Below are 123,252 nucleotides of genomic sequence, written 5' to 3'. Positions count from 1 at the left end.
AGAAAGGGAGACAGACCGAGAGGAAGGAAGGGAGACAGACCGAGAGGAAGGAAGGGAGACAGACCGAGAGGAAGAAAGGGAGACAGACCGAGAGGAAGGAAGGGAGACAGACCGAGAGGAAGGAAGGGAGACAGACCGAGAGGAAGGAAGGGAGACAGACCGAGAGGAAGGAAGGGAGACAGACCGAGAGGAAGGAAGGAAGGAAGGAAGGAAGGGAGACAGACCGAGAGGAAGGAAGGAAGGAAGGAAGGAAGACAGACCGAGAGGAAGGAAGGAAGGAAGGAAGGAAGGGAGACAGACCGAGAGGAAGGAAGGAAGGAAGGAAGACAGACCGAGAGGAAGGAAGGAAGGAAGGAAGACAGACCGAGAGGAAGGAAGGAAGGAAGGGAAACAGACCGAGAGGAAGGAAAGAAGGAAGGAAGGAAGGAAGGAAGGGAGACAGACCGAGAGGAAGGAAGGGAGACAGACCGAGAGGAAGGAAGGGAGACAGACCGAGAGGAAGGAAGGGAGACAGACCGAGAGGAAGGAAGGGAGACAGACCGAGAGGAAGGAAGGGAGACAGACCGAGAGGAAGGAAGGGAGACAGACCGAGAGGAAGGAAGGGAGACAGACCGAGAGGAAGGAAGGGAGACAGACCGAGAGGAAGGAAGGGAGACAGACCGAGAGGAAGGAAGGGAGACAGACCGAGAGGAAGGAAGGGAGACAGACCGAGAGGAAGGAAGGGAGACAGACCGAGAGGAAGGAAGGGAGACAGACCGAGAGGAAGGAAGGGAGACAGACCGAGAGGAAGGAAGGGAGACAGACCGAGAGGAAGGAAGGGAGACAGACCGAGAGGAAGGAAGGGAGACAGACCGAGAGGAAGGAAGGGAGACAGACCGAGAGGAAGGAAGGGAGACAGACCGAGAGGAAGGAAGGGAGACAGACCGAGAGGAAGGAAGGGAGACAGACCGAGAGGAAGGAAGGGAGACAGACCGAGAGGAAGGAAGGGAGACAGACCGAGAGGAAGGAAGGGAGACAGACCGAGAGGAAGGAAGGGAGACAGACCGAGAGGAAGGAAGGGAGACAGAGTGGGAGAGAGGGTGAGTGAGGGATAGACAGTTACTATACCATGCAATGCCGTGTAATACAGTTAATTGTTGAGATTTAGCTTGTAATTGTGTATATTTACATAAATAAAATAAAACTCAATACAATACATCATATCCATTATCAATGGTGGCATACATAATAAAGTGCAATAAAAAAAGGTTCATAGTATCATTAGAGTTGAGTAACTATTCGTACTCGCTATATGCATAATGAGCACTGTCTAATACTCATGTATTCATTCTAAATAGCATGTGCAATGCAAGTCAGTGGGGAATATTTGCAATGTAACGAGTACTGAATTCAGTACTATTCGCTACTCGCACCGAATAGTATGGCATTCGGCTTACTTGTTACTTTGCAAGTTTTTCCCCATTGACTTGCATTGCACACGCTATATGGAAGGAATACGCGAGTATCAGACAGTACTCGTTATGAGTATAGTGAGCACGAATCGTTAGATACCTCACTCAACTTGAAGTATCATTAATTTATACAATAAGTGGATTCATAATAAAGTGCTTTGCAAAATTAATATGGCATAATCATCATCATGTGCTGTTTTTTGTTTTGTTTTTTTATTAGGAAGAAAGATGACTCACCCATAGTTCTAATTTAATTTGGGACTGGAAGAACGCCAGACTGGCATCCAGGAAGTAATAGAGCAAATGTCATAGCCTGATAGCCAATAAAAACTATTGGTGGTGTGAGCTTCCGTGCATTCGCACTTAGAACGCGGTGCTATCTCGGATATGGGAAACTGTCCCAAATAGTACCACATGTAAAACACACAAACACACAAACACACAAACAAAAATCAAAAAGAATTGCTGGACGTTTTATAGCATTAAAGATAAAATAACAAAAACATAGGAATGAATAAAGCACAAACATTAAGATAATCCTCTTGTAGTTTAACTAGCGAAAAAAAAAAAATAATAAAAGTTGAATACTTGCCTTTGAAACATGGGCAGATCTTCCATACTGTGGCCGCTCCTTCTCTGTTATATTGTCCAAGAGCTAATTCCATGTAGAATAGAGGCATTCCGGCAATGATTAGGAATAGTGTGTATGGGATTAGAAAAGCACCTGGAAGAAAGAAATAACTTATGACTTTAACAAATACCTTGAGTCAGGTTTTCATATCAAGTCACAAAGCTTGTAACTGAATTTTACTAGTGGAGAACATGAAAGCCAACAACATACAACAGGGATGCAATTAGTTCTAAAGTAGCTGAAAAATAACCAGAAAGTCACAGCCTAAAAAAGGACAAATACACAAGGCTCCAAGTTGTACACAGCCATAATAGACCATTGGCATTCATAGGGTCCAGCCCAGGGGTGAATGTACCATTGGTGTAACCCATTTAGCTATAAAAAGGGACCTAAAAAAGGTAAAAAGGGCAACTTCCATCTCTAATGCACCAAGTGATTTCTGAGATGAGTGGACCTGTGGAAGTTCAGTTGAGCGGGTTCAGCTGGACTAGAGATAAAGTTCTGTTTGGGACTCAGACTTGACTTGAACCCCAATGGAAGTCTATTGGGCAATTTGTCTCTCTGCCCACATGCAGCCAGCCATACATAGATCACTTCCAAAGGAGGGAGGGTGGGGTTGTTGGATTTTTTTGAACCCACTGTGGAGACACTGGGGTCAGTGGGTGCGCTCGTCTGCTGATCCAGCCACCTTTATAAAGACCGCATGGCCCAGGACTCATCCCAACTGAACGCCTGACCTCCTTAACCGTGGGCGGAACACTACTCCGACAACACTGGTTGAGGGAATCACAATATTAAGACTTTATTGGATCCCCAAAAAATTAACGGCATATGGCACAACCAGCAAAACCATAGAATGTAACCTGCACCAGTTTCTCACCCTTCCGCTGGTTCACTAGGGATTAGAATGTCCGTGCCTCAGAGTTTCCAGGGCCACTTACTCCAAACCAGCAGCACTCCGCTTTGGGCGGGCACCCACCGAGAATGGAATAACGCCAGATTTAGGAAGCTGGCTGAGGACCGCAAAGCCTGTAGTCAGGTGACTGGATTGTCCCAAGCTGGATTCATTCCTTAGGTAGTCCTTGATATCCTTGCATTTGATGCTTAAGTCCATATAGTATTATATTCCAGGTTCGGTTATGGCTTGCCAATCGGTTCCGCAGATCCTAGATTGGTATCATGTAGCAAGAGTCTAGTCGGGCAATGGACAGTCCACCTTATACCGCTGAGCTCTCCATTCAGACCACTGGGGGTCTTCACGATTGGCGGATAAGATTAAGCTCTTATTAGCTAGATTAAAGCTGTATACAAAATATCCCTAGTAGTAATGGTCTCTGGCAGAGACGAGGGAGAGACAGCCAAGTTACATCGCATCTAGCAATACACATAGTAATACAATCTGAGGTTTGCATAATTGATTTGTCTGGGTGTCTGACCTTCACTGGCCAAGGTAAATACTGAGTCAACAAGAACTTTAAACACTAGACTCCTAAAGGCCCCGTCACACTAAGCAACATCGCTAGCAACATCGCTGGTAACGAACAACTTTTGTGACGTTGCTAGCGATGTTGCTGTGTGTGACATCCAGCAACAACCTGGCCCCTGCTGTGAGGTCGTTGGTTGTTGCTGAATGTCCTGGGCCATTTTTTAGTTGTTGCTGTCCTGCTGTGAAGCACAGATCGCTGTGTGTGACAGCGAGACAGCAACAACTAATGTGCAGTGAGCAGGGAGCCAGCTTCTGCTGAGGCTGGTAACTAATGTAAACATCGGGTAACCAAGAAGCCCTGTCCTTGGTTACCCGATATTTACCTTTGATACCAGCCTCCTCCGCTCTCACTGTCTGTGCTGCCGGCTCCTGCTCTGTGCACATGTAGCTGCAGCACACATCAGGTAATTAACCCGATGTGTGCTGTAACTAGGAGAGCAAGGAGCCAGCACTAAGCAGTGTGCGCTGCTCCCTGCTCTGTGCACATTTAGCTGCAGCACACATCGGGTTAATTAACCTGATGTGTGCTGTAACTAGGAGACTGGGGGCTGGTCACTGGTTGCTGGTGAGCTCACCAGCAACTCGTGTAGCCACGCTCCAGCGATCCCTGCCAGGTCAGGTTGCTGGTGGGATCGCTGGAGCGTCGCAGTGTGACAGCTCACCAGCAACCTCCTAGCAACTTACCAGCGATCCCTATCGTTGTTGGGATCGCTGGTAAGTTGCTTAGTGTGACTGGACCTTAAGAGTCTTGCAGAAACAATGAGGGGCTTAACCCACATTTAAAAATAAACTATCATCATGTCTGGCTAAATTTTAAGAAACTTAACCCATGCTAGGCACTGACAGAGTTCATGTCGTCACACCCACTACATCTGAAAACTGTTTTTATCCCCAGTGAGAGCTATTCAGAGACTGCAAGAGGCTCGCATGCGTCAGAGTAGCGAGCTTACCTGAAGACCCCTATACGCGATAGAGTGGTTAACATACGAACAGCACTCAAACTCCAAATTCAAGTACAGATTTATTTATGTTTTTAAGTCAGTGTTTGGTACGAACCCCCAAACTTTACAGCTCAGGTTCACTCATCTCTATCGGAGTCACATTATTGGACAGCAATATACTGTTTTTGCGCAGGGACTTTCTGTCTGTGCACACCCCTGGTCCTACCCTACTTTTACAGGGGACTTTATAATTCAGGTTGATGTATTACGGCACTGTATAGTGCAACTCACCAGTACAATGTTTATGTACTACAAGAAGTGGGGTAAAAAAAAAAAAAAAAAAAACCCTACATTTTGTTCCACCTGTTTCAGCCAACACCTGTACTTTGTGCAAACATACTAGGTGTAGACTTAATTTGAAGTTTGTTTTTTTTTTTTTTACTGATTCTCAGATTTGGCTGAAAAAAAAAAAAAACAAATTGCAAAAAGTGAAAACTAGGTGTATAAAAACATAGATGAAGTTGAATTCAGCACATTCGTCCAAGTCATAAAAGTAAAAAACTTTTTTTTAGGAATCCAATAAAAGAATGCATCTGTTAAAAAATATGTAACAAAGTCATTGATAACTGACGCGTTTCTGGCTAAACACCCTTAATCATAGCATGATGCTGAATTCAACTTCTTCTACCCTGCTCAACACCACCAGCCTAGAACCACATTTTGGCAGGTCATATTATTCATCCAGTTGGTGAGCTAATTGTCTTTTTCTATAAAAATTTTAAATAAAAAAGACAAATCTCGAAGGCATCACTGAGCATAAGCTAGCATTAATTGGCAACATCTCAATTTCTTCCAATCCTTTAAAAAGAGGTTTGTTACAGCTAGTAAAACATCCTACCACTCCTGGTTTGACTACTCTGGTTTCCTGAAAATAACCTACTCTGAAAATAAGCCCTAGAAGGATTTTTGAGGCTATTTTGAGTGGGATTAAAATATAAGCCTTAGTTGCGGTTCCATAAAGGAAGGGTCAAAGCAGGTAAAAAAGTGTTAAAGAATATAGCAGGACTATGTGAAAAAATTACAAGTGGCAAATTAGTTTCTTAAAATTTCAGCTAGATATGATGATAGTTTTTAAACGGTGGATAAGCCCCTCATTGTTTCTACAAGACTCTTCGGAGTCTAGTGTTAAAGTTCTTGTTGAAGTCTGTATTTTTCACTGAAAAAAAACAAAAAAAAAAAACTCACCAGACCCCCAAAAATTAGAGTTGGCAATTGTCAATGGTGGATAGGCTCTCACACAGATCTGCGTCGCGATCAGTTCATGCACCATTTCAGCGTCGCGATCAGTTCATGCACCATTTCAGCTGCATTGTACTGCATCTCTTACAAACAGATCGGGTACCTGTATAACTCCGCGTGAGTGATACTGCTTCCAGTCGCCAGGGACAGCCAACCGCTGTAGACGCAGGGGGACCTGACAGCAATGCAGAATTGTATGTGAGAGCCCATTCACTTGCCAAATCTAATTGTGTGGGGTCTGGTAAATGTGATTCTTTTAGGGGGTGTCTGCTTTCTTTTGGGGATAAACTTAGTAGTACATAGAGAATAATACATATAAGCAGGTAATTTAACTCTTTGTAAATATGGTATGTACCCACCACTATAGGACTTGTTCTGCACCATAGGAAGAGCAGATCAACACAAAATGTTGATGTCCCAGAATAAATATGGATTGTTGTTCATAGGAAAATATAAGACACCCCCTGAAAATAAGCCCTAGCGCATCGTTCAGAGCAAAAAATATAGGATCCGGTCTTATTTTCAGGTAAGCACGGTATATACCAAATCAAAAAGCTTTTACTCCCAAACATATTACACAGTATCATTTCTGCACCATTCCAATAATCCTCCCCAAATGTTTTTAGTCTAGCCAATATGACCCTTTCAAGCTTCACATGGAATCACAGAAAGTCATAGGAGGGCTGGAAGATTGGAATTATCTAACCCTCAGGATTATTATTACTCATGCATTCTAGATCAAATAACCAACTGGTGGACCAGATGCCGTGACAAATACCTCCGCAAGAAAACCTCACTAAAAGTTAGACTCCTATGGCATCACGAAGACCTCAACATCGCTTCCTCACATCTTACTGCAATTAAAAGTCTTGATACAGCTCGGAAACACCTCGTTAAAACAATATCTACAGATATTTACAGCCCACTCAAGGCCTTCAGTTTCTAGTTTCTAAGATGCCTCAATTAAACTTTAATAAAATGGAAAGAAATGGTGTTGCCAACCTTCAATATTTTTCTGACCCTTTTAACACCCACCAGTTTCCTTTCATCTACCAGACATTCAACATCTCAAATGGATAATTCCTTAAATTCCGAGATTTTCTCAATTTGTGAAATAAATCTGTGTCTAATGTAAATCTAACCATCCTAGAATACCTCAATAAGACAAACAAACCAAAGTAGACGCATTTTAACTATGGCATATTAGGAAACAAGATTAAATTGCAGAAAAATTCATATTGTCTCTCCAGGCAGGAAACAAACTCTAACGCCACCTATTGGAAGTAGCAATCCTAAAAAAGTCAAAAGTGGCCTTTTAACAAGCCTTTTCATATGACTTAGAATTTATACCAGATCAGAAACCCAATTTGCAGACACTGTGTTTCGGTGTGATTGCCCCTCGTCAATGCAAAGTATGGGATCTGATCTGGCTTATGACAAATTATAGTGGGGACCACGGGGAAGACCATTCTCCTTGCAGAGACCTGACAAACTAGTCTGGCTGTCAGTGAGGAGTCTCATAGCTGCAAAGCCCCTCTAGGAAATATTCAAATTGTCTCTCCAGGAAGGAGACAAACTCTAGCGCCACCTATTGGAAGTATTCATAGGAATTCAAGCTAGAAAACACCTTTTTTATATTGACAGACAGGCAACCTACAAATTGACAACTACAACATTCTGTTGTACATCCCTCCAAGGATCCATAATTAAAGACTCCCCTCCGATGGTCCTCTAGTCCAACTAGACTCCATCATACATGCCCTCCCTGCTCAATACCATGATGGCGCATTAGGCAGTATATCAGTTACACTACTACACATTTTGTGGGAACGCCCTCAAATATAAAAATACTATTGAGGACTGACAATCCCAGTCTAAACCATTTAACAGAAACAAAATTAAACACTCAGTCCTGAGATGGCCCTTCTGTCCAACAGGGTACGTGAACTGCCTATTAGCGCTCATGCAGAACATTGACGCTATGACCGAAGTACAACTTTTACTCAGAGTAATCTTACACCTTTACCTTTTTCATTCCTTAAGATCAATCTGCCAACAGGATTTACAGTTCCTTGAAAAAGTATTCATATCCAGTGAATCAGTGATTTTGACCTGATTGAGAGGATCTTTCCGAAACGCGTTGATAATAAGACCATCAAGTTTTCTTGGAGTTTCCTCTCCTTCACGGCAGCGTTAACTCTTCCTCACCGTCTTTTGTATCTGCTTTCCAAATAAGGCTGCAGCCACTGTGATGGTCACAACCCTTCAAGGTGAGCCTCTGCAAGTTCTTCACTCCTTTCCTTTCACTCCGATAAGACCCAATTTGCACTACTTTGTCTTCCAGCCTGTTTTAGATATGATAAATACCTGAAATTGCGACATTACTTAATACTAGGTGCTTCTATACTTGGTGCTTCCACTAATAAGCCACTTTCCGCCCTCTGTTTTTCCCCTGTTCTCAGTTTTTTTATTTTAGATCACTTTGTTTATTTCTAGTTGTATCGTGACCAAAAACAAACTACTACATTATGGACTTGTTCAAACACTAGTATCATCCATTATAGCCATATGCTAGTCAACATGGACAATTTTCCATTTGGATCAATTCGATTTGAGCTCTCAAGCATTTTAGTGCTCATTTATCACTAATTATAATCCACTAGCTGTAGTACCCGGCGTTGCCCGGGATAGTAATTGTCTCTGTCTCTCTCCCATTCTCTGTCTGTCTCGCTGTCTCTTTCCTTGTCTGTCTGTTTCTATCTCTCTGTATTTGCATCAGTCTGTCTCAATCTCTGTATCTGTCTGTCTCTCTCTCTTTGCCCATGTGTAGTGGCCCGGTCCAGATTGTGTCTGTTTCTTTAAGTACATTCTCTTATATGTAATATTATGTTATATGTTATAAGTAATATGGATAGTGGTTGGAGCCGGTCTTTTTTTAGCGCTAGTAATAGATCTAATAACTCAGGTTGTCTTTAAGAATAGATTATGCTTTATTTGTGACAGTACAAGTCAGATAAAATAAAGCTCTTGTAGACACAACGCGTTTCAGCAGGAATATACTGCTTTCCTCAGGACACCTGAGGAAAGCAGTATATTCCTGCTGAAACGCGTTGTGTCTACAAGAGCTTTATTTTATCTGATTAGATCTATTACTAGCGCTAAAAAAAGACCGGCTCCAACCACTATCCATATACCTTACTCCCTTTCTGGGATTCCGGTTCTAATAGCTGCTGATGGTAATAGCTCTAAATTATTCCAAACACTTTGAGAGGAAGACTTACGACCGTAATCAGCTCCAGGACCTCAAGAGTTGGTGAACCTGGAACTAGGAGCGGTCATCTCCCCAGGATTACCCAGCTTAATCGGTTAACATCAGCCGTGACAACCCCATATCCTCCAGAGGATCTACATGATCATCACCGAGGTTGTGCGAGGGCGCACAACCTAATCAGGTGAGAAGCTTTCATTTACTATAATCAAATTGTCGCCACGGGTGCTTCTCATAGCGCTATTTTTTATTTCTAGTGATATGTTATAAGTAAAGCATTTTTCATTTGTTGTTTTCTAGCATCATCTACTGGTGAAAACTGTAAGAATCTGAAGTGTGCATTGGGTGTTTTCCTATTGGCCAGTTCTTGGTCACATGGCTCAATAGGTGGAGCTATTCTCCAGCCTCTGTCTGGAAAGAACTGGAATGTTCTGGTTCTGGCAGAGTCTCCTCTGAGGGAAGACATTATGTGGAGTTTCCCTTCACCACAAGACTCCTGCTAGGCCCGAGGCCTAGAATTTCCCCATTTACTGATTTTTACAGCCAATATGCTGAAGACGTCCTATCCTGAATCCTCACTGGCCAGATATACATCTCTTCAGACAGTAGGACATACTGAGTATATACCAGACCCTACTGCACGCAGATTGGGGACGTTTGAAGGTCTCCCACCCCACTGCAATATTAGTGGCTTGCATGCCATTGTCCACGCACAAGCCGTCCGGTCCCCGTAGCGCGCTGGGCAACTTTCTACAATTGCTTACAAGTACTGCACGTGTCTGAACTAGCAGTGAAATTAACCCCAGGACTCCAGGTCTGTACAATCTTATCATATCTACCCTCTAAGCTCAAGAGACTCTGAACCTGCTTCTAAAAAGGCATACCAGTATTAAATCTGAAGCAAATTATGCTCTTAAAAGCTCCAGAACCCTAATTGCACTTCAGCATTCAACTCCAAGCTGTATTTGCCGTGGCCTACCCACAAAAGACTGAAACATTCCGTATATTCCGTGTTTTCCTTTGTTCCGGCTGTATTAAAGCAACTGTTATCCCCAAGACAGTGTCTGTGGACTGTCCATCAGTTGGGGATACTGTGTGGGGGTGGATAGCAGGGAACATCAGGGCCTGGTAGACCACCCAGGGAACATGGCCCCTGCAACCTCGTGCCAGAACAGCAACTGTGACATATAGAACATTTGAGGTCCTCTGTCCCTGGTGCCCTTACACCATGTCTGTCTCTTTGCCCATGTCTGTCTCTTTCCCCGCCTGTCTCTTTCGGTGGGATGTCTCTTTCGGTGGGATGTCTCTCTGTCTGTCTTTTTCTGTCTCTCTCTATCCGTCTATCCTATCTTATACTAACAGTTTATTTTGTTCCTATAGCAACCACTGACAGTTGCTATTTATAGTCTATAGCTCCCAGCTCCATTCAGTTTAATTGAATAGGATAACTGAAGTGAGCACTAATATATATATATTATGAGTGCAAGCCAAAAATTACATACTATACAAGGATAAGGCTGCACATCAAATTGTATAGTATGTAATTTTTGGCTTGCACTCATAATATATATATATATATATATATATATATATATATATATATATATATATATTAGTGCTCACTTCAGTTATCCTATTCAGTTATATGTAGTTTTTTTTCTGAATGTGAACACAGCTCCGCCCCTTTCGGCCATGTTTTTTCCATCTCCTATATAAGAAAGTCCTTAGTTACCCCTCTCCACCCACAGCAGTTTTTAATTGCAATGAGATGACACACAGTTAGGGTCACAGAGCTAGGGACCCCAATATAGAGATATACCTTGACGAGGTCGTGGGGCTCAGTTACATTGATCAATGCGATTGCTAAATATCTCCTTTTTCCTAATATTCATGGCAGGTATGCAATTCATTATTCACATGTTCAAATTAGCAAGTAGCATTTTTCATTGTATATTCCAACATTTTTCCATATGCTTGAGCCATTCAGTTTAATGGCTGCAGGATTTTTGTAGAGTAACTGGAAAGCACGGGTTTAAATTTTCCCGGCCAAACATAGTCTATGACGTTCCCTGAGTCACATGGGGCGTCTGTGCAAAATTTCGTGATTGTAGATGTGACAGTGCGGATTCTTTTAGCAGACATACACACAAACACACATACACAGCTTTATATATTAGATTTTCCATTGACTGAATAATAAAAACATTTTATTTATATAGCGCCAACATGTTCCGTAGCACTTTACAATTCGGAGGGGACATATATAGACAATATCAGACATTACTGAGTAACACAATTCAACAGATACCAAGAGGTGTGAGGGTCCTTCTCGCAAGCTTACAATCTATGAGGAAATAGGGGAGGCACAAAAGGCAAATTGTAAAACGTGGTTGTAGTGTATGGTCCGGCCATCAATATACCAGCTAGTGAAGGTACAGAGGGCTATTCAGTGCATGGAGGGTGTAACCGATGATACAAGGGACCAGATTCAGAGGACCATTTTCGGTGAGCAAAATGGGAATAGTTAAATAAGTGGGTTCAGTTGATAGGCCAGTCAAAAAATAATACATTACGGCATGCTTAAAACGGTGGTGGTGGTGGTGGTGCATTCCAGAGATTTGGTGAAGCACAAGGGAAGTCCTGGAGATGGGAGATGGAGGTTTGGATTATTGAGACTGTCAGTGTTATGTCATTAGTGGAATGGAGGGCATGATGAGGGTAGTAGACAGATGAGGGAGGAGATGCTTGGCCATGTAGAATCGTGGAGAGCTTTGTGGATAACAAAGATAAGTTTAACTTCTACTCTGTAACAAATGGGCAACCAGTGCAATGGCTTGCACAGGGTGGATATCTTGAATTTGCCACTCTGTCCTAAAGACACAGTGAGTGACAGTTCAGCCACCCAATAGATAGCAGGGGCATACCAGGCTGGTAGTATTGTGAACAGGATCATCTGACAGCCCAGTCATGAGTTGGGCCTCCTAGGCCTTCTCCAAGTTTCACCTTTGAGGGTGTTTGGCCGGCTATTTAGGTAGCTGACATTGGTCAGTCCATTGTTAGTCCTAGCTTTGCTCTGTGGAGTGTGTGCCTGCTGTTTTGCTATCCTGATCTCTTGCTGCCTGACTTTGGACCGTACCTTTGACTATTCATTTGCCTAGTCCCTTTGTCTCTATCCGCACGATTTTGATCTGACTACAGACTATGACCTGTTTACGGTCTTGTCCCTCTGCCTTTGACGTACACTCTTGGTATTTGACCCTGGACTTCTTATTTCCTCTGTCACAGCTTGACATGAGAATTGACAGTAGCAGGCGCCAAAGTGCAGTGGTTGGAAAGGAATATGATCCTGGCTCCTGCATTCAGGATGGAATGTGGAGGGAACAGTTTAGTAAAAGGGGGCCCGATGCATAGAGAGTTGCAGTAGTTTAGGCAAGAATTAAGACCAACAGTAAGAATTTTTACAACCAAAAAGTTAAGAAAAGGTTGAATTCTAGAAATGTTTTTGAGGTGGTGGTGAAATGGGCGAGCGAGAGATCGGATGTACAGAATTAAGGAGAGATCCAAGTCAAACGTATCCCAAAGACAGCGGGCGTGCTGCCGGGGAGTAATGATAGAACCAAACACGGAAATGGCAATTTTGGGTTTAGTAGAGGGAGGAAACACAAGGAGTTCAGTTTTTGATCAATTCAGTAGACTTCAATGTAAAAAAATTAACGGATCCAGTTGCCAACTGTAGTTTTGTAGCCCAACAAAAAAAGTTGAACAAGCTACGGTTTTGTAAACACAACTAAGAATTGGATCAGTGCTGTATTGCGGAAGATAATTTTGGACATTTCTGTCCTCTAGCGGATTATTTTATATCTGTTTTTGTCACTGCAAAACATATCCAAAAATGTAATCAAATTACATAGCCTTACTTTGTATCATTTTGACTTTTCCACTCTAATTCCCTTTACACAAAATGGTATTGTCTATCGATGCATGCAATTCTAATATATGCCTTTGTCATTTTCACAAAACTTTCAAGTAAAAAAATATCCCCACTATTCAATAGCCACAATAAAATTACTTTTTTGCTCTTTTTAATACCTTAAAACAAAACGTGAGTATATGTACAGTGGACATGTTAAAAATAGGGATGAAGAGTAGCAGTCCTTATGTACATCTGGAATAGACTGTACATTTTTTATTAATTCATGCTGTCTACACTACATTAGTCTTCTGGAAAGCTGTAGTCTGTGCAGACACCTATTAATTCATTTGTAGGGGATAATACTTATGATCTGTTAATTTAAAAACAACCAGACCAGCCTTTAACCAGTGCACTTTAAAAAGAAATGTTATATTACTATTTTAGTAAATACTTGAATTGCCCATAAAATAATAATTTATAGATTCTGTTCACATCTGCATTTAGGATTTAAAATGTCCTGTTCCCCTACACAGGTAAAAACAATAAATAATTCAGACCATCACAAACCATGAGAGAAAACCCTCATTATCTTGGATAGGGTTTATCCGGTTCCCATTACGGTGCCTTTCAATTTACCGGCAAAAATAGCACAGCACTAAGGACATTGGGCACAATTGAAAAGTGGCTCTAAGTGAGTAATATTCCTTCTCTGCTTTCCCTCAAGGGCAGAAGAGTCTAGCTAAAAATTTATCCTGTGAAGTGGTGCTGTAAGGGTCTGTTACACAAATTTCTTTGGTTGTAAACAGAACCCATTTAATGTGGATTAAAGCTGCATTTATGTGTGTGTGATTTCCAGACTAACTATAGGTGTCCTCATCGGACCTCTGCAGCCTCCGCTATATAGCTGATTGAGTTCAGGTCAGAAGACCTGCGGCCAGTCTTGAAATCCTAGTATTTACACAAACCACAAAACATGGACATGTGAAATCAATCCAAGACTATGTTGACCACTAGGTGGTCTGGGTCAATGCCAGACTGAGCTGCCAAGGGACCACCAGTAACACTGACTCTAGGGGGCCACTGTTCAGCTTCATTCACACATTTACCGGTACTTCTATATAATAATGCACTGGGTAGTTTGTTGAGTGAATGATGAGATGCTACTTTTTCTGTATATAGTGAATAATGTAATAGTGTCAAATACTGCTCATCTTGAAAGGTAAGGCTAAGGACACACATCCGGCTTTTCTCCAGTTTGTCGGATCCGGCACACTCCCGTAAAGTGTATACAGTACAGTGGCTGCGCTGCAACTTCCTGGTCACATGCTCCAGTCACATGACAACACATGACCGGAGCTTGTCACGCAGCCACTGTACTGTATACACCGTACGGGAGCACGCCGGATCCGACAAACGGGAGACAAGCCGGTTGTATGTCCTTAGCCTAAGTGGCTCACTCCAGCACAGAGGCCCACCGGGGGACTCCCCTGTTCTCCAGTGGGCCAGCCAAAGCCTGGTCTTGGTCTAATGTTTAAAGAGGTCGGCCACTATTGTACAACCTGTGCCTAAACACTTCAGTGCTCCATATAAAATAAAGACAGTCAGTGCTCATTTCCCACAGCATAGTCACACCAGTGATGTTGTCACTAGTTTTCACTGTGGGTCTCATGTCATTGTAGGGCCACTTGACCTGCAGTCAATTACTACTCGCTGATCAGCTGCAGGTCTATACTATTCCATCAAAGACGACATCTGCTTCAACTGAATAGTAAAAGCTGCAGCCAATCAGCGACTCATGATTGGCTGCATCAGTCAAGTGACACAATGTAATGTGACTCACTGAGAAAAGCAGCTCCAACATCACAGTCATTTGTAGTTTTACATCCTGAAGAAGCCTCCACTGCGAAACACATTGATTAATAAAATACTTATCTATCTTGGTGTCCTCAATTGAGAGTGCAGAATTTACCTCTTATTTCCTGTTACACTGCTTTTCACTTAGCAGTTCCACAGCAGCCTCTTCTGTTTTTACTCCATGGTGGTGGATATACAACCAAGTGAGCACACCACATTCCTATACACATTTTTACCACTCTGGTAAGACCCTATTGTGCCATCTTCATTCCAGTTACTTTTCCAATATCACAGGCATGGCATAACTGATAGAGAATTATTTATCTTTTTGTTTCATGTGTTTGACCTTTTATTTTAATTTATGAAGACTAAAAACTGCTTTTTAATTTGTCCGTTTTAAAAAGGTGTATTCCTTGCTTGGATATTTATGGCAAATTTATAAAATGCGCCATTAATGTTTGGCAGATGATGGACAGAGTCCTCTTGCGGTTATATAAACACATTTATGTATACCATTTTTCCTTCTCTTCTCCCCCTTACTTCTGTTGGCCACAGGCACCTAGGCGAAGGGTGAGGTTACGTATAATTTATTGATATATGATAGTGCTTAAATTGAGCATATTTTGTGATTTTAGGCAGGTCTAGTGTCTTGTATCTGATAACTAACCCTGTTTCTTTTCTGTATATATGGTCACGTATTTAAAATGTTTTGTCTGTCATTATCAGGTTTTTTTTCCTGATGTTTTAATTATCTTGAATAAAAATTTGTATATTTTAATGCAAAATTGTTTAATATCACTATTTAAATTATTCCCTCATAATTATCTCTATATTATAACCCTTGAGTTTGTTCCAGAAAATGAATTATTTCTCCAAGAAAATTATTGGAGTTACAACAATTAAATACACGTTTATTTCCTTTGTGTGTATTGAACCGAAAAAAAAAAAATCAAATTGGACATAATTTCACATAGAAACCCCCAAATTAGGACACACAAAATTGTTGATACCTTCAGCTTATTATTTGTTTGCACATCCTTTGGAATAAATAATATGCAATTATTCCCTTCCTAAAACCATCAATGAGCTTCTTCCACTTTTTAAGTGGCATTTTGGACTCTTCTTTTGCAAACTTCTCCAGGTTTCCCATATTTGAAGGAGTCTTCTCCCAACATCAATTTGAAGATCTCTCCACCACTGTGCAATAGGATTTAGTTCCGGTCATTCCTGCCACTTCAGAACTCTCCAGCCCTTTGCTTCCATCCATTTCTGGGTATTTTTGAAGTATGTTTGGGGGTCATTGTCCTGCTGGAAGACCCATGACCTACAATGCAAACACAGCTTTCTGACACTTGTCACTACAATGCAATTCAGATTTCATGATTCCTTGCACACAGAAAAAAGGCACCCAGTGCCAGAGGCAGCAAAACAAAGCCAAAATATCTTTGAGCCTCCACCATATGTGACTGTAGGTACTGTGTTCTTTTCTTTGTAGGCCTTATTCCATTTTCAGTAAACAGATTGATGTGCTTTACCAAAAAGTTCTATCTTTGTCTAATCTGTCCACTAGGTTTTCCCAGAAGGATTCTGGCTTACCCACGTAACATTTTGGTAAACTGCAGTCTAGACTATGTCTTTTTGTCAGCAGTGGGGTCCTCCTGGGTGTCCTTCATAGCATTTCATTTAATTCAAATGTTGATGGATAGTTCATGCTGACACTGATGTACCCTGATCACAGAGTATGAAAAAAAGGTTGGCACTCACCCAGTTGCTTGATTTCTATTACCGTATTTTTCGGACTATAAGACGCACCGGACTATAAGACGCACCCTGGTTTTAGAGGAGGAAAATGGGAAAATAAAACTTTAAGCAAAAAATGTGGTCATGACACACTGTTATGGGGCGAGGATCTGCTGCTGAAACTGTTATGGGGGTAATGTCCCCAAATTCTCTACTAAGGTACCCCATCCTGGTAATGATCCTCCTGCCTTGTATATGATCCTGCTATAAACCCCCATCCAGCCTGTTCACATACCCCCCCATCCAGCCTGTTCACATAACCCCCCCCCCCATCCATCCTGCTCATATACTCCCATCCTATATGCCCCCATCGTGCTCATATACCACCCTGGTATATGGCCTGTATCCTATAGCACAGAGAAAAAAAAATAAACGTTTATACTCACCTTTTCCTCACTCCCTGCAGCACCGATCATCTTCCTCTCTGGCACGCTGATCTGTGTGTGTGGAGCCGTTCCCCTGCTGCATCGCGATGTCTTCCTGTCTGTGCCGATCAGCTGACCAGCTCAGCCCAGATCAGCTGACCGGCTCAGCACAGATCAGCTGACCGGCTCAGCACAGATCAGCTGACCGGCTCAGCACAGATCAGCTGACCGGCACAGATCAGCTGACCGGCACAGACAGGAAGACATCGCGTGCTGCAGGGAGACGGCTCCACACACGGGGACGGGTGAGTGCACTGATTCACTGCACCCCGCGCTGGTAATGACGCGCGGGGGGCAGTGAATACAGCCGCACATGATCACTCCAGGCTGTAATTGCCAGGGGTGATCATGCGGCCGGCTCTTTGCTATGCGCGCGTCCCCGCTCGTCCTCCCGTCCACCTGTCAGCGCCGGCTTCTGCGCTGAGAGATGGCCGGGAGGATGGGCGTGCATATGTAATGAGCGGACCCACGTGGTCACGGCAGGCGCTGCTGCTGCCTGCTCGTGTCCCCGATGACCCGCTCCACCGCAGCACCCTCGTTCCCGGCCGCAGCCCTATAGTCAGACCATAAGACGCACCCCCAACTTTCCCCCAACATTTGGGGGAAAAAAAGTGCGTCTTATGGTCCGAAAAATACGGTATTTTATTTCATCCAAGATAAATGGAACATGGGGAAAGGGGGATGCGGGGAGACTGGTGAACCACCCAGCAGAAGCGCATTTGTCCGTGTGAAACAGACGTCATCCACCAGTCACCCTGCATCCCCCTCTCCCTAGGTTTCATTCATCTTGGATGAAATAAATAGAAATCAAGCAACTGGGTGTGGGCCAACCCCTTTTTTCATATTCTTCTATGTGATCTGGAAGAATCCTCTTCTTGGTTGAGCACCCCTGCAGCTTTTACTCTTGCTCCAGAGCCCCATGAAAGCTGTGTTAATGACCGCAGCTGTGTGTCTCTAGTGTTATATTTTCTCACGATGTGATGTGGACTGATGCCCCCTGATCCTGCAGGACTGCTAGAATTTCTTTGGAACTTTATTGGGACTGCTTATCCACAATCCATACTATCCTACATTGCAACCTTTGATCCAGGGAGATTAGCTACAGTGCCATGGGTTGTAAACTTCTTGATTTTGTTGTGCACTGTGGACAAAGGAACATCAAGATCTCTAGACATGGACTTATAACCTTCAGAATGTTGCTATTTTTTCAACAATTTTGGTTTTCCAGTCCTCAGACAAAGGTTGAGTCAACTTCTCTCCTTTTCATCTGGTTTCAGGTGTGATTTTCATATTGCCCACACTGGTTACTTGCCACAGGTGAGAGTTTGAACGAGCATCACATGCTTCAATCAAAGTTGTTTACCCACAATTTTGGAATGGTGGCAACAATTTTGTCCAGACTATTTTTTGGGGCTTTGTGTGAAATTATGTCCACTTTGCCCTTTTTCCCCCCCTCTGTTTTTGTTGTTGTTCCAATACACACAAACAAAATAAATAGGTGTATGGCAAAAGGTGTTCTAGCATTAATTTTTGGGGAGCAATACTTAATTTTCCGCAACAATTTCAAGGGTGTCAACTCTTTTGGCCATGATTGTAGGTGCCATGTTGTCTGCCAAAAGTAGGGTTAAAAAACTGAAAGCATAGCCCTAAAAATATGTCCATTCTGCATTTCTGTAGCTTCTCTATAGTTGCACAAAAACTAAAGTGTTCAAGAGAGCTTTCTTCATATATCCACTATGCCTACTGTCTTAACGCTTTGGAGCGCACAGACATGCCTTTGTAAACATTTATATGGCCAAATCCACCGAGCAGGAAGAAACCGTATGTAGCAAACTATAAATAAATGGATACATTCCCCCAGTCCATGAATGTCACAACATTACTCTATCTAATGTAATTAGACACAGTTAGGGCTGGCAGATGCAGAATAAATTTCATTTTGGTTACATTCGGCCACAGTAACTAATAGCGCTACATACTGATTTTATCTCGTCTGCCTGGAAGGGTTTGCCCTGCAATGTCCCACTTTAAGATAAGGTGATTTTATTGATTGTTTCTGGGAATTAAATTTTTTTTTCTTAAAACTAAACATCCACTCTGTGTAGGATTAAGACTAAATTGGCAATGATGTTAATGATCTGTGTGTTCATATTAGGAGCTGGTTATCACCAAACCAAGGTAAGGATCCTAGATTTTCGAGTATCAACAATCTCCCTTTGAAAACACCTTAAATTGGTTGTTTACTACTTTTACATTGATGGTCTATCCTTAGGACAGGTCATCAATGAATGATTGGCCGGGATCCAACACCCGGAACTCCTGTTGATCAGCTATTCTCGGTGCCGCCGGTAGCAGCAGTAAGCCAGAAATGCTCAGTTCCGGAGCTGCTCCAAGTTCTCATAGCGGCTGTGGCCAGGTACTGCACATCCACCTGCCATTCAAATCAATAGGAAGCAGATGTTCTGTACCGGGCAGCCGCTCTTAGGAGATGTAGAAGCTCCAGAACTGAGCATGAGCAATTCCTGCTGCCAAAGTTGAGATCTCATTGGTGAGCTGGTGCGGTTTTCGAACCCCAACCGATGACCTATCCTTAGGAAAGGCCATTAATGTAATAGCAGTGGACAACGTCTTTTTCTTTAATATTAAAGTATACTTTGATAAATAAACCTAGAACTTAGAATAGGTGATAGATGTATAGTTCTTGAGTCTCCCAATCATAAGAATGAGAGTCCTACTAATCCTTCTCCAAAACCAATAAATGTTGTGGCAAAACATGTGACACTGGACCCCTGTTCTTACGATTGTAGGGTTCCATGGATATGTGGTAAAAGTTGTCTATGGTCGAATCTTTAATACTTGTACCTTTAAATCATATATAATGTTTTTAAAAAAAAAAAAAAAAAAGATTCCCCAGAGTGTTCTAACCATCAATTCTTAAAAGAGCTTCCAAGACCAGATTTGGTGCATGTCACTTAGCTAACCCAGGGAACATCATGTTAGTCATCCTTTCTCTCCTACACAGGGATCTGGTCAACATTGCAGAACTCTGTGGTATCGTTGCTGAAAACTTTGCTGAACTTTTACCCGAGTCATCTAATGATAAGTAGTTTATGCATTTCCCCCAGTGTGTCGTCCTTGTGTCTTCTATAGTGTTTACTGGGGTTGATCACAAGCTCATCCCATCAGTTTCCTATTTAGGTTCCAGTACTAGGGATACCTAGGGTCAGGTATCCAGCTCGGAGCATAGGTGCGGAACCCATCTAGGGTGGTGAGGGACCAGCAGTAGGTTTGGTCAGGGATCACCATCTTCACTTTCCCTAGACATAGGGTTTTGTATCCCCTTTCGCCATGCGCTTGGTACTTCTCGGTACCTAGCGTGACACTCCTCTAAATGCACAGATAGATTAAACAGAACTAGATAGAGGAGGAGACACTTCAGAATGCTTGATTGAACAGCCATGCCACTGTGCAAAAGGGAACATCACTCCCTTGCCAGGAAATATGGAAAATGAGCTATGTCCTGAGCATGGCGTCCAACAAATGTATCATCACAGACTCCTCTGCTGTCGGTGCTAGCCACTGATTCAGGTCTACACTTATTACACTATATGAAAACTGACTACACCGATACACTACATCTGGCAATGTATATGGAGTTCTATAGAATTTTTCCCCAAATTGGAAGAGATAAAGTCCCTTCTGTGGATATTTAGAAGAGGCAGTAAACAAAGATGTTACAAATAGCCAATATTTAGATTTCGGAGCTACAATTCCTCTGTTTAAAGAACCACGATACCAGCTCACCGCTCACAATATAGGACTGGATCACTTGATCCTGCACAGATGACCAGGTGAGGACGTCCACAATTCAGGAGGGAAAATACGCGTTTCGACATAACTGTCAAAGTCTTATCCATGAATAAGACTTTGACAATTATGTCGAAACGCGTTGGGAAATGCCATTTCTATAATCCTTGTACCTGTCTGCTGGATTCCATGATGTGGACTTTTAATGTAAGAAATAAAGCTACTTGAATTATAAATTTGCCTGTGATCCGCTGGATATTTTTCCTACAATTCATCTGTTGGAATATTAGGCTTAATTATCTAGGAGTCAAATTATATTTATATATACAATTCTTAAATTGTGATTACAGGGGAGGTTACTCCATACGACAGCCTAATTTTTTTTGTGCTTGAGTAATATTAAAAGTTAATTACCTCTAGTTATAAAGAAAATGAAGAGCCACTGATTATATAAGAGCCCTTTGGCACAACTTTCAGCAACTGTGAAAATAAATTTATTTAGTCAGTGTCCAATCTGATCAATATCAAATGTGAAATGTCCAAAGGAACGTCAAGGAAAGTTTAAGAGATTTCAGGGTAATAAACCATAATTAATGATCAGAAGATGATCACCACTGCCATTTACAGTACAAGATTTGTGCAATGCAAAAATGTAAAATGCACTGATCACGTGCACCATTTTGCAACAATACCAGCAGTGGTAAACATTGCTTTAGCAAGAGGTTATGTCGCGGGCGGAGGAGGGGACGCTGCCTCTCCCACTGCTCGGGTCCGGCTGCTGCTCGGTGGTGGCTCAAGCGGTGGGCCGGATCCCGGGGACTCGAGCGGCGTTCCTCGCCCGTGAGTGAAAAGGGGAATGGTTTGGGGGATTTATTGTCCGTGACGCCACCCACGGTTGTGGTGAGGTTGTGACACCACCGCTGCTCTGGACGGGGATCCCGGGAGCGATGACAGGGAGCAGCTTGGATGTTTGTTCTCCCCTCCGTGGGTAGGGGGGTTGGTTGTCCCAGGGCCCGGTGAGGGGTAGGGATGGATGGCAGGCGGGTTATGGGGCCTGGCGAGGTGCAGGGTCGCGGGGGCAGCGCTGTGCCGCACGGCACGGTGGTACTCACTCAGCCAATGATGTACACAAAGTCTCCGGTAAAACAAACGGCTGGATGGACGGGTCCCACAGACGGCTGCAGTGTTTCTCCTCCCGGCAGGTTGATGGTGACTGCCTTTCCCTGCACCTGTGTAGTGTAAATGGTTCCAATGGGTTCCCACCGGTAACCCGCTCCCCAGCTTTGAAGGTTGCTGTAGGAGCCCCTTTTGCCCGCAGGCTCTGGCCTTGGCGGTGACTGTTTCCCTCTCTCAGTTGGACAGTTGCCTTCTATCGGGACTTGGTTGCTGGGAAACCCCGGAGGTTCCCTTCGCTAAACGGATTCGACAATTTCAGCGGCGACTCCTAGCCTTGTCAGGGTCCGTAAGCCCTGCCGGTTGGTGCTGGTTTCTCTTTGCGTACCGGTCCGGTACCGCCGGGCCACCGCCCGTCCATGGTCCTTACGGCTGGCTCCGATAGGCCTCTCCTGCAGACGGTCACCACAGTCTGCCAACCTTGCTGTACTGTCCGGGCCACACACCCGGACCAACTTCAAACTGCTCAACTGCCACTTCACTTCTCCACTTCCAGAACTAATCTGAACTAAACTAAACTAAACTGTTTTCCCGCCTCCAGGACTGTGAACTCCCCGGTGGGCGGGACCAACTGCCTGGCCCACCCCCTGGTGTGGACATCAGCCCCTGGAGGGAGGCAACAAGTGTTTTTGTTTGACTTAGGTGTGCCTGGCAGGGGTGTGGGGTGTGTTGGTGTAGTGCTTGTGACGTCCTGGCTTGTCCAGGGCGCCACAGTTACATAGCAATGGACCTAAAAGAGGTTTTCTCACTCTGGATTGTTTAGTGTAGGATTGGAGTCCACACATGGGGATATGGAACGTTCAGATTTAGGTCTATAGTCATGGTCAAAAAGCGAGACTGATACAAACTTTGGTTTTCATAAAATTTGCTGTTTCAGTGTTTTTAGAGCTTGTAGTCAGTTTATATGGTCATTGAAGTACAAGTACAAATTGTAATACAGAAAACTTGCCAATTTTCATGGCGGCATCAGACACTGTTCACACTACAGATTATAACAAGCCACCCTATGATTTCCCTGGTGTTTGAGCTATACATGCAGCCTTGGGCATCGACCAGCTGTGTGCTCATTCATGGCCAGGCTAGCAAGAGTTAACTTCTGCTAGCCTGCTTGTTACCTCTGGGATCACATGTTGTTGCAAACCTATCACATTTTGTACCTGGCTTTTTAAGATGGTGGAATCTGTCTATGTGACGCCCTGGCCTATCAGGTCGTCACAGGATATTGTGCAATCTGCCCTTCTGTGCAATATCCACCTCCTCCTTGGTTACGGGTCCCCAACTTATGGTGTTGCCAAAACCAGCTAATAAAAATCTTAGGAACACTGCACCACACTCACCAGACACACCAGTGGATGGCCTGAGTGGAATAGGGTCGCCCACTTGGGGGGTTGGTAAGGGGAGGTCAGGAGGAGGCCAGTGTAGTGTTGGAGGTGAAGGAGAGAGAAGGTCAGGAGCCGGGCTCCTTGGAAGTAACTAGGTGGTAGACGGTGGTCTGGGCCTAGTAGGCCCTGGACCTCCGGTCGCAGGGGATCGTGACACGGGACATGGAACTGTCGAGGAGGACAGCCGGCGGCCTTGTACCATCACCGGGCTGGGACCAGGGCACGACGGGGTACGTGGACCCTAGGTCATGGAGTAGCTTCAGGCAACCTGACAATTCACCCGACGAGAACGGAGCCTTCAAGAGCCACTCTCCACCTGCTCCAAAATCGGGGTACTAGCGCAAAGAGGGGGATAGGACTTTCCACTAAAATGGTCCAGAAAATCCCAAGGGTGAACCCTGAGAGCAAGCTCCCACAGTTAGCCACACTGGGGAGAGGGACCAGACTAGTTTCAAGCTATAGGAGCCAACTAAGAAGAATCAGGCAACACCAGCGGGGACGGGACCCAAACATGCTTCCCTCTTTACCAAGTTGTCGGTGTAAGCTTTATGGACTGAGTGAGTACGCAAGTGATCCTTACCTCCCAACGGCACGTCCCCATCACCATCACCGAGTCCCGGGGCATTCCCCCTACCCGTGGAGGGGTTAAAAACCTAGCTGCCCACTCGATTGCCACCGGGTACTCCCAGCTGCAGCGGTGGTAATCCACCTTACCACACACCATGAGTGGCATCACGAACTCTAAATACACCTTCCCCTGTAAATACCCCCTTTGAGTGGCCACACAACCCCCGGGTCCGGACGCCCCTCGAGCCACCGCGGATCCGGATCCAAGCAGCCTGCCTGCTGACGTTGGGGCAGCACATCTACCCATGCCGACTATAGCTTAATGCTGTGCAGGTTGTGTGCTTTTCTGTCCCAGTCCTGCTGAGGATTGTATTGCTTTGCACTTTAAAGTTGTTGTGGAGTTCACCCATCATCTTTTTGTTTCCTCCCTGCTCTTATTTGCCACCTTATCACTTATTCTCTTATACCCTCGTGTGATCATGCTGTGAGATGGAGTTTAGATTTCCATTGTTTGTCTATTTCTGTGGGCTTAATCACACCCCTGTCCCAACCCTCCTCTGGAGTACAGGATATAATGTAGCGCCCCTGAGCCACTCAGGGCACTACAAGGAACTGCATCCTCTTGGGGGGAAACAGGATCTACCCCCTGGGACATTGAGTACAAGTGCCATACCACCAAAGCACAACCAAAACCATAGTTCTCCACTCCACACAGACTAAAATCTTAATCAAGTAAGGGGATGGTCACCTAGAGGTGGGAACGAGTCCAGGGATTAGCCAGCCTGGTGGGAGGGAACAGGCAGAATAGAGAGGTGTGCGGACGTACTCGAGCTGGGTCCGTGCGACGGTGACCCTGGGGCACAGGAGAAAGGTTGTGACGCCCTGGCAAAACCAGGTAGTCACAAACGTTGTCCATCCTCCTTACCACCAAAAACCCACACCCAGGTACAACACAGCCATTAAAGCCTAGCCACCCCCTTATGGTAATAAGGACACACCAGTGGGCAGGATCAGGTGGATGAGAACACCCACCTAGGGGTCCTGAGGTGTCAGAGGCGGGAACACAAAAGTTAAGTGGAGGAGGTGAAGTGAAACAGTAGACCAAGTTAAGGCAAGTTGAAGTGCGGAGTAGTGGGTGGAAGTCAAGTGCAGTGTAGTCAGGGGGTAGGGGCCCTTGTGTGACGCCCTGGCCGGGCCAGGTAGTCACAGATAGGGGACTGGTGTAGTGCGGGGTCCTAAAAAGGTGACCGCAGCCAAACATTAAAACCCTAGTCACCCCCCTCAGTGCTTGATGGACACACCAGGGGGCGGAACCAGGTGGTTGGAAGACGCCCACCGAGGAGTCTCAAGCAGCGTGGGACTGGAAAGTTCAGATGAGTTTGAGTGTTGATCAGAAGTGGAGGTCAGGCCTGTGTGTGACAGGCCTGAAGTAAACTGAACCGGTGCCAGGGTAAGAGCCCTGGTACTGCTGGCTAGGAGGCAGACGGAGGTGGACCAGGACAGGGTAGTGGCCCGCCGGTACCGACTCGGGGAACCGACTCGGAAACCGGAGCACAAAGGGGGGTACTCAGACCCTGAAGCTAGGTCCAGAAGCTACTGGGAGCTAGCTAATTGACGAATTGCGGCCAGGACTATAGGTCCTGTCCCACCCAAAGTCCCAACTGAAGGCAACAGCCCAACGAGGGTGATAGAAAGCCACCGCCACGGCAGAGAGATTCCACGGGTCAGCGTCTGCGGGCAAAGGGCTCCTCAGGCAACCACAAGCCGGGGAGCGGACTCCTGAAGTTGCAAGTGCAGGTAGTCCACCATCACAAACAGGTGCAGGAGAAAGGCAGAGACCACCAACCAGGTGGGGGACCAGACTGCAGCCGGCTGCGGGCACTGACCACCATCACCTTAGTTTACCAGAGACTGGTGTGTTTACTAATAGTGAGTACATCAGTGCCCACCGGCCGCCCATCTCCCTGCACCGCCATACACCCCCCAACAGGTCCCGGGGCCACCATCCCTGCCCACCGAGGGCTTAATAACTTGCTGCATAACATCTCCCCCGGGTTCCCCGTAGCTGCAGCGGTGGTGTCCACCTTCACCACATCCCGTGGGTAGAGTCACAAACTCAAACACGGCTCCGGCCATACACCGTCCCCAAACCGCCAAATCCCTTTTGAGCGACGTGACAGCAGGACCCCCGGGTCCGGAGGCCCTCGAGCCACCCACTGAAGGTCCGGATCTGAGCAGCTCGGCTGCCGCAGAGCACGGGGCGGCACACCTCGATTTCTGGTGTCACAAACAGGATACTTACCCATCCTCTTACCTTGTGGAAGTGCGCCTTGAAGTGAAGTCAGCGGTGATCAGTTGTGAAATTTTCAAAATCCGCCATCTTGCCACCATCTTTTGGCGTGAAGATCCCCGCCAAAGGCTTCTTCCCTGCGAAAAGAGCGTGAGATTTGAAGCCCCACCCCTTGGGAACACGGCCGTAAAGCAGACCTGGAAGTCGAAAAACGAAACTCACCAGCCGGAGAGAGGAGTGCAGCGAAAAGACCAAGGGGGGGAAGCGGGAAGAGCTGATGTAACTGCGGCTGATAAGTGCAGGGATGCCAGGATTCTGCAGACACGTTCCTGGATCCAGCGGCAAGATGTGCCAGAAGTTCCAGGTCAAGGTCCGCTCCGTGTTGGCGGAGAGGACGTCGGAGATGAAGGGCCTGGTCGCAATCGTTTGGGTATGCGAAGTGGAGGTGGTCTCAGAGGAGCAGGTGAGCAGTGACCCACGCCCCTATGTTCCCCAGGAACTGGCCTGCTGCCATCCACCACGCCACCTCCCTCACTGCCCATGCCCGCGATCAACGCCTCGACCGACCCATTACCCCTGTCACCGGTAGCGGAGCCCACAGCGTCTGATGGAGAGGGCCCAGATCTGGGGCCTCCGGGCCTTACCTTTGTCACCACCCTAGCACCGGCTCCGGCTTCCATTCCGGCCGCACCGCTGATGACAGCTCACCTGGCCGCGACGGAGATGACGACGGCCCCGGCAGCCCGCCCGGCCACAGTGGATGCAGTCTTCGACCAGTCTGCCCGCGGAGGGGGTTAACAACTTGCTGCATAACATCTCCCCCGGGGTACCCCGTAGCTGCAGCGGTGGTGTCCACCTTCACCACATCCCATAGGTGGCATCACGAACTCAAACACGGCCGTACACCTACGTCCCCAAACCGCCAAACCCCTTTTGATCGACGTGACCGCAGGGCCCCAGGGTCAGGAGACCCTCGAGCCACCCACTGAAGGTCCGGATCAGAGCGGCTCGGCTGCTGCCGAGCACGGGGCGGCACACTTGGACTACCCAGCTAGGTGGCAGACCGTGAACAGGACCACAGGCGACATAGATCCGGTCGCGGGAAACCTGAAGTGGACCGGAGCAGGGTCTTAGCCCGCCGATGCCGACAGCGGGAATCCAGTCCGAAGGCCGTGCACAGACTGGGTGCCTGGACCCTAGGATAAGGAAGGTTGCATGCCCCCTTGTTAATTAACCAGCAGACGACGAGGTTTCAGACCTTGTTCTCTCCCGAAGCCCAGAGAGCGAAACGGAAGCCCAACGCGGGGGATAGGGTGTCCGTCAGAACCCATAGAGATCCCAAGGGTCAGATATCGTGGGCCACAGCTTCCAAATACACACAGAAATGGCAGTGGACTTCTCCGTTCCATTCGAAGTCGTCCAACTGAAGAGACATACACAACGTGCAGTTGGAAGGAACATCTGTTCACTAACACGGGTGTGGGACCCGAATACACCCTCCAACGGCAGCCGATCACTGGCAACTTTGTTTACCACTGGACTTGTGTGAAATTACTGAACTGTGAGTACACCTTTGTCCCCCAGTCCAACCCGGTGCACCACCTCCAGCAGGCATCACTCGCGTATTCAGACCGTGGGCCCCAGGACTACACCTCCCCTACCCATGGAGAGGATCCCATCTTGCTGCCCAGCTCCATCAGCCCCAGACGCCCATCACCAGGCATCGGCGGTGTCACCATCCCTCACCGCAACCCACGGGTGGCGTCACCGACACAACAAATCCCCTGTAAATATTCCCCTTTACGACGGGTGTGAGGACAGCCGGCCGTGCGAGCCTGGGTCCGGTCACTACTCGAGCCGCAGTAGCGAACCCCGGATCTGAGCGGGCCCAGAGAAGCGGCAGCGCCCCCCAACCGCAACAAGGTCGCCAGAGCGGGTACGGACAAGATCAGGCGCTAGTTCTATACAGCTTGATAATCACCTGCACGGTGATGACACCTTCATGAACTTCACCGAACCAAAAAATCTGAGGGCATCAGCAGTAAACTAGGATCGGGGGTTCGGACACTTACCTCCCACAGGGTCCGCACTTCCCGCTGTACGGAGAAGGAGACTAGTACCCCAAAAGGGACAGTTGGGCCCCAAACGCTCTATGCTACGGGGACCCAACCAACAGAGAGTGCCGGGAACAGAGCATCTTAGGTCACTACATTGGCACTGATACTCCATCGGACCTGAACCAGTCATCCACGGGTCGGAGTAAGTAGAGACTGTTCATTACAACCGTGTGTGGTCTCTGTTATTGCCCTTCACATCTCCCAGGCATGGCTCTACCTGCGAAGAGCCCAACATCATTGCTGCAATCACCACCAGCCCTGGGAGTACACACATTCAGGAGCGGCGGTTCTACAACCTTAACCGCAACCCGCAGGTAGCGTCACATATACTAACTTTCATCCCTACTTTAAATAATTCCCTTTTACAAGAGAAGCCCCAGGGCATGGGACCGGGCAACGGCCACCAAGTGACATTTCCATTTGCAACCGCCCAGGACAGAGTACCCCCTTCCCTGGGCGACACAACATCAGGTCTGGTCAGGAGTAGGGCCAGGAAGGCTGCTCAGGCATCCTCACCTTGAGAGATATCTGAGATCCTGGCTAGCTAGGGCCTTCCTAGCCTGAGGGCCAGTCTAGGAGCCCCTGTCCCCTGCTTTCTCCATAACCACTGTGAAACATTTCATAACTTTTTAAACTTCTGAGAAATGCATCAAGTTTATACAAAGACTCAATATTAAGTGTTGAACCTTATTTTCAAATAAAACTGACAGCACTTCCTAACAGACAAGTGTGAACAGATACATACTGATCAAGAAATAGCATCTGAGTGCAGCTGTTTATCTGGGTTGAACAGCCTAGGATTTTAGGGGCCAGCAGGAATCAGCTAGTAGGAAATTAAAATCTACTGAAGCTGATTGAATAGAGTGCTCAGTGAAAAGGAATGACCCGATAATCCAAAATAAGAACTCATTTTGGATTATGGAATCATGCCTTCTGACTGAGCACTCCTTTCTATCAGAGGCATCATGATAGAGATGTCGCATATGAGATACTTGATGCTGGGCTTGCATAAAACTGGCTTTTTTTATACTCTAAGTACCCAAGTGGCTTTATTTCATTAGCAGTAATGTATGTCCTACTTCCAATATTCAATGTCTGTATACTTTAGGGTCTCAGAGTGCAGCTGTTTGTTTTTTGTCCTTTAATTTTGAAGACTTCAAGTTCTGACCTTTGTTATGGCAGTTGGATATCAACTTCTGGACCAAAAATCTAACAAATTACCCATTCTTAATTAGTGCTTGGACTTATTATTATTATTATTATTATCCTTATTTATTATAGTGCCATTTATTCCATGGCGCTTTACAAGTGAAAGAGGGTATACATACAACAATCATTAACAGTACAAAACAGTCTGTTATAGGAGGAGAGAGGACCCTGCCCGCGAGGGCTCACAGTCTACAGGGAATGGGTGATGGTACAATAGGTGAGACTTTAGCACAAGATCTGTGTTTTTGTTTTATCCTCCCACTTTTTGAGACTGACCACAGATTTCTTAACAATGGACCCAAAATGTCAATGTTTTGTTAACAGCCATTTAGTTATCACTTTTGCTTTGTGACATGATGGATGTCCATCACCAAATTGCTCCTGGGTGGTTAAGAGAAGTTGTTCTTGGAGGAGTTTAGAGCCAAATCTTCATTTTCTTCATTCAAGGCAGTGTTTTTTGGCAAATTTGTGAATGAGCCAACCTAACATGGATGAAAAGCCCCCACACATAGATCTTGTCACAATGCTTCCCTATTGGCAGACACAGTAATCATGGTATTGCTCACCTTTTGTTCTCCAGATAATCGTTCCTGTAGGACAGTCCAAAAGGGAGCTTCAAAGAAAATTACTTTGCCCCAGTCCTTTGAAGTGCAGAGATTTGACTGCAAAGTTAATGTCCCTGATGAAGCCCCCTTTGGTCAAATGCCAAATAAAGTGTAAGGTAGTGTGAAACAGCCATTATCTTTACTGCACCTCTCGCCTTGCATACATATACATATTTTATACCAATGAATAAATGCACATTGATTGGTGAGTGCTGTGGTATTTTTTTAAGTTTGGAAACAGTTTTGTACTTGTTGTACCTTAAATGCACCGCTTTGTCTCTGCAATATACAGTGGGTAAATAAAGTATAGAACACAATTAATTTTAAGTAAATATGTTTCTAAAAATGCTATTGACATAGATTTATCACTTGATGTTGGTAACAACCCATCCAATCCACACAGGCAAAGAAATCAAACCATAGGAGGTCTATAAATTTAGTGATGTGTATTAATGAGATAAGACGCAGGGTAAAAAGTATTGAACACAAAGAAGACAGGTGAAAAAGCCATTACACCAGCTTAAATCTATCCATTATTAAAAAGCAATTTAATAAAAAAAAAATCTCATTACCAAGGTCCCATACAAGAAACATCGCATGATGGGTAAATCCAGTGAGCGGTCTCAAGACCTTCACAACCTTATTGTTGCAAAACAATTGATTAGAGAAGAATTTCTAAACTACTGAATGTTCCAGCGAGCACTGTTGGGCCTATAATCCAGAAGTGTAAAGAACATAATTTCACTATAAACCGGCTATAACCAGGTGCAACGGGCAAGATTTCAGAAAGAAAAGTGAAAAGACATCATAGAAGTTGTCCAGAAGCCAAGAAACATTGTGGAGAGCTACAGAATGACTTGGAATCAGCAGGTACAACTGTTCCAAAGAAAACAATAAAAGTTATGCACTCAACCTCCATAGCCTGTATGCACACTCACTATGTAGGACTATTTCTAAACAAAAAAAAAAACACCACAAAACACAAATCATGTTCAAGAGCATCTAAAGTTTGCTAAACAAAATTTGGACAAGCCTGTGAAATACTGGTGGAATATAGTCTGGTCAGATGAGACCAAAATTGAACTCTTTAGATGCCATAACCATGTTTGGAGGCCAAAAAGCAGATCACCCCAAAAACACCAACAGTGAAGTTTGTAGAAGAGAAGATCATGGCATGGGGCCACTTTTCAGCATACGGCACTGGCAAACTTCATATGATTGTAGGAAGAGTAGACAACTGTACCAGTCTGAGACATTCTTGATAAAAATCTGCTGCCATCACCTGACCCCAATAGAAGATTTATGTAAGGAACTAAAGCTCAGTTCATAGTAGGAGCCCACTGAACTTTCAGGATGTGAAAAGAGTTTGTGGTGTAGAATGGGCCAAAATTACAAATGAGCAATGCATGCGACTATTTTCTCCATACAGGAGGCATCTTGAAGCTGTCATCACCCCTTAAGGCTTTTATACCAAGTATTAAATAAATTTCAGTAAGTGTGTTCAATTCTTTTTCCCTATATCATTTCTCATTATTACCCAATACTAAATTTATGGTCATCTATGGTTTGATTTCTTTGGCTGTGTGGATTGGATGTGTTATTATTACCGACATCTGAAAATAAATTCATATCAATAGCACCATTAGAAATACATTTACTTAGAAAATTAATGACGTGTTCAATACTTATTTCACCTGTTGTATGCCCCTATTCAAATCCCTATGTAAGTTGAAAGCAGTTGAAGTAATTATGTGGTTTATTTTGCTTTTGTGCATGTGTTTGATATTGCATATTATAGCTGGTCATAACTACTACTAGTCCGCTTGTTTCAATGTTTGTACAGTATCTCAGGGGTACTTTGCACGCTGCGACATCGCAAGCCGATGCTGCGATGCCGAGCGCGATAGTCCCCGCCCCCGTCGCAGCTGCGATATCCTTGTGATAGCTGCCGTAGCGAACATTATCGCTACAGCAGCTTCACATGGACTCTCCTGTCTTGGGACGTTGCTCTGGCTGGCGACCAGTCTCCTTAAGGGAGCGGGTCGTGTGGCATCACAGCGAAGTCACACGGCAGGCGGCCAATAGGAGCGGAGGGGCGGAGATGAGCGGGATGTAAACATCCCGCCCACCTCCTTCCTTCCGCATATCCTACGGAAGCCGCGGTGACGCCGGTAGGAGATGTTCCTCGCTCCTGCGACTTCACACAGCGATGTGTGCTGCCGCAGTAGCGAAGAACAACATCGGACCGTTGCGTCAGCGTAATTATGGATTACGCCGACGCTGCACCGATGATACGATTACGACGCTTTTGCGCTCATTAATCGTATCATCGAACCTTTACACACTACGATGTCGCATGCGATGCCGGATGTGCGCCATTTTCAATTTTGACCCCACCGACATCGCACCTGCGATGTCGTAGTGTGCAAAGCCCGCCTAAGACTGTAGTACTATCCTACAAAGACTCATCTCCTTGTCAGTAACCAGATGCCATATGTTGATGAAAAAGAAGAACACCTGCAGGTGCTCCGTACACTTTACCAGTCTTCTGTCAAGAAGATGGAGATTGTCAGAAAAGAAGTAAAATCTGGCTAGACTGATATTCTAGAGGACATGATACATCTTCCCAAGGACCTCCATTAAACTAGATTGGAGACATGGCTGGTCTAACTGATTTGTAATCTAAACCCACAAAAGACAGGTAATTTGCATATATGACAGATATTAAAAGGGAACCTGTCAGGTGTAATATGCACCCACAACCACGAGCAGTTCGAGGTGCACATTGCTAATCCCTGTAAAAACTAGCATAAATAAAAGAGATCTTTAGAAAAAGTATTTCTAAAGATCTTTTATCGTATGCTAATGAGCATGGGGACTAGTGTGGAACCCAGGGGGGCAGTGGGTTAACCTTTTACTCATCGCCAGGCCAGTGTGGAGGTCTGGGATGTCACGGGTTGCTTGCCCAGCTTCTTGCCCTGAGGTACCCACAATAAATGGGGAGATAGGAGGTGGATGATTGTCGTGACGCCACCTGTGGTACACAGCCAGGTATTAGCCGCCACTACTATCGCTGTCCTCTGAGGCGGATGGTAAAAGCAGCCAAGATGGTGTCACTCCCCACAGGTATAGTGGGCCCCGGGGAGGATGAAGAGAGGAGTGGTAATGATGAGCGCCGAGGCACAGGGTGGAGGCGCCACTAAGAACAGAAAAACAGAGTCTTTGCGGGTTCCAGGTGTCTTTGCTCACAGTTCTTTTAAATAGCCCAGTTGCTGCCGTAGTAGCACTGGTCACCGCTGTGATGGGCCCCGTCGAACCCGGATCTCTTTGGAGGTTAGTCCGGTGTGGTGGTCAGTGGGCCCCTTGCTCTTAGCACAATATCAGGTAGATCCCCGTGACTTAAAGCTACTTGGGACCCCAGTCCGTCCCGAGCAAAAAGTTCTTGCCCTGTCTACAGGTGCTGCGGCTCTGCAATGGGGCTTGACTTCGATCAAGGCCCCGAATCCTATATGCCACTGTGCTTTAAGGCTCTGTGTTTGCCAGGGAGACCTGCAATCTTCGCATCCCGGCAGATTCTGGAAAACCAACTTGGAAAATGATCTTCCCTAGGGTACTGCACGCTGTGTGGCACCGGTCCCGAGGGAGCAATGAAGCTCTCCCCTCGGTAACCGTATGAACTTCTGTTTCCCACCAGAGCCACTGGTGAGAATGTCCACTCCTTTTCTCTCCTGCTGGAGAACTCTAACTGTTGTGTAGGCTTCTAACTCCCCCTGGTGGGCTGCTCCTCCCCGGGTCCCTGTCAGAAGTGGGTCGCTGCCCCCCCATATTTGGAGACTGCCTTAAGACCCTACCCTAGCCCAGTCCCCAGGGGGGAGAGCAACCTGGTTGTGTGTTTGAGTTGTGTAAGTGGTGAAACCGGTAACGACCGCCTCCGGGTTACGCACTGCACCTTAAGTGAGGTGCAGTAACCTGTAGCGACCGAAGCCTCAGGGGCGCCACACTAGTCCCAAGGGCGTTAGTTACCCTTGCTAGTCAGCTCCATTAGCATGTTAGTACATCCAATGATTGTGCTAAGATGCTAATGAATGTGCAGCGTCAAAGGATGATATCATTCAGCTGCCATTGCCGGCCAACACTGGATTTCGGCTCAGTGTGCATGATCCCGGAGTTCCAGTTATGCACACTATGAAGCCGGGTGTACGCGTCCTGGCTTCAAACTGAAGTAGTGTGCATGACCGAAACTCCGGGGTCATGTGCACTGAGCCGAAATCCAGAGTCAGACGCAATGGCGGCGGAGAGGTGAGTGAGATCATCCTGTGATGCTGCATATTCATTAGCATGTTAGCACACCCACAGGGGTGTACTAACATGCTAATGAGGGCAACTGGCCAGGGAACTAACACCCTTGCTCATTCATTAGCATACAGTAAAAGATATTTAGAAATACGTTTCTAAAGATCTCTTTATGTAGGCTACTAGATGCAGGGACAGTTAGGCAGGGATTAGCAATATGCACCCAGAACTGCTTGTAGTGCTGGCTTCATATTGCACCTGACAGGTTCCCTTTAAGAAGTTCCTACTCTGCACTCATTACATGTATTAATTGCATCTGTTTGAACTTGTTACCTGTATAAAAGACACTTGTCCACTCAATCACACTACAACTTCTCCAACATAGCCAAGACCAAAGAGCTGTCTAATGACAACAGGGAGAACATTGTAGACCTGTACAAGGCTGGGTTGGGCTACTGGACAATATGCAAGCAAATTGGTGAGAAGGCAACAACTGTTATAGGAATTATTAGAAAATGGAAGAAACACAATATGACTATAAATCTTAGTCTGGGGCTCCATACAAGATCTCACCTCGTGGGGTAAGCAGGATTCTGAGAAAGGTCAAGAATCGGCCCAGAACTACATGGGAGAACCTGTGCAATGACCTGAAGAGAGCTGGGACCACAGTCTAAAAGATTCCAGTTCTTAACACGCTATGCCATCATGGATTAAAATTGTTCATGGCACACAAGGTCCCCCTCCTCATGCCAGCACATATCCAGGCTCATTTAAAGTTCGACAATGACTATCTGGATAATCCAGAGGAGACATAGGGGGAAAGGTCATGTGATCCGACAAGACCAAAATAGAACTTTTTGATATCTCCTTGAAGTGTTTGGAACAAGAAGGATCAGTACAACCCCAAGAACACCATCCCAACCGTGAAGCATGGGGGTGGAAACATCATACTTCGGGGGTGCTTTTCTGCAATGGGGTCAGGACGACAGCACCGCATTGAAGGGAGAATGGATGAGGTCATCTATCTCGAGATTTTGGCAAACGACCTCTTTCCCTTATCAAAAGCATTGAAGATGGGTCGTGGCTGGATCTTCCTTAAAACACACAGCCATAGCAACTAAGGAGTAGCTCCATTTCAAGGTCCTGGAGTAGCCTAGTTTGCTGCTTCTCCATATTTTAGCACATGGTTATTACAACTTAGCCATATGTGGCTACAATATGCATACTGCCTAGAGGGTGTCTGAGGAAATCTGAGACATACCTCCTATCTCGTGATTGGTTCAGATTTCTGTGCTCTCCCTTCCCACTGCTGTTCTGCTTGTTCAGATTGGCTGCTCTATATAAACTAATCCTACCATGACATCACCAGGATGGAAATGCATGAAGAATATGGATTGAAAGTATAGGCATTAAATTATACATGCCAATAGATTGTTTGTTATGTTAAAAAAAAAATAAAAAATGCTGTACTGTATTCTTTTACGGATCTCTCTACACAGACTCAGCAGCGATCTCAGTAGCAATCTCTGTGTGTGAAGTACCACTTATTTCACGATATCAGCTGCTGACCTTGGTGTACACATGCTTACAGTATCTTGTTACTTATATAGAAAATAAAAAGCTTAGTTATAGAAAAGGCATATAGAAAAATGTATTGTATTCTCACTGTAAAACACAAAAAAAATATTGTATTCTCACATATTAGATAAATTTAGTTATCTCGCCCTTAACAAATGGTAAGATTCCAGTAGTAAAACTAATCTTTTCAGACAAGTGGCACATACCAGATCGCGATAGGAAAACGCTAAAACAAAATGCCCCCTACAATTTAGCAATGATGGCTTGACATTCTCTCTATCAATAGATCACGACTTTATATCCTGTGTATTATGGAATTATTATTTTTAGGCTTTCATTTATTCTACACAGCAAACATCTTATCTGGATTAATGGGTGGACACTCCACGACTCCTCCAGGCCCTGAAATATTGGCTGCTACCACAACTGATAGAAACTTTCCCAGAAACTAGACTCACGCGAAATAAAGGAGAAACCACTCTGATTCACAGAAATGCAGGCAAGTTTCCGGGATACTTTGACCTCTCCCCATTCCTGTGGTCATTATCTCCCTGGCATCACTGCCGACGATATCCTGGCGATACACATCCTAAAGAAAACAGGACAGTGGCTATCCTCTTGGGTAATACCAGCAAACGAAGTCCAAGATGAACCTTAAAAACGCATTGTAAATCTTAAGGCAAATTAACGTGTTTATTTCTTAATCCACTTGGATTTTGTTTGCTGGTCAACGGTCCAAACTACAATCGGCCATATTGGATTTTTTTCACCCAATTTACACCATGGGACAAAAAAAAAATATACACAAAACAAAATTGAACATATCTTGCTGTTTTGAAGATAAACATTCATTGGTCAAGAGAATGATTGTTCGTTTCACCAAACCAGCCAACAACCAGTCGTTATGGTCAACCTTGGCCCTTTCGTTCATTTTTAGCAAAATGTGCATGGGCTCCCTTTATCAAAGGGGTGGCTCCTTTCTTGTGCTCTTTAAGATGAGTATCTTCCAATAAAAGTCGGGTTTGGCAGCATTGGCCAACAGTTGGGATCCAGTGGAGTCTGCTTTGTCATGAGTGTCGCTATACTAAATGCTACATTAGATGCGGTGGTTCCCTACCTTCCAAATGTGAGCAAGTGTCCACCTTCTTCTTTTGGCACTTTACATGTTGCTATATATTGTCCTATGAAGCTCTCTGACATGTTTTCCTTCTTCTAGTAAATTGTTATGTTCCAAATTACCAAACGACAGCCTTGAAAGTGTCAAAAGGACATCAGTCCTTGAATTTAATACTATGTCAATCAAAATAATTTGTAAAACATGCTTAAAAATCCGACTTAATCTGGTTTCTGACTTTACGTTGGATCCATTTGAAGCCTTGGATGCACAATAATTTCTAGAAAATGTAAAAGATCAAAATGTTCAGGTCTGATACTATGCCTATGTCTACGGGTTCAAGTCTTCAAAAAACTCCAGAATTGAATCAAAAAAGTAATGGTGTCATATCTGTATAGTCACCTAATCCTGTAACCAATAAGTTGTCAGGAGGCTAAATAGACAGACTATCACTTTCATTTAAAGAAGGGACTGCGCTAGACTATGGACTTTATTTTGTTGCCATCTTAGCAATCAAGTTTTGAAGGAGCACTGGTCATCTTATCTAACTTAGCAACTTCAAAACACTTTAAAAAGGGAGCCTGGATGCAGCATTTCAGAGGAAACCTAGTTAGAAATCCCGACTGGAGACAATCGGGAGGGACCTGACTAGTCCAATGATATCACCCATAGGTTCTCCCCACTACCATTATTTTGAGATCTATTGCGACACAGGGACTACCAGGGTTCCGCAAGATATAAAGGAACTCCTAGCAAGCACTGCAACACAGAAGGTACACCGGAATTATGATACAATCAGGGGCCCTGGCACTAGGGAGAGGGTAGTGGGGGTTACCTCCTGCCACTCACCTAAGGCTGATCCCTGAACTCCTATATGGGTTCTTCAGCACATTGCCGAACATATATCTAGGCCCCCCATTTGCCCAGAACTCACCCTGGCTAGTGAGAAGGCCGAAGAGAGAACTAGTCTCACCACTGGAATACTACAACACAAGGGAAAGGAGTCAGACAGTTGTAACAGACATAAAAAGGAAAACACTCCATGCTCCATCAATGCAGCTAAACACCGTAGCTGCAAATTTCATGGCTCCTCAGCTACTTCCAAAGTGGTCAGAAGAAGAATGAAGATTCTATAGCCAGCATCCAATGGCAAGACATATGACTTTTTATAGTGAAGGAGGGTGGTCACAAAGAGCTGCACCTCAGATTAAGGCTACAAAAGATAGGCAGTTAGGTAAAAGTCCATAACCCCTACAGCACCGAAAGAAAACTAGATCCACCCAAACACAAGCTGCAGACCTGCGCATAAGGCATTGTGACCGTCCAGTCCCAGACTCGCAGAGTTCTCCCCTAAGTGGTACACACTCAAGGCATCGGTCCCTATGCACACACGTGGGAGAAACCTGTCAAATGAAGCGGGATAGGAAGAAGCTGGCCACAGAGTCAGGTCTCTCTCTAGTTTTTCCCTGAAATGCTATAGCACATCAGAATAACACATACGGTACCTGGCTGCAATTGTACAGTCAGGCTGTAATTTAGACCCACAGGCAGCAGCATGAATTAAATGACAAGTGCCTTAAGTTACCCCATAAATTTCCTAGAAATCAGGCAAACTGGTAAAATTTAAACCCAGTATTCCTGACCCCAAATCTACAACTATGAAAAATTCAGCGATTTTATTAAAAAATAAATATATAAAAAAAGTTGACTGAAGCAGATCTTTTATCCATGTGTAAATTTCAAAGGTTAACATTTCAAATGTGTTAATTTTAAACACCCCAATGGGTCAGGAAATAACCAAAAGAGTTAATATTCCCCTAAATTCTATGGGAGGAAGACAAACATTTTAAACCAGACTTCAGCTAAATATTTTTTGCACAACTTTGTCTTTTACTGCAATCCTGCTACCTTTCTAAAAGTTAATGTATCATAAAATTAGCATGATATAAAACAAAAAAGGCACAAGATGCTCCTTTTAATAAATTTGGCATCTTCGTTCAGTGGGTGTCTTCAAGACCAGCAAATGAAATGCTGAATTCCTCCTCTATCCATTTACTATACCCAACTCTGTACAATCATAACCATCATTCAACCTCGTTACAAAAATTAAAATGAAAAATTATATACATATCTTATGAGTATTTATATATATATTACTCACACACGCAGTGTGTATGTATATATTATATAATCACACATACAGTCCCTGACAGACGTTCTGTGGCTTATCCATGTTATGTAAATAAAAGCTTATAACCTGTCTTTAAATTCATCCATTGGTTTTATAAATACTTTTTTGAAAGCTGAAACCCTCCCAAATTTGATTTACGTTATGAAAATAAAGTTGCCGCAAAGCTGAAATATTGATCGTTTAATGAACACAGAAAGGTCAGATTTTGTCAAGACAAAAGTTTTGTCGCCCACAGAAAGTAATGTGAAAGTCAAACAAACAATTAACTTCTAATGCAAAGATATGTTGCATAACATTGGTGAATGAAGTTGTGGTGTGATTATATATAATCCATGAGCTTGAAGGACTGCATCCATGCGGTTCAACAATGATTCATACAATGACATATTGATGAAGTCATCAGGAATAGCAAGGAATGCAGTCTTACATGCCTCCCAGAGTTCATTTAGATTCTTTGGTTTTGTCTTCCAAGCTTACTCTTTCATCCTACCCCAAACATGCTCAATGATGTTCATGTCTGGTGACTGGGCTGGCCAGTCCTTGAGCACCTTGATCTTCTTTGCCAGGAGGAACTTTGTTGTAGAGATGGATGTATGAGATGGAGCACCATCCTGCTGCAGAATTTGACCGCTTTTATGATTTGGAATGTAAGAAGTAGCTAATACTTATTGATATTTTAGGCTATTGATATTGCTTTCCACCTTACAAATGTTTTGCACACCCCCATACTGAATGTAACCCCACATCATGATCTTTCCACCACCAAACTTAACTGTTTTCTGGATCCATACGGGCTCCAGTAGGTCTCCTGCAGCATTTGCGGCTGCTGTGGTGTAATTCAACTGAAGATTCATCAGAGAAATCCACCTTCTGCCACTTTTCCAGCGTCCATCTGTTTAGCAGGCTGTGAGACTTGGCAAATGCCACACGTTTTTTTAATTGCCTTTTGTTTAGTGCTGGCTTCTGGGCACTGATTTGACCATGGAGGCCATTTCGAGACAGAATCATACAAACTGTTCTAGTTGACCCAGGGACTTGAGGTGACCAGGCCTGTTGGAGCTCTGCTGCAGTGGAAGAGGGGCTGGCTTTGGATTTTCTAACCAAACGTTCCTCCTGAGCAGTTGTCTTGCGGGGTCTGCAGAACCTGGGCTTGTCAAACACATCTCCAGTCTCTTCAAATTTTTTTTGATTCTTTGTACTTGATGCTGAGACACATTAAAGATGCCAGCCACCTCTGCAGTGGATCTGTTCTTCAGCCTCTTGATAATCAAGGCTTTGGTCACAGGGTGGATTTTTGGCATGTTGTCAGAGGTCAAGTTGCAGTTCAACTGAAGGTCGGGGATGCTGGGTTTATTTAAACACACCCACTAATTAACTGATCATTTAGTGAGCACAGTGGAGGATGTAAACTAGGACTGGGTGCATTATATGACAAGGCGACAAAACGTTTGTCTTGCCAAAATCTGACCTTTCTCTGTTCAATAAATGAACAATATTTCAACAACTTTATTTTCATAACCTAAACCAAATAATATTACATATATATATATATATATATATATATATATATATATATATATATATATATATATATATATATACACACACACATATATATATATATATATATATATATATATATATATATATATATATATATATATATATATATATACACACACACACATATATATATATATATATATATATATATATATATATATATATATATATATATATATTTATTATATACATACATACATACACACACACATATATATTTATTATAAATATAAACAAATATATAATATCATATCTATCTTCAAGCTGAGGCTTACACACAATAGAGCTATAAAAAGGTAATGGAAGTCTATTAGCACAAAATGACTGTTCATACCGAACATAGATGTGTTGCATACCTTTGCCATAGCCGAGTATCTAACCACCTACTTTTGCAGGTCTACCTGCTCTCTTTTACGTTGATTGACATCTCTGCCATTAAAAAAAAAAAAAAAAGCCAGAGAAGGAAGATGATTAAAAAAAAAAAAAAAACCACACACACACACACACACACACACACACACACACACACACACACACACACACATTGAACTTCTTAGCCACAATAAGGATACTCCAAGCATCTAAGCTTGGTTGGAACAGTTTTTTCCTGTTGACCAAGCTGTGACTTGCCTACCTTGGACACCTCATATGAAGTGGGCAATCACTGGAGATCATCATGATCGGAAGAACAGAAGGAACAAGGCGAAGAGGAAAACCAGCAGCTCCATGGAGAACACTCCTGGACCGAGCTGATAAGAAGGCACCAGGTATTGCTTGTGAGGTAATCCTTCCTTAAGTCACAAGTCTTAAACACTCCCTGACCGAGCAGATGGTAAAGAAGCTCCGCAAATCATGCTCCATGAGGACACGGGATCAAATTCTCCATACCCAAGCAATGTTTCGAGGATAATGTCCCATTTCTCAATCTCACAGAATGGGGAGTTACCCTAACACGTAGCTCAGATGTGGAGAATTTAATCTTGCGTCCTCATGACAGCCCTGTACATGGATGATCCACGGAGCTTCTTTACGATCTGATTGGTCAGGAAGAAGCATACGGGGAAAGTGTTTTAAGCATTTATTGATTTTCATTGGCTATCAACCATCACAGAAATATACAGACAAAATGAGATGTGTGTGTGTGTTTGTGTGTGTGTGTGTGTGTGTGTGTGTGTGTGTGTGTGTGTGTTATAAAACGAAAAGAAAAAAAAATCCAAACCATTAGAGCCATAAATTCTCTCTAGTATTTGATGTTTAATGCCTTTTTTTCCCCCTTTTCCGTCAAATTCATCTTTTTCCATTTGCACCATTTTTGAAGTCTATTTTTTTTTTTGTTTTCCTGTGGGTCTTTGTTTGTTTTGTTTCCTTAGTTCACCACTATGGTCTTAGTTTACAGTTTTAAGATGTTTTCACGTGATTCACCATTTGCAACATTTCAAAAAGTCACAAATGTGCTGTAGGCCCCTCTTGGAGTAATTTATAGTATTTCACACCAATTTTTTTTTTTTTTTTTTTTTTAAAAGCAATTTTTGAACTAGAGATGAGTTTTTTTAATTCTAAAATTCTTGAACCTTTAGGACCCTCTTGAAGTCATTTATTTCACAGAATTTTTTTTTTTAGCAATTTTTGCAACTCTTTGAAACAGAGGAGACTTTTTTGCTCTAAAATTCTTGAACCTTTTTTCGCCAATTTGATGAACTCTGATCAATAAAAAAAAAAACAAATTTCTTAAAAATAAAAGTGAATGAATTGCAGGCCCTTAGCGTTCTCTCTCCTCACCTGCATACTCACCAATACACGTAAAACATCTAATCATGGGTTAACTTGACTTGGCAATTCACCGCTAATTCAATGCAGAATGTAATTATAGTCTACAGTGCTTTTATAAAAGGGACATGACAGGTGATAAAAGCAATTATATTCTGATGCCGATAACATTTACTAATGATTATCTATATCACACTTCTGTTCAATTAGATCAAGTAACATTTTTAATGAACACATCAGAAATTATTGTTATGAAACATGGCAGTTTATTGTAATGGCTCGTGAATGTTATCGTAATGTAACAGGTTGCTCCCCTTATTATGGTTATCGCCATTTTATTTAATATATGCAATTACTTAAATCAATTACTATAAAAGAAGAAAGTGTAAACAACATATCCACCCTCGAAAGTCATTTGTAGAATTTTTATCTTAAGATGTTCAACATTATTTTATTATTTAGAACTTAAAAAGGAGCTTAAGAAATAACGAAAGAGAATGTATTTACTACCAAGTTCCTAAATACCTATAATTAGTAAATCACACTCTTGTATAACCGTTCCCATTATATAGTAGCATACAAAAAGAGATCATTACGAAAAGTATTTCTAAAGCTCCCTTATGATATGCTAATGAGCACAACGACTAGCCGCAAGGGCATTATTTCCCCTGACTAGTCCACCCTCTTAGCATGGGGCATACTAACATGCTATTCAATGCCCAGCGTCATCAGCAGTGTCGCACGTACCAGTGTCCGTTGTTACCGCCTCAGACACCAGGTTTAGGCTCAGTGCACATGATAATCAGTCCCCAGCACTTCCAGTCATGCGCACTAGGCCCCTCTAAAGCTGGACACGTACACCCGGCTTCATAGTGCGCATGACTGGAAGTGCCGGGACTTCTGATCATGCCCACTGAATCTAAACCAGGCGTCTGAAGATGTGACAACAAACACAGGTAAGCGCGTCAACGCTAATGACTCTGGGCATTGACTAGCATGTTAACACGCACCTATGGGCGTGCTAACATGCTAAGAGGGTGGACTAGTTGAGGGAAATAATACTCGTGACTAGTCCCTGCACACCTTAGCATATCATAAAGGAACTCTAAAGTAGACAGCAGTATAGTAGTACAGTATTTAAAAACCTTTAGAAATACTGAGAGTCTAAGATAGTTCTCAAAGTTGTGTCTTGTGGGTAATGCCAGTCTTCTGGGAGTAAGAGACCTATACCGGTCACTATGTATGCTAGAATGTGCTGGGACAGTTTGGCAGGGGTTAGAAATATGCACCCAGAACTGCTCATGGTTCTGGCGGAATATTGGACCTGACAGGTATCCAAGCCTAATTAACCTGCAGATATGGAAAAAAAAATTTGCATTCAAAAAGGCACACTGAAATGCCAGCTACCAGGAGGAAATTAAACTTTATTTCTCCAGGCAGCCTTCAACTTTCAGTTAGAAGCACGATTGACGTGTTTTCAGTCACTTCTCTGAATAGTGAGCGGCGGCTGTACATACTCAAGAGTTTTTGGCGGCCCTGAGACACCAGGTTGCCACAGGGTAATGCATCTCCTGGAGGCGTGATACTCATCCTGGATTCTAAGGACTCCTGTGTCAGTAAAAGCCACTAACACCACACCAGCACCATCAGGTACACACATACACCCCAACACCAGACTGGGAGACTGCCTAGCAACAGATGACAGGGATGGGCACTCATTGGTTAAATGGGGCATCCAATCTGTGGGGGACCCAGCAGGGGGAGGGAACAGGGGTGTGGTAGATGGAAGCTGGCAGGAAGGGAGTTCAGTTAAGTCTGAGACAGCAAAAAAGTTGACGAGAGTTCTTTGTGACCCGCAGTCTGGACAATTCCGGCCTGGCCACCGGTGTCGGGTGGACCATAGAGCGGACAGACAGGAGCAGAGGACAAGACCAGTGAGGGGCCAGAGAGGCCAGTTGGTCTGGTGGTGTGGCAGCCCCAGAGCTGGCAGGAGCTGAAGCTGCTTGAGTACCTGTGTGTAGCCTGGGGATGGTAACTGGAGCTCAGCCCAGGTTCTGTCTGTTAAGCGCTGGTGAAACTAAAAAGGTGCAGGAAGGGTTCATCTGACACGGTACCGGCACAGGAGTCTGAGAAGAAGGGATTCATAGAATCATAGAATATTAGATTCGGAATGGACCTCCTGGGTCATCTAGTCCAACCCCCTGCTCAAAGCAGGATTCACTAAATCATCCAGGACAGATGTCCGTCCAACCTCTTTTTAAAGACTTCCATTGAAGGAGAAGTCACAACTTCTCGTGGCAGCCTGTTCCACTCATTGATCACCCGGTCAAAAAAAATGTTTCTAATATCTAATCTGTGTCTCCTCCCCATCAGTTTCATCCCATTGCTTCTAGTCTTTCCTTATGAAAAAGGAGAATAAAACTGATCCCTCTACAGTGCGACAACTTTTCTAGATATTAGATGGGCAATGAGCCCTATAGGGGTGAATAAGCCCCATGATGATCGGGAGGATATAGGGTAGAAAGAGGTTAACCTGGTGGGTTTAATAGGGCTGTGTAAGGGGTTTAGGGGGGGATTGATGGATTGGGAGAGCTATGAGGATTGGGGCAGAGCTTGTGAGGGGTGGGGTAAAAAGGGGGGGTTTATAAGGGGCAGTAAGAGCTGGTACCTCCTCTTTGCCGTTGGTGCCATCGTGGTGTGGGTCAGCATCGCCAGTGCAGGATGTGGGATCTGGTGGCACTCCTGGAGTGGGTGCATGGAGCCTCTGAGGTCCTGGGAGTGGACACTGTGCGGGAGAAGTTGGTCGCGGCCTGTGGAGCAGGAGCTATGGTACCTGCTGCCACGGCTGCTGCTACGCTCGGACCTGTTCTGCGTACTCGGCAGTCGCCGGAGCATTTCTCGCCCAGCGGTGGGAGGAGATCGAGGTCATGGAGCCCCCTCGGGGACCCTCCAGGACTGGGGAGAACTCGGCCGTCTGCGGGAGCTTCGCCAACCTCCGGGAGGAATCCTCATCGGAGAGCCCGCGGGTCGGAGGTGGGCGGAGCTTCAGCAAGGCCTACTTCCGGTCCGCGGCCTGCGAGGCCCCAGAGCAGACTAACGGCGGCCTCCAGTGATGTGCCGGCTGGGGGAAGAGCCCTGCGTGAGGTGGTGACGTCAGACTCCCTGCAGGCAGCAGGGGACGCGACAGGAGGGTGCAGCCTGAGAGCTCCAGGTCGGCAGCCAGGGGGATGCGGAGGATGGGTCCTGCAGTCGGCAGGGCCGGAGTGTGCAGTCTATGGTGACGGTCCCCCCAGTGAGGATCGTGCTGGGAGGAGGACTCAGCGAGGAACAGGAGGCAGACGGCCTTCCTGCAGTCGGCAGGGAGGGAGGCCAGTGAGGATGATGAAGGGAGCGTTTGTTCGGCAGCCAGGCACGGGATCGGCGACGGTGGATGGCGGTAGGACGCCGCGTCGGATCAAGCGAAAACGGTCCAGCAGGAGGTGTTTGGAGGAGCAGGGTGCGGTGACCGGGGGGGTGTCGACAGCCGCCAAGTGCAGGCTGTCCCTTTTCTGGTCCCCCCTGAGGTCCTCAGCAGCGATTCGGACTCTGGAGGGCCCGGGCCATGTAAGGGGTCACGTGGTCGGTCTGTGGCAGGGGGATGGGTCCGTTCCTAGAGGCCGGGGGTACCGATAGTCGGTTGGTGGTATGAAGTCACTCATGGGTAGTGGCTTCAGACAGGATTGGTAACTTGTGGGCGTAGGTCCTGCAGGTTCTGGGGAGGGGTATTGAACGATGGAACGTTATTATCCCACACCTCAGGTCGGTTGGTCACGGCTGCGGTGGTCCTCTAGGCCGGTTGTAGGTTATGGCCATGGGATAAGAATGATTGTTGGCTTCTTGGACGTACCTATCGGTTATTTGTCGGTTGGGAAGGTATACATGTATTGGTTAGGTTTTTAATAAAAGGGTGGTATGTTGAGCCACAAGTTTTGATATATGTATACTGTTTAATAAAAGCTGTGGCCATTCGCCCATAAAAGTTGTTATGTCTTTATTTTAAGTAAAGTGGTTAAGAGGGGTGTTCAACATTGGAGACCCAATTATCCCTTATAGATACTGTACGTCATGTAGACAGCTATTAAGTCTCCTCTCAGTCTTCTCTTTTGCAAGCTAAACAATACTAAATCCTGTAACAGTTCCTCATAAGACATGGTTTGCAGTCCAGTCACCAATCTGGTCACTCTTCTCTGAACTTGCTCCAGTTTGTTGATGTCTTTTTTAAAATGTGGTGCTCAGAACTGGACACAATATTCCAGATGAGATCTGACCAAAGAGGAGTAAAGGGGGATAATGACTTCACGTGATCTAGACTGTATGCATCTGTTAATACATCCTAGAATGGGGTTTGCCTTTTTTTGCTGCTGTGTCACACTGTTGACTCATTCCCTGGAGTCCACCTTGGTAGAAGACAGTACCAGGCAGCTGCACCTTTTACCGTGAGTAAAGTGACATCAACCGCAGCACTCGTGTGGACTGAATCATTGCCGGCACACTTCACCGCAACACCAGCTCCAAACACTAGGACCACCATCATCACCTGCTGGGGAAAAAGCCCTGCTTGCGGAGGGCCCAAGCCATCAGAACTGCATAATACATCAGCCCCAGCAGAACTCTGCAACTGCGGCCAGCAAATCTGGCCGCAAACTGCAAGTGGAGTAGTCGACAAAAACGCTTATTTTTTTTTTTTATTTTCTTGTATTTAAAACCCCCTTTATTTACTCCAAAAAAGACACCACCAGGGTCACGGAACCGGGCCCCGCCACGGCTGACGTCCCCGAACTAGTCCGGCCCGGTTTTGAGTCCCCCGACCCTGGGGCGGGCGTGTCGAGTTGATTGACAGCCGGCTCAGAATTGCATCATTGCAGGGGTAACTATTTTCATACAAATGCAACCCAGGCCATTTTCCTGCACATTCTACTTTGTGCCTACACCTCTCTAGTAACACTGACGAATATTCCATTCAGGCCACCTTCACAAGCACGTGAAAAAAAAAAAATGAACCATTTTGTCACGGACTTATTAAAGGGGTGGTTTGCTCCCCGTGTACTGTGTTTGTGGCACATACGTGTCCTCCGTGTGTTATACGTAATACAGGGAGAACAGAAAGTCCCGCCTTACCTGATTCTTCCGGAGCTGTCTGTGGTGCTGAATGACCGTGTCCGGCACAGGCCACGCCCCGCTGACGCTGCTTCCGGCCCCCAGTGAAGATGCGTTGTTCAAATTCACTGGGGGACGGATGCAGGTGACAGCCGCAGCAGAGACTGCAGGACTGGTCGAGGGGAGTATGTTTTTTTTTATTTTTACAATGACACGTGTGTTTCTCCGGTGCATGTCACGTTGGACCGCATCCACACTACATCCTTGTGGTAAGTGTGCAGGCCGCGTGACACCCATGCTGCCAGAGAAAAACGGACATGTCTCCGTATGGAGCACACGTCAGCTCCACACGGAGGCACGGGCCAATGGCTGATGTCGTGGGCGAGGAAGGACGCCGCTGCGCTCACTAGCGCTCGGGTCCGGCGCTGCTGCGATGGCTGCTCGGTGGCTCGAGCGGTGGGCCGGATCCGGGGACTCGAGTGGCGCTCCTCGCCCGTGAGTGAAAGGGGGTAGTTTGGTTTGGGGATTTGGTCCGTGACGCCACCCACGGGTTGTGGTGAGGTTGGGCACCACCGCTGCTGGTGACTGGGATCCCGGGAGCGATGGCAGGGAGCAGCTGGGATGTTGTTCCCCCCCTCCGTGGGTAGGGGTTGGTGGTCCCGGGGCCCGGTGAGGTGACGGGGAGGCAGGGTTGGCAAGGTGCAGGGTCGCCTGGACTGCGAAGCGTGGTGCCGGATGGCACGGTTGTACTCACTCAGCCACAAATGTACGCAAAGTCTCTGGTAAACCAAACGGCCGGATGGACAGGTCCCGCAGCCGGCTGCTGTGACTTCTCCCGGACGGTTGGTGGTGGCTGCCTTTCCCTGCACCTTTGTGTATGTTCGGTCCCGATGGAATCCCACTGGTAACCCGCTCCCCAGTGTATGTATGTGCCGGAGGAGCCCTTTTGCCCGCAGGCTCTGGCCCTTGGAACTCTAGCTGTGGCGGTAGCTGTATTTCCTTCTATTGGTCGGACGGTTGCCTTCAATCGGGTCTTGGCTGTTAGGAAACCCCTGGCGTTCCGGTCACTGATGGATTTGACCTCTAATAGCGACTCCAAGCCTGGTCGGGGTCTGCAGGCCCTGCCTGTGTGTGCTGGCTTCACTTCGCTCCCCGGTTCGGTACCGACGGGCCACCGCCCATCCCCGGTCCTACGGTTCCGCCTCTCCTGCAGACGGCTACCACCGTCTGCCAACCTTGCTCTTGGTGCCCGGGCCACACACCCGGACACGGTCAGTTTGCTCCTCCACTACTACTCCACTTTCCTCTCTCTCAACTCCCTAACTGAACTGACTTCCTTCTCCCTCCTCCAGGACTGTGAACTCCTCAGTGGGTGGGGCCAACCGCCTGGCTCCACCCCACCTGGTGTGGACATCAGCCCCTGGAGGGAGGCAACAAGGATTTTGTGTCTGGCTGATGTGCCTGTCTCGGGGTGGGGGTGTGTGTTGTAGTACCTGTGACGACCTGGCTAGTCCAGGGCGCCACACTGAACACGTGCGTGCCCATAAACCCATTGATTTTAATTGGTAAACATGTGCCAGTGTCTCCGGTACATGCGGAAACTGACCTAGCATGTACCAGAGGCACGTGCGTGTGAAGGGGGCCTTAGAGTATGTCTTCATGAGATAACCCTTTAAGTAGTTTGGATGGAATCAGTTTTTATAAAGGGCATAACTGTAAGAGTACCAACGTTGCAGACCCTTTTGCCGTGGAGATGCTGAGGCTTTCCCCATTCGAGGAGACCACCAGTATTATAAATGATGCCTCCTAATTGTGGGTCGCATTAGAGATTTCAGTTTTGGGACAATGTGCACCTCTTCATGAATTTGTGCGCCACAATATACAGTATATCAGAAATGCAGAATGGCTTCAATATTTTTTCCAGTCTTAGGAATTCATTTTACACACAAGGACTGAATGAGCTGAAACACAGACATAACACATTCACCTAAATTGTTGAAATAGTTGTCAAAACCGCCAGCTGTTGATAGTAGTCTGCTGAACTTCCACTGCCTTGAAAATATTTATGGTTCTCCTCAAGTTTACTATACAGTATGCGGACCTCTTAGTTCCGAGAAGGTCGGGGCTCACACATGTCCATGTTAATTTTTTTGGGAGAAGTTGTTTGAGCCACATACCGGAGTGGATGCTTTACTTTCCTTAAGGCCTCTTTCACACGTCCGTGAAAAACCATGCACGTTTTTCACGCACGTGTCAGAGGTGCGTTTTGCCCTCAGTGACCCGTGTTTATAGGCTACATGTGTTCTCTGTGTGTTATCTGTGATAACACACGGAGAACGGGAACTTTCTACTCACCTGTCCTTGGCGTCGCTGTCCATGGTACTGATCTACGGTCCTGCCGACTCCCCGCTGCTTCCGCTTCCGGCCGCAGTGAAGTGAATATTCAATGAGCATAATGAGCGATGGTCGGCAGCAAGTGACAGCAGTGGCAGAGACAGGAGGGCTGGAGAAGGGGAGTAATGTTTTGGGTTTTTTCCTCACAGACACGTCTTCTCTCCGATGCATGTCACACGGAACACATCCGTGTGGTCAGTGTGTGTTACGTGTGACACGTTTGCGTTCCATGTGAAACCCGTGATGCCGGAGAGAAAACGGACATGTCGTCGTGAGAAACACACAAACACACTTAAGTACGGAACGGACACACGTTCCGTTCGCAAATACTTACGTGTGTCCGACACCATAGGAATACCTAGGTTTACGTGTGTACGTGTCTCCGGTACGTGAGAAAACTGCCAAATACGTACCGGAGGCACGTGCGTGTGAAGGGGGCCTAAGACTCACTCTTGTATTTTTGCGTAACAAAAAAAAAACAAAATCAGGAACTTTAGCAGTACTGCCTCAAATACTATATTTAGTAAAGCCTGAAACAAGCTGTAGTGCCAGCGTCTCTGCAGAGATGCCAAAGTTCTCACCCCCACCCCCACCCCCACGGCTAGGTCGCATCCTCCCCAGCACATCCACGTATTGCTGTTGCTTCTTTCCCCTCCCGGACTCTGAATATGCCGCACAGGGTTCCCAGGAGTGCACCTAAGACGCGCACACCGGCGCTCCTCTTAAAGGGCTAGCGTGCCATTTCCAGTGTATACGGTGTATGTAAGGTTCCCTCCCATTAGTGAAGGTGCCTGTGTGATGCCCCTGAGGCTTCAGTTGCCACAGAGGTACTGCAACTCAGCCAGAGCTGATGTATCCCATCCTGGGTATGAAAGAGGTCATCCCCCAGTATGTACACAAAACCTCAGTTAGCAACTCTCCACTGGGTCAGGGTTAGGGCTTGGTTCCATTAACACTATGTATAGCCACAACTGGTGATGGTTCCTCCCTCCCCCTAATCTGACAGGGACGGGGGGTGGAGTCTACTTAGTTGGGGACATTGTAGTGTCGGACATTTAGAAGTTGAAGTGGAGCAGCTCGGCCCGGGTAAAACTGTCTTTTCCACATACAGCTACAGAGTGGAAGGACGTGGCCGCAGATCTGGGACTGGTCCCTAGACTAGAGGAGAAGAACCAACGTGCTCTGCTAATAAAACCAGAGGACCATGTAGTACCAAAGCAAACTCCACACACAAATCCGCTGGAAGGTGACCACATAGGGCCAAAGGATAGAACTTCAAGCCACCCCAACAGGGCCGTGTGTGTGTGTGTGTGTGTGTACCACCCCGTGCTCGGCAGCTAAGCCGCTCGGATACGGACCTTCAGTGGGTGGCTCGACGGTCTCCGGGGTCGGGGGTCTCACCGTCACTTCAACTGAAAGGGGGGTTGTGGTTTGGGGACGTAGGTGTACGGCCGGAGCCATGTTAAGTTCGTGACACCACCCACAAGATGTGGTGAAGGTGAACACCACTGCTGCAGTTACGGGGCACCCAGTGGAGATGTTTGGCAGCAAGTTGTTAACCCCTCTGTGGGCAGGGATGGTGGCCCCGGGACCCGTTGGGTTTGGTTGGCAGTGCAGGGAGATGGGCGACTGGAGGGTGCTGTTGTACTCACTATTCGTAAACACACAAGTCTCTGGTAAACCAAGGTGATGGTGGTCGGTGCCCACAGCCAGCTGCAGACTGGTCCCCCACCCGGCTGGTGGTCTGTGTCTTTCTCCCGCACCTGTGTTGGATGGTAGACTGCCTGTGCTTGCAACTTCAGGAGTCCACTCCCGGCTTGTGGTTGCCTAAGGAGCCCTTTGCCCATAAACGCTGGCCCGTGGGATCTCTGAGCCGTGGCGGTAGCTGCTTATCCCCCTCGTTGGGCTGTTGCCTTCAGTCAGGACTTTGAGGCCAGGACTAGAGGTCCTGTCCCATCCAATCAGTTAATTAGCTAGCCCCCAGTAGCTTCTGGACCTAGCTTCAGGGTCTGAGTACCCCCTTTTGTGCTCTGGTTTCCAAGTCGGTTCCTCGGGTCAGTACCGGCGGGCCACTACCCTGTCCCGGTTTCCCGACTCCTGCAGACAGAGACCGCAGTCTGCCTCCTAGCCAAAAGGTACCAGGGCTCCTACCCGGCACCTGCTCAAATTGGGTTCTCTCCTCTGCTGGAGCTGCACACAGTGCCAGCCCACACACCTCTCCAACTTGAACTCTGAAACTGTTCTGTTTACTTTCCCGCCTCAGGCTGTCTGAACTCCTCGGTGGGCGTCTTCCAACCGCCTGGTTCTGCCCCCTGGTGTGTCCATGAAGCCCTGAGGGGGGGTGACTAGGGTTTTAGTGTTTGGCTGTGTGTTACCTATGAGGGACAGGTGTAATGCGGGGCCCTATTTGGGACTACCTGGCCCGGCCAGAGCGTCACACTCCCCATTGGTTAATCACAGACCGTCCACTGGTGTCACGTGTGTGCGTGTGCAGGTGCAGGACAGGCAGGAGAGAAGTCAGCGCAGGAAGACAGCCAGGGAAGGAACTCTAGAAGGGTGCACCGGTCTTGACCGCCAAACTATCCGGGATCGGCTGTAGCCCGTCACAGTGTCCGTGACAAAACAAGTGAAAATAATTCATGTCTTTACAGTCATATTGACTATAGGCACTTTGTTCGACTATCTACAATTTTGGTCACTGCTGAGCTTATTAGGGAGACCCTCAACATATATCAGTGGACTTTAGATCCAACATTAGTTCCACCAAATCCCAGCCAGCCCGGAATGTCATAGCAAAGAGAGGGACCGGATTCTCAAAGGATCAATTCAAACAGTAAACAGACTTGCTAGGGAAAGATTGCAACGGAGGCTCTCAACTTGGTGCAATCACAACATCTGAGAGTAAGAGCAAAAAGCCACATGAGAACAATAAGTTTGAGTATCCATCCTGGACTTGTGAAATTGTAAGAAGTTTGACATATTGCCCCAGTTTCTCCTTGAAGATACCAGTGTTATTGAAATGTGAATTGTAACATGTGTTAGAAGGTACAGTATATTGTTTGACCATCAATAACAGAGTTAATGTTTGGGACTAGCACAGAGTGGGAGGGGCTGAAGTGAAGGGACAGAAACAGTTTCCTGTCAGGAGGGGAGATAGCGCCCATCTTGTGACTGAAGCAGACTTAAGGTCTGTATAGTAGCAGAGCCAAATGACGTGGGTGTCTCTAGTGTTAGTGAAGACTATGGACGTGGATAGCGTGATCCAGGGTACAAAAGGGAAAACTGACTGAAAGTCAGAGCGATCTACTAGAGAGGAGTCCAGTAAAAGGGCGCCTAGCAGTTTGAGTTTACAACTCAGTAAGGTAATGGACCAGGACAGTGCAGATAATGTGAGACAAATAGTGTGCTCTGGGCGGGAGTCCCCTACGCTTCCATAAGCTGCAAGCTAAGTGTCGGCTATATTGGCAAAGAATACTCTAAGATGTGTAGGATGTGGAACCACGGGTTGAAGATATGACTTTCACAAACTGAACTGTAATACTGAGCTGGGTGGTGTTGAAGGAAGCGAGATTAGTGGAGGCAGGAAAAAGTGAAGTTGGAGAAGCAAGGAGCTTGGGTGTAGAAATGCTCTGTGTTAAAGAAGAAAAGTTATACACCTGCTATATGCTGTATAAAGTGCTCAAGTGGCTGTGGAGTAACGCAATGTTTTGGGGGGGTTTTTTACGTGGTGGTCTCACTCATTGAACTGTATAACATCTGGTGCTAGCCATCCAGAGTCATCGACATCATGTGGCCTGCAAAGGCGCAGCACCTCAATAGCACACGTACACACACAGCCAAGACCCATACTTTCATGTAGCATGCCAGGTCGAAGAAGATTACTACCTCACCCATGGCACCTGTCCCACACCACGTTTCAAGATACTTCCTAATAGTAACTGCTTATGGAGACGTCAGCTATTGATATGGACAATACACGTAAACTGTTCACTAAACTGCTTATAACATGCAAATAGCTGGTATCTACTGACCACTCTTGGTGAAAGAATTACATATTTATCCCACTAGTGTTAGCAGGTGGTATTTCATTGAGCGATAGGTTCCATTTTAAAATGGAACCTATCTGGAGGTTCTTGCTGCTCAAACTACAGGACAGGGTCCAAGATTACAGTCAGCTGTTCTACTTCAAAAAGCTAGGAGACCCAATACATGAAGACCGGCATTCATCATGCTGGTCTTCAACAAGAAATGGTCTAGAGTCAGATCCTCGTGATTCATCAAGAGGTATATACCAGACAAGTGACGTTGGCGTACACCTCCATGTGCATCTCGCCACAAAGTCTACTACAGTCAATGCTGAAGTAGGATTTGTAGTGTTGCAAACGTAGCCACTCCTCATGTATTTAAAGTGGCGGTGGTCAGACCCTCGTATTACCCCAGCTTAGCCCACTTTGGCTGACCGAGGCAAAAATGGTGCAAGAATGCCAAAAGGTCACATGTCTTAGCGCAGCCACCAATTGCGTAAAATTCATACAGCTTTCAAAGTTTTTATGCTGAAATACTGGCGTAAAAGCTTTAATGAGTTGGGGCAAAAGTGTTTAAAAAAGGTAAAAAAAACTAATTCCAAAACGTTTTTTCCCCCCAAAGCTCAGCGTGATTGACAAGTCTCGCACTATTTGTGTCGGAGATTCGCCCCATTGACCTTCTCCCCTTTCTCTAATATGCCACGAGATTTCAGAATACACAAGGTTGTTTGCAATAAGGAAGAGTGTCCCCATTTCTAGCTGCCCATGGTCCAGTAATCAAAAACCTACTATCATGTTCCCCAAGTGGATTATCATGGTCTACTTGGATCCTATTTGTTTTAGAGTCTTTGTTCTGTTGGGGCTTTTACACTGGTAATTATCACCTGAACGAACGGTCCTTTAAACTGCCCAGTGTAAAAGCCTCAGCTATCAAACACTGGGCAACAAAACACTTAAGACAGATCATAATTTTTATGCGGCTTAAAAATTATCCTTTGTTGGTAGCATATTTCCCAATGTAAACAAATATGTGCTGCTGAAAATACTGAAAGTGATTCTTTTTGGGCAGCCCAATTACTTGCAATTTGAAATTCTAGAAGGTCCCCAAGCAGTTCAGTGCTAAATGACCGCTGATCGGTCATAATACTTACCGATCGGTGATCATTTGATAGCCTGTTTATACAGGGAGCTCAAGGAAACAATGTAACCTGAACCATCAGTATTAGGTTGTGACGGGGTGTACAGCAGAGCAAGGAGAGACAACAGGCCGAGGATGATCCAACAGGTTTACTAACAGGAATACAGGAACAGCACATGACAAGTCCAAATAAAACAGATTCGGGGGCACCTCCCAATAATCCAAAGTGCCAGATCACAACGTAATAGTCCTTTTCAGAGTCCCAGAAATCCCACACAATCCACTGGACGGCGAGATCTGTCCGCAGAATCAGATCTCGCGCCCTTCCTCTTCAAAACTCAGCTCCCAACTGCACTTAGAAACAGGAGTGTATTGGCGGAGCTTGCGGGCCCGCCCCTCAAGGGTAGGGGTCTATGCAATGGTTGGGCCCTGTAGAAGGTTGGCTCCGAGATGTCTACAGGTTTGTATAGTTGGCGTTATCCACTGCTTACGAAACAATGGGAAGTTCCCCTGGCTGTGTGGACAAGAGATAATTGCATTATGGGCACAGAGACACAGGAGATGGGGGGGAAGGTATGGTTACTTATATCCCAAGACATTTCAAAGTGTTCAGTAAGTACAACCAAAGGAAAGTTACATCACATCCTGACATAGTATTACAGCAAATACAGTGAGAAGGTAAAATACATCACATGGCATCTTATACAAAAAATATGGGATGGAGAAAAGCACATACATCATGACAATCCCTTTCCCTCCCAACTTGTGTATGTACTAGGGACCTCTACATGTCGCTGGTTAAGTACACGTAGGCATGGCTGACAGGACTCAAGGCTCCTCTTGCCTGGACAGTCCATCTGCATTTTGGTGCTGGCTGCCTCTTCTATACTGTATGGTAAAGTTATAGGGCTGCAGAGCCAGGCTCTATCGTAATAAGCGTCCATTGTCCCCAGAGACTCTGTTCAGCCAGGTGAGGGGATTGTGATCAGTAACCACAGTGAATTCTCGCCCATACAGATACCACACCTATTGCCAATCCATATCATACGCATAATAGCCTGGGTCTCAGCTTCCCATACACGGTAAGTTTTTTAACTGCATGAGCGGACACACACAAGCTAGGGACCCCAACGTAGAGAAATACTTTGGCGTAGTGTTGGGGCTCTATTGCATTGATCAATTCAGTAGCTAACTTTCTCTTGATTCATATGTTCATGGCAGTAATGCAGATTCCATTTTTCACATTTTCACTCTTACATATAGCTATTGGATTTTTCAAGTCAGTATTCACACAGCAGTTTCTGCTATTCCATGTATTCCCCTTACATAGTCACTGGTGTGCATACCTTATCTCCCCAAAAGCCTCATCACAGGCTGGAGTCCAGATCACCAGCCGGGGCATTGTTTTCTTGGTCAGGTCGGTAAGAGGCTTGGCCACAGTGCTGAAATGAGCAACAAATTTTCGGTAATAACTGGCAGTGCCCAGAAAAGCCATAACTTGTTTCTTAGTTTGGGGTACAGGCCAGTCTCTAATAGCCTGGATTTTGGCAGGCTCAGGACGGAGCTTCCCTCCTCCTACTCTATGCCCTAGGTACTGGACTTCCCCCATCCCCAATTGGCATTTATCGGGTCGAATGGTTAAGCCGGTTGCAAGAATCAGGTCCAGAATAACGGCTACTTGATTCAGATGTTCCTCCCACGTCTGGCTGAAGACGGCGATATCATCCAAGTAGGCACAAGCAAAGTCACCACATCCCCGGAGGATCTGGTCCACCATTCTCTGGAAGGTGGCCGGGGCATTTTTCATTCCAAAAGGCATGCTTAGAAATTCATACAGACCAAAGGGGGTTATAAAAGCGGACCGTTCTCTCCCTTCCTCTGTTAGAGGGATCTGCCAGTATCCCTTACTGAGATCCAAGGTAGTGACATATCGGGACCCAGCCAGTCGGTCTAGACGTTCGTCAATACGAGGCGTTGGGTAAGGAGCGCTGACGGTATGGTCGTTTAGTCGCCGATAGAGTACTCCCATCCTTCTTGGGTACTAACACCACAGGGGAGGCCCAAGGGCTATGGGAGGTCTGGATTACCCCAAGCTGTAATAACCTCCAGTTCATGCTGCATGGTGTTTCGAACTGATTCAGGGACCCGGTAAGGAGCCTGTTGTATGGGACGGATGCCCTGAGTGTCCACATGATGTTGGGTGACGGTGGTTCGACCTGGTTGGGATGAGAAAGCAGCCAGTCTCTGTTGAAGCACTTCCAGCATCTGGATTTTCTGTAAGGAATCCAGGTGATCTCCCAGGGGAACCTGTTCCACAGTGGATGGGGCTCTCGCTGCTTCCACGAGATCAGGTAGAGAGTCCTCATCCTCTTGACCATCTTCTGAAGCCAACCGACAGCTTGCTATCATTGGAATGTTCCGGTCATGGTACTCCTTAATCATATTCACATGGACAGTCTTTTGTCTTAGCCCCTGATCATCTAAAGCAAGAAGGTAATTGGTATCATTCAGTTTTCTGAGAACCCGGAAGGGACCCTCCCATGTGGTCTGCAGTTTATTCTGCCGATGGGAACAATAATTAAGACTTGTTGTCCTTCTACAAACTCCCGATAGCGTGCTTTATGGTCATACCATGTCTTCTGTCTGGTTTGAGCCATACGCAAATGACTCTGGGCAAAACTAGCAAGTTGAGCCAGGGTTTCTCGCAGCTTTAGGACATAAGGGACAACAGGGGCTCCTGTATCTTCAACTTGCCCCTCCCAGTATTCCTTGAGCAGGGTTAAGGGTCCTCGGACCTTTCTTCCATAGAGTAGTTCAAAGGGGGAGAACCCAGTGGACTCCTGAGGAACCTCCCGACAGGCAAACAAGAGATGGGGGTAGGTACTTCTCCCAGTCTGAATCTCGGTCCGTGAAGGCCCTCAGCATATTCTTCAGAGTGCCATTGAATCGTTCACAAAGTCCATTTGTTTGGGGATGATACGGGGTCGTTCGGATCGCTCGTACTCCACAGGTGCGCCACAGACACTGGACCAACTCTGACATGAACTGGGAACCTTGGTCCGACAAGATCTCACTGGGGAATCCTACTCTCGTAAAAATAACAACCAAGGCCTCGGCCACCTTGGCTGCAGAAATGTTTGACAAGGCCACGGCTTCTGGATATTGGGTGGCATAGTCCACAACAGTGAGAATGTACTGCTTTCCAGATTTACTTGGTTTAGCCAGAGGTCCAATGATATCAACAGCTACTCTTTGAAAGGGTTCTTCTATTATAGGGAGCGGTTGCAGGGGTGCCTTTAGGTGATCTCCGGGTTGCCCTCTACGCTGACATATCTCACAAGTTCGGCAGAAATGCGCCACTGCTTGGGAAATCCCCGGCCAATAAAAAGTTTGAGTCAATCGTCTCTCGTTGCGGGTTTTGCCTTGATGGCCAGCAGTAGGAATGTCATGAGCCAGGTGTAATAGGGGAATTCTGTATTTCTGAGGAACAATCAGCTGTTTGCTATAAGTCCAGGGCTTATCTAGGGAGTCGGCATTGGCAACCCGATACAGAAGTCCATTTTCTCTGATAATTCTTTCTCCGTTCTCCCCTAGCTGCCCTATTTCAGCTCGAGCTCTAAAACTAGCAAGGGTGGGGTCAGTCTCTACTTCTTGTCTGAACTGAACTTTATCCCAAGTAACATTCATATTATCCCCACAAGAAGAATCACTCACCGGCTGTAATGGCAGTTCTGGTGGCCTCATTTCCATGGATGGGTTGTACAAGTCCACATGGGCTGCTCTCTTGGCTTGACTTCTGGTTACCGCACCGACAAAGTGGCAATGAAGATTCCCCACATCAGGCACAGAATCCAGCTTTTCTCCTGGTGAAGGTGTCTGTAGATAATGAACAGGCAAAAGCGGTCTGTAGCTGTTCTGCCTCCGAACTCCTGGACATTGGAATTGCATGTGCCCAGGCTGCCCACATCCATAACATCTGCGCTCTGGGATTCTTCCTCCACATCGTATTCCCAAAGGTGGTGCAGGAGTAATGCGAGGCACAGTCACATGACGGTCCCCATGAGTTGACGGTCTAGGGTGATTGTGAACATTGGAGCCAGAAGGACCAAGGGTCGCCAGCGTTGGGGGGCTGGTGGTTTTTTTCTCACTGAGTAGTAGTTTTTTCCACTGAGGCTTGATGGTGAGAGCCTCATCAGCTAGAGCTGCAGCTTCCTCCACAGTGGCTGGTCTCCTTTCACGCACCCATTCCCGGATCTCACCGGGGCACTTGAAGTAAAACTGCTCTTTTAGGAGGACCTGGAGGATGGTCTCCAAGGTTAAGGCCTCCTCTGCCTCCAGCCAATGATGCCACAGACGTTTGAGTTTGTGGGCATACATCTTGAAAGACACTTCCTCATCACATGCTAAAGTACGGAACTGAGTCCTGTAAGTGTCTGGCGTTACAGCATAATGTGCTAGAATAGTCTGTTTAATATCCGCATACTCACAGTTCCACCGAGGGTCCATAGCTCTATAGGCTGTGGCAGCTCCACCCTCTAAGAGCCCAACCAGATGCCGGACGCGCTCCCTTTCTGGGACTTCCATTAAAATCGACACTGATGCTCAAAGTCCTGGAAGAAGCCCTGAATGTCACCAGCAGCCTCATTAAACTGCTTGAAGTCTTTGCGGGACACTCTGGGAAGTTCCCTCATGGTGGGTGCTGGGGTTACAGTCTGTTTGGAACCTCTAGCGGCTTCCACAGCAAGCTGCTTATCCAGCAATGCCATCTCTTCCATCCTGCGCTCCTTCTCTTTAGCTCCACGCATGACCTCCATCTTATATTCTATGGTGGTTTCCTCTCCCATCAAGGCCATCTCCTCCTCGTTCCACACAACCCACTGACTTTTTTGGGTATTTACCTCTGGCTGCCGTCTTTCTTCCGTTTGCTGGGAGGATCCTTCCTCAGCGTCATTTTGCGAGTAAACTCCTTCCAACGCCTCAATCAGCTGCTCCTTGGAGAGTCCCTTGTAGCTGACTCCCAGTTCACGGGCCTTTGTTTGTAGGCTCACCGCAGTCCAGTTCTTGTACTCTGAGGTTCTGGTTCCAGCTGTTGATGGGCGGTTGTCCTCCATTCCTTCTGCTCTGATCCCACCGCTGCCAACCAGTTTGTGACAGGGTGTACAGCAGAGCAAGGAGAGACAACAGGCCGAGGATGATCCAACAGGTTTACTAACAGGAATACAGGAACAGCACATGACAAGTCCAAATAAAACAGATTCGGGGGCACCTCCCAATAATCCAAAGTGCCAGATCACGACGTAATAGTCCTTTTCAGAGTCCCAGAAATCCCACACAATCCATTGGACGGCGAGATCTGTCCGCAGAATCAGATCTCGCGCCCTTCCTCTTGAAAACTCAGCTCCCAACTGCACTTAGAAACAGGAGTGTATTGTCTGAGCTTGCGGGCCCGCCCCTCAAGGGTAGGGGACTATGCAATGGTTGGGCCCTCTAGAAGGTTGGCTCCGAGATGTCTACAGGTTTGTGTAGTTGGCGTTATCCACTGCTTACGAAACAATGGGAAGTTCCCCTGGCTGTGTGGACAAGAGATAATTGCATTATGGGCCCAGAGATACAGGAGATGGGGGGAAGGTATGGTTACTTACTTCCCAAGACATTTCAAAGTGTTCAGTAAGTACAACCAAAGGAAAGTTACATCACATCCTGACATAGTATTACAGCAAATACAGTGAGAAGGTAAAATACATCACATGGCATCTTATACAAAAAATATGGGATGGAGAAAAGCACATACATCATGACATAGGTCAATTCGAGGCTACCATTGTTCTCGGCAGCACAGGTCTTGATAATTATCCTCAATATTTTCTCATGTTATCTTTTGTGCTGTACAAAAGATCCTTTGACCCAATGAACGATTCTTCAATCTGTTCATCAGGTGTTTAGTCACCTGTTTACACTAAAAGAATATCATGAACAAGCATTCTCAAGAACAATTGTTCACAATAATCTTTACAATTATAGAATTCAAATTTCAAAACATTTGTATTAAATTATGAGCAAAGTGAAATTTAGGTCACCGTTTCAATTATTGGAATTTGGGGCTTTGGGTCCACAGGAATACAGTAGAAGGCAAATGTGTTATTCTTGGAATGGAATTTGGGAAGAATAATAACATACCTGAATTTTAAAAGATCCAAGACACAGGAGATTGGAGAAGATTATGTATTTACTTGGTTAAACATTTATTTTAAAGAGTAAATTCCAATTAGTGTGTTGGAGACAAAGTCTAGGTAAATTAAAGAGTACACTTAAAATAAATCATTATATCCAAAACCCAGTAGAGAATATGAGCGATAGGAGTTATTTTAACGGAAAATAAATCAGTTGGCTGGTTGTAATTAAAAAAAAGGCTAATATTTAAAAAAAAATCATATTAGCATTCACGTGTAATGTCACATTTAAGGATTTAAGAATAAGATGGGTTATGAATGGATCTACGATATTTCCCTGAATATAAGACCTACCTTGAAAATAAGCCCTAGTTCCAGTCAGGGCTGGCGTTCGTGGGAATCAAAATGGGGAACTTTTCAGGGCCCCCACTCTCTTAGGTGTCCTTGGTGTTTCTATTCCGATATTGACACAGTTTAAGAACCCTTGTGACTATGATGTCACCAAAGATTTCTTAACTGCAGGAGTATAGAGCTGAAGAGGAGGGAGGCTGGTGTGTATGTGTAGTGGTCCTATATTCATGCATATGTACAAGTGCATCTAAATAAAAATCAGAATATCAAAAAGTTAATTTCAGTAATTCAATACAAAAAGGGAAACATTTATATAGAGTTATTACACACAAAAAGGATCTATTTCTATATATTATATAGAGTCATTACAGAGATCTATATCTATATATTATATAGTCATTACACACAGAGGGATCTATTTCAAGTGTTTATTTCTGGTAATGAGGATTATGGCTTACAGCCAATGACAACCCAAGAGTAATTATCTCAGAAAATTAGAGTAATTACCAGAAAACACCTGCAAAGGCTTCCTAAGCATTTAAATGGTCCCTTAGTCTGGTTCAGTAGGCTACACAATCATGGGGAAGACTGCTGACTTGACAGATGTCCAGAAGGCAGTCATTGACACACTCCACAAGGAGGGTAAGCCACAAAAGTTCATTGCTAAAGAAGCTGGCTGTTCACAGAGTGCTGCTGTATCCAAGCATATGGAAAGTTGAGTGGAAGGAAAAACTGTGGTAGAAAAAGGTGCACAAGCAACCGGGATAACCTTTATAGGATTGTTATGAAAAGGCCATTCAAAAATGTGGGGGAGATTCACAAGGAGAGAAATAAAAAAAAAAATTCCACCTTTAAAGGTTTGGATAAAATTTCAAGCTTTATTACAAACTTACTAATTAAAATCCGAATAGTAAAAAGGTATCTAGGCAGCCTATGCAGAGCACCACTGGGGGTGGGGGGAAATAAATGAATTGACCATGGATGTTCAAAGCAGCTACATGTTTTGACAAAGGGGCTCACAATCGAAATTTTCTATCAATTTTGCCAATCAGTGCTTGTCGTAAGTAGAGAATAGGCCATGTAATGGCTCCTACTCCTTTCATTCTGTATGGGGCCGCCGGAAAAAGACGAGCGAAACTCAAAGAGAATGATTGGATCAGCGAATGGGCAAGCGCACTAACACTATTGACAGGGATAAGAGACCCCCCCCCACTCTACTAATCCATACAAGTCCCAATGGTCAGGCCCCCACCAATCTACAAGTTGGTTATAGCTTATCTTCACCCCACAACACCTTTACGTTGCAGTCATTGTAAGAAATATATATATATATATAATATATATATATATATATATATATATATACATACATATACATACACTTTACTACTTTTTTTTCCCCCTGGAGACCAAGTCATTTTTTGTTATATATTTAAACATAAAAAAAAGAGCTTAACATAATATATGATTTAGATCTGTGTCCTTGTAGGAGTGTCCATTGGGAATATTAATTTAAATTTCCAGTCTAACATTCCAGACCATTTTGTTTGTTCTAATGGGTCACGTTCCCAAGCACAGTGGGCTTCACTGTTTTGACATGATATCAGAATTTCCTGACTTAAATATATTATTCATACCTCATACAACAGCATAGTCTGGAATAGTTTCTGTTCTTGCACTTTATACGGCAGAATCTTATGGCATGCCACCATGTAATAATGTTTTTTCGGGTTCGAATCAAACCAAGGGCAGTGGGATGGTGAAATATAGGGGGTTGAGTATCAGGTTTGGTAGGTTCGTATTTTAGGCGTGGTTCACGGTCCATTCTGTGTATTCCTTGTGTGTATGTCGCGGGCGGGGAGGAGGGTGTCAGCACACTACGCTCACCCCTTCTGCTCGGGTCCGGCGGCTGCTGCTCAGTGGTGGCTCGAGCGGTGGGCCGGATCCCGGGGGATTCTCGAGCGGCGCTCCTCACCCGTGAGTGAAAGGGGGTTGTTGGGTGGGGGAATTGTTTATTGTCCGTGACGCCACCCACGGTTGTGGTGAATTCACCACCGCTGCTCTATACTGGGATCCCGGGGATGGTGATGCGGAGCAGTCAGGTGTTGTGTTGCCCCTCCGTGGGTAGGGGTTGGTGATCCCGGGGCCCGGTGATGGTGAGGGAGGTGCAGGGCCTGGTGGGCGCAGGGACGCGGGGGGCAGCGCTGTGCCTTGCGGCACTGTGGTACTCACTCAGCCTGAGACGTTGACACAGTTTTTACGGTAAACCACACGGCTGGAAAGACGGTTCCCACGGACGGCTGCACTTGCTCTCCCAGTAGGTGACGGTGATGTCCCTCTTCCTTGCACCTTTGTTTACTTGTTGGTAGCGATGGGTCCCCACCGGTAACCCGCTCCCTGGCTTCAAGCTGGACCGGAGGAGCTCTACTCTTTGCCCGCAGGCGCTGGCCCTGAGAAACTGGTGCCTTGGCGGTGGCGGTGTCTCTCCTACTCTGGTTGGGCTGTTGCCTTCAATCGGGACTTGGTTGTTGGGGGATCTACGTCCCCTTCACTGACGGATTTGGCAAATTATGGCGACTCCTAGCCTTGCCGGGGTCCGAGAGGCCCCTGCCCTGGTGCCGACTGTCCTTCGGAACACTGCTCCAGACCGCCGGGCCACTACCCGTCTGCGGTCCTTCCAGGAACTTCCAAACGGTCCCCCTCCAGACAGTCACCGCCATTGCTGACCTTGCTGACCTGTCCTGCACACAGCTGGACTACTTCAGGCTCTCTGTCACCACTCTTGCTTTCCTCCTTTACCACTTTACTTCCTTCTACTTTCACTTTCACTACTTGTTTACTCCTCCACTTAGCTCCTCACTCAAGCTCCCCCTGAGCTAATCTGCCTGGTTTCTCCCGCCTCCAGAGCTGTGAACTCCTCGGTGGGCGGAGCCAACCACCTGGCCCACCCCCTGGTGTGAATCATCAGCCTCTGGAGGAAGGCAACAAGGATTTTTGGTTAGCTTTGGTTTTCCGAACTGGGATGTAGGGTGTGGTGGTGTGTGACCTGTGTCCCCTGGCTTGCCCAGGGCGACACATTCCCCCTTAGCAAAATGCAGACCGTCCGCGGGCTGCCATCCAACACCGGTTTTATTTTTCTGTAAAAGATAACATGGTAAAATAATAACATATGTACATTTTTAATAAATCTTCCCTTAACGGGAGGCACATTTCTTAAACGTTGCATAACGGTTCACGGTTACGGTTTTCCGCTCTCTCCCACCCAAGCAACCTGGCCCTGATGCTGCCCCTAAAGCCCAGGCAGCACCCCTTGACCCACAGTCCAGCACACGGTACCCGAGCGGGATCTGTCCTTTCCCTCCAGAGGGTAGCCACCGGTTCCTTTGGTGGCTGGGCCCCAGCCTGCTTTGCTCAGGGCCCTCCCTCCAACCTGCCTCTCCGGAGGCGGCATTGCGGAAAACGGTAACGGTAAACAACTTATTTACAAGCCACTTAACATTTGTGGGTGCCCTGCAAGTTCACGGGCTTGTCCATGGAAAGTCCTCCATGCAAACTTTTTAACGGTCCCACACGGGGACTACGGTGCCGGCTCCAGCCGGTTGCAAATCACAAAGAAAATCAGGTAATTTACTCGGTATCATTTTCATCATTTTCAGCAACTTTCAACTTTTAAACAACCAAACAACCACTCTTTACATTCCCTGACCCCTTTTACTCACAGAACGGTCTCCCTGTACCTAAGTGGGGTTCTACCTAGGTTAGAACGGGTGGACCGTCGGGGCCCGGTGTCAGTGGTGCTAGACAGTGAGGTAGAGGAAACAATCGGTTCCTCCTCCCTGCTATAGTGTGGGGCAGGCGGAGGTGTAGGGGAGCTGAGTACAGGTTCATCCCTGGGCACTGGCACTGGTTCTGGCTCACGGTTAACCGCTTCCACTACTTCTTCATCCACGGGTTGTGGGAACAGTATCACTGGAAGAATCACCGCGCCGTTCTGTGTAGGCCAGTTCGCTGGGAAGTCACCCATTACAGTGTGGATTACCTCTGCTGCCTTCTCTGCTGGTGGAGGAACCGGTACTTCAGCCTCTGCCTCCAACGCTGGGGGGCACCTTTTTAGATGGTCCCGGGAAACTGTGGCCAGGGTGCCCCCTTGGTCACGACTGATCTGGTAGGCCTTCCCATCTCCCCATTCTGTGGGTTGTATGACGTAAGGGACTTGCTCCCACTGATCATCCAGCTTGTGGGCCTTCCTCTTCCGTTTCAGCACTACATCTCCTGGCTGGAAAGGACCCGCGGACGTCTTCTGATTGAACCGGTGCTCCTGCTGTTCTCGACTTCAACTGAGGTTTTTCTCCACATACTCCTGGATTTGCCGGTATTGTGCTCTCCTCCAACTTTCCCACTCTGCCGTCGAAGGGAGTGCTTCTGGGGCTTCCAACCCAGGTTTCCATATCCACCGGCAGGCGGCCAGGCCGAGCCCTCATCAGATACGCTGGGGTGCACTTCGTCGAGCTAGAGGGGATATTATTGTACATGTCGACCAAGTCGGGTAACTTTTCCGGCCACAGGTTCCGTTCTTCCAGCGGTAGCGTCTTGAGAAGCCCCAGGACCAAGTGGTTCATTTTCTCGCACATGCCGTTGGTTTGGGCGTGGTACGGAGTGGTCCGGATTTTCTTGCAGCCGTACAACTGGCAGAATTCGTGGAACACCTCTGCTTCAAAGGCCGGGCCTTGGTCAGTCAGCACCTTTTCGGGGTACCCATGGGGTCGGCAAAAATAAGCCTGGAACGCTCGAGCAGCAGTTCGACCAGTCAGGTCCTTAACGGGGACTACCACCATAAATCTTGAGTAGTGGTCTACAATGGTCAATGCGTAGGTGTACCCACTTCGGCTAGGGGTGAGCTTGACATGGTCTAGGGCGACCAGCTCCAGCGGCTGATGGGTGACTATTGGATGTAAGGGTGCCCTCTGGCTAGTCTGGTCCTTTCTCCTCAGCGTACAAGGACCGCATTCTCGGCACCAGGCTTCCACCGATTCACGCATCCCACTCCAATAGAACCGCTCCCTCAACAGCATCTCCAGCTTCTTCCACCCGAAGTGGCCAGCACCATCATGGTATGCCCGCAGGACAGTAGCGACGTCAGCTTGAGGAATGACCAACTGGCATATTTTCTCATGAGTCTTCGGGTTGATCAGCTCACGGTACAGCCTCCCTTGGTGTAGGTAAAGCCGTTTCCGTTCTTTCCACAAGCGTTGGGCCTCGGCTGGAGCGGCAGGGTCTATTCCCGTAGCACCTTGTTCCACCAGAGTCTTGACAAGGCGAACAGCCGGCGCTTGGTCCTGAGCTTCCTGCCACTCTTGACTGGGCCGTGGGTCCAGATCCACCCGTTGCTGATGTACTTGTACCCTCTCAGTAGGCGGCTGGTAAAACGCAGGCAACTCGATCTCCGAGGTCGTCATCCTCGCACCCCTCTTCTAACAAATGGGGCATTCGGGAGAGTGCATCAGCATTTATGTTGACACGACCGGCTCGGTACTTTATGGTGAAATCATAGTTGGCTAGCCGGGCTACCCACCACTGCTCCAGCGCGCCCAACTTGGCCGTGTTCAGGTGAGTCAGCGGATTGTTGTCCGTAAACGCGGTGAATGTTGCTGCCGCCAAGTAGTGGCGGAACCGCTCCGTTATAGCCCACACCAACGCCAATAGCTCGAGCTTGAAGGAGCTGTAGTTCTCAGGGTTCCTTTTGGTCGGCCGGAGTTTACGGCTAGCATAGGCAATCACCTTCTCCTTTCCATCCTGGACCTGGGATAGGACCGCTCCTAGCCCCACGTTACTGGCGTCCGTGTGGAGGATGAAAGGGCGCCCATAATCAGGGTACGCCAGGACCTCTTCTCCGGTCAAGGCCGCCTTCAACTGGCAAAAGGACTCCTCATGCTTGTCCTCCCACGACAATGGGGCTCCAATGGGTCTACCACCTTTGGTCTGTCCCACGAGGAGGTCTTGCATGGGGGCAGCCATCTTCGTGTACCCCTTTATAAAGCGCCGATAGTACCCCACCAGACCCAGAAACTGCCTTACTTCCCTCACTGTAGTTGGTCTCGGCCAGCTCTGGATGGCAGTAATCTTCTCAGGGTCGGGGGCAACACCATCCGCACTCACCACATGCCCTAGATACTGCACCCTGGGTTTCAGCAGGTGGCATTTAGAGGGCTTCAATTTCATCCCGTACTTGGCAAGGGACGCGAACACCTCGGCCAGGTGCTCCAGATGGGCCTCATACGTCTGGGAATAAACAAACAAACAATCACATCATCCAAGTACAACAGGACGGTCTCAAAGTTTAAATGTCCCAGACAGCACTCCATCAGCCGTTGGAAGGTTCCGGGGGCATTGCACAGCCCAAACAGCATGCTATTGAATTCGCAGAGCCCCATCGGGGTGGTGAAGGCGGTCTTCTCCCGGTCTTCTGGGGCCACGGCCACTTGCCAGTATCCGCTGGTGAGGTCAAGGGTCGAGAAGTAGTTTGCAGTTCTCAGTGCAGCCAAAGACTCTTCAATACGAGGTAATGGATAGGCATCTTTATGGGTTATCTGGTTGATCTTCCGGTAGTCCACACACATCCGCATGGTACCATCCTTCTTCTTGACCAGTACCAACGGAGCGGCCCAGGGACTACAGCTGTCCCGAATAACCCCTGCCTCCTTCATATTCCTCAACATATCTTTGGCACACTGGTAATGTGCAGGGGGAATAGGTCTATACCTCTCTTTGATAGGGGGATGTTCACCGGTGGGGATGTGGTGTTGGACCCCCTTGATCTGCCCAAAGTCTAGGGGGTGCTTACTGAAAACCTGTTCGTACTCCTGCACCACCCTGTATACCCCTGCCCTGTGATGTGTAGGGGTATCATCAGTGCCTACATGTAGCTGTTGATGCCACTCCTTTGTCTCCCCCTGGGGTGGGGAAGTGCTGGTGGTAGGTGGGAGTGTGGATGGACTGGCTTCATGGATAGTGTGGGGGTCCAGGGTGAGCAGCTTGGCAATGGTTGCATACCGGGGAAGCCTGACTTCTTCCTCTCCACAGTTCAACACTCTCACAGGCACTCTCCCTTTCTTCACATCCACCACCCCTCGGGCAGCCATTACAGTGGGCCAGTGCTCGGAAGGCATGGGCTCCATCATCGCAGGGTAGTCACGCCCCTGAGGCCCTACTGCTGCCCTACACCAGATCATCATCTCACTCCTAGGGGGCACAGTCAATGGAGCAACATCCATCACTCACTCCACCAATCTCCCCTCCTGTTGAGCTTACATGCTGGCGGTACATCAGGGCTCGGATCTCATGCTGCACAGCCCTCTGCCGGCTCCCTGCCGCTGTGGCGGCTAGCTGTTGTAATAGGGTTAACACATCAGCCATGCAGTGCTCCATTACATTGGTTCCCAGCACTATTTTCGGGTTATGATCACTGGGTTCATTCATAATCACAATCATACCCTGGTGTTGCAGTTCAGCTTGCCCCACTGTCATAGCCACTTGTTTATATCCCACCTGGGTCAATGGAAGTTCATTAGCGGCAATCAACGTTATACTATTGTCTGGGGGCGCCAGCTCGTCTATGGCCCAATACCGCTGGTACAACGTGTACGGTATGGTAGTTACCTGTGATCCAGTGTCCAAGAGAGCCATCACTGGTATGCCGTCCACAGCCACGGGGATGATGGGGTGGGCCCCGATATATCGGTCCTGCCAGTCCGGGGGGCCACGATGTTCTACTCCTGAGGATTGGCCCGGGGCCCCAGGGGTTGCTCGTTTAACGGGCACTGTCGGAAGTAATGACCCGGCTTACGGCACTTGTAGCAGATTGGGGGTCTGCTCCGCGGGTTGTTAGCACTTTTCCGCTGCATCCAGGGAACATCCTCGGGACTGTCAGCAAGCTGTATCTGTGCGGGAGGCTGAGATCTGGTTAGAGGTTGTAGTGCAGCAAGGATTTTGGCAAGGTCTCCGTCCATGCGACGGACCTGGGCTGCCAGTTCCTCCACTGTGCTGCTCGGGGCTGCAGGTATTGGGGAGGTTGGTTTGGCTGAGGCCGCCACAACTGGAGCCGTCTCGACGGGCCACGGGGCGGGTTCCAGAACTTCTGCAGCTGGGGGCTGTAGTGCTTTAATGGCCCGCTCCTTTAACACAGCAAAGTCCACATCAGGGTGTTCCAGGGCCCACAGCCGGAGTTGTTTACGATCCTTAGGGGACCTCATCCCCTGCGCAAATTGCTCCACTAACATCTTGTTGCTATCCGCCTCATTAATAGGGTTCGCCCGCTTCAGCGTACGGAGGGCGGTCTGCAGACGTAGAGCATAGTCCCGAATGCTATCCCCAGCTCATTGCCGGCACTGGTAAAACTGCATCCTCAGCTCAGCTTCAGTCCGGGTCTCGAAGGCAGTCTGTAGCTTCTCAAAGATGGTGGCTACAGAGAGCCGGTCCCCCTCGGCCCAGGTCTCCGCTTCCTGCTCTGCTGCACCGGTTAACTGGCCTAGCACTATCGCTGCACGTTGCTTATCAGTCAGGGGGTACAGCTCTAGCAACGGGTTAAGCTTTTTCCGGAAGGCCTGTAGGGCATCCGGTTTCCCGTCATACTGCGGTAGCCAGGCAGCTCCGGGCGCATAGGGCAAGGAGAACGGCATGACTAGAGTGAGCGCGGGGGCCACGGCACCTCCCGCCGGTACGGCCGGGACCTGGGCAGGCCCATTCCCATCCGCGGGTGCCGCTGCGGCTGCGACCACCGCTCCTCCAGCGGCTCCGTCGGGCGCAGACATCTTGTTTCCGTACCCCTTAGCTCTTTCCGTCCCCTCCTCTCTCGGGGCGGGGTTTTGGCCTTCGCGCCTCTACTACTCGAGAAGACGCTCGAGCGGGAACTTTTCGCGCCAAAGATGGCGGCTTCTGAAATTTTTCTGCCGGATACCTCCGGCGGTAACAAGGCGCACCTCTACCAGACGGCAGAGCGGTAAGATACTGTTCGTGACGCCAAGTTGTCGCGGGCGGGGAGGAGGGTGTCAGCACACTACGCTCACCCCTTCTGCTCGGGTCCGGCGGCTGCTGCTCAGTGGTGGCTCGAGCGGTGGGCCGGATCCCGGGGGATTCTCGAGCGGCGCTCCTCACCCGTGAGTGAAAGGGGGTTGTTGGGTGTGGGAATTGTTTATTGTCCGTGACGCCACCCACGGTTGTGGTGAATTCACCACCGCGGCTCTATACGGGGATCCCGGGGATGGTGATGCGGAGCAGCCAGGTGTTGTGTTGCCCCTCCGTGGGTAGGGGTTGGTGATCCCGGGGCCCGGTGATGGTGAGGGAGGTGCAGGGCCTGGTGGGCGCAGAGGGCAGCGCTGTGCCTTGCGGCACTGTGGTACTCACTCAGCCTGAGACGTTGACACAGTTTTTACGGTAAACCACACGGCTGGAAAGACGGTTCCCACGGACGGCTGCACTTGCTCTCCCAGTAGGTGACGGTGATGTCCCTCTTCCTTGCACCTTTGTTTACTTGTTGGTAGCGATGGGTCCCCACTGGTAACCCGCTCCCTGGCTTCAAGCTGGACCGGAGGAGCTCTACTCTTTGCCCGCAGGCGCTGGCCCTGAGAAACTGGTGCCTTGGCGGTGGCGGTGTCTCTCCTACTCTGGTTGGGCTGTTGCCTTCAATCGGGACTTGGTTGTTGGGGGATCTACGTCCCCTTCACTGACGGATTTGGCAAATTATGGCGACTCCTAGCCTTGCCGGGGTCCGAGAGGCCCCTGCCCTGGTGCCGACTGTCCTTCGGAACACTGCTCCAGACCGCCGGGCCACTACCCGTCTGCGGTCCTTCCAGGAACTTCCAAACGGTCCCCCTCCAGACAGTCACCGCCGTTGCTGACCTTGCTGACCTGTCCTGCACACAGCTGGACTACTTCAGGCTCTCTGTCACCACTCTTGCTTTCCTCCTTTACCACTTTACTTCCTTCTACTTTCACTTTCACTACTTGTTTACTCCTCCACTTAGCTCCTCACTCAAGCTCCCCCTGAGCTAATCTGCCTGGTTTCTCCCGCCTCCAGAGCTGTGAATTCCTCGGTGGGCGGAGCCAACCGCCTGGCCCACCCCCTGGTGTGAATCATCAGCCTCTGGAGGAAGGCAACAAGGATTTTTGGTTAGCTTTGGTGTTCCTAACTGGGATGTAGGGTGTGGTGGTATGTGACCTGTGTCCCCTGGCTTGCCCAGGGCGACACATTTACATTGTATGGGCTGTAGGTAATCACCCCCTGTAATGTTTCTGTCCATAAGTTTCGGGGAGGGGGACCTGGGATCCACCTAAATTCTCTGCTTATCTGAAGAATTGGTCAGTCAGGATGGGAAGGAGAAGACAGAAGGATTGATCCTTGGGGGTAGAAGGCAGCACCCCAGGGAGCCGTTGAGAAACCCCCATTTGACTTCTGGAAAAGGACAGCTGGAGGATTCTGACTGATCCCCGGGACATTTATGGCATTACTGGACTATTTTATCCTCTGTGTGGTGGATTATTTGATGGTCATTCTGGATCGCATGAAATAAATATTCTTTGGACTATTCAATCATCTCTCGCTCTGTTGATTGTATGTGTGATATTGGAGAAGGACCCCCATGACAGGCAGAATCTGCATGAAGTTTTTATGTTTTCCCTCTTGTAGACTTCCTCTAGACACCCAATTAGCATCCAACCAAGTTATACTGTATATGTGCTTGACATAGGGAATCGTAGATTGTGAACTTACTCACATACTCTGGCACAAACATACCATTGGTGCAGCCCAAGGGGTAAGGGGACCTAGTTCCACACCGAAGCCCAAGTGGAATTGTGTAGTATGATCTGCACATGGCCCATATAATGTTCTTGCACAGGGGAAGAATTAGGCTGTACTATGTCTCATAACTTGTCTCTGACAAATGTCTGCACCAGATTTCAACACTAAATTTGCACCTCCTGGAAGAAAACTGCATCATAAATGTCTAAATCGGGAATTTTTTGCTAAGAGATGCAGATTTGGTGCTGAAATTTGTATACCATATTCTTGCACCCAATCTACACCTCTTGGCAAAAACACACACACACACACACACACACACACACACACACACACACACACGTTCTTTTGCCAGGAGGTGTAGATTGGGCGCAGGAACATGGCGTAAAAAAATTTAGCACCAAATCTGCATCTCTTGGCAAACTAAACAGTTTTCTGGCAGGAGATGCAGATCTGTGAACTCAATGAAAGTTCATTGAGGTCCCCTGAGGTCAGGTTACCTGCGGTCGCAGGTGGAAGGCCATGGGAACCTCCAGCTGTGGCTGCAAAAAACTTGAGTGATGTTAATGCTAACTGCGCAGCTCAGTCTCTGCCTGAAGCTCACAGCAGACAATTTTGCTCTATGGTGCTCACTGAATTCAGATTAGCATAGCTGGAAGCGTTGTGAGACCTCATAGTGTGCATTATGTCAGTCCTGGGTGTTGGAGGGGGTGGGGGGGTTAATAAATTGGGGAAAGAGGGTGATTTTTTTTACTTTTTTTTAATAAAGTATGCATTATGTCAGTCCTGGGTGTTGGAGGGGGTGGGGGGGTTAATAAATTGGGGAAAGAGGATGATTTTTTTTACTTTTTTTTAATAAAGTATTTTTTTGAGTGTTTGTGTGATGCCCCTGGACTATCAGGTCGTCACACGGTTTTGTGCAATCTGCCCTTCTGTGCAATATCCACCTCCTCCTTGGTTAAGGATCCTCAACTACATGGTGTTGCCAACAGTCAATTAAAAAGTCCTAGGTACACTCTGCACCACACTCACCAGACACACCAGTAGCCGGCCTGAGTGGAATAGGGTCGCCCACTTTGGGGGTAGGTTAAGGGGAGGTCAGGGGTGTCAGAGAGGCAATGTTTGGAGTTTGAGAGTGAAGGTTGGAGGAGTGAAGCGTAGGAGGTGAAAGAGAGGAGGTCAGGAGCTGGGTTCCTTGGAAGCAACTAGGTGGCAGACGGTGGTCAGGGCCTAGTAGGAGCTGTACTTCCGGTCGCAGGGGATCATGACAAGGGGCACAGAACTGTTGAGGAGGACAGCCGGTGGCCTTGTACCATCATTGGGCTGGGACCAGGGCACGACGGGGTACGTGGACCCTAGGTCAGGGAGTAGCTTCAGGCAACCTGACAATTTACCCGACGAGAACGGAGCCTTCAAGATCTTCTCTCCACCCGCTCTAAAAATCGGGGTACTAGCGCAAAGAGGGGGATAGGATTTTCCACAAAAACGGTCCAGGAAATCCCAAGCGTGAACCCTGAGAGCAAGCTCCCACAGTTAGCCACACTGGGGAGCGGGACCCGACTAGTTTTATGCTACCGGGACCAAAAGAAGAGAGAACTTAGTGCCAAGAGTAAGGTCACAGATCACCAGGCAACATCGGGGGTCAGGACCCAAAACTAGCTCCCCTCAGCAGCATCAGTGTCCAGAACTGTGGTTTATCCGGTTGCCAGTGTCAGCTTTTTGGAGAGTGAGTAGGCAGTGACCCCCTTCACTCCCCACAGCACTCCCTGAACACCATCACAGAGTCCCGGGGTATTCCCCCTACCCGTGGAGGGCTCTAACACCTGGCCGCCCCACTCAATCGCCCCGGGTACTCCCAGCTGCAGCGGTGGTACAACACATTACAACACACCACAGGTGGCGTCACAAACTCTAAATACAACCCCCTGTAAATACCCCCCTTTGTTTGAGTGTCAGCACGACCCCCAGGTCCAGACGCCCCTCGAGCCACCGTGGATCCGGATCCAAGCAGCCCGGCTGCTGACACGGTGGGGGGGGGGGCACATTTGTGTTTATTTCATTTTACTTATACGATTAGTGGTGATGGGTCTCAGACCCACCCCATCACTAAACCAGATCTTAGTGGCAAGGTGTTTTTTGCCATCCAATCATTTACCGGTCTTTGGAAAGATCACCGACTTTTGCGGTGAATGCTTAAATGTCCAATCCCAACCAGTCCAAAGACCATACAATTTGCATCAAGGGATACAGAACAAAAGATATTTACTTGCACAATCTGGTATGCAATCTTATCTACCTCCTCCTTCTGGGACCCAGCTAGAAAAATGATCTGCAAGAACTTAGCCTATGCTGAAAAAGCCTTGGCAACCCAGGTAGTGTTGAATGGTGGACAAAGGGCAGACTCTGCAACCTCAAATGCCAACTTAGCCAAAGACCCAATGCATCGGTCTGTGGTATCCTTTAATGCTGCAACTTCATCAAAAGGCATGGTAGTCATTCTAGATAGGTGAGAGAGTATCCATCACCGGTAGATTAGACCAGGATATTACCACATCCACTGGGAAAGGGAGGGTACACACTTCCACACGTCTACACTTTTGAAAACGGTTGTCTGGGTCTTCCCAGGGTCTCTGCAGTAAACTCTTCATGGTCAGCAAAAGGTTTAGCCATACGTTTACCCCTTCTGAAGAACCCTGCTTCACTGGGTGGAAAAAGGTCCGCCGATGTAATCCCTAGGGAAGAAATGACCAATGTAATCAAACTGTCTACCATGTCCCTCAAACTTTCAACCTGCTAATGGTCCAACCTATATATCGAAAAAGTCAAAGTTTGTTATGAACGCCAACCACAGGCTGGTCTTCCACAGGAGTACTGTGACGAAAAACAGGTGTCATCAGCTGACCCCTGGCTGACATGACAACCCATTGGTGTGCCCTGACCATGTTGTGGGCACAACAATGAGTGCATTCAATAGGTTAACAGCCACGTACGGAGTGCTGCTCCACCTTTGATTCCGAGGCCAAAGACAGACAGAACTATTCAGCCTTCATCTTCAGGGAAAAATGCATGTTCGGCATGCGAGCCCACACCAAAAGGCAGGAAAACAACTTGTTGTGGAACTAATGTGGGCTTTTTCATGTTCACAACCCACCCGAAATGGCTCAGGGTGTGTAGCACAACCAGCAAGCTCTCCCAGTTCAGAGAGCTGTTAAGAGCATTGACAAGGATGTGATCCAAGTAGGGGATTACCACTATTCCCCTGGAGCAGAGGCATGCCATAACTAAAATGTTAAGGGTTTAACATTTAGAACAAACAAATATAAAAGCAGATAAAATCTATAATGATAAATGATCACACATAATGAACATAAATAAAATGCAAAAACCACCACAAAAGTTCCATAGACTACTAGAAACAGTGTTCCATCATCAAACAGAAGTATTCCACATAATTTTGCTGTTTACCCCTTCCTGATTTCTTATTCTTTTGCATGTTTGTCACACTTAATGTTTCAGATCATCAAACAATTTAAATATTAGACAAAGATAACACAAGTAGAGATGAGTGTGTGACGCCCTGACAAAATCAGGGTGTCACAGATGACTGCAACCCTCTTCTAGGTGCAGGATTCCCTCCTCTTTGAGTCACCATCACAACCTCCATCTAGGTACATACGCCAAGCAGCAAACCCTAGTCACCCACCATGACAATAGGGACACACCAGTGGGCTGGGCCAAGCAGATGGTGATGCCCACCTAGGGGGTTCTGAGGTGTAATGGGAGGGAACAGAGTCAGTTAAGTGACAGACAAGTAGAGAGTCAGGGAGAAACAGCCAGTGAGTGAGGAGTGTGAAGAGAGAGTAGTCAGGGGTTGGACTACCGAACTACTGACAAGTGGCTAGGTGGCAGTTGGCAGACAGGGCCACAGGCGACGACGATCCGGTCACGGGAGACCTTAAGTGGACCGGGGCACGGTTGTAGTCAGACGGTACCGATAGCGGGAATCTGGTCCGGAGGCTGTGCACGACAGGGTACCTGGACCCTAGAGCAAGGACAGCTTCACGCACCTTACTAATTGACCAGCCGGGGGCAAGATTTCAGGTCTTTTCCCACAGGAGGCCCAGATAGAGCGAGACGGAAGCCCAACGAGGGGGATAGGGCTCTGCAATTGCTTGCTAATGTGACGCCCTGGCAAAACCAGGTAGTCAAGGTTAGGCATTACACCGTTCCCTCACTAGGAAACACACAGCCAACCAGAAACCCTAGTCAACTCCCCTTAGGGAAAGATAGACACACCAGTGGGCGTGACCAGGTGGTTGGGACACGCCCACCCAGGGGTCCAGACAGCCCGGGGCGGGAAAGAAAACAGCAGATCAGTTTAGATTAGTCTGAAGTTCAGTTTGGAGAGGAGTGTGGGCTTGAGCTAAGTGTAGCTCCAGCAAGGAAGTTCAAGTTGAACGGTACCAGGGTAGGAGCCCTGGTGCCACTGGCTAGAAGGCAGACAGTGGTCTCCATCAGCAGGAGACGGGAAGACGACTCGGCAGAACCGAGGTGGACCGGGACAGGGTTGTAGCCCGCCGGTACCGACACGGGGAACCGACCCGAAAACCGTAGCACAAAGGGAGGACTCAGACCCTGAAGCCAGGACCGGAACCAAGCAGAACTGGTTAATTCACCGATTGAGGCCAGGACTAGAGGTCCTGTCCCACCCAAAGTCCCTCATAGAAGACAACAGCCCACCGATTAGGGATAAGAGGTCACCGCCAGGGCCCATAGATCCCACGGGCCAGCGTCTGCGGGTACAGTTCCTTAGGCCACATCCAGCCGGGAGCGGACTCCTGAGTTTCACACTCGGAAAGTCCACCTTACACAAAGCAGTGCAGGAAAAGGATAGAGACCACCAGCCGGGTTGGGGACCCGAACGCAACCGGCCGTGGCACTGGCCACCATCACCTTGGTTTACCAGAGCTGTGTGTTTTACTATCAGGGAGTACATCAGCACCCCCTGCGGTCGCCATCCCCTGCACTGAGCCACCGGGTCCTGGGGCCACCATCCCTGCCCACGGAGGGGTTAACAACTTGCTGCACAACATCTCCCCCGGATGCCCCATAACAGCAGCGGTGGTGTCCCACCTCACCACACACCGTGGGTGGCGTCACAAATTTACTACGGCCTAACCCGTACATCTACGTCCCCCCATTTATTCAGCGTGTCCGCGAGACCCCCGGGACCAGAGACCCTTGAGCCACCACACCTGAAGGCCCAGATCCGAGCGTTGTCGGCTGCTGGCACGGGGGCGGCACACTAAAATCCCACGGGTCAGTTCTCGTGGGCCACAGCTCCCAACACACAGTATCACCGGGAGGAGTGGACTTCCCCATTTCATGCGGAGTAGTCAACAACAAGGACACAACTCTAAGTGCAGGAGGGAGGGACCCCTGTTTGCTGTGCCAGGGTGCGGGATCCGAACACACCCACTGGAGGTCACTGGCAATTTGGTTTACCATCTGGACTCTGTGTGAATTTATTCAGGAACTGTGAGTACACCAGCATCCTGCGAGTTGCACATTGCAGCACCATCCCACCTGTATCGGGGCCCCGGGACAACACCTCCCCTACCTGTAGAAGGGATAACATCTAGCTGCCCCACTTAATCGGTCCCGGGCATCACCTCCAGCGGCGATGTCACCAATCACCGCACACCATCATCACTGACACACACACACACACACACATAATCTCCCAGGAGTGGCTGGCTGACTAAAATTACTCCAAGAGCGCAATTACAAATCAAAGAGGTCACAAAAGACCCCACAACATCCAAAGAACTGCAGGCCTCACTTGTCTCAGCTAAGGTCAGTATTCATGACTCCACCATAAGAAAGACTGGGCAAAAGTGTATGTTAGAATTCAAAGACAAAAAACAAGACTGAGCAAAAAAAAAAAAAAAGTTAATCTCAGTTTTGTCATAAAACATCTTGATGATCCCCAAGACTTTTGGTAGAATACTCTGGATTGACGAGACAAACGTTGGATTTTTTGGAAGGTTTATGTCCAATTACATCTGGCATAGAAGTACCACAACATTTCAGAAAAGGAACATCATAACAACAGTAAAATATGGTGGTAATAGTGTGATAGTCTGGTGTTTTGTTGTTTCAGGACCTGGGAGACTTGCTGTGCTAAATGGAACCATGAATTCTGCTGTCTGCCAAAAAAATTCTGAAGTAGAATATCTGTTCATGACCCCAAGCTAAAGAGCACTTGGGTTATGTAACAAGACAATGAACCAAAACTCACCAACAAGTCCACCTCTGAATGGCTTAAAAAAAAAAAAAAAAAAAAAAAAAAAGGACTTTGGAGTGACCTAGTCAAAGTCCTGACCTTAATCCGATTGAGATGCTGTGGTATGACCTTAAAAAGGCGGTTCATATTCGGAAACCCTCCAATGTGGCTGAATTACAACAATTCGGCAAAGAAGAGGGGGCCAAAATTCCTCATGAGTGTTGTTAAAGACTCATTGCCAGTTATCGCAAACGCTTAATTGCAGTTGTTGCTGATAAGGGTGGCCCAACCAGTTGTTAAGTTTAGGGGGCCCTGTAGGTTTGGATTGTTTTTTCCCTTAATAAAAGGCCAACATTTATAAACTACATTTTGTGTTATTTTTGTCTAATATTTAAATTTGTTTGGTGAGCTGAAATATTTAAGTGTGACAAATATGCAAAGGAATAAGAGATCAGGAAGGGGACAAACACTTTCACGCCATTGTATGTCATATAATATAAAATGTGTGGAGCCTTACTTAAGGTGATATCCATCCATCCATCCATGTGGGACTGGAGCTGTCATACATTCATGGAACACATGGTGGCTTTGCCATCAATATAATATAGAAGATTGACATACTCCTTTAATTTGATTTCAGAAGAAGAAGAAAAAAAAAAAAAACACACACACACACACACACACACACACACACACACTTTTTAAAATTAAACCCAAGACAACCATGTTTTAAATTAAAGCCACCTCTGTTATGATTCAGGGGCAGAGGAGGATCATGACCTAGTTGTCGTGACACAGCCGGAGAACTAAGTATTCTCACAGATAGAAATATAAGAAAGCTAATCTGCCTCAGAGTAGTCCCCAAAGATAGATAGCCCCCCACATGTAAAGGTTACGGTGATCTAGAGAAAAAAAAAAAAAAACCACACACACACACACAGACACGAAAAGACAGATTCAGCAAAGGTGAGGCTCAAACTATCTTTATAGGAAAGGATAGGAAGGAGCAACTGTCTGCAGCCGTAAAAAAACCCTAATATATACCAGCACTTCTGATATGGAAAAAATCCTGGAGGTCAATCAACCTCTCCCCCACTGTATCAGCACTCTGATGTTACTGGACCCAAAAACACTAGTACAGATGAGGGACTGAATACCAAGTATGACAAACACAATACCTTGCAGAATTATGGAGCTAAGTGTACAAACACTCCCAGCAGGGAATGATCCCATTCCACCAAGAACTCCACACAGACAAAATAGGAATCAAATGTGATGCCCTGGATACCCCAGGGGTCACAGATCACTACCCCACACTAGGCAGGTAACACCCGTCAACCACAAACACCTGATTGCCTCCCTCAGGCTTGGACAGGCACACCAGGTGGGCGGAGTCAGGCAGAAAGACACACCCACTGAGGAGTCTGCTGGCCTGAGGCAGGAAAAACACAGCGAGTTAGTTGAGTTCTGCCCAGTGCAGAAGAGAGAGTACAGTGAGGAGTAGTGGAGTGAAGTGCAGTTCTGTGCGGGGCCTGGGTTGGAGCCTAGGACCCCCAAACAGTCAGGCAGGCAGACTGCAGGGGCCACCTGCAGGAGACCGGGAACACGACTGGTGGAACCGTAGGGACAGAGACAGGGTTGGAGCCCGCCGGAACCGAATCGGGGAGCCAACAGTATACCGGAGCACCAGGATACTCAGACCCTGACTAGGCCGTAGGTCACCACCATAGTCAAATTCACTGATTGAGGATCTGGACCTCCCGGGGTTCTTTCCCACCAAAGTCCCGATTGAAGGCAACAGCCCAACCTGACCAGATAGCCACCGCCACAGGCCAGAGATCCAAGGGCCAGCGCTTGCGGGCAAAGGAGCTCCTTCGACACACCCGCCGGGGAGCGGACCACTCTTTCTTAGGCACCGTGGTCCATTTACACTTAGGTGCAGGAGAAAGGTGGACTCTGCCAACCCGTCTAGTGGACTGCAGCCGGTTGCGGGTCTCTCTCTATCACCACGTTTGGTTTACCAGTGACTGTGTAACTTAATCGTGAGTACAACAGAGCCTTCCGGCACCGCGCCACACTGCAGCATTGCGCCCTGCACCAGCTCCCCACAACCGGGCCCCGGGACACACCGGCCCTACCCATGGAGGGGTTAACACCAAAGCTGCGCCCTGACACCGCTCCCGGGAGTCCCTCACCTCTACCGTAGCGGTGGTGTCCACCATCACCACGACCAGTGGGTGGCGTCACGAGCAATCACCCCAACACCTGAAATCCCCTCCCTTACAGAGTAAAGTGACCCCCAGGTCCGTGAGAGGCTCGAGCCACCGACCGCAGAACGAGCACGGATCCGAGCGGCTCAGCGGTCGCAGCCGAAGCCTCAGGGTGGTACACAAGCATTAGTATCAAAGCAGAAAAAAACAACAAGAAAGTGGAAACCAAACAGCAGAGGTACCACTTATCTGAGAGGAGTTCTGGTAGAGAGCAGAGCTGGTTACAGAATGTCCTGACCACACACACACAGGAGACCATTGAGCACAGGCAAGTAACAAGAGAAAACTACTCAGTTAAATAGTCCAATCTGACCCTGAGTGCCAGTCCTCCACAGGTGTGTGGCTTTCATTCCACACATCAACTGCACCACCAGCACTGACCACAAGAGGGAGCCCAAACTGGAAGACTTCTTCACAACACACACACACCCACCCCTCTTGGCGAGCTTGTAGCCTCGAGATTAGGAGTGGAGGACAGTCATACAAGTCTCCTACTCACTTGCAATTCAATAAATACCTAACCATGTAATAAAGATCAGGAAGAAGACACTATTTTAGTCAGAGGTTTCTCTGTTGTAGAAGTAGGATAGCTATGTATAACCCTGCCCACAGCACAGCTTTCTATGTATATCATATATTGACAGGAGATGCTAATCAGTGCTGGGGGCGTGGCTGGACCAGGAGGCACCAGGCAGCTAGTCCTGCAGTGCTAATCTTCTGCTAATAAAATACTGCTCGTATTGAAACTACAAACACAGATTACGTAATGCATTGCTGAAATCAGTGTCTCAGCCCCTACCTTATCCTGCCTTCAGATTACATAGCAAAAACCTGCTGACTAATTCCCTTTAAGTTGACAAACTAGAAAATCAGTTTAATCCGCAGTATAAAGCAATATTTCTTTGTGTGGATTTGTTCATTTATAAAATGCATATGCTGTTCTCCCAATCTTTCCAGGTACATGTAATATATATATTTTGCTCTATATTTTCAGAATTGCTGCATTCTTCTGTGTTATGGGAATTTCCATCTTCTCACTTGCAAAAGGAATTTGGCATACATATGGTACACTTAATATGGTAATTTCGTACTTGCTATGAATTCGAAGATTTTACAGGCGTGTAGAAATGTGACTCATGATTCACTATTGATTAGGGTTCCAATATTATAGGTTTTGCAGAAGTTAATTGTTATAATGCAGACATTTTTATATTCTGAAATTAAAAAATAGAGAAATGTAAATTACTTAAGAAAAAAAACAAAAAAAACCACACACTAAAAACTAGAAATAATATTTGAGGAGTTTAGGCATTGCGTTAAACTTTTCAAATTTCCATTGTCTCATACATAGGCAGTACAGATAAATGAATACAAAATTTACCAAACTCCGCATTCACCAAAATGTAGATTTTTTTTTTTATTTTGCTACAGTGCGGATTGAATAGCTTCATATTTATCTCTATCTGTATAACATGTATTGTTAGCTTTAATGAGAATTAGTTGTCGCTGCTATTCACTACATAAAAACATTTGCCCACACTCCCTTACTGGGGCTGTTCACCTGAGCTGATAACGCTTGTGTGCGCATGCCCTAGAATGAGAAGAGGAGGAGCTTAGGTCTGAGGTAAATTCAGAGCATGGCAGTTGGAGTTAGTGTGAGGTGAAATGAGCAGTGTAATATGGAGATGGTCCTGTCCTGAGGTAACTGTTGAAATCTCTGGAAGGGCCAGCTACAAATTGGCAGGGTATCAGTCCCTAGGCCACCAGGACTTTCACGGTCAGTGGCAAACAAACTGCTATTAGCCTTTTCATAAGGAGCAGTGAAATTGCCCAGGAGCTAAGCGACGTCATGGAGTCTGGAAACTGCTAGAAGAAACAGTGAGTTTTCCCTCAGGATTCACGTTGCCCGATTGTTAAAAGGGATTAAAGATCCAGAGTTTTCTGGTCTTGAAAATCCCAGGATTTCAAGACATCCATTTCCAGATAGGGAAGTAGTGGCAGGAGGAATACACTACCACCACGCAGCAGAGAAATCAAGTGCTCATTGGGGCAGTTCAGATGACCATCATTGTGAATGCTGTAAGGAATGTTCCAGACTGTTCTGCAGAGCTTCAGTAAAAGGTAAAAGCCCCCGGTCCTGTCTCTGGCTGAATTATTCTCTGTTACACCATCTTTACCTCAACATCCCCAGGAACCAGCCCTAGTTGGGAGGGGACAACCCTCTGGCACTGTGCAACTCCACCTAATTCCTGGGGAACTTCAGCAGTGCCTGGTTATACCAAAGCCGAACAACCCAACTGGCGTCACAAACGATTTGATTATGTTTCTCTTCCCTTTTTAATATTTTGAACCACCATCACAAAAGCCTGTCGCTCGCACCTGTACGACCACATCGGTATTCAGACCCACCACCGTGACAGAGGTCTACCGGGGGCGGCACATGTCTGCTCCTCATCGCATCTTCAGATTGCCGCTGTTCATGCTGCGATCCCTGTGACACTACGGCTCTGATAAAGGGCCTGGGAAGGTTCTTTGCAAGCATGTGAAAGGTCACAATGTCAAAACATGACGATATCCTCTTTGATGTTGCACGAGCATATGCAGAATCCTTCCAGGCTTTGGCAAAGTAGCAAGTCCTAACAATATAGCCAGCCCATTAGTGTACTGGGGTATCATCAGGATTCCTGGTAAGCCCTTGGTGGCATTTCTACGGGCCTTGTCCCTGGAAGTGGTGGAAATAAAGTGCCAGCAGCAGCATGCACATTCTGTCACTACAGAGGATTGTGTCAGTCTGAATGCCACATCTAAACCTAAAAAGGTAAGATTGCCAGACTGCTTTGATAGGGATAGAAGTTTTTAAATTCTATTTCCACCTCTGTCCTGTCTCTTCTGCATGTAAGAGTCAACAAGTTGGCAATGTTTTGTCTTTGATTCATGGATTCCTGTAGGCCTGAGTATTTTCTGAAGACACTCCAGCATTTGCCCCTGTTGAGGTGTTTTTCTTGGCTCTTGGCCTCGTCTATGACGTTGTGACGCCCTGGGCAAGCCAGGGGTCACAGGTCACAACACCACACGCACCCCACATTCCCTGCAGGTACACCGAAGTCAAAACTAAAATCCTTGTTGCCTTCCTCCAGGGGCTGATGTCCACACCAGGGGGTGGGCCAGGCGGTTGGCTCCGCCCACCGAGGAGTTCACAGCTCTGGAGGCGGGAAAACCAGGCAGTTAGCTCAGGGAAGAGCTAGAGTTAAGCTAGGGAAGTGAAGGAGTAAACAGGGAGAGTAAGAGGAGAGTTGAAAGTGACAGAGAAAGTGACAGCAAGAAGCCTGAAGTTGGTCCGGGTGTGTGCCCCGGACTGAGACAGCAAGGTTGGCAGACGGCGGTGACCGTCTGCAGGAGAGATTGCTCGGAGGTTGCCGAAAGGACCGTGGGCGGGTGGTGACCCGGCGGTACCGGAGCGGTATACGAAGAACAGTCAGCACCAGGGCAGGGGCCTTTCGGATCCCGGCAAGGCTAGGAGTCGCCATAATTTGCCAAATCCGTCAGTGAAGGGGACGACTGTCTCCCAACAACCAAGTCCCGATTGAAGGCAACAGTCCGACCGTTACGGGGAGACACCGCCAAGGCACCAGTTTCCCAGGGCCAGCGCCTGCGGGCAAGAGTGGGGCTCCTCCAGCCCATATCCAGGCTGGGGAGCGGGTTACCGGTGGGAATCCATCGCTACCAACAGATTACACATAGGTGCAGGGAAAAGGCCGTCACCGTCAACTGCAGGGAACATCAGCACCGTAACCGTCCGAGGGACCCGTCCAACCAGCCGTTTGTTTACCGAGAACGGTGTCGTGTTTACTGGCTGAGTGAGTACCTCCGTGCCGTGTGGCACTGCGCTGCCCCTGCGCCCCTGCACCCCCACAGGCCCCATAACCCGCCTGTCCACCATCCCAACCCCCATCACTGGGCCCCGGGACCACCAATCCCCTACCCACGGAGGGGCAAATCAACAACTGGCTGCTCCATACCACCACTCCCGGGATCCCCAGCCAGAGCAGCGGTGGTGTTCACCTAATCACCACAACCGTGGGTGGCGTCACGGACAATAAACAATCCCCACAACCAAACCCCTTTCACTCACGGGCGAGGAGCGCCGCTAGAGTCCCCGGGATCCGGCCCATCGCTCGAGCCACCGAGCAGCAGCAGGCCGCGGCAGCCGGACCCGAGCAGTGGAAGAGCGCGGCGTCCCCTCCTCCGCCCGCGACAACGTCCCTGACAAAAGGTCACAGTTTCGGAATTCAAGATCCGCACGCTGGTTCAGGGAGGCTGGAGAGTTGGGGGGGGGGGACTACTGCTCACAGTTTAGACATTTGACAGTAGAAACCTCCTGAATTGACTCTGCTCGTAATCGGATTAGGTAAATAGTGGCTTACAGTCCCTGCCCACAGTCCCTTGAGAAGTCCCTTTGGGTCAGTTTAGGTACATGATGGCTTATAGTCTGCGTCGCCCAGGGTTATGGGGTACTCTGTCCCAGGCTATACAACTGGGGAAATGTCACTTTGGTAGCCGTTGCCCGGTCCCATTCCCTGGGTGTTTTTTTTTTTTGTTTTTTTTTTAAAAAGGGGAATATATTTACAGGGGATTTTGAATAAAGTTCACACGTGACGCCACTTGCGGTTTTGCGGCTATGGGGATGGAGCCGCTGCTGCGCAGTTTTCACTACTGGGGCTGGTGTTAGTGGCAGCTTGGATGTTAGGCCCTCCGCAAGCAGGGCCAGGCCCCAGAGGATAGGTGATGCAGATGAGTGTTGAAAGAAAGTAGGCCACACAAGGCGTTGCAATCTAACTGGCTCCTTTACTGACTGTAAGCTGAAAACTAGTCTTAACCACAGGTCCCCTTAGTCCCAGTGCTGGTTTAGTGACCTGGTGGCTTCATTCCCCTGCAACTGTCTTTGGTTGGTGGGTCACTGTTGCTTGGAGAGGCTGTGGGTCCCCTCCTGGTTGTCTTTTACAGCAGCTATGACAGTAGAGTGAACCCTGTGGGGTTGGAGTCTCTGGTTCTGTCCCTGGTTCTCCCATTGCTACTGTGTCCCGAACGTCAAGGTCACTGAGGTCCTTGATGGTCACCTCACTGTGCAGATTTTTTCAGGTCTGCCTGGAGCGTTTAAGTGACCCAAGATTCTGTACCCAGTTGGTGCATAGTTCCGGGAGTACTCTACTGTACTCCACCGGCAACTAACCGCCTGGGCCCTCAGGTCACTGTACACACTCTGGTCAGTGTGTCTGCTCTCCTTCACTGTCACTGTTAGACCGACTGTCCACTGTCTGCCCCTCCCACCTGGTTGTCTAGTGGACTGGATTGGCTCCATCTCTAGGCGGTCACCCATTGGTCCAATCCTAGCCTGGTACCAGTCTATGGGGGAATTTGGAGAAAACAGGGATTATCTGAAGTGTTTGGTTGTTACCGCACTGGTCTTCTGGGTCCCTAGGGGGTAGGCCCTGCAGCCTGGTGGGGATGCAGTACCTTGGTGCTCCCTGATGGCTTCAGGGGCGCTACATCTCTACCTGTAGTCCCTTGGAAAGTAATTAATTTGGTTGTTCATTTGGATAGAAGCCTCACAGGAAGACATTAAAAAGGTGTTTCAGTGGCATTTTCCTCCCTACTAGTTGATACTGGTGAACCCATGCAAACTGCTGTTGGCAGAGACACCAAACGGGAAACCTAACTTTGAGCATTTGCTCAGTTTTGTTTATATTGCGGTAGTTCTGGTCACATCATGATTCAATGTTTCAAATTTATTAAAGAATGAAAAAAAAAAAACAATTATATTATATATATATAGAATAAATAAGAGATGCAGGTTCCAAGAGTCTGAGATTGTCTCTGGTACAGAAGTCTAGTCTTTTCTTATAGGTTTCAAGGGATGATGTAGTCTTTTAGGTTTCTTCCATTTTCCCTCTATCTTCCCTGTATGGTCTTAACCCAGTGTCTCACCTTCTTCTTGTGTGCGCTTCCTTTATGGTTATCTTTGTTTTGCAAAATTAGCCGGGCAAATAATTAGACAAGGTGTATGAGAACAAAATTAAAATTAAAATGTCACACACACACACACACACACACACACACACACACACACTTGGCTGTGTCGCAACCAATGCTAGGACAGAAGAAAGAGAGACCTCTACTATTCAATAAACACAGACCTCTCTATTATTTCCACAGAAATAATTAAACTGAAGAAAAAAAAAAAAATAAAATAACCGGAGATGTTCACCAAATGTGGTATGAAACACTAATTGGTTATGAAATGAATATTAATACCAATAGTAGTGTTGTCCAGTGCAGGGGGGGGGGGAATGGCAGTTTTCAGCCACACAACACCCCTTATTGGCAACACTGACCTTAATTGGTTACATATGCTCCTGGACCTCCCGACGCATTTTATAATTTCAATTAATCATTAGCGGAACAGTGGCCAGGAGAGCAGAAGCTTAGTATTCATTTGTAACGAGTCTCCATCAAATGGTGTCCGAGCATATCAAAGCTTTGCTTTTGCCATTTGATGGAGGCCAAAAGGAAGAATGGAGGAAGGACAAATATATAATCAGGATTTGTCCTTCCTCTTGGCCTCAGCCACTCTAGTGTATCTCACTAGTCTTGCGGCAAGTGCTGTAAGCCTTTGTTTAGCAGTCTCTAGGGCGTCAGATGGAGTCAAGCCTTTGTACTTGTCCAGCTTGGTCTTGATCTTCACATCCCTCTGCACTTCTGTTAGTTGGCTGACTTCCCTTCATGTAACTTGCTCTTCAGTCCTTTTTTTACAAGGTGGGCAAGGTAGTAGTAGATAAATTTTATATTATATATCCTAACCCTGCTTTACTCTTCTCCACAACTTTATCCCTGATCTGTCTGGTGTGCTCCTTGGTTTTCACGATGCTCTTTGATCCATAATGTTCTTCAACAAACTTGAGGCCTTCACAGAACAGTTGTAGTTATACTGTGAATAAGTTACACACAGGTGGCCTCAATTTACTAATTAGGTGAGTTGTGGAGGCAATTGGTTACAGGGGGCTAAATACAAATGCTCATCACTATTTTCAGATTTATTTATTTAAAAAAAAAAAAATAAATTTAGAAAACCATGTATAATTTCCTTTACACAAAGTATTTCTATTTAGTGTTGGTATATCAAATAAAATCCGTACAAAATACATTTAAGTTTATGGGTCTTATGTGAAAAAAAAAAAAAATGTGGAAAGGTTCACGGGGTATGAATATTTTTTCAAGACACTGTTTCTCTTGAAAACCATGGCAGATGATTTTCCCCAACCTCAAATATACTCAACATACCCTAAACCTGAAGTTCAGGGGCCTTCTTTGGAGCCAAACACTTTTCTTTAGGGTTTGTTTCGTATGGGTAAAGTCACACAATAACTTACAGGACCCTATGGATGATATGACATGGGGGGATTTTTGATGGAAGGTGGCCCTCGGAATTGTCTATTATGGGGGGCCAAATTCCTATACATGCTTAGGTCTTACCAGCATAACAGTGACTCGCCCACCACAGGGCCTTAGGTGACTCGGTGTCGGGCCGGACTAGTCCAGGGTAGTCAACGGTGGCGAGGCCCGACTCCGTGACTCTGGTGGAGTCAATTAAAGTGGAGGTGTGGCGCCCCTGAGGCTTCCGTCGCCACAGGTCATTGCACCCCATCCAGCGGTGTGATGCCCCATTCTGGGAGAGGAAGGGAGTGAACTCCGGTCCCCTGGTAAATCCACACTACACCCATTGCTAGGAACACACTGGGACCAGGGAAAGTGGCAGAAAACCTCCCATGCTGCATGCTGGGAGGGGTCGTAAGACCCATCCCTGCTCCTATAGGGTAGAACAGGGCAACTGGGGAGGTGGGAGGAGCCATCTGAGATCAGTCAAAGAGAGGAAGGTCTAGTTTGAGTCAGTGAAGAGAGTGTGGGGAAGGAGGAGGAGGCCTGCTGGAGGCAGGCAAGGAGGAGAAGAGAAAGGAAAGAAAGCTCCAAGTCAGTCAGGAGCTGAAAGGAAAGAAAGAAAGACGCTTCCTGGTGAAGATCCTGGGACTCAGAGGGTCCAGGTGACACCAAGCAGAGAACAGAAGGGGTCCCAGGGCCACGGGTAGCTGTAGAGCTGCGGTGGCCTGTTCCACAAGAACATCGGTGGAGGGATCAAGCCGCAACAGGGGACGGTCCCTAGAAACCGGAGGAGTGCAAAATCATCTCCAGACAGTAAAAACCGAGGCCCAGGGAATGTTGTAAACTACCCGGGCCACAGCCCACAGCAGTACCTCTAGAAAAGGGATAATCAGCCGACAGGTGACTCCCCAGCCTGGAGGCTGTTGTGGAGGCCAAGCAAGCCAGATTCAACCTACCAAGGCAAGGCTAAGGAAGACAGCTGAAGGCAGAGACACTTAAGAGAAGGGTACCGGCTTTTACTCTCAGAATCACCCAGAAACGGCGGAGGTCCCTGACAGTGGTCCCAGCAGTCCAAGGGTCCCTGCAGGACTGTGACAAGAATTGTGAGTAAAGAACTTGAAACTGTACCCTTGAAGTTGCCTCTGTTATTGCATCTGCATAGACACTCACAAGCACCAACTGTGCCCCGGGGCATTGCTCCACCTGTGGGGAGTAGTACCACCATTGCTGCCATATCACCCCCCGGAGGCCTCATACAGCAGCGGCGGCCTATTAGCCGCATACCACAGGTGGCGTCACGAACACAAACTTTAATTCAAGCCACATATTCTACTGACACCCACCAGGGCCACGGAGCCGGGCCCAGCCACCACTGACTACCACCGGACTAGTCCGGCCCGGCACCGGGTTTCCCATAGCCCTGGGGTGGGCGAGTCAGAGGTATGGATGGGGGATGATCAATAATAAAGTTTGTGAAAATATATATTCGTGACGCCACCTGTGGATTGCGGCTATGGAGCCGCCGCTGCTGGATGGGGTCTCCGGGGCTGATGTAATGGCAGCTATGGTGGTTCTGCTCCCCACAGGTGGAGCGGTACCCCAGGACAACCGTTGGTGCTTGTCTATGGTGTTTTGGGAATGATGCGGTGCAGCGCGGAATAAAGGAAATTACACCAGAGGTTGCAGTTCAAAGTCTTTTACTCACTGTTGCCAGGGCTGCAGCAGACTGGTTGCCGTTGGAGTGCTGGAATCCGCCATCCGGTGCCTCTGCCGATCCTAGGTAATTCTTAGGGTTAATACCGGTGCACCACTTTTAGGTCTCTTTCCTTGGCTGGCTTCACAGCCTTGACTTTGATAGATGAACTTGTCTTGGCCTCTCCCAGAGAATCTGGTCAAGGGGGCTTGCCTGACTGGAATCTTGCCCTCTTCCCAGGGGATCTACGGCAGGTTGTGGCCCTGGGCGCTTGCAACCACCCGGGGCCTTTGGTGTTACTTTATGAGGAAATGTCTTTCTTCCCTCTGTCTGGGGACCGTCCTCGAATGCAGCCAGATCCCTCCACCCGATCTTCCTGTGGAGCAGGCCACGAGCAAATAAGCCCTTCCGTGGCCTTGGGATCCTCTCTTCTCTGTCTGTGGTACCACCTGGGCCTAGCTGGGCCCCAGAATCTCCACCAGGAACCTTCTCTCTCTTTACTGTCTCAAACCACTACCCCTCTCCTCCTCTGCCTCACGCAGACTGCCTAACTTGAAACAGGAAGTTCTAATCTCACTTTCTAGTTGGCTCCTCCCACTTTCCTTGTTGCCAGGCCCCCACCCCATGGGAGGAGATATGGGTCTTATGGCCCCCCTGACTACAGCACAGGGGTAGCTGCCACTATCTCTGGTCCCTGTATGTACCTAGCAATGAGTGTTTGTGCAGATTTGCCTGTGAACCGGTATGTACCCTTGTCCTTACCTAGGATGGGACATCACACCTCTGGCTGAGGTGCAATGTCTCTGTGGTTACGGAAGCCTCAGGGGCGCCACAACAGGTTAAAGAAATAATATATATATGTTTATGATTAGTAAGCAATGTTGTATGCGTGACTGTATCTGAGGGCCTCTCGATCACGTGAGCCTTATGTCAGTATTTACTTGCCCTCTGTAAATTTTTCCAGTTTGCGGTTAATGACTTCTTCAGTCTTAAAGACCAACTGAAGGACCGGAAGGTCAGATTGCGCTTACTCGGAGCCTGCTGGTTGTCACATTGATATATCTAATGATTTTTATCTGCGGGTTTTCATCTTTTTTACTACATTTCTGCATGTTGCACATATTAGGAGGGTTTCTTTTGCCAATTCAACTTTGTATTTCCACCTTTTAACATCAGTTTCAATTACAGTCTGTCTGCATTTCCAGTTAATAACCTTTTTATTGGTCAAAAGTGCATCCGTGGGACATGTCAAAGCAGCAAAATACAGTTTATTGTTACTGATGTGTGTGTTGTCATGTTACAATGTGCAATTAGGTAGAAATAATCCAAAGCTATTCTATTTTAAACCCTTTAAGTTTAGAAATAAGCTGTGGTCTTTTTGTTCCTAAAAACAGCGCCACTCCTGTACATTGACTGTCTGGTTTTGCAGCTTTTCTGCATCTAAGTGGAGCTGATCTGTGGCACACCTGTCGCGGGCGGAGGAGGGGACACCGCGCTCTCCCTACTGCTCGGGTCCGGCTGCCGCGGCCTGCTGCTGCTCGGTGGCTCGAGCGACGAGCCGGATCCCGGGGACTCTAGCGGCGCTCCTCGCCCATGAGTGAAAGGGGGGTTTTGGGTGTGGGGATTGTTGATTGTCCGTGACGCCAGCCACGGTTGTGGTAATTGAGTGTGCACCACCGCTGCTCTGGCTGGGGATCCCGGGAGTGATGGTGTGGAGCAGCCAGTTGTGTTGCCCCTCCGTGGGTAGGGGTTGGTGATCCCGGGGCCCAGTGATGGGGATGGATGGTGGGCAGGCGGGTAGGGGGGGGCCTGTGGAGGCGCAGGGGCGCAGGGGCAGCGCTGTGCCGCACGGCACGGAGGTACTCACTCAGCCAGTAAACACGACACAGTTCTCGGTAAACAAACGGCTGGTTGGACGGGTCCCTTAGACGGTTGCACTGTTGGTATCCCCTGCAGGTGACGGTGACGGTCTTCTTCCTGCACCTATGTGTTGTTGTTTGGTTGCGATGGGTTCCCACCGGTAACCCGCTCCCCAACCTGGATATGAGCCGGAGGAGCTCCACTCTTGCCCGCAGGTGCTGGCCCTGGGAAACTGGTGCCTTGGCGGTGGCGGTGTTTCCCCTCTTCGGTTGGACTGTTGCCTTCAAACGGGACTTGTTGGGAGACAGTCGTCCCCTTCACTGACGGATTTGGCAAATTATGGCGACTCCTAGTCTTGCCGCCGGTACCGCCGGGTCACCACCAGTCCACGGTCCTTTCGGCAACCTCCAATCAGTCTCGCCTGCAGACTGTCACCGCCGTCTGCCAACCTTGCTGTCTCAGTCCGGGGCACACACCCGGACCAACTTCAGGCTTCTTGCTGTCACTTTCTTCACTTTCTACTTCCACCCTGTCACTTGCTCCTTTACCACTTCCTTCTACTCTCAACTCTAACACTCATCTGCCTGGTTTTCCCGCCTCCAGAGCTGTGAACTCCTCGGTGGGTGGAGCCAACCGCATGGCCCACCCCCTGGTGTGGACACCAGCCCCTGGAGGAAGGCAACAAGGATGTCTGTTTTGACTTCGGTGTGCCTGCAGGGAATGTGGGGTGTAGTGACCTGTGACCCCTGGCTTGCCCAGGGCGTCACACACCCATTCCTATAGATATAACCAGTGGCGTAACTAGAGTTTGATGGGCCCTGGTGCAAAATTTGGACCGGGGCCCCCCCTCCACGTACACCGACACTTAGGGTAGGGATAATGACACTGACACTCAGGGTACAGGATCATGACGCTGACACTTGGCTTTTACCCATAGCACCCAGCTTTCCCATGCTCTGCCTTACATCTTTCCCTCAGCGCCCAGCTTTCCCATATCAGAGCATAGGAAAGCTGGGGGCTGAGGGAAAGAGCCCTTTTCCCTCAGTACAAAACGTTCCCATCCCATGCTTGTATCTTTGTCCCCCCTAGTATACAGTTCTCCAAATACTATAATGGCCCCCACAGCCTTCCATATAGTATAAAGGGTCCCACATAATCCTTCATATATTAGAATGCACCCCCATAGTCCTCCATATATTATAATTCACCCCATAGTGCTCCATATTTTATACTGCACCACAGTCCTCCATGTTTTATAATGCACCCCCATAGTCCACGTATATGGTAGCCTACATAGTCCTCCATATATTATAATGTAGCCCCCATAGTCCTATATGTATTAACGCAATCCCATAAAACTTCAGATTGTGTTATGCAGCCCCATACTCCTCCATGCATAATGCACCCATATATTCCATGTATAAGGTGTCCTTCATTTTGTATTATGCAGCCCCATACTCCTCCATGTATAAATGTACCCCTAGTCCATGTATAAGGTGTCCTTCATTTTGTATTATGCAGTCCCATACACCTCCATGTATCATGCAGCCAGCCCCTCCAGGGCCTCCATGTATCATGCAGCCAGCCCCTCCAGGCCTCCATGTATCATGCAGCCAGCCCCTCCAGGCCTCCATGTATCATGCAGCCAGCCCCTCCAGGCCTCCATGTATCATGCAGCCAGCCAGCCCCCCCCCCCGGGCCTCCATGTGTCATGCAGCCAGCCCCCCCAGGGCCTATATGTGTCATGCAGCTGTCGCGGGCAGAGGAGGGGATGCTGCGCACACCGACTGCTCGGGTCCTGCTACTGCTGCTCGGCGGTGGCTTGAGCGGTGGGCCGGATCCCGGGGACTCGAGCGGCGTTCCTCGCCCGTGAGTGAAAGGGGGTGGTTTGGGTTTAGGGATATTGTCCATGACGCCACCCATGGTTGTGGTGAGATTGTGACACCACCGCTGCTCTGGACGGGGATCCCGGGAGCGGTGACAGGGAGCAGCTTGGATGTTGGTTCTCCCCTCCGTGGGTAGGGGGTTGGTTGTCCCGGGGCCAGGTGAAGGGGTAGGGATGGATGGCAGGCGGGTTACGGGGCCTGGTGAGGTGCAGGGTCGCAGGGGCAGCGCTGTGCCGCACGGCACGGTGGTACTCACTCAGCCCAATGATGAAGACACAGTTCTCGGTAAAACACTCGGCTGGATGGACGGGTCCCCCAGACGGTTGCGGTGTTGTTTCTCCCGGGAGGTTGATGGTGACTGCCTTTCCCTGCACCTGTGTACGGTTGTTGGTTCCGATGGGTTCCCACCGGTAACCCGCTCCCCAGCTTGGATATGGGCTGGAGGAGCCCCTTCTTGCCCGCAAGCTCTGGCCCTGAGAAACGGTTGCCTTGGCGGTGGCGGTGTCTCCCTCTGTTGGTTGGACTGTTGCCTTCTGTCAGGACTTGGCTGTTTGGAAACCCAGGAGGTCCTCTTCACTAACGGATTCGGCAAATTCACGGCGACTCCTAGCCTTGCCGGGGTCCGAAAGCCCCTGCCAGATGGTGCTGACTTTGTGTACCGGTCCGGTACCGCCGGGCCACCGCCCGTCCACGGTCCCTACGGTAACTCTGATAGGTCACTCCTGCAAACTGTCACCACCATCTGCCAACCTTGCTGTACCGCCCGGGCCACACACCCGGACGCTGTCAGTCAGTTGCTCCACTACTTCACTTTCCTCCTTCCACATTCACTGTCAAAAACTAGACTGCTCCTTTTCCCGCCTCCAGGACTGTGAACTCCTCAGTGGGTGGGACCAACCGCCTGGCCCACCCCCTGGTGTGATCATCAGCCCCTGGAGGAAGGCAACAAGGGTTTTGTGTCTGACTTTGGTGTGCCTGACCGGGAGTGTGGGGTGTGTAGGTGTTGTGCTCTGTGGCCCCTGGCTTGTCCAGGGCGCCACAGGACCAACCGCCTGGCCCACCCCCTGGTGTGGACATCAGCCCCTGGAGGAAGGCAGCAAGGATTTTGTGTTTGACTTCGGTGTGCCTAACCGGGGTGTGGGGTGTGTTGGTTTAGTTCTGTGATGACCTGGCTTGTCCAGGGCGCCACACAGCCAGCCCCTCCAGGGTCTCCATGTGTCATGCAGCCAGCCCCTCCAGGGCCTCCATGTGTCATGCAGCCAGCCCCCCCAAGGGCCTCCATGTGTCATGCAGCCAGGCCCCTCCAGGCCTCCATGTGTCATGCAGCCAGCAAAATAAAAAAAAACAAGTACCTCTTTTCTCCTTCCGACGGCGGTAGTTACGCCCCTGCCCCCATATGTCACACACCCTGCTCCCTATACAGCCTGCACCCCCCATATCACACACACACACACACACAACAACCCCATATGTCACACACACCCTGCCCACATATCTCACACAGCCTGTACCCCAACTTACCCCTCTGAGAAACACTCTGCACCCCTTCACATCCTTCTGTCACAGTCTGCAACCCTCATATGCCACTCACCCTGCACCCCCCCCCCTCTGCCCCTGCTGACACCAGGCCCCCCAGACTCACAGGCCGGCCCCCTGGCGGTCGCGTGGTCGGCCACTGAGCAGCGCATCTTCTCTGATAGGAGCCGGCTCTGCAGAGCGGCTGAAGGGCCCCTATAACCCTGCCGGCCCTGTTGCAGTGGCGAGCTCTGCGACCGCGGTCGTTACGCCCCTGGATATAACCTACGGTATATACTGTGGGGATAATGCTGTTCAAAGTTGTTTGAAAAGTAGCATAAAAATATTCTTTCCATCATTTTCTTTTGCTTTTATATGTTCCCCTTGGTGCCTAGCCAATTTATCCTGCTGGACATTGGGTTTGTGAAAAATCAGTTTCCTTCTCCCTCTGGCAGCTGAAAATATATTTTAAAATTTGTTTGTTTATACATTTATAAAATGTGCTTACTTCCATGACAAGAGATATGCTATTCACAGACCAACTTAATTTCTTATTAAAATACACACAAGATAGGAATGGTATACAGCGATCTCGTTTCTAATTTGTCCTACTGGGCATTGGTTTTGTGAACAGTTTCCTTCTCCCTCTGGCAGCTGAAAATATATATTTTCAAAAGCTGCAAATGTGGCGCCCTGGACAAGCCAGGGGCCACAGGTAATTACACCACCACACCCTACACCCCGGTTAGGCACATCTAAGCCAGACACAAAACCCTTGTTGCCTTCCTTCAGGGGCTGATGTCCACACCAGGGGGTGGAGCCAGGCGGTTGGCCTCCACCCACCGAGGAGTTTACAGTCCTGGAGACGACCTGGAGGGGCTCCTCCGGCCCATAGCCAAGCCGGGGAGCGGGTTACCGGTGGGAACCCATTGGAACAGTTTACCGTACTTAGGTGCAGGGAAAGGCAATCACCGTCAACCTGCCGGGGAAAAGCAACAGCAGCCGTCCGTGGGACCAGTCTTTCTAGCCGTGTGTTTTACCGAGAACTGTGTCATCGTCTCAGGCTGAGTGAGTACCACCCTGCCGTGCGGCACAGCCCTGCCCCTGCGACCCTGCACCTCACCAGGCCCCGCAACCCGCCTGCCATCATCCATTCCTACCCCATCACCGGGCCCCGGGACAACAAAACCCCCTACCCACGGAGGGGAGAACTATCAACTCCCGCTCCCGGGTTCCCCGTCCAGAGCAGCGGTGGTGTCACCTAAATCACCACAACCGTGGGTGGCATCACGGACAATAAACCCCCACAAATCAATCACCTTTTCACTCACGGGCGAGGAACGCCGCTCGAGTCCCCGGGATCCGGCCCACCGCTCGAGCCACCACCGAGCAACAGTAGCCGTGCCAGACCCGAGCAGTGGGAGAGCGCAGCGTCCCCTCCTCCGCCCGCGACACATATTTATGTATATGTGAATGTAAATATATTTACAAAATGTGCATACTTCCATAACAAGTGAGATGCTGTGCACAGACCAACTTAATTTCCTATTAAAACACACCGTAAAGATAGGAATGGTGTATATCGATCTTGTGTCTAATTTGTCCTGCTTGGCATTGCCTTTGTGAACAAACAAATTTCCTTCTCCCTCTGGCAGCTGAGAAAATATATATTTGAAAACTGTGAATATTTATGCATATGTAAAAGGTGTACATAAATATATTTAGGAATGGTGTACAGCGATCTCTTGTCTAATTTGTCCTGCTGGGCTTTGGCTTTGTGTGCAATCAGTGTCCTTCTCCCTCTGGCAGCTGAAAATATTTATTTTGTTTTCCCCCTCTCACTCTGCAAAAATTATGGAAGCCAGAGTATTGAAGCTACGCAATGAATAGGATATTTATTGGTCAAACAACCATTTTTAACTGCTATAGGATTCAATGAGCACTTCCCCTGACAGGCGCATTAGGGTTTGTTTTGTTTTTTTTTTTTTACTTGCTTCGGTAACAATATTTCTCTTAAATGGAACCAGTCACTAGGTTTTTCCTCTTATGAGCTGCAGCCAGCACCAGTGAACCCTTATATATAGTATGCTAGAATACTGTATACAAAAAGAGCTCAGGCTGCTTTGTAGAATGTAAAAAAAAAACAAAAAAAAAAAACACGTTCTCAGGTGAGTATAATGGTCAGGTCCAATGGGAGTCGCTGATCTTGGTTCGACGCCTCCTCTATCCTGTGCAGTCGCCATCCTCCTGCCCAGTCCGGTGTAGACACATCTTATGTCAACCACCATTGTGCTCCTGCGCATTTTGATCTTCTCTGCTGAAGGTAGAGCAAAGTATTGTAATGCGCGAGGAAAAGTCAAAGACTGCCCGCACATGCGCACTACAATAGATCAAAGTGCGCATGCGCAGAAGCACAATGGTGGCCTCTGTGTGGATGATGTCGGCTGAAGCATCCACATGGGGCTAAGAAGAAGGACGGCAACTACACAAGATGGAGGATGTGCCGGACCCGAGCACAGCGACGCCCATTGCACCTGACCACCCCCTGGGTGAGTATAACAAAGGTGTTTGGGTTTTTTTTACGTTTTACAGAGCGGCCTGGACTCATACAGTATTCTGGAATGCTGTATGTAGCACCCCTGTACAGTGTACACCTCAGTGTGCTACAAAGGTTCTGTATCTCCACCAAGATGCAGGGCCTACCCCCTTAGGTACCCAGAATTTCAGTGCTGGTACCAACAAAAACCCAGGTAATTCCAGTTTTTCACCCCAACAATCCCCCATACAATGGTACCCAGCTAGGGTCTGACCATGGATGGCCGCCTAGAGGTGGAGCCACTCCAGTCAACTAGTTGACCAGGTGGGAGGGGCAGACTGTGGAGAGTAGCCAGATAGTGTCTGACAGGTGAGGAGTGAAGGTGGAAGAGAAGGGACACCCTGACTCGTGTTAACGGTGACCTGGTACCCAGGAGAGGTGGTTGCCGTGGAGTACTCCCGGAACTACGCACCGACGGGGTACAGGAACCTAGGAAAGGAAAAAGCTTCAAGCCGACCTGGTAACACCTGCACAGCAAAGGGGACCATCAAGGACCTTGCTGACCCTAAAGAATCCGAAGAGTCCGTAGCAAAGAGAGTCAGGGATAGTGTACTGCCCTGAGAGGGCTCGGCCGCTCCACTGCTTGGGCCGAGCCGCTCGAGGTCCGGGCTCGGGTGGTCGGTGGCTCGAGCGCCTCCGGACCGGGAGCCACGTCACTGCATTAAGGGGATGAAGTGGGGGTGGTGGTGTATGGTCGGTGTCGGGTGAGCCGTGACGCCACCCACGGTTTGTGGTGATGGATGCACCACCGCTGCGGCAGGAGTGGAGGGTATTCCCGGGATCAGTGTTGGTGGCGCAGCCTTGGTGTTAACCCCTCTGTGGGTAGGGGCGGTGCGTCCCGGGGCCCGATGGGGACGGCAATGGCGATGTGGTGCAGGGCGCCGCGGTGCCCTGATGGCACCGGTGTACTCCCGATTAATCACATTCAGAGTCACTGGTAAACCAAAGTTCGAGGATGGTCGGTAACCGCGGCCGGCTGCTGATGTCCCCAGGGAGGTTGGTGATGGTCCCTCTTCCCTGCACCTCTGGTCTTGGTGTTCGGCTCCCCTGCCTGGGCAGTGGTAGCCCGCTCCCCGGCGTTCAGCTGCCGGAGGAGCCCTCTGTTGCCCGCAGGCGCTAGCCCGTCAGGTGGTTGGCCTTTGGCGGTGGCGCTCACCCGGTCTCGGTGGGCTTTTGCCTTCTTTCGGGTCTTGGGGTGAGAATGAACCCGTGAGGTCCAGACTGCAGTCAATTTGCCTACACTTAGTGGTTTCCAAGCTAGGACGGGGTCTGAGTACCCGGTTTCTGGTACTCCGGTAAACGGTTGACTCCCCGGTTCAGGTCCGACGGGCTCCATCCCTGCCCGGTCCCTACGGTTCCGCCGGTCGTACACCGGTACTCCTGCAGGCAGCCACCAACGTCTGCCTGCCTGACGTTTCAAGGGTCCCAGGCTCCTACCAGGGTCCCTGACAGCTCTACTCCTCTACACCTCCTGTCACTGTCACTCTACAACTTAATCTCTTTGTATTTCCTGGACAGTAGTCTCCTCGGTGGGCATGTCTTTCTGCCTGACTCCACCCACCTGGTGTGCCCTACTTGCCCTGAGGGAGGCATCAAGTCTCCCTTTCGGGTGACTGTTGTGTCCTCACTAAGGATGGGGGTGTGTGTGGTGTTGTTACCTGTGACCCCTGGGGGTCCAGGGCGTCACATTACCACTTGGTTTAATGCAGACCATCCGCGGGCTGCCCGACCAACTTCGGTTTATTTTTGCTGTTTAACTGTGAAAAACGGGAAAACAATTACAATTATAATAACATTTGTACAATATATGATTTCTGCAGGTCTTCCCATAACGGGAGGGATTTACTTTAACGTTGCATAACTTTAATTATGGAACGGGTTCATGTCCTTCCGCCCTTTCCCACCCAAACAACCTAGCCTTGATGCTGCCCCTAAGAAATGGGCAGCACCCCAGTCCGGAAACAGGAACATGGCCAGATCACCCAGGCGGGAACGGGTACGGTGCGGCGCACCCGGCAGTTGGTCAAGGGCTCCCCGGAGGATCGTCACCGATCCCGGTGGTGACCGGGCCTCAGCCTGCTCTGCTACGGGTCCTGCCTCCAATCTGCCTCTCCGGAAGCTAACGGGACGGGAAGGCATGTAAAGGGGGGCAGGATGAGGCAATATTTACAAGCCCAAAAGTTTTTGGGTGGCCAGCAAGTCCACGGCCTTGTCCATGAGCAGTCACTCACGCAACAGGGGCAAAACAGGGGTCAACACAAGTCCCAATGGGGACAGGCATTTCATAGCCAACAAGCTACAACAAAACACTGTAGGTCCCAACGGGGACCAAGCAGCCGGAACTGCTATCTCACTTTCTGTAAACAGCAATCTCGTGGCGCAGCTGCCGTAGCTGCCGCTCCCAATATGGAGCATCTTCAACCTGCTCCGGGTCAGCTTGTGTGGGGGACGGGCCCAACTGGAATCCCTCCGTGCCGGCTACGACCGGCACCTTCGGTAACGAGGGACCCCGCTGTGACGTGGCCTGTTCTGCCGCTTTGGCAGCTACATCCCCGCCATGTCTCAGCCGAGGCCGGGTGTCTGGGAGTGGGCATCAGGACTTGCAGTGCTGGCTTCGGGTTGAAGATCACCTCCGTTGCAGCTGGGATGGAAGCCGGGACGGGTGCCAGGGCGGTGACAAAAAGGTAATGCCCAGGGGTCCCAGGTCTGGGCCCTCTCCCTCAGACGCTGCGGGCCTGGCTACCAGTGACAGGGGTAACAGGTCGGTCGGGGTGGTGGATGGCAGCAGGCCGGGCCCCTCAGCCGCAGCAGCCGTTCCCTTGGGGACATAGGGGCATGGGTCGCTTACCCGCTCCTCTGGAGGCCACCTCCAATTCGTATGCCTGCACGGTTGCAACCAGGCCCTTCTTCTCTGACGTCCATTCCTCCATCATGGAGTGGACCTTGGCCTAGAGCTCCTGGCACATCTTGCTGCTGGGTCCAGGAATGTGTTGCGGCAGAGACCTGGCGTCCCTGCACTCTGCGGCACTAGTTACATGCCGCCATTCTTCACCCGTCCTCCTCCTTGGTCTTTTCTCAGCACTCTCTGCTTTGGGGGCGGGGCTTCTTTTTCGCGCCTTCACTGCTCGGGGAAGAGACGACTCGAGCGGGAAACTTTCGCGCCTAAGATGGCGTAACTTCAACTTTTTCGGCAGGACGCCGTTGACGGACACTTCTAAGGTGCACTTCCACGGGTGAGTGGACTGTCCGGATCCTGTTAGTGATGCCAGAAAGAGTGGCTGTGTACCACCCTGAGAGGGCTAGGCCGCTCCGGCCGAGCCGCTCGAGGTCCAGGCTCGGGTGGTCGGTGGCTCGAGCGCCTCCGGACCGGTGGCCACGTCACTCCGTTAAGGGGATGCAGTGGGGGTGGTGGTGTACGGTGGGTGTCGGGTGAGCCGTGATGCCACCCACGGTTTGTGGTGACGGGGTGCACCACCGCTGCGGCAGGAGTGGAGGGTATTCCAGGGATCGGTGTTGGTGGCGCAGCCTTGGTGTTAACCCCTCTGTGGGTAGGGGCGGTGCGTCCCGATGGGGATGGCGATGTGGTGCAGGGCGCCGCACTGCGGTGCCCGGATGGCACCGGTGTACTCACAATTAATCACACTCAGTCACTGGTAAACAAAAGTTAGAGGATGGTCGGTACCCATTTGCCGGCTGCTGATGTCCCCAGTGAGATTGGTGATGGTCCCTCTTCCCTGCACCTCTGGTCTTGGTGTTCGGCTCCCCTGCCTGGGCAGTGGTAGCCCGCTCCCCAGAGTTCAGCTGCTGGAGGAGCCCTCTGTTGCCCGCAGGCGCTGGCCCGTTGGATGGTTGGCCTTTGGCGGTGGCGCTCACCCGGTCTCGGTAGGCTTTTGCCTTCTTTCAGGTCTTGGGGTGAGAATGAACCCGTGAGGTCCAGACTGCAATCAGTCAATTTGCCTACACTCAGTGGTTTCCAAGCTAGGATGGGGTCTGAGTACCCGATTTCTGGTACTCCGGTAAATGGTTGACTCCCCGGTTCAGGTCCGGCGTGCTCCAACCCTGCCTGGTCCCTACAGTTCTGCCAGTCGTACACCGGTATTCCTGCAGGCGGCCACCACCGTCTGCCTGACGTTTCAAGGGTCCCAGGCTCCTACCAGGGTCCCTGACAGCTCTACTCCTCTACACCTCCTGTCACTGTCACTCTACAACTTAATCTCTTTGTATTTCCTGCCTCAGGACAGTAGTCTCCTCGGTGGGCGTGTCTTTCTGCTTGACTCCACCCTCCTGGTGTGCCCTACCTGCCCTGAGAGAGGCATCAGGTCTCCCTTTCAGGTGACTGTTGTGTCCTCACTAAGGATGAGGGGGTGCGTGTGGTGTTGTTACGTGTGACTCCTGGGGGGCCAGGGCATCACAATAGGACCAAAAGACTCTAACCCCACAGGGTTCACGCTACCATCAGGCAGACAGAAGTGGACAAACCACAACCCGGGGACCCCCAGTGTTCCATACCACAGGGACCCACTTACCAGAGACAGGTGCAGGGGAAGAAGGTACCAGAGAATCAGACTGGCATTGGGATGAAGGGGACCTGGAGGCGAAACCAGCCGGCCTCAGGCAACCAGTTAACACCCTAAAAGTGAGTAATCCAGTTTGCACTGAATACCTGTCTGGACTCCTTCCAACGTCTACTGCACCATACACCCGCTGGGGCAATATCCTACTTGCGGAGGGACTACCATACTAGTTGCAATACCATTAGCCCCTGTAGAGACACTGCAGTGGCGGCTCCCTATACTTAGCCGCAACACCGCAAGCGGCATCACGAATAAACATTATCCACAAATCCCTGTAAATATCCCCATTACAAAAAGGGCCCAGGGCACGGAACTAGGTAACGGCCACCAACGTGACATCCCCAGGACGTACACTAACATGAGAACAGCGGCCGCTATAGGCATAGAAGTGGTGTCTAGGTATAGTAAAGTAGCCATGCGCTACACAATGAAACCACCTATAACACCACCTGGTGGAAAACAACGGAGTTAGCATTTTTATCTCGAAAACGGAACGAGAGAGAAAAAAAAAGTGAATTAAAAAAATAAAATATATATATATATATATATATATATATATATATATATATATATATATATATATAAAATTCAGTACTAAGCGACACCTTGCATACAGAAAGGCTATGATATGAAAGCCCATGACACCCCCCCCCCCCCCAAACATTGAATGCTAGTACACATATGGCGCTCATTTAACTTTGATGCTCAAAGTGGCCCCCGTCAGCTGCAATGCACATCTGGACAGCATACTGTATCTTGCTGCATGTTGTGCAATATGGTAGGTGGCACGTTTGCACAAGCACCTGTGATACGTCGTTATAGGTCCTGCAATGTTGGTGGAAGGTGTCACATACACCTGCTGTTTGATGAGACCTCACAGAAAGAAGTCCAATAGGGTCAGGTCACGTGAGCGTGGAGGCCACTCCACGCAGCTGTGACGCCCTGGCCGGGCCGCATTACACCCTTCCCTCACAGGTAATACACAGACAACGACAAAACCCTAGTCACTCCCCCTCAGGGCTAGATGGACACACCAGGGGGCGGAACCAGGTGGTTGGAAGACACCCACCAAGGAGTCTGGACAGCCCGGGGCGGGAAAGTAGTCAGACAAGTTTGAGAGTTCAAGTTGGAGAGGAGTGTGGGCTGGAGCGGTGTCCAGCTACAGCAGAGGCGAGGACCAAAGTTGAACAGGTGCCAGGGTAGGAGCCCTGGTGCCTTTGGCTAGGAGGCAGACGGCGGTCTCCATCTGCAGGAGCCGGGAAGACAGCTCGGTGGAACCGAGGTGGACCAGGACAGTGTAGTGGCCCGCCGGTACCGACCCAGGGAACCGACTCGGAAATCGGAGCACAAAGGGGGGTACTCAGACCCTGAAGCTAGGTCCAGAAGCTACTGGGGGCTAGCTAATTAACTGATTGTGGCCAGGACTAGAGGTCCTGTCCCACCTAAAGTCCCGACTGAAGCCAACAGCCCACCAAGAGGGATAAAAGGCCACCGCCACGGCTCAGAGATCCCACGGGCTAGCGTCTGCGGGCAAAGCGCTCCTTAGGCAACCACAAGCTCGGAGCAGACTCCTGAAGTTGCAAGCAAAGGCAGTCCACCATCTTACAGAGGTGCAGGAGAAAGACAGACAGACCACCAGCCGGGTGGGGGGGGGAACCCGAATGCAGCCGGCTGCGGGCACTGACCACCATCACCTTGGTTTACCAGAGACTCGTGTGTGTTTCTAATAGTGAGTACATCAGCACCCTGCGGTCGCCCATCTCCCTGCATAGTCAACCCCCAACGGGTCCCGGGGCCACCATCCCTGCCCACGGAGGGGTTAACAACTTGCTGCACAACATCTCCCCCGAGTGCCCCATAACTGAAGCGCTGGTGTCCAATATCACCACACACCGTGGGTGGCGTCACAAACTCCCTACGGCTCAGCCCGTACATATACGTCCTAAATCCACCATCCCATCACTACCCCAATTCATTTGAAGTGACTGTGAGGCCCCCGGGTCTGGAGACCCTCAAGCCACCCACAGAAGGGCCGGATCCGAGCAGCTCGGCTGCTGAGCGTGGGGCGGTACACAGTCACTATGCCCAATGACTTGTAGGAAGGTCTCCATGAGGTATTGTGGCGCCCTGGACTAGCCAGGTCGTCACAGGTAACACACACACACTTACATTAGCCAAAGACAAAACCCTTGTTCCCTCCCTCCAGGGTCTGATGTCCACACCAGGTGGGGCGGAGCCAGGCGGTTGGCCCCACCCACCGAGAAGTTCACAGGCCTGGAGGCGGGAAAAGGAGCAGTTTAGTTCAGGAGGTTGAAGTGAGAGGAGTGAAGTGGAGAGTGTCTGGGTTTGTGGCCCAGGCACTAACAACAAGGTTGGCAGACGGTGGTGGCAGTCTGCAGGAGTGGTGGATCAACGCGGAACCGTAGGACCGGGGTCAGGCAGTGGCCCGCCGGTACCGACCGGGGAGCGAAGTGAAGCTAGCACACACAGGCAGGGCCATCGGACCCCGACTAGGCTTGGAGCCGCCGTCAACAGTCAAATCCGAGTGTGACAGGAACCCCAGGGGTTTACTAACAACCAAAGACCCGTTAGAAGGCAACCGTCCGCACCGTGAGGGTATACTGCCACCGCCAACGGCTAGAGACCCAAGGGCCAGTGCCTGCGGGCAAAACGGGATCCTCCGGCATCCAAACACCGGGGAGCGGACTACCGTTGAGGACCCATCGTAGTCAAGACAGTACACAAAAGGTGCAGGGAAAGACAGCCGCCATCACCTGTCCGGGGAGAGAGACACTGCAGCCGGCTGAGGGACCCGTCCATCCAGCCGTTTGGTTTACCGGAGACTTTGTGCATCTCTTGGTGAGTGAGTACACCCGTGCCATCCGGCACCGCGCCGCGCTGCCCCAGCAACCCTGCACCTCACCGATCCTGCCTCCCAGTCACACCACCGGGCCCCAGGACCACCAACCTCTACCCACAGAGAGGGAAAACAACATCCCAGCTGCTCCCTACCATCACTCCCGGGATCCCCGTCACCAGCAGCGGTGGTGCCCATCTTCACCACAACCAGTGGGTGGCATCACGGACTAAATCCCCAAACAAACCACCCCCTTTTCACTCACGGGCGAGGAGCGCCGCTCGAGTCCCTGGATCTGGCCCACCGCTTGAGTCACCGAGCAGCAGCGCCGGACCCGAGTGTTAGCGAGTGCAGCGCCCCGCCGCCCACGACAGTATAGCTTCACGTCCACAGCCTTGTGAGTTTTACACGTTCTAATCATAGCATTTCTGTATGCAAGGTGTCGATTCGTATTGAATGGATGATGCCCTACAACTTTGTAATTCACTTTTTTTTCCCCTTGTTCCGTTTGAGATAAAAATGCTAACTCCATTGTTTTCCACCAGGTGGCGCTATAGGTAGTTTCATTGCGTAGCGCATGGCTACTTTACTATACCTAGACACCACTTCTATGCCTATAGCTGCCGCCGTTCTCAAGTTAATGGCGGTGGACAGGATATGGGTGAACACACTGTATAAGAGCTCAATTGTGGCTGCAATTTATAAGGGACAAACCTGGTGACAGGTTCCCTTTAACTTCCACCCAGTGTAATTATACCAATAACTACATATATGGGGATACAGTGGCATAACTTGAAGCTCATGGGCCCCAATGTAAAATCCCAAATAAGCCCCCCCCCTCTCCAATTATTGCATGTCTTTAATAGAATTGGTCTTTTCAGAAAGGTCAAAAAGACTTTTTGGGCCTCCTAGGCTCCATGGCCCAAGTGTGATTGTAAACCTCTGCACCTATTGAAGTTACACCCCTGTCTAGATACCATCTAAATCCCCAAAAGCACCCAAGCCAGAGGTCACCATGCCTACAATGTAACCTTCCTCTAAAACTAATTAACAAGCCTCTAGCCATGACATGAGAATATCCTCTCTACAGCTGAACCTTCCATATCTAACCCCTTTTGTAAAATATCAGGCTGTATAAGCCAAAAGAGAAGATGCATACATACCCACCCTCTTCCTTTTCAAGAAGCCGTCAATCCCCATTCTCTGTTTCAATATTCATCCACCACAATCCTATAAATCCCATTATCACCCTATCCTTTACTTTGGTTGGGGCCTTCTCTGCACTCCATGGTATTCCTTTAGTGCATTAGCATGAAATATACTGACATTGGCCTTATGTTTGGGGTCATTGTCCTGCTGTAAATTAAATTTGGATCCAATCAGATGCCTTCCTGATTGTATCCATAATGTAATAAGCATCTGCTCGTATTTCTCAGCATTGAGAACACCAATAATTGTGAGCAAAACCTGTTGGTGTTAGAGGTTTAGTCACATTTGCTGAAGTGCAGCCACAAACTTTCAAGGAACCTCCACCATGCTTCAAGAACTCTAGCCAAAAACCATACCTTCAAAATGAAAACAAGGCCAAGTGACTCAACTATGTATGAAGAAAAACAAAATGGCAGCAGGTGATCTGGACTGATGAGTCCAAAGGTGAAATATTTGGCTGTAAGAGACGACAGTTTGTTCACGAAAGACTGGAGAGCAGCACAATAATGTATGTCTACATGAAACAGTGAAGCATGGTGGAAGGTCCATTTAAGTTTGGGGCTGTATTGCAGCAAATTGAGTTGAAAGTTTGGTCAAGAATAATAATGTCCTTAATTCTGAGAACTACAGGCAGATACAGTCATACGAAAACATTTGGGCACCCCTATTAATGTTAACCTTTTTTCTTTATAACAATTTGGATTTCTGCAACAGCTATTTCGTTTCATATATCTAATAAATGATGGACTCAGTAATATTTCTGAATTGAAATGAGGTTTATTGTACTAACAGAAAATTTGCAATCTGCATTTAAACTAAATTTGACAGGTGCATAAGTATGGGCACCTCAACATAAAAGTGACATTAATATTTTGTAGATCCTCCTTTTGCAAAAATAACAGCCTCTAGTCGCTTTCTGTAGCTTTTAATGAGTTCCTGGATGAAGGTATATTTGACCATTCCTGCTTACAAAACAATTCCAGTTCAGTTAAGTTTGATGGTCGCCGATCATGGACAGCCACTTCAAATCATCCCACAGATGTTCAATGATATTCAGGTCTGGGGACTGGGATGGCCATTCCAGAACATTGTAATTGTTCCTCTGCATGAATGCCTGAGTAGATTTGGACCTGTGTTTTGGATCATTGTCTTGCTGAAATATCCATTCCCTGCGTAACTTCAACTTCGTCACTGATTCTTGCACATTATTGTCAAGAATCTGCTGATACTGCGTTGAATCCATGCGACCCTCAACTTTAACAAGATTCCCGGTGCCGGCATTGGCCACACAGCCCCAAAGCATGATGGAGCCTCCACCAAATTTTACTGTGGGTAGCAAGTGCTTTTCTTGGAATGCCGTGTTTTTTTGCCTCCATGCATAACGCCTTTTTGTATGACCAAACAACTCAATCTTTGTTTCATCAGTCCACAGGATCTTCTTCCAAAATGTAACTGGCTTGTCCAAATGTGCTTTTGCATACCTCAGGCGACTCTGTTTGTGGCGTCCTTGCAGAAATGGCTTCTTTCACATCTCTCCCATACAGCATCTCCTTGTGCAAAGTGCGCTGTATTGTTGACCGATGCACAGTGACACCATCTGCAGCAAGATGATGCTGCAGGTCTTTGGAGGTGGTCTGTGGATTGTCCTTGACTGTTCTCACCATTCTTCTCTGCCTTTGATATTTTTCTTGGCCTGCCACTTTTGGGCTTAAGAAGAACTGTACCTGTGTTCTTCCATTTCCTTACCATGTTCCTCACAGTGGAAACTCACAGTTTAAATCTCTGAGACAACTTTTTGTATCCTTCCCCCGAACAACTATGTTGAATAATCTTTGTTTTCAGATCATTTGAGAGTTGTTTTGAGGAGCCCATGATGCCACTCTTCATAGGAGATTCAAATAGGAGAACAACTTGCAAGTGGCCACCTTAAATACCTTTTCTCATGATTGGATGCACCTGCCTATGAAGTTCAAAGCTCAATGAGGTTACAAAACCAATTTAGTCCTTCAGTAAGTCAGTAAAAAGTAGTTAGGAGTGTTCAAAACAAGAAATTGATAAGGGTACCCATACTTATGCACCTGTCAAATTTAGTTTAAATGCAGATTGCACATTTTCTGTTATTATAATAAACTTCATTTCAATTCAGAAATATTACTCAATCCATCAGTTATTAGATATATGAAACTGAAATAGCTGTTGCAAAAACCCTAATTGTTATAAAGAAAAAAGGTTAACATTAATAGGGGTGCCCATACTTTTTCATATGACTGTACTTATCTATCATGCAATACAATTAGGGAGACGTCTGATCGTTGGTCATAGAAGTGGTTGAAGGGTTGACTAACTAGTTTAGTAAATGCATGTGCTATTAGGAATATTTTGGGGACGACATGGGCACAGAGGTCCCAATCACTTGTCATGGCCAGCACACAATTAAAATGGCTAAGTTCCCCCATAAATACACAAGCATTAATGCACTAACCTGTATTTCAAGCCATCATAATACAAATTATAGTAAAAAAAAAACTAAACTGAAACATTTAATATAAAATGTACTAAAAACGAATCAAAAATTCTACAAAAATATTCTCTAAAATAAAAACGTTACACATCAATGTTAATTAAAAAAGAAAATACAAACAATTGTAAAAATATAGTAGGACCATAAAGGAAACAACGTTCCCTCCTGAAGACTAAAGGCCCAGTTATACGCTACAATTTATCTGATGATATGTCGTTGGGGTCACGGATTCCGTGACGCACATCCGTCATTTTTAGAGACGTCGTTGCGTGTGACACCTATGAGCGACTCCGAACGATTGTAAATAGGGTGAAAATCGTTGATCGTTGACACGTCGTTCAGTTTCAAAATATTGTGCGTCGTTTGGAACGCAGCAGACATATTGCTACGTTTGACACCCTGCCAACGACGAACAACATCCACACGACCGCCTTGGTCAAGCAATATATCGCTGAACGATGTTGCGTCGTTTGTGAGATGTGTATATGTGACCGCAAATAAACGACCTATGTGCGATCTCGGCAAAGCGTAACAACGATCTGGGCGTGTCACATCGTTACTGAGACCGTCAGATAAATCGTAGCGTGTAACGGGGCCTTTGCACTAAATATTAGCATTGGAGAAGATAGTTTGCATTTGAAAACTTGACATGTGCATGTATTACATGAATATACCATTAATATCATCAATGGAAACCGTATAGAACTCTAGTTTTCTGCGTTGCATGGTAATGTAACACTAAGGTGGTCAACCCTTTTCTTATTGTATCCACTCCTAATCAACATTCTCTAATTGTGATAATTAAAACCTTGTTCCGATCCAGTTTTTAATTTAATTTATGGCTTCCCCAAGAAAATATCAAATTTATCTCTAATATTTTAGGGTAATGCAGTATTGGTCAATTTGTCTGAACAGTTTAACCTATTTGGATAGGGATGTACCAAGGATAGCTTGTCATTAAAGCAAATCTCCAGTCGGGGGCCCTTCCCCAAGGATTGGGTGGAGTCATTGTCACCGGCATAACTAGAGTCCAATTGGCTCCAGTGCAGAGTTCGGACCTGTGCCCCCCTAGCACATTGGTAAGATGTATGAGCGGTGTTTTTAATTCTATAAAGACATTTGCTCCCCCTTCCCTCATTATGTAGCGTAGTAATTTCCCCCATCCTGTACTAATGTCTCTCATCCTGTGCCCCTTCCTGGTAAATATGTCCCCATGCTAGTGTATGTGTCTCCCATCCTGGGCCACTTCCTGGTAAATAAGTCCCCCATCCTGGTAAAATATGTTTACCATCCTAGTATGTCTCACATCCTAGGCCTCATCCTAGTATATATGTTCCCCATCATGTTCCGATCCTAATAATATATATTTTGTGCTCCTCAACCTTGTATATCTGTCTATAACCTGGTACAGTATATATGATCCCCATCCTAGTATATATATTTCCCATCATGGGCCCCATTCTGGAATACATGTCCCTCATCCTGGGCCCACACTGGTATGTATGCCCTCCTCCTGTACCTATCCTGAGATATATATCTATCTATCTGTCTAGCGCAAAAACGGACAACATTCTATTCAACTCCTTCCACTCCCATGTCACGTAGCATCCTCCCCTGTCGCCAGTATGCAGAGGCCAGCAGCTGACATCGGCGTGAGCGCCATAGCACATGACATCACTGTCATGCGCCACCCCCAGTCACGGTACCGCACTCATTAGCTACTGGCCACTGCTTGGCCTGTAGCTTGCATTGCAGAGTAGGGACCAGATGGGTCTCTGTGCTGGAATGCATGTCAACCGGATGCGAGTCTTCGGATGTACATCCAGCTAAAGCTTGCGCTGGTGTCGGCTTCCCCTGTACCCCCGGGCCAGATCGCGACCTCTGTGACTGCGATCATCCTTGATAAATATACCCCTCCTTCAATCTGGGGTAAAAATAATAAATAAAAAAGGGAAAAGGAACTGTTCCTTCAACTACAAGAATTATCCAACCTGGGATTCCCCAGAACAAGTTGACTGACTGCTTACATGTTGCCAGCCAATCAAGTACTATTTTATGAATTTTTATGCACAATCCAGGGTTTTTAAGTTGGTTTCCAGGACTGAAATAGTTTGATCCCCTGAAGCTCTCCCATTCAGGGAGCAAAAGATTACATAAGAAAAGTGTGGATCAAATTATCTTAAAAAGAGCTATGTGACCATATAAATAGTTTGGGGGTGGATCATTCTGACAGCGTCTATTTAAAGATAATTTTTTATCGTGTTTAGCCAAATATTTGGGTTTCCCTTGTGTAGAAAAATACAAAAGCCAAAATGGAAACCCATAATTGGGGATGGGGGGGGGGGGGGGGGGGGGGAAATGAGCACAACAGATTCTTCACATGCATAATGGGCACATTACAGGGAACCTGTGCAGTTTATGGGCATGAGAAGCTAAACAGATTGATATACCATACAGGTTTGTACAAAAGGACTGAGTAGAACCAGTTTCAGTTTGGACTTTCTAGTCCAGTGGGCGGAGCTAATTAGTGATCTACAGTCTTCCCAAGTGTCTAAGTGTTCATGCAGAGATAGCTGTCAATCACCACTTACAACCGCCCACAATGAGCAGGGATTTCAATAAATAAAATATACATTATACTAAATATATTCCCTCAATATTATATATAAATTTGCTCAGTCTCTCCTGCTCTACATCACACTGCTCATAGATTGTGGAACATTTCCCAGCTGGTAGGTTTCTTTTAAAGGTTATCTGTCACCAGGTTTTTGTAATCTGAGAGCAGCATGATGTAGGGACCGAGACTCTGATTCCAGTCTTATGTCACTTTCTGATCAGGGTCTCTGTCCCTACATCAATTATGGGTTTACAATTTTTATTTACTGGATACAATTAAAATACATTTAAGGTTTTATTTTTAAGATTTTGTAGAGAAGGGATCCTTGTCATTTTGATACAAACACAGTTGTCTGCTATAGAGCTGAGCCACCCACCCACACCACTGATTAGCAGCTTTCTGTGTACCTTTTATTGACAGGAAGCTGACAACTAGTGGTGGAAGCGGGATTACACAGAGTAGTTGACTAGTAGGCATGAGAAACCTAGTCCTCTAGTGATAATCTCCTGCTGATAAAACACTGATTTTATTAAAACAGACCAGTAATTGACACATCTCTGGATCATGGTCTCTACCCCTACATCACACTGCTCTTAGATTATATACCAAAACCTGAGAATAAAATATATAACAAGAGTATGAACTAATTGTTAAGCAGTCAAGGACTCTTACAGTATTATGTAATTGTATATTGATATATCCTTTACATTGGCACATATTCAAGACAGTGAGTAATCCTTCAAGTCTCCACCATAAGGCTGCTTTCAGACGACCATAATGCGGTGCATTCAAATCAGCCATATTACATCCACAATGCCCAGATCCCATGTTTCCACTGAATAAGACAAAGATCATGGAACTAGATATGTTGATATAGGTCCCGGGATGTAATATTATCATAGTATTGAGATCTGCCTAAACAAGTGTTTGTTCATAATATTTTATTTTAATTATTAATATTATTAATCCTGATAGGAGAACTGATTTATAAAAGTAATCAAAAATTCTAAACATTTGTACAAAAAAAAAATATATATATATATTTTTTTTGTACAAATGTTTAGAATTTGATTACTTTTATAAATCAGTTCTCCTATCAGGATTAATAATATTAATAATTAAAAATATATTTTATATATATATTAATTATTTTAATTTTTTTTGTAATTTTAGAATTTTTGATTACGGTACTTCTATAAATCAGTTCTATCAGGATTAATAACTTTAGAACTACTAATATGCAGCTGTCATTACATATTGGGAGTTGTGGTCTTACAACAGCTGGAGATCCGCAGGTTGAGAAACAACACATATACAAGGAGCAACGAGAGGAAAAACATCAGCGTTCGGGAAGCCTTACAATGAATTCCTTTACAGGAGCAAAATATAGTGTGACCACCGGATTAAGATGTTAAATATGTGAAATGGAAGTCAAATATTCCCGGAGTGTATTTTTTTATAAATGTACGGTGGTAGGTTGCAAGGAAAGCATTTTCAGATTTCAGCTGTGAGGCCGGAGGATTAAAAAGGGAACGGGGAACAAGATCAACAGGATTTACTATATCAAAAATTGAAGATGCATAAATTAAATGATTTGTCCACCTTTCGGACAATTTTTCTTTTCAACCTAAATACATGTATCTTGGGCTAAAAATCATTTTTGCAATTGAGTTTCATTAAAAATGTTGCTCCGTTTTGCTTTAACAAGCACTTTGATTTAACTTTGATGTGGTCTGTGGTCATAAAATGCTCAGAAGAAAAAAAAAAAAAAAAGACCGATAAGAACTACAAAATTCCCTGCCAGTTATTCATAGAGTGCTTACTGACTGATTCTCAGTTAACTCATTCTGCAACTGGGCATACACAGTGCAACCAAAAGGAGTCACATTTTTAATAAAACCCAAGTGCAAACATTTTTTAAGGCCCCAATAACATGCAAGTAAAAATAGGATCAAAAAGATGAACAACTCAATAGTTACATTGCACAATGTACCAATATGCAAAATGTCTATAGGATTTTTATAAACATAATATGATGTGTGAGGTTTTCATAAAAATTCTGAAAAATCTCATTCTTACCTCCTCCATTTTTATAGCAGAGGTAGGGGAATCTCCAGACATTTGCCAGATCCACAGAAAACCCAACCACCGACAGAAGAAAATCTATTTTCTTTCCCCAGTGCTCTCGTTCTTCCTCTTCTTCCTGGACGGGGGTCTCGTATTTCTCAGAGGCGTCTGGGGCAATAATTGTGTTATTTGTGTACTGGACTCCGTTCTGTTCTTTCACAAGTATGAGCTCGACATCTTTCTTTTCGGGGACAGTCTCTTTGATGGGGACCACCGCTGACAGTTTATGGTCAGACTGACCCGATTTGAACATTTTGGCTTTTAACATCTGAAAATTGGTTCTGGGTAACTACTACCTGCGAATGCGGCACCTTTAAAATAGGTTTTGGATGTGATCTTCCTTTTCTAAAAAAAATTATAATTAAAAAAAATTACTAAAATGATTAGTTCATAGTGAATTATGGAGTTCAAAATTGTGGAAGAGATCAAACAGCAGTGTAACTATTATTACAAATTATGCTTTAAGTAATTCAAACTTCCATATCATAAATAATGAATTATGGAGTTGAAAATTGCGTAAAAGATTACAAACAGCAACATAACTACTATTCCCAATTATGCTTTAAGTAGTGCAAACTTCCATACTATAAATAATGGATTATGAAATTGAAAATTTGCATAAAAGAGTACAAACAGCAACATAACTACTATTCATCCTCATGCTTTAAGTAATGCAAACTTCCATACTATAATGTATTATGGAGTTGAAAATTACGGTACGTAAAAAATTACAAACAGCAACGTAACTACTATTCCCAATTATGCTTTAAGTAATACAAACTTCCATACTATAAATAATGGATTTTGGAGTTTAACATTGTGGAAGATTACAAACAGCAACATAACTACTATTCATCCTTATGCTTTAAGTAATACAAACTTCCATATTATAACTAATGAATTATGGAGTTTAAAATTGCGTAAAAGATTACAAATAGCAACATAACTACTATTCACCCTTATGCTTTCAGTAATACAAACTTACATACCATAATGTATTATGGAATTAAAAATTGAGTAAAGGATTGCAAACAGCAACATAACTACTATGCTTTAAGTAATTCAAACTCCAATATCAAAAATCCTATGTAGCCCATATTGCATGCATTCTGCTATCCTACAAAGGAGGAACTTACCAACTTGAAGCAGGTAGATAGTTGAATGCTAAAGCTTCCAGCTTGACTAACATTTGTGTGTTGTCCACTCCACCCTTCTGATTTTTTTTTTTTTCTTTAGATTTTTTTTATTTATTTTTTTTAAGGTGACCCTTTTCCTCTGGCGATTGGGACGTTAGTGATTCCTCTAAGAAAACTGTGAAGAAAAGAAAGATGCCAGCTTTTTAAACCATGCTCCTCTCAGTGCACGTGCTACTTGTTAAATCAAGACACCCACTGAAGGCATTGGAAACTGAGCAGTGCCACCTGCTGATAATATAGAAAATGATAAGCAGCCAAGACATTTTGTTGTATATATAAACTAGGAACGAGAAAATTTGGATTTCTTCATTGCAAAAAGCAATCAGGAAGTAAATTAAGGAAATTGCTCTATATCTCTCAAGCATCATGTATTACAGGGACATATAGGCAATCTGGCATATGTAAAATAGCATGCCCTAAGGGTGCCTTGGCCAATTGCTTTAAGAAGGAAGAGATAGATTATCTGGCTCATTTCAAGTATAATGCATATTGACAGCCATAAAGCAACCACCAAACAGGAATCAAGACTTATTCCGCTAAGGATCCCTGTAACACCTTTTTTTTTTTGCATTCAAACTACCAAAATGATATATATACCGCAGTCCGAGATGCAAAGGCTATACAGTTCTGAGTCAGTGGAACCAAGATGCACTCTCTGATCGCCCCCATTTTTGTGTTGCAATAGCGTAGATAACCATTCTAAGCACATATGGTATAAACTCATAATAAATACATATGCTCAGTCATAATTTAAAGCAGATCCTCCCCTGGAGACTGTTGGAGAATTAGAGAACATCTTGCAGATTTCTACTTTTGGTTTTTATCTCTTTTCTATATTTCGCTTATGCTGTATTTTCACATAAGAATTAACCGGTTGTATATAGGAACTAACTTAATAGCGAATCATAAGTCGGGCCATGGAGAACTTTAAATGCATTGTAAGGAATTCCACAATAAGATTTTAGAATTATTAATAAAGTTAAAGGAAAACTGTGACCTACTCACCTGTGGGGCGGTCCGATATGTTCCAGTCCGATGGGTGTCGCTGGTCTCAGTCCAGCACCTCTTCTATCCTTGCAATCACCTTTCTCCTTTCAAGGGGACATGTCCTACGTCATCCACACAGTATCCTCCGTTGCGATCCTGCATCTTGGTCCGGCGCCTTCTCTATTCTTGTGATCGCTGACCTCCTTCCCTGCTCCGTGTGGATGATGCATCCTACGTCATCCACACAGTGTCTTCCATTGCGCTCCTCTACTTCAATCTGGCACCTTTTCTATCCTTGTGATTGCCATCCTCCTTCCCTGCTCCGTGTGAATGATGCGTCCTACATCATCTACACAGTGTCCTCCATTGCACTCCTCTGCCTTGATCTGGTGCCTGTGTCGCGGGCGGAGGAGGGGACGCTGCGCTCACCCACTGCTCGGGTCCAGCTGCTGCTGCTGCTGCTGCTCGGTGGTGGCTCGAGCGGTGGGCCGGATCCCGGGGACTCGAGCGGCGTTCCTCGCCCGTGAGTGAAAGGGGGGTGGTGTGTGGTTTGGGGATATTGTCCGTGACGCCACCCACGGTTGTGGTGAAGTTGTGACACCACCGCTGCTCTGGACGGGGATCCCGAGAGCGATGACAGGGAGCAGCTTGGATGTTGGTTCTCCCCTCCGTGGGTAGGGGGGTTGGTTGTCCCGGGGCCCCGGTGAGGGTTTTAGGGATGGTTGGCAGGCGGGTTACGGGGACTGGTGAGGTGCAGGGTCGCAGGGGCAGCGCTGTGCCGCACGGCACGGTGGTACTCACTCAGCCAGTAATTCACACAGAGTCTCTGGTCAAACAAACGGCTGGATGGACGGGTCCCACAGGCGGCTGCAGTTGTTCTCCTCCCGGCAGGTTGATGGTGACTGCCTTTCCCTGCACCTGTGTAGTGTGTATGGTTCCAATGGGTTCCCACCGGTAGCCCGCTCCCCAGCTTGGATGGATGCTGAGGGAGCCCCTTTTGCCCGCAGGCTCTGGCCCTGGGAACTGTAGCCTTGGCGGTGACTGTGTTTCCCTCTACGGTGTGAGCTGTTGCCTTCAATCGGGTCTTGGCTGCTGGGAAACCCCGGAGGTTCCCTTCGCTAACGGATTTGACCGGTTTTACGGCGACTCCTAGCCTGGTCGGGGTCCGTAGGCCCTGCCGAATGGTGCTGGCTTCTCTTTACTCTCCGATCCGGTACCGCCGGGCCCGTCCACGGTCCATACGGTTTGCTCCGATCAGCCTCTCCTGCAGACGGTCACCACCGTCTGCCAACCTTGCTGTTTGTGCCCGGGCCACACACCCGGAAACGGTCAGTCTCCACATTTACCACTTCTCTCTTCAACCTCAACTCTCAACTCTAAACTGATCCCTTTTCCCGCCTCCAGGACTATGAACTCCTCGGTGGGCGGGACCAACCGCCTGGCCCACCCTCTGGTGTGGACATCAGCCCCTGGAGGAAGGCAACAAGGATTTTGTGTTTGGCTCTGGTGTACCTAACCGGGGTGTAGGGTGTGTTGGTGTTGTCCTGTGACGACCTGGCTTGTCCAGGGCGCCACATTCCCTTTTAGCAAAATGCAGACCGTCCGCGGGCTGCCCGTCCATCGCCGGTTTTATTTTCACAACTGAAAAGAGATAAAACGGTAAAACATGTAATACAAGTATATTAACTCTTCCCACATTGGGAGGCATATTTCTTAAACGTTGCTAAACGGTAACGGCTTCCACTCTCTCCCACCCAAGCAACCTGGCCCTGATGCTGCCCCTAAGCAAATGGGCAGCACCCCTTGACCCCAGTCCAGCACAAGCTGCCCGAGCGGGTTCTGTCCTTTCCAGGGGACCCACGTCCATGGGGAACCCCTGAAACCCCCAGAGGATTGCCACCGGTTACGGTAGTGGCGAGCCTGGGCCATCACTTTCCTCCAGGCCCATCCTCCAAATCAGCCTCTCCGGAGGCGGTCACGGTTTTAAGCCAACATTTTTATTTACATACCACAAGTTCGTGGTTGCCCTGCTAGTTCTCGGGCTTGTCCGTAGCAGTTTCTACGCATTGGTTGTAAACAGTCCCCACGGGGACAACAGTTGCCGGCAACGACCGGTTCTAATCAGGGTTCTTAATCAGGTGACTTCTTTGGTAATCATTTTCACTTGTCATTTGCAACTTTTAAAACTGATGGTCCCAACGGGGACAACTTGCAACGGGGCTCCGATGCCATTACTCGGACTCTTCAGTGTCGGCCGGGGGAGGGGACGCGGTAGACACTCGGGCCTCTTGGCTGCCCCTCAGCTTTGCATCCAACACGAACCACCCCCTCTCTCCGCAGTGCCGAGTGTACTGCATTAGGTCTCCCGGCATTAGGTTGCGGCCCGGGTGTTCCTCCGGCAGGTGGGCGTTGACATCCCGCCGGGCTAAAAAGACTTCGGCCTCCAGGCCCGGCACATAGATAAAGCCATAGCCCCGGCTGACATCAAACCGCCTCACCTGCCCTTCGTAGAGTGGGCCCCGGACACGGAAGGTCGCTTGACGGAGGCTTTCCTTTTCCCAGATCGTGCGGGCCACCATCTCCGCCTTCTTTCTCTCCCTTTCAGCGATCTCCGGGCCCAGCGGCGTCGGCTCCCTGTCCCAATACGGGGCTGCTGCGAGCTCCGGCGCACGGGTCGGGCCCCGCGAGACCTTCTGGACACAACCCACCACTGGCAATCTGGATGGAAGGTCCCGCGGTGACTTGGCCTGGGGTGCTGCCCTGCAGCGGCAACCCGGTGCAACCTCAGCCGAGGTGTGCGGGATGGGCACAGGGGTCGTCTTCCGTCGGGCCTCCCCAACGGAGCGGCCTGTTGGCTCCGGCTCGGGAGAAGTCTCCACAGATGCCTCCGTGTTCAGGCTTTGGCACCTTCCACGGAAGCAGTTCCGATCGGTCACGGGCTCCGGTTGCAGGCCGATCCACCTGGGCGGACGTGCGGGGTACCGCTACCGGTGGCGGTGGTAGCGGGCCTAGTGGTGAGGTCGCGGCAGCCAACACGGGTAGCGGGGGAGGTAGCAGGGCAGGCGGATGTGGACCGGGTCCCTCGGCCGCGATGACCGACCCACTAGGGGTACAGGGGCGTGGGTCACTCACCCTCCCTTCCGAAACTCCCTCTTCCTCGCGTCTCCGTACGGTCGCCACAACTTCCGCCATGTCGGCCTCCCACTCCTCCAAGAGGAGTTGCATTTTGACCTGCAGCCGTTGTTGAAGCTGAGCGGTCCGGACCTCCACCCACGCCGCGGTTCCAGGCGCGGGGGCTACATTGCTGCGGGACCGCATATACATGGCTCCGGCGGCCTCTTCCAGGAACCAGCAACAAGATGGCCGCAGGGTCCTGGCGACAAGATGGCCGCAGGGTCCTGGCGTCCCTGCTTTTATAGCCGCGGGCTACATGCGGCCAGATGCCATCAGTTCCCCTTAGCCTTTTTCCGGTCCCTCCTCTACAGGGGCGGGGTTTCGGCTTTTGCGCATCCACTGCTCGAGGAGAAGCTCGAGCGGGGACTTTTCGCGCCCAAGATGGCGGCTTCTCAAATTTTTCGGCCGGACACCTCCGGCGGTCACAAGGCGCAGCTCTACCAGATGGCAGAGCGGTAAGATCCTGTTCGTGACGCCAAGTTGTCGCGGGCGGAGGAGGGGACGCTGCGCTCACCTACTGCTCGGGTCCAGCTGCTGCTGCTGCTGCTCGGTGGTGGCTCGAGCAGTGGGCCGGATCCCGGGGACTCGAGCGGCGTTCCTCGCCCGTGAGTGAAAGGGGGGTGGTGTGTGGTTTGGGGATATTGTCCGTGACGCCACCCACGGTTGTGGTGAAGTTGTGACACCACCGCTGCTCTGGACGGGGATCCCGGGAGCGATGACAGGGAGCAGCTTGGATGTTGGTTCTCCCCTCCGTGGGTAGGGGGGTTGGTTGTCCCGGGGCCCCGGTGAGGGTTTTAGGGATGGTTGGCAGGCGGGTTACGGGGCCTGGTGAGGTGCAGGGTCACGGGGGCAGCGCTGTGCCGCACGGCACGGTGGTACTCACTCAGCCAGTAATTCACACAGAGTCTCTGGTCAAACAAACGGCTGGATGGACGGGTCCCACAGGCGGCTGCGGTTGTTCTCCTCCCGGCAGGTTGATGGTGACTGCCTTTCCCTGCACCTGTGTAGTGTGTATGGTTCCAATGGGTTCCCACCGGTAACCCGCTCCCCAGCTTGGATGGATGCTGAGGGAGCCCCTTTTGCCCGCAGGCTCTGGCCCTGGGAACTGTAGCCTTGGCGGTGACTGTGTTTCCCTCTACGGTGTGAGCTGTTGCCTTCAATCGGGTCTTGGCTGCTGGGAAACCCCGGAGGTTCCCTTCGCTAACGGATTTGACCGGTTTTACGGCGACTCCTAGCCTGGTCGGGGTCCGTAGGCCCTGCCGAATGGTGCTGGCTTCTCTTTACTCCCCGATCAGGTACCGCCAGGCCACCGCCCGTCCACGGTCCATACGGTTTGCTCCGATCAGCCTCTCCTGCAGACGGTCACCACCGTCTGCCAACCTTGCTGTTTGTGCCCGGGCAACACACCCGGACATGGTCAGTCTCCTCGTTTACCACTTCTTCTTCAACCTCAACTCTCAACTCTAAACTCTAAACTGATCCCTTTTCCCGCCTCCAGGACTGTGAACTCCTCAGTGGGCGGGACCAACCGCCTGGCCCACCCCCTGGTGTGGACATCAGCCCCTGGAGGAAGGCAACAAGGATTTTGTGTTTGGCTCTAGTGTACCTAACCGGGGTGTAGGGTGTGTTGGTGTTGTCCTGTGACAACCTGGCTTGTCCAGGGCGCCACACCTTCTCTATCCTTGTGATCACTGTCCTCCTTCCCTGCTCCATGTGAATGATGCATCCTACATCATCCACACAGTGTCCCCTATTGCACTCCTCCGCCTTGGTCTGGCGCCTTTTCTATCCTTGCAATCGCCGCCCTCCTTCCCTGCTTCGTATGGATGATGCATCCTACGCCATCCACACGCACACTTCTTTCTGCTATGCTGAGGGTAGAGTAAATTATTTTAGTGCACATGTGACGCCCTGGACTATCCAGGTCGTCCCAGGTAGACACAGAACAGCACCACACCCCCTTCCCGGTTAGGTAACACCAGCCAAACCAAAACCCTTGTCACCACTCTCCAGGTTTGATGTCCACACCAAGGGGGGTGGAGCCAGGCGGTTGGTGCCACCCACCGAGGAGTTCACAGGCCTGGAGGCAGAACCTAAGTAGTCAAGTTCGGGCTCTGGAGGAGTCAAGTTCATGGAAAGGAGAGTAGAGTTTTGACAGTGAAGGAGGGAGGTTGAGTTCACAGGCAGACCTGCGCTCAGGCCTGCCAAAGACTACCGGTGGCTGGGTCGGAGCCCAGTCACCATTGGCAAGGAGGCAGTCGGTGGTAGCCGCCTGCAGGAGACCGGGAATATGACCGGTGGAACCGTAAGGGACCGGGACAAGGTAGTGTCCCGCCGGAACTGAACCGGAGAGCCAACTGGATACCGGAGCACCAGGCAGGGTACTCAGACCCAGCACAAAGCCCTGAACCGACAGGGCCGAGTCGAATCAACTGATTGCGGGCTGGACTTAAGGACCTATCCCACACAAGTCCCTTTAGAAGACAACAGCCCAACCATACCGGGAAACTCCACCGCCAAGGCATAGAGACCCAAAGGGCCAGCGTCTGCGGGCAAACGGGCTCCTCCGGCATAAAGCAGTCGGGGAGCAGACTATCGGTGTCTAGGCACAGGAGTCAAAACACTTACACAGAGGTGCAGGAGAAAGGTGGAGACCACCAACCTAATCTGGAAGAAGCTGCAGCTGGCTGCGGGCCCTGTTCATCACTCCGTTTGGTTTACCAGCGACTCCAGTGTCTTGTGTCAGAGTGAGTACACCAGTGCCATCAGGCACCGCACCACACCGCACCGCGACACTTCACCCTGCACCCCAGCCCTCTCCTTCCGGGCCTCTGGACCAAAAACCCCTACCCACGGAGGGGCCAACACCTAGCTGCGCCATTACACCACTCCCGGGATACCCGCACCTTCACCGCAGCGGTGGTGTCCACAATCACCACTACCCGTGGGTGGCGTCGTGAACTGTCATTCCAAACCAAACACCCAAATCCCCGCATGTAGCGCCAACTCCCTTGCAGAGCGACGTGACCCCCGGATCCGTGAGAAGCTCGAGCCACCACCCGCAGTACGAGCATGGATCCGAGCCATCCGCAGGGCGGTACACACACATGCAGGCATTCTTTGACCTTTCCCCGCACAAGCGCACTACAGTACTTTGCTCTACCCTCAGCATGACAGAGAGAAGTGCACATGCGCAGGAGCACAATGGAGGACACTGTGTGGAAGATGTAGGACGTGTCATCCACACGGAGCAGGGAAGGAGGACGGCAATCAAAAGGAGAGAGGAAGTGCCAGGTCAAGATCAGCGACGCTCATCAGACTGGACTAGATCAGACTGCCCCACAGGTGAGTAGGTGCAGGATCCCTTTAAGGATAGCTGGTTAGTTGATTCATGCTACTCAAACCACATACAGCATTAATAAGAGTCCAGCTGCACAATTGCTGCCAGATAAGTCTTTCTATCAAACGCTTCGGTGTTTAAGAAAATATATAGATAGAAGATCTGGCCACAAACCTTAGCTGCAGACCATACTATCCAAGTGCTGCCCATGACCGGCTTCTCTCCGCTCTAGTTGATTGACAGGTCTCTACCTGTGTATATGTGGCGCACCTGTGGCTTCAGTCACCACAAAGGTACTGCACCTCAGCCAGAAGTGTAGTATCCCATTTCCGGGTAAGGAGGGAGTCACAAGCCGGTATACACACCAACACAGACAC

At 48.2% G+C, this 123,252-nt stretch overlaps 1 long non-coding RNA gene across 1 annotated transcript; it reads right to left on the bottom strand.

The window, feature by feature from the left end:
* Positions 1–2,048: 2,048 nt before the first annotated feature.
* Positions 2,049–115,616, bottom strand: LOC142255287 (uncharacterized). Its single transcript, XR_012727396.1, has 3 exons — positions 115,315–115,616; positions 114,131–114,523; positions 2,049–2,175 (listed from the first exon to the last, which is right to left on the bottom strand). It is a non-coding gene; the product is annotated as an uncharacterized LOC142255287 (long non-coding RNA).
* Between the last annotated feature and the right edge of the window lie 7,636 nt (positions 115,617–123,252).

This window comes from Anomaloglossus baeobatrachus, chromosome 10, assembly GCF_048569485.1.
Source record: "Anomaloglossus baeobatrachus isolate aAnoBae1 chromosome 10, aAnoBae1.hap1, whole genome shotgun sequence".
In the NCBI taxonomy this organism is placed as follows: Eukaryota; Metazoa; Chordata; class Amphibia; order Anura; family Aromobatidae; genus Anomaloglossus; species Anomaloglossus baeobatrachus.
This window is presented reverse-complemented; position numbering and strand designations above follow the sequence as displayed.